The sequence below is a fragment of the Musa acuminata genome, chromosome BXJ2-6 (genome assembly GCF_036884655.1).
Source record: "Musa acuminata AAA Group cultivar baxijiao chromosome BXJ2-6, Cavendish_Baxijiao_AAA, whole genome shotgun sequence".
NCBI lineage: Eukaryota > Viridiplantae > Streptophyta > Magnoliopsida > Zingiberales > Musaceae > Musa > Musa acuminata.
In genome coordinates this window covers 13,388,373-13,510,268 of record NC_088343.1, presented here as the reverse complement: position 1 = coordinate 13,510,268, position 121,896 = coordinate 13,388,373, and the positions used below count along the sequence as shown (strand labels likewise).

The 121,896-nt window shown below is 39.7% G+C and overlaps 13 protein-coding genes across 17 annotated transcripts; 6 read left to right on the top strand and 7 right to left on the bottom strand.

Moving 5' to 3' along the window:
- Positions 1 to 1,839: 1,839 nt before the first annotated feature.
- Positions 1,840 to 10,085, bottom strand: LOC135614993 (uncharacterized protein At3g49140-like). Of its 3 annotated transcripts, none has more exons than XR_010487796.1 (11): positions 9,639 to 10,084; positions 9,351 to 9,555; positions 8,016 to 8,118; positions 7,833 to 7,900; positions 7,597 to 7,725; positions 7,380 to 7,505; positions 7,116 to 7,236; positions 6,903 to 6,997; positions 6,374 to 6,526; positions 4,693 to 4,793; positions 1,840 to 2,429 (listed from the first exon to the last, which is right to left on the bottom strand). XR_010487796.1 is itself a non-coding variant. In XM_065112916.1 (11 exons), the coding sequence occupies exons 1-11, from the start codon at positions 9,815 to 9,817 to the stop codon at positions 2,322 to 2,324; spliced, it is 1,383 nt and encodes a 460-aa protein (XP_064968988.1). In that variant the 5' UTR covers positions 9,818 to 10,080; the 3' UTR covers positions 1,840 to 2,321. The 3 variants fall into 3 exon arrangements, 2 of the variants coding, with proteins under 2 accessions (XP_064968988.1, XP_064968989.1); XM_065112916.1 differs by having other exon boundaries at positions 4,693 to 4,788; positions 9,639 to 10,080; XM_065112917.1 differs by lacking the exon at positions 1,840 to 2,429 and having other exon boundaries at positions 4,689 to 4,793; positions 9,639 to 10,085.
- A 4,959-nt stretch (positions 10,086 to 15,044) lies between these two features.
- Positions 15,045 to 16,029, bottom strand: LOC103988031 (uncharacterized). The gene is made up of 3 exons (XM_009406525.3): positions 15,641 to 16,029; positions 15,376 to 15,561; positions 15,045 to 15,290 (listed from the first exon to the last, which is right to left on the bottom strand). The coding sequence occupies exons 1-3, from the start codon at positions 15,785 to 15,787 to the stop codon at positions 15,234 to 15,236; spliced, it is 390 nt and encodes a 129-aa protein (XP_009404800.2). The 5' UTR covers positions 15,788 to 16,029; the 3' UTR covers positions 15,045 to 15,233.
- A 591-nt stretch (positions 16,030 to 16,620) lies between these two features.
- Positions 16,621 to 17,745, bottom strand: LOC103988030 (pathogen-related protein). The gene is made up of 4 exons (XM_009406523.3): positions 17,583 to 17,745; positions 17,379 to 17,511; positions 16,997 to 17,298; positions 16,621 to 16,897 (listed from the first exon to the last, which is right to left on the bottom strand). Exons 1-4 carry the CDS (start codon positions 17,718 to 17,720, stop codon positions 16,763 to 16,765), a joined length of 708 nt encoding a protein of 235 aa, XP_009404798.2. The 5' UTR covers positions 17,721 to 17,745; the 3' UTR covers positions 16,621 to 16,762.
- Positions 17,746 to 24,152: 6,407 nt separating this feature from the next.
- LOC103988453 (stigma-specific STIG1-like protein 3) lies at positions 24,153 to 24,527 on the top strand. Its single transcript, XM_009406981.2, has one exon. The coding sequence runs from the start codon at positions 24,153 to 24,155 to the stop codon at positions 24,525 to 24,527; it is 375 nt and encodes a 124-aa protein (XP_009405256.2).
- Positions 24,528 to 25,289: 762 nt separating this feature from the next.
- Positions 25,290 to 27,162, top strand: LOC135613510 (putative pentatricopeptide repeat-containing protein At1g10330). The gene has a single exon (XM_065110545.1). The coding sequence runs from the start codon at positions 25,340 to 25,342 to the stop codon at positions 26,762 to 26,764; it is 1,425 nt and encodes a 474-aa protein (XP_064966617.1). The 5' UTR covers positions 25,290 to 25,339; the 3' UTR covers positions 26,765 to 27,162.
- A 2,405-nt stretch (positions 27,163 to 29,567) lies between these two features.
- LOC135613509 (mitogen-activated protein kinase kinase kinase 18-like) lies at positions 29,568 to 31,147 on the top strand. The gene has a single exon (XM_065110544.1). It carries the CDS (start codon positions 29,703 to 29,705, stop codon positions 31,029 to 31,031), a length of 1,329 nt encoding a protein of 442 aa, XP_064966616.1. The 5' UTR covers positions 29,568 to 29,702; the 3' UTR covers positions 31,032 to 31,147.
- Positions 31,148 to 36,945: 5,798 nt separating this feature from the next.
- LOC135614991 (myosin-binding protein 3-like) lies at positions 36,946 to 41,574 on the top strand. 3 transcript variants are annotated; one of them, XM_065112914.1, is made up of 4 exons: positions 36,946 to 38,890; positions 39,001 to 39,180; positions 39,307 to 40,685; positions 41,051 to 41,574. In XM_065112914.1, exons 1-3 carry the CDS (start codon positions 37,162 to 37,164, stop codon positions 40,665 to 40,667), a joined length of 3,270 nt encoding a protein of 1,089 aa, XP_064968986.1. In that variant the 5' UTR covers positions 36,946 to 37,161; the 3' UTR covers positions 40,668 to 40,685; positions 41,051 to 41,574. The 3 variants fall into 3 exon arrangements, with proteins under 3 accessions (XP_064968986.1, XP_064968987.1, XP_064968985.1); XM_065112915.1 differs by having other exon boundaries at positions 36,947 to 38,890; positions 39,337 to 40,685; XM_065112913.1 differs by having other exon boundaries at positions 36,948 to 38,890; positions 39,298 to 40,685.
- Positions 41,575 to 43,191: 1,617 nt separating this feature from the next.
- On the bottom strand, positions 43,192 to 44,831 carry LOC135614990 (chemocyanin-like). The gene is made up of 2 exons (XM_065112912.1): positions 44,426 to 44,831; positions 43,192 to 43,639 (listed from the first exon to the last, which is right to left on the bottom strand). Exons 1-2 carry the CDS (start codon positions 44,751 to 44,753, stop codon positions 43,440 to 43,442), a joined length of 528 nt encoding a protein of 175 aa, XP_064968984.1. The 5' UTR covers positions 44,754 to 44,831; the 3' UTR covers positions 43,192 to 43,439.
- A 711-nt stretch (positions 44,832 to 45,542) lies between these two features.
- Positions 45,543 to 55,166, bottom strand: LOC103988024 (nuclear pore complex protein NUP88). The gene is made up of 9 exons (XM_009406515.3): positions 54,609 to 55,166; positions 52,823 to 52,971; positions 52,399 to 52,521; positions 51,021 to 51,165; positions 49,933 to 49,994; positions 49,476 to 49,692; positions 46,946 to 47,881; positions 45,977 to 46,226; positions 45,543 to 45,897 (listed from the first exon to the last, which is right to left on the bottom strand). The coding sequence occupies exons 1-9, from the start codon at positions 55,068 to 55,070 to the stop codon at positions 45,656 to 45,658; spliced, it is 2,586 nt and encodes an 861-aa protein (XP_009404790.2). The 5' UTR covers positions 55,071 to 55,166; the 3' UTR covers positions 45,543 to 45,655.
- A 186-nt stretch (positions 55,167 to 55,352) lies between these two features.
- LOC103988023 (uncharacterized) lies at positions 55,353 to 59,579 on the top strand. Its single transcript, XM_009406514.3, has 3 exons — positions 55,353 to 55,512; positions 58,463 to 58,610; positions 59,241 to 59,579. Exons 1-3 carry the CDS (start codon positions 55,458 to 55,460, stop codon positions 59,311 to 59,313), a joined length of 276 nt encoding a protein of 91 aa, XP_009404789.2. The 5' UTR covers positions 55,353 to 55,457; the 3' UTR covers positions 59,314 to 59,579.
- Positions 59,580 to 65,116: 5,537 nt separating this feature from the next.
- Positions 65,117 to 66,601, top strand: LOC103988022 (probable carboxylesterase 17). The gene is made up of 2 exons (XM_065112911.1): positions 65,117 to 65,167; positions 65,272 to 66,601. The coding sequence occupies exons 1-2, from the start codon at positions 65,129 to 65,131 to the stop codon at positions 66,424 to 66,426; spliced, it is 1,194 nt and encodes a 397-aa protein (XP_064968983.1). The 5' UTR covers positions 65,117 to 65,128; the 3' UTR covers positions 66,427 to 66,601.
- Positions 66,602 to 81,193: 14,592 nt separating this feature from the next.
- On the bottom strand, positions 81,194 to 81,647 carry LOC103988452 (basic blue protein-like). Its single transcript, XM_009406980.2, has 2 exons — positions 81,479 to 81,647; positions 81,194 to 81,393 (listed from the first exon to the last, which is right to left on the bottom strand). Exons 1-2 carry the CDS (start codon positions 81,645 to 81,647, stop codon positions 81,194 to 81,196), a joined length of 369 nt encoding a protein of 122 aa, XP_009405255.2.
- A 6,073-nt stretch (positions 81,648 to 87,720) lies between these two features.
- LOC135613869 (basic blue protein-like) lies at positions 87,721 to 88,189 on the bottom strand. Its single transcript, XM_065110884.1, has 2 exons — positions 88,021 to 88,189; positions 87,721 to 87,920 (listed from the first exon to the last, which is right to left on the bottom strand). The coding sequence occupies exons 1-2, from the start codon at positions 88,187 to 88,189 to the stop codon at positions 87,721 to 87,723; spliced, it is 369 nt and encodes a 122-aa protein (XP_064966956.1).
- Positions 88,190 to 121,896: the final 33,707 nt, after the last annotated feature.

The following is a 121,896-nucleotide window of genomic DNA, read 5'->3' as shown; positions in this document are numbered from 1 at the left end:
TTTTGTTTTGTAAACTGCCGGAGAATTGAAGCTGACTCTTTTTTGCTTTCTAACAATGTAGTGTTCACAAAAATCTAGTGGCCTAGTATTCTGTCTGCAAAAAGACCCCTTTTGCTCAATATGCTCAAACCCTTTTCACTTATATGACCCAAACGCATATGCCATAATTTGGTGATGTCAGAATTAGACAATGATGATGACAAGACTGCAATTGAGCCTATGACAGTAGTTCCCTATAAAATATACAAGCTACTAGACCTACAAGCTTTCATAACAATAAGGGCACTTCTAGAAACTTTCATAACTCCACCTTCAACTGCGTATTTACACCCCAGAGCCTATAGGGTGTCTAAAGAGATGAGATTCTTTTTTAAATCAGAAACATGTCTAACATTAGTGAGCGTCCTCACAATACCATCATGTATTTTAATTCGGATTGTGCCTCTACTAACAACATCACGCGTGGCATTATTGCCCATCAAAACAATTCCACCATTACAAGATTCATATGTGAAAAACAAATCTCTATTAGGACACATGTGATAAGAATAACCCGAATCTAAAATTCATTCATTTTTAAACCTCGTCCTATCATCAGTAGCAAAGATAATATTTTCAATATTCTCATCAGCTACTACACTAGCTTCAGCGGACTTAGTAGTTTTCTCAATAATTTTTCTTTTTTACTTTAATTTATTTTTTAATTTAAAGCAATCAACCTTAATATGCCTCATTTTATGACAATATCTGCACTCCAAATTTCTATGTCTAGATTTAGATCTAGATTTAGACCTACTACTATCAAATTCCCTTTTATTCGTTCTACCCTTGACAATCAGACCTTCAGCCTGATTCCCTCTACTTTCCCCAGTGATATCCCTGTCTATCTGCTCCTTAGATTTTAGTGTAGATTAAATTTCCTGATACGAAATTGTTTCTTTTCTATAAATCATAGTATCACGGAAATACCTAAAGGATTGGGGAAGAGAACACAGAAGTAACATAACCTTATCCTCGTCATCAATTTTCGCATCTATATTCTCCAAATCCATAACTAAGGAATCAAATTTATCAAGATATGAGAGCATAGATATACTTTCAGTCATCCGAAGCATATACAAACTCTGCTTCAAGTAGAGACGATTCTCTACTGTCCTCTCTCTTTATATACAAGGATTTAAATTTGTCCCACATGCTCTTAGCCGTAGTCTCCGTAACTACCTCCCGTAAAACCTCGCTAGGCTCTGATACCAGTTTGTTAGAGCTAACCCTAGGAAATTTACCAATGGATAATTTGGCAACCCAAAAAAGGCAAGAAAGCAGAAATAATAAAAGCGATAAGAGATAACAAGCTTGATTTTCCTGATGTGAAACTATGTGGGACTTGCCAAACTAACAGTTTGAACTCAAGACTCACTAACTCTAATCAACCGAATCTTAGACTAAGCATTATAACAAATTATTATATATGCACATCAATTAATATAAGGTAGTAAACAACCAACATTAATTTCCTATTTAAAAGATAAATGATTAAAACAAAATTTAAGTACAAAATTTTATGATAATCTATTAAGATCTTTACTAACCAAATTAGCTAATATATTTCTTTTGATTGATGCGTATAAGCAAACGAGGTAAAAACCTTGATAGTTTATTGCATTGTAAAGTCATGAGTTCAAATTCTGTCTTGACCATTTATCTTTTAAAAAATTATAAACTTTCCATGTATATTATTTCATTCGAAAAGGATTTGGACATTAAATTTCTACAGCATGAAAAAAATTGGTTGCTATGATAAACATGCAGACAGAAAGGTAGGATATTGAAGCCTTATCAAGCACTTAGAAGATAGAGTTTTTGATCCTCATGTACGTTTGCACCCAATACAAAAGACACCTTTTCTGTCGATCACACGTAAACACAGGCAGACAAATGGATGAGACTTTCTATCAACAAACTGTCCCAACATCGCAGTAATATCATACTAAAAGTAGAAAAGCCTGCTCCAAGCACAATTCACAAGCCCGCTCTTCGTTTACTCTCGAGCGAATTTTTTTCAGCATGATATTGCCCTAATGTAAATGATAATACAAGACAAACCTCGGACAAGTTGAGCATGAGCATCCTTTATCATACCATCAACAATCTATCGTTCGTTTGACTCGCTGTTAAAAGAATCCGGTCAACATGCAATTCTGACGGTGAGGCATACGAATGCAAGCTATATGCATCGATGGCCCATGACCAGATACCCATGCAAAATCCCGTTGCATGTTGTATGCGTGATTCAGCTGAAGATGCAGCAGTAATCAAATGCGTCAACTGTCAATTCCCTGATGAGCTTGTTGCCATCGCTGCTGTTTCTGCTTAAGTAGTGGGAATAGAAGATCATTGAGTTGTCTTTCTGCACTAAACTCGGATGTTGCCTGGAAATACAAAAAATCAAATGTTGAATTCTCTTTCTGCAGTAGACCATAATGTGGAGTAGATACGTAAAGTTGAAAAATATTGAACAACCTATCAAGAATGAAACACAGATGCCCTGAAGAAAAACGATCTCATCAATTAAGAATTATATAAAGATAAAATTAGTATAACACTGTTTTTAGAATGCAAACCTGCACTTAATTGCTAGATGTAACTTACATCTAGCATTTATTTTGGTTGCACTAAATGGCCTTTTCTTTGAGTGATAATGCCAAAATGTAAACCATAAATCTCAAAATATTGACATGTAACAAAGGGAATGGAGGGAAACATAATTCCAACAACCAGGGTTGTATGAACAAACGTGGAGAGAACAGGGTTGTCTGAACAAGCCAAAGTTGAAGTAGCCAAAGAACCAGTGAAGATGGCTGTGAAAGGGAATCGAGATATAAAAGGGAGAATACCATTACAACTATGACTATAAATTAAAGAAAAGGATAATCTAGTCATTGATAGATTAATGGAAAACAGGATTGCTTGTTTCCACGAATCCGGGGCTGTCTTGCCCCAGTATTGAAAATTGCTCCCATCTCAATAATTTAGAACATGAACGTGTACATTGTACCTTTGTTCTCGTTGTTGAATCCTAAATATTGATAATAAAATTAATTGATGAATTAATGTGCTGTTAAGACAAGTGACACAGGAAATACTCCGATCAAAGGTTCGGACCACCAAAGGGCTAAATGCTGAGCCGAAGAATCGAATGTTGTGTTGAAATTTGGATGTTAAGTCGAAGGATTGGTTGACATGCCAGAGAACGGACTTCGTACTAGAGGTTCAACATCGTGCCAAAAGGATCACAAACTGTGTCGAAACATTGAATGTCATAATGAAGTCAATGTCAGAGGATGACACGATGTGCTAGAGGTTCAAACGATCTATCGGAAGATTGAATGATATGCCGGAAGAGCGAACAACATGCTGAAAGCTTCAAACAAGTGTCTGATGAGTCAAGGCCTTAGTCGAGGTCATTTTGGCCAATTTGAGTCGATATCGAGTTGAAATAGATTCTAGGTTTACAGCAACCATTGGGCTTGGAGTTGGGTCGAAATAGGTATGTTAGAAGGTCAAACACGTGGCCTAAACTTCTTAAGGGCAGTGGTTCCGCCAGGCCCAAGCGGTAGTATTGCCAAAGTCACCCGACAAGCACCGTTTGTGCTTTATCAACGTTTTCGTCAGTGATACTGCCTATGGTGATGTTAGGACTATCGGAATCCAGAATTACGGCTCCGTTTCAAATACTATGACAGCAATATCATCCAAAGTTAGCGATAGTACCACCTGTACTATGAAATCTCAGGAATTTAAATTTTTGGCTCTATTTTCAAAGCCTTTTGGGGCTATAAATGCCCCTTACATGCTTGGTTGATGTAGCATCTATTCCTGAGTTTGTAAAGTGTTGTAGCTCTCTTTGAGCATTGTTTGAGTCTCTCCCTCTCTATTAAGTTCAGTTGTGATATTAAATGATAGGAGGTAGGAGGTCTCTTATAAAATATTGAGTGTGAAGGTTTTCTCATAAGCCAGGAAAAGAAAAAAGCTTGAAAAAGAAAGGTTGTAATGGGTTGTTCATATTCAGTTGTTGGAAGCTAGATTAGTAGTGAAAGTCAATGGTCTCGAGGGAAGAAGAATCGAGAGTAGACGTAGGTTAGGAAAACCGAATCATTATAAATTGGTTTGTATTCTTTCTCTTGCTTATAACTTTCAATCGTGATTGCTTATTTATTATCATTCACTTTACTCGTAACTCTTACTTGCATTTAATATTTGTTTAGTCATGTTTCTAATAAGTGTTTTTCTCATCAAGTTTTAAAGTCGGTTAAAATTTGCTATAGCACTAATTTAACCCTCCTAAAGTGTCATTAACATGCTAACACTCGTTACCTTAATATGACAAAATCTCATTAATGAATCCACATCCCTTTCAAATTGAGACACTCCAAAATTCTGTTAAATGATGTAACGTGCATAACTTTCAAATATGAATATACAGTTTACCCTGCAAACTAAGTTTTACACTACAGACCACAGCTGTAGTATTCACAGAGATATATCACACTCACTCTTTCTTAAAAGTGACCAACGCCCACCAGAGGAATCAGAACAATCACAAGTCCATCGTCATGCAGTAGTTTTGTATACTTAAGTATTTAAAAGAGTGTTAAATAAGCAAAAACATACTCAAGTTGAGTATAGACTTACTTGTGTAGCAAAAGAAAATCTTAGAGTTTGGACTTGCCTTCCTGAACAAACTCTCAAGTCGAAACCAAGACTGTCAACACCAATGACAACAGCCTCCTGAACTACAGAAGTACAAAATGTATTAGGTCTCTACCTGTGGCTAAATCAATATATTTCATAACAATCTTAATGCCATGGAATCAATACAAGTACATTAACTCAACATTACAACCCCTATATAGTGTATAGACTATCTGCAGTCAGGAAAGCTGAGGTTCCACATGAGATAAGTCGCCTATAACAAAAGTACAAGTCCAGAAAAAAAATTCAACCATGACATTTGAATGTAGCATACAATATGGAGCATCAAATTTCATAAATTAACAAAACCCATAATAGATTAATGTCAGTTAAATGATAATTCCAGAAATGGATAACAATTACAGAATGTGTCAACCATTGATGTTAAGCAATAATAATCACTGTTCATTTAACTTAAAATAAGCAGTATGAAACACATAATAGATTAACATCGATCCAGAAATAAATAAGAATTTTGAAATTTGTCACTCATTGATGTTAAGCAATAATAACTACTGCTCATTTAACTTAAGGTAAGAAGTACATGTGCATTCGTATTCTAGAGTTGTTCAGGATGTTCTATGGGATTAAGTGGTATTTCAGCAGATAATGATAAGCAGGTATCTGACTATACCAAATGGCTTAAGGTACAGCGGATTAGCAATTCGGCAACAGAACACTGGGACCAGTATATAATAGAAAATTAAGCAACTTTTATATTCTTCGTAATAATAAAATTATGCCTTTTAAGGACATAATCAAAATAATAGATTTAATCTTTGCACTGATTCCATAGTTGGGCCTTCACTTTATAATTGAAATTAACATTCCTGCATCAGCACAACATTGTATCGATATGAAACCTGGGTATGCTTTTCAGAGTTAAGAGGGTCATAACTTCTAAAACTTGAACATGTTCGTACTATGAATCCACATAAAATATTTCAAGCATGCTTCTAAGTTGTAGAAAGAACATGCTTATTGAGATATTTCAGTCAACAAGTAGAGACATAGAGCCATAATTGACAAGGCTATATCCAGGCTTACAATTTGATAACAGCAACAAATCAAGTGATTCACATATGGCTTGTCTCATTTGATAACAAACTTCTATCTTGATATACTATGATTTTGCAGCATATAAAAACTTAACCAAGCAACAAATCTAAGTACCTTTAGGCCAATTATCCAAAGATAATAAAAGGAGAAGTCTACTAAAGAGAGCAAATCAAGGAAAGTGCAAATTTTTAAGAAAGATGACCATGCCTTGATTCTATTGCCTAAACTTAAAACTATACACTAAACTAATCGAAAAGCTAAATATCCTTAACCACGTAATCATCCTTTCCTTTTTGCTCCAGTTCAAAGCCCTTTTCTGGTTTTTCTGCTGGTTAAACGGATTCCAGCAGCTGAGGATTGCCAACTTCTATTAGAGTCCAAATAGGACTCAATTGTGTTGGTTGGTCTAATAAAGATTCAACGACACTTTTCTTTGTCAACTTAGAAGTCTTAGACTCCATTGGATAGAGCTTTGGAGGCATTGCTGATGCAGTTGTAATAAAGAAAAGGGCCTTGCTGATGCAGTTGTAATAAAGGGAAGGCAAATGGACTACCACATTACCTCTACATGAATACCCTTTTGCCTCATACACAGCATTTTAAGGGCTTGTGAGACCTTTTCCCCACCAGATTTAAGATGAGATATGATATTGGTAGCAGAATGTGCAAGAACATCTGGTCGAGCTTCTCGAAAATCTTGAATCTTAACTTCAAACTGTAAAGCAACAGAATGAGAATAAATTCAATAAGAATTAAAAAATGGAAACAAAATGTGAACATTTGACCAAGGATTGACATTTGGCTCATACTGGTATATATTGGACGATATTTGCCAGTTTGGACATGCATGAGAACATAAATCGTCCTATTAGGATGGGCCAGCATGTTTTTTCTTTTTAGGGTTAGCACTGATTAAACAATCCCTCTCTCTCATCTCTCTATCTTTCTCAATCTCTATTGCAAAGTGTGTTGTGAGCTTCCGCCAGCTTGTTGCTCACACCATTTATTTTAATGACAGGTTGTGTTGGTTGGGCAATTTGTTTTGGTCTATTAGAACATTAGTTTTTTTAGGTTATTGAAAGAAAACATGCCTGATTCCCATACGAAGAAACTATCTGAATATTAATCATCTCCAATTTGTAGAATGAAGCTCCGTTATGTAGACTTTGATCCTTATCTAATTCTCCTACACGATGACAATAAAAGTCAATCATTAGAGAAACTAGGTACATGAAATTAAAATTAAGAAATGCCCTTATATCATAATTTTTTTGAAAAAAAAAGGTTGCATATCTTTTGTATACCACTATATGGAAGCTTCTTGATATTTATGCTCTCTTCAGCGAAGGCAGGTCTCAGTTGACCTTGGATGACAATGCTAGCAGGAGGTTGATCCATCCAGTCCAAATCAACATTCGATACAGACTGAGCAAAAGACAGAACCATGAATATCTTGCAGCTCAGGACAACTTGCACATGCATATGAAATAAATATTTCAGTGAAGTAGAAAAAACTTTGAAGTAAAAAGTTATCATGTTAATTAAGGAAATAAGCATTTACTGCATACCTCTTCCATTTTCTTAGCAAAATACATTGGATGACAAGACTGCATTGTTTCCAAATTTGTCCAATCACTTACATTATCAGAAGAGAGAAGTTCATCTAATTCATCTTCGATGATGGCCACTGCATCCTGCAAAGAAGTGATGATAATGGCATCTACCTCATTTTGTTATCAAAACAGCATAAAAGCCAAAACAAAGCATGTTATCTTGTCTCCGCACCTCTTCATATCCATCATTAACATCACCTACATCACTTGAGATTTCTTCTACTTCAATATCAAGATCACTGGGCCCTAGCACTTCCATCTCTGATAGCATTTCTATATTGTCCAACCCAATTATAACTTGCTGCACTGAAGATCAATATTAGCTGAAGCATTGCAAGTTTCAAATCTAAAACTAAATAATGTAAAAGAAGGGCAACAGTACCAAATTAGAAATTAAAATTGGAGTACCACTAATTTATCGTCCGAAATCAGAGTTTGCAGAATTTCTTTCTCATTATTCACCTCAAAATAGATATCTGTCCAAATTGTGCAACAGAAACTTCATGAGAGTGGTAGAAGAAGATTAAAAAAGACACCGCCCCCAAGAATAAATATCAAGACATAAAAAGGAATACAAATATATAAGTGTACCTCCATATTCATCAGTTAAATATGGTACATAAGGCCAAATAATATTTTCATCGACTTCTTCATCAATAAATCCCGTGAAAATGACAGTTGCTTTGCTATTCACCTGTGCATGGCACGAGCACCACAGCATGAACGGATTTTTAAACTTACTACCATCATTAGACATATCCTAGAGAAATATCATGTAAGAATACATAGCATTAACTTCAGTTAGGTTCATATTAGGATTTGAGTGACTTCAGCATAGGAATCCAATTTTAAGATAATTATCCAACTAAAACGTAGCTTCACTGGAATTTCCGAACCTTGGAAAGAATACAAAATAGTGTAGTATAAACGTTAGGATGCTTTACACAAAGCAATAAAGGTATGTAAAGTACGAAGTAGCGCTCCGCATTTAGATATCTACTTGAGAAAATAATAATTAGACATTGGTACTCCCCAACAGTTTGTTGGCACCGGCTGGTCTAAAAGACTAAAGTAGCACTAATGTGAAGGAGATTGAACATATATATGTTGACTGAGGACCTCGTACGTTTCAATCTGAACTTACTGATAAAAGATTTACTGGCCCCAAACTCAGTCCTTATTCAGATGTCTCAATCGACTAATAAACAACCTAACTAAAGCTAAAGCAAGGCGTCCATATCTAGCCACATACAACAGAGAAGTAACTGAATTCAAAAACAGAGTTATGATACAGCTTGCAAAGCTAAGTTTGCAATAGTTATGAGGTAGCATAAGTGTATAGCAAATAACGAAAGATTGAATATATATAGTGCAAAGAAAAAGAAAGAAGAAAATCAAAGACTAATGGACACACGACCAAAGAAGACATTTCATATAAACAAAGAGAAATAAGAACTATTTGGGTTGGTCGCTCTAATGCATCCCATAAGCTAACCTGGTTGTGCCACCTAAAACCCTGGAAGTCAACTGTTAGATAGGTGTGCAGATTTATCAAGCAGCTAGAGAGCCTCTAATGGTTGAACTTTGTATAGAATGTACAATCATGTAAGTTGTTAAGGTAGCCGAATGGAATACCAAACTACATCTAAGAACCTATAATGAACCCACATGCAGAAACCAAAAACAAAATCCAGATGCATGCTTTACAGATCTAACGAGCCCCGAGTGAAATAGAGAAGATAGCTTCTCTTGGATGTAGGATCAGCCGATGAAGGCCGAAATGAGCCTGAATGGTTAATCAACCAAATGTATATGACCAAAGAATAGCGTACAGGTTATCTTCTTCTAAAACGAGGATCCATCTTATTTGACACACGGACATTCTCGTATACTCTCTTATTCGGTTAAATGTTGTGCGGTTGCTACCTCAACTATGGTTCTTGCAGTTTCGGCATCCGTGAGGCGCCTCTCTTCGCCGTCAACGGGAGGAACCAGCTCTTCGATTTCCTCGGAAGGGTGGTACCGCCGTCTGGAGTTGCTCGTCGGCGAATCCGCATCCCCTTGCGCGGCACGAACCCTAGCAGAAAGAGGATGACTCGGGCACGATCCAAAGCAGCCATCCATGTTGGTCCTGGCGAGCATTCCCAAGACGACGGATTACAAGAAAAAGAAGATACAAACTGAGGAGACCGGGAAGGAGCGGCCGAGAAGTACCGGGAGCGCTCAAGATCCCGAAACCCTCGACCGAAGAGCCTCCGCTTGCCCCGCCAAGAACACCGGCGACAGGCCCCCACCACGAGCGACAGCAGAGACCGCGGCGGGAGAGGCGAGGGACACGCGCCGCCGCGGGGCCGCAAACCGATCGCTAGGGCAGAGTCCATCGCCGTCAGCATCTTCTCCTTTTTCCTCTTCCACCTTCCTGAAGAGCCTCCACCGGATATCTGCAACGATTTAGAATGGGTGGCCGAGCCGCGCCGGGGGAACGGGGGAGGGCTAAGCCGCACGCGAGGGATGTACGAGTGACGTTCGCACGCGCTTTGGACCGCTGGACCCGGGTATAATTAGAAGGCCCGATTGGTCTCACAAAGTGGGTAAAACATGAGGTTGGTAAACCGGTGCTCGGATACTAAATCGCTCCCATCGATACAGGCCTTGCAGAAGCTTCTCTTGATTGGAGTAACCGATTGCAGCTTATCTACATGCGTTACCAGATTGGCAGGTCCAATTCATTGTCGGGATGCAAAAGGATCGAGTTCTGATTCCCTCCTTCCGAAGGGGGTGACGTTGGAGGAATTTGAGTTATGATATCTTCAAAGTCGATTGCATAGTCAAGTTATGAATGCCACTATCAAGTTCGAGCCTGACACGAAAGCGCGATTCGATCGAGATATCGAGGAGCCGAATTGAAAGAAAATGATCGATACGAAAATGATGCGCTGAGATGGAACTCCTAAGCTCTCGAAGTGACACCGATGTACTTATGAAATATTCGTTGACGTGGTTGATCTAGCACAACGATCATCGTCATAACTAATCTGACATAATAATCATCAATGAAGTCGATTTGGTGCAACGATACCAATTTTATATAATGATAAATAAATTTTATGATTTTCGATAAATTGTGATGATAATCACATGTCAATATGAGAGAGGGGATGGCACCATTATCTTCACACCATGACTCTTCTATACAAGTTAGGATGTTGTTGTACAATTCTATGTTGTGGCTGAAGGGTCAGTATGACTTGGCCTCATTCGAATGTGCAAGGTCGTTCATGTGGATCTTCGGAAAAAAAGGAGGCTAAGAAGGTGAGGTCGACCGTCAATCGAGCCTTGGGACTGTCTCGTGGAGCGACTCGATCGACCTCATCTCTGAAGGGTTTCTGCGAGACAGATCGACATCGGGAGGGAGATTTTCGACTCAACCTCTCAAATGGTTAACTTAGCAAGTTATTTATGGTGTAAAAGTTTGACCTCTCGTTTTGAGCTAAGGTTCATAATTTATACTTACAGAGACGACTTGGAAGTATGTGGGCCATTAATGCCCGCTGTCATTCTCATTCGACGTGGTCGAACGAGCGGGTGACCTGCTTGTGCAGCATCGACCCATACGGTTCCAAATGGTGTTGGGTCGGTCGTGCGTTATCTACTTTATTCCCTACGGGACACATGTCGGGTCATCCCACGTCAAATCCTCGATGGCTACCAACTATCGCTTCGTGGCTAGTGCAGGAGTATCCACTATCATTCGTCCCCGCCTAAATGTGTACTTGAGGGGCCTCGTAGAGGGGCCCGAGGTATGTCATCAAGCATTTTCATTAGTCGGGGACCTTGCTTCTCAGTTGCCCATGTGATGCCCTTCGAGGCGAATGGCTCGGGTCAGGCCCCATTGGGTAGTGCCCCATATTTGTATATGTGAGTCCATCGCTCGTGGCCCTTGCATTTCGAACTCCAACTTCCTTACATGGCTTTCTTGGGCTATCTTTTCCTGACCTACGCATCTCGAGGTGTCCTCTTTTGGCTTTGTCGTGGTGAGACTTCTTTTTCCGATCCATATTTCATGGGCATAATTTTTTCTAGCCTCTCGTTGTGATGAGCATTCTTCTTTTTTCGAGCTACATGACTCAAGCACATCTTTTGCTAGCTCTATCGTCGAGGGCCTTTTTATTTTTCCCAAGATATATGACTTGAGCACATACTCTATCGTGGTGAGCTTTCTTCTTTCTCCTGAGGTACACAACTTAGGCACATTCTCCGTCGTGATCGACATTCTTCTTTTTCTTGAGATACATGACTCAAGCACATGCTCTGCCATGATAGGCCTTCTTCTTCCTCCCGTAATGTGTCGACTCAAGCACATATTCTATCATGGCAGGCCTTCTTTTTTCTCTCGAGGTACATGACTTGGGCAAATGCTCCACCATAGTGGGTCTTCTTCTTTCTCCTGAGATATGTGACTTAGGAATATGCTCCATCATGGTAGGCCTTCTTCTTTCTCTTGAAATGTATGACTCCGGCACATGCACCAGCATGGTGAGCCTTCTTTTTTTCAATTATGCGACTCAGGCACATGCTCCGTCGTAATGGGCCTTCTTTTTCCTTTTAGAATGTTTGACTCAAGCACATGCTCTGCCGTGGTGAGCCTTTTTCTTTCTCCCGAGGTACACGACTTGGGCACATGCTTCGTCATGGTAGGCCTTCTTCTTCCTCTTGAAATGTATGACTCTAGCACATTCTCTGCTATGGTGAGTCTTTTTCTTTTTCCCGATCACACGATTCATGCACATGCTCCACCATAGCGGGCCTTCTTCCTCATGTAATGTATAACTCTAGCACATCTTCGTCGTCGTGAGCCTTTTTCTTTCTTCCAAGGTACATGACTCTAGCACATGCTCCATCGTGGCTTGGGCATAAGCTTTTCGCTCAAATGTGGTGTCTCCCCCCGAGGATGGCTCCATAACAATTACATCTATCTACTTCTCGATGGGACCATGAGGGCACGGGGAGGGCTCCCGGGGCTTATAGAGTTATCGCCCTAGGTGCCGCCTCTGAGTAAGTCCTTCGATCTAATACTTTAAATCCCAACACTCCTTAATGTTGTGGTCGTAATCTTAGTGGAAACGACACGAGCTAATCATGGAGCGATAATTGGTAGCCATTGAGGATCTGATGTGGGATGACCCAACATATGTCCCATAAGGAATGAAGCAAATCACGTGTGATTGACTCAGTGTTGTCTTGAATCGTATGGGTCGACATCGCACAATGAAGCTTAGGACGAGTCGACCTGTGCAGTTAGGAGAATACAGGTCGCCAACTCATTTGATCGTGCCAAATGAGAATGATGGCAGGCATTAACAACCCACGTACTTCCAACCACCTCCGTATGTATATATTCCGAACCCCAACCCAAAACGAGGGAGTTGAACTTTTACACTATAAACCACTTGCTAACTTAACTATCGAAGGGGTCGAGTCAAGAATCTCCTTCTTGACATTGATCTGTTTTGCAAGAACCCTTAAGAGATGAGGTCGATCGAGTCACTCTAAGGGACAATCCTAAAGTCAACATAAAGAAGCTGGAGACCTGATCCATGGGTGACCTCACCTTCTCGACTTCCTTTTTCCCGAAGACGCATGTGGACGACTTTGTACATTTGGATGAGGCCAAGTTGTATTGACCCTTCGGTCATGGCATAAAACTGTAAAATTTTTTTGGCATTAGATGGATGACCATGAGCTCTTGGTTCCCGGAGCGAAAAGGGGAGCACTGATAAGATTATTTAGTCTCACACTGGTTAAGGAATAAGAAAACTAAAGGCTCATAAGTCCATTAGATCTCTCTTACTCTCATAGAAATTTTTTTAAAGTTCACAAGCTTCGAAAAGGTAAAACAATGATGAATATACCGATTATCCAAAGTGAATAAATTTCTCGCGAGCTTATATCCAAATCTTTCATCTTAAAAATATCAAACTTATACTATGGTGTTAGAAGATGACAATATTCATTTTTTTTTAATGTTTGCATGATTACTCCGTACGACTTCTTGAGTCCTTCGAGCTTGACGTGGAATACACAACACAATAACAAATATATGAAATCTAAAAAATAAAGTTTACGATTGTACGATAAAATACTAGCTGCATTTATCTTAAAATTAGTGCCATAGAGTTCATTTTAACACAATTTGTTGTTATCATTGTTATTAGTAATAGTCTTGTCAAAACCAATATAGGATGCCAAGTCCCAGAAAGAGGCTCAACCACATCCCTATATGTGATTTAAATTTGCTCGGACTGATAAATATTTAAAAAAATTTAAAATCGATATCTCAATCGTATAAATAATTTTATAAAAAAATTCTCAAGTAAATCTTAACAATTATGGCTTGATTATTTTATAAATATCGTATGTATATCTAGATTTTGATGATTGAAAAATAAAATATAAAAAATACTTTGGATATTTTTAGATTTTTGAAATTTATATAAGAGAGTATATCGGAGGATTAGTATTGTAATCGATCTTACATGATAAAAATTTTAATTTTCTTCTTAAATATAGATGAAAGTTATAAAATTAAGTTAAATTTTACATCGACATTTTATATATTTTGATCTTTTTATATTTTTTTGATTTTTTAAATTCTCCTCTCTCTCACCCAACAAAACCCTCATCGATATCACTGACACCTTTAGCAATGCTCCAACATTATGTTACTGTCCTCATCTATCAGCAGCATCAAGCAAGTTTCGTGGACACGAAGCACCCCAACTTTAACTACTAAGATAAAGTAGGTCCTTGCCATCACCATTACTTATCCGATCACCAGCCTTTTCACCATGTCCAAATCTTAAGCTGGATAGAGAATATGGTGAGTTGGAACCATAAGAGGTACGACAGAGACAGCCTTTCAGGGAGACACAGTAAGCCAGCTTTTCTTATGCAGATAGTGCTGATGGAAAACTGGCTCGTTGGCAGCTTTGCAGGTCTCAAAATGATGAGAACTTGATGGCAGAGAGAACGGGAGAAAGGATTCCAGGTGCCATGTTGATGATGCTACAAGTATTGAGGGGCGTGTGAGTGATTGGGTAGAAATATCTATCAAGTCTGATACGTCGTTTGAAGTTTTTGCTGATTGTGAATGATAATGATTTGTTTATTTTTGATTTTCTCTACTAAAATATGTATTGATTATTTGATAAATAAAAATAAAATTTTGAATTAATAATATAATTATTATTTTCAATTAATCGAAACTCGACATATGAAATAGAAGATGTCATGTTGGCCTTCGAAGATGACAAAGGAGTCTATTAGACATATTATATTAATAAAATATTTTTTATAAAAAATATTCTTTTTAAAATTTATTTGTTATTGTGCTCATAAGAGAAAAAAGTCTATCCTATCCTCTAAATTTATCTCTTATAAATATGTCAAATTATAATATTAATTGTAAGCATCATTTCTCAAAAGCTTTTGGATCTTTCAACAAACATTGTGGAAATTGCAGTGCTGTATTCACTGATATGCATTTGGATCTCCCATTGTTACTTGATAATGGCTAACACTATACAGCTAGTCTATGATCTTCCATTGAGTTCAACCATATAACACCACCAAAACATATTTAAATGCTTCCATTCACTTCTGACCAACTCACTGTTCTAACGTTATATCACATCACATCGATAGACAACAGCAGCAGCTGCAATAAGTACAAAAATAGACCCCCTGTTGACGCTAAAGCTTCTGCATGCAGGGCAGTCCTCCTCCTCACTCCATCACCGTTGCATCCTCTCAGGCAACGCTGTTGATTCCCATGCATCCCGACCACAGCTTCCTTAACGACCGCTTCTGCAAACGATCACATCAACACCCAAAAATTGAACTGTGGTTGTATCGATGCTGGTATAAGTGGAAGAACAGGAGAAGGAGATACCCGCTTGGGCTTTTGGTAGAGGAGCTCAGGTGGGATCTTGTACAGGTCTTCATCCACAGCCTTGAGAGCTCGAGGCCTCCTTGGGGTGGTTTGGAGCTTCATGTCACTGACCTTGACTTGCTTCCTCTGCTGCTCTTTGCCATGCTGCTGCTTCTCTCCTCCTGCATTACCGACCTTTTTGATCACCTACAGCAAGATAGATGTAAGTCATGAGATGTAGTTGAAGGTTTCCGGATTAGAGGATGAGATCAGTAGTAATGATGACCTTTCTGTGGTAAAAGAGATCGCTATCTTCGCCAAAATAATGGCCTCGGATCACTCCAGCCTGCACTGCTGACTCGAAGTAATGGGCGGAAAGGAGCTCGTCACAGTAATCCCAGTATCCAAAAGACGGAAGTGGATGCCTCTTCATCGTGCCCTACAACCGGAACTAACCACAAACATCAACCATGCACTAAAGCCACTGTGTGGTGGTGAAGGAAATGCGAAGGGGTTTGGTGCATATATGAAGAACCAGCGTCTGTAGCAATGAGTGCAGTAATGGTGGAAGGAGAGGTCATTATCGCAAGGACGAGGACAAGGGGAGAAGCGCCATGGCCTTCTTTATTAGGGGTACATGTGGCCTGCCCTCAGCCTACGAAACTTGCCCATCGCCACCCCAAAATGACCCGCTCTTTTCCCGCTCCCCAAGGCCAACAATAATGGTTTATCTTCTTCTTCCGTACACATAAATTATATATATATATATATATATATATTAGAATATTAAATCAAAATATATAATTAGATAAAATTTTAGTTTATGAGACTTATTTAAGATAAAAATATTATAATTAAAATTAAAAATTTAAATTTATCATGAATTATTTTATAGATAATTAAGAGAAGAGATGAGACAGAGGGAAAGAAAGATCGATAAATTAGAATATTTAGTATTGAAGTATCTTCTCTGTTCTCGGAGTATGCGCACAAATAATATCTTAAAATACGTTCAGTAAAAGTCGTTTGCCACACGAGGAGAGTCCAAAAGCTTTGGGTAGTGATCAATCTTGCTTGGACCGGTCTCCTTGGCATATAGTCAAACATCATCAGGTCACTTTCAACTTACCGACACATCAAGATGGAAAGGAGACTCGTCCTCGGGTGAACACACGCCACAGCTGATAAAGTTTAAAGCACAAGGTTTGACTATTTGGGAGGGGGGAGATATTGAGAATCTTGATATCAAGGATGGCCGCAAAGCAGTTGGATAACAGCGTTGAATTTTATTTAAGATCGAAACAACTGATGTTAAATGAACAATGCAATTATTGACGCGGCAACGCAACATTAAAGACTTGCTGGTTCAGAACAACTAGCTTGTTTCGGTCTTTGTCGCCCGCCCCCACTATGCGTTCATGATAGGGCAGCGCGAACCAGAGGCTAAGATGCTCTCCAGTGGCCCACCTTTCAGGAAGCCCGCAAGAAAGTCTCCACGCTCGTAGAAGAACTCCACCTTCTCCACCCTCATCCCGTCATCCACCTACCAAACAGTAACAGTCAGCATCTTCAAACAGTAGGCCACAGAAAACATTGAAGCAGCAGAGAGAGAGAGAGAGAGAGAGAGAGAGAGAGAGATTACGTGAAAGATTCCGGTTCCAATGAACTGGACCACCTCGCCGGTGGGGGCGTGGCCGTGGAACGGGCCTTCCATGTAGCCCCAGTGGCGGAACTTGTACACGATTACAGGCGGGCCGCTAAGGACTTCGAGGATCTCCACAGCGAAGCCACGAGGAAACGTGGTGGCGAACGCCTTCCCAGACGACTCCGCCGTCTCCACCGACGGGTCGTAGATCCGAAGCTCTGGAGGCAGGCTGGTCTGCAGGAAGGCGTTGTAGCTTCCTCCCATGTCCTGGATTTGTTGTACAGTGAGTCCTTCCTTTCCTGCATGCAATTAACACTACTTCACATGCGTTGTTCGGATCAAAGTAGTCACTTCAGCTACTGGCGGAGTGAAGAATCACCATTAAGGCTGAGCCGAAACTTCTGTGGATTGATGGACTTGTAGTCCTCCGGCCGCACCTTGTGGACCAACTCCATTTCCCATGTCTTCACCAGCCTCTGCACCCTCTCTTCCAGCGAACCCACCGGCCACACCTGCCATGTATCCATCCCCACAGATGAGAGACCTAGGCAAGAGCAGGCGAAGAAAGAGGCGATGGTTTTACCTGCGTTCGACCTTCTTCGAAAAGCTTGTTGACGACATCATAGTTCGGAGGAGCTCCGAACCTCCACACGGTGTCCTTTTCACCCTCGCCATACATGAAATCCCGGTACTTGTCTCCTTGTTCAGCTGAACTCGCCATTGTTATCCGATCTGTGCATCAGGATTGGCCAGCATCCAGGACATTTATAGTCGCAATCCAAGGTTTGGATGAGTATTGCGTCAGTATGAGTAAGACAGGTTCCGTAGTTAGATCGAACACCCCAGTCGTAGCTAAAGGAAGTTGCTCGGCAAGATCCAGCTATTCCATGTGACAAATAGGAGCCAATAGATTCGAAAGACGACAAGTGTGACAAACTTCTCAACCTAACAACTTTGGATCATTCTGAGACGAGAACTGTGCTCGTCATCTTCCACCCATTCACCATGTGATTCTAAGATAAACAAATCGATAGAGTGATGCACGAGAAGCTGACACGATCTACGATAATGGAACCATTCAAAAATAATTAATTAATGGACGTTCATTTTGTGATCTAGCGATTGGTAGATCGAGTGGCATGGTGTAACTCGTTGGTTTCATCTATGCTCTGGAACGATTACTGGATCATCCTATTATCTTCTCCATTCAAATTGAGGTCCCATCAAATGTCTCGAAAGCTAACCAATGTCGGGGAATGCATGAATGCTAACACTCGATCCCCTTAGATCCTCTCAAAGTGGACTTGTCGAGGTAATTACGTGCACGAATGAATCTATGAACTAAGACCAAAGTTGACTTTACCGACAAGCCAAAAACACGCAATCTAAGTTCTAGATGTTTTCTTCTTTGAACCAAAAAAACAGTAGGATGAGTTTAAATCAAATCGATTAGGGATAACATACATTAGATCTGCTATCGATCTAATTCAAAATTTTAAACTTATAAATATGCGAGCCAATCCAATTTTATCAATGTAAGATTATTCTCCTAATTCTCTTTTCATCTCTATAATATATATATATATATATATATATATATATATATATATATATATGTATATATATATATATATATATATGTATATATATATATATACATACATATATATATATATATATACATACATATATATATATATATATATATATATATATATATATATATATGTATATATATATATATATATATATATGTATATATATATATATATATGTATGTATATATATATATATATGTATGTATATATATATATATGTATATATAAATATATATGTATATATATACATATATGTATATATATACATATATGTATATATATATACATATATGTATATATATACATATATATATATATATACATATATATATATATATGTGTATATATATGTATATATATATATATATATATATATATATATATATATATATATATATATATATGTGTGTATAAGATAATAAAAATAAATAACTTTAATTATATAAGTAAAATATTAATTATAATGTCCATTGCATCGTAATATTTTTTAGGTTACTCATAAATCTAATCAATCTTTTCAAATACTTTAGATTGTATTGTATAGTGAATAAATTAACAATCAATATAGTGAAATTCTATTAACTAATACTTTAGATTGTATTTTCATTATTTGCTTTTACTATAATATATAAAATTGCTAGAGAACTTACTATTTTTAGAGAAGAAAACTACTACAAAAAGTCACAAAATATCTTCAACGATTTGATAATTAAGTCTGACTATACTAAGTCCTAAGTTTAAATTTCGTAATCATAAAGTTTAATTAGTGGCCTCAAAGCATATTGTAAAATTAGTTTTTATTATTAATAATAAAATAATATATTATTTTTTATTTTTATTTTATAAATTATCCCTTCAACTAATCTAAATACAAAATATAAAGTAGACTTTCTAAAAATATAAAATCTATTATTGAGGTAATTTACAAAATCAATATATGAAAATAATATTATTTCAAACTAATCTAATTATATATATAAGCATATAATCCTTTGTCCATTCTAAATATTTTATTACTTTCTTTACTCTCTTTTAGTGTTTCATGGTAACTCTAATATTTACCTAATATTCTAAATATAAAACTAAAATCTAGTATGGTATAGACTTAAGCATATAATAGACTTTCAACTATATATATATATATATATTATTTTATTTGATACTTTTTTATGTTATTTTAAAAACACTTGATTAATTTTTTTTTACTTTTATCATTTGTTAAATAAAGTTGTATATTAAATTTCTTCAATATTTGATCAATATATCCTTTTTGAGATAGTCATAATAATCCTTGAGATTTATCTCTGAATATCTCAATATCAATAATATAAGCTAAATCATTTATATCAATAATCTTAAAATTCTAAGTCAGAAATATCTTAGTTTCGTATAATAAACCACATTCACCGTTGGCAAGTAAAATTTTATCTACATATAAGATCAATATAATAAACTAACTCCCACTAACCTTTATATATAAATATTGATTAATAATATTTTTTATAAATCTAAAGAAAATAATAGTATTATAAAACTTTATGTACCATTATCGAGAAGCTCATTTATGGTTATAAATAGATTATATATATAATTTTATTTCTTTTTTCTTTAAATTGTTTAGGTTAATCCATATAAATCTAGATCCCTATTAAGAAAATTTATTTTTACATCCTAAATCAAGATCATAATAAGCTACAAATGTTATGATGATTCTTAGTCTTCAATATCTCATCATGATCGATGTCTTCTTTATTAGTAAGTTATTTGATCACAAGTCTAACTTTATATCATTCTATATCGCCCATCATTGAATTTTGTTTAGTTTTTAAGACTCATAAATAATTGACTCTTTTATAATTATTAGGTAATTTAATGAGTTCTTATATATCATTCTGGTATATTAATTTCAACTATTGTTTTATTACATCATATTATTTTTCATAATCATCAATTTTTTTAACTTATGAAAATGATAAAGTAGATTTTTTTTTCTTTGAGATATTCTCAAAACTATCGATTGTGATTATTCTAGAAGATTATTAGTAGTGATATCAATATTATATGGGAATACATTAATGTTATTTTATTGTTTGCTTTCATCAAGTCATTTAGTGATTTGAGAAAAAATAACTTCTCAAATATAAAATAATAAAGAAGTATCAATATTTTCTTAATATTAAGACTGCAATTTAAGATTTTCACTCATATGGATTCATTATATTCTAGGAATATATTCTAGACTCAACTATCCTCATATTATGATTAAGGTAATGAAATATGAATTCCATTGAATTTTAATAGGATAAATAATAAAATATCAAGAAATAATCTTTGAATCTATTTTTTTTTTCATGTAATTTGAAGATTCTTATTTATACAAGATAATCCTAAATATCTAAATGTCTCAGGTTTGTTTTCTTATGAATCTATAACTCAAAATGAGTTGATCGAATTGACTTACTAGGAACCTTGTTCAAGATCTACATAATCATCATTAAAGTTTTTTCTTATTTTGATTCGAGTATAGAAGAATAACTTATCATACTCCTAATCATATGCATAAGAGTACGATTTTATATTTCAATAATCTCGTATTACTATGGAACATCTGGCAAAATATACTAAGCACAAATATTTTACTTTTATAAGAATCTAATAAAAAGGGTAAGGACCCTACTTTATTCATCATATATATCATAAAATTAATTATCCTTATTAGATTTAATAATTTTATTTTATTTTATCTAAGTATCACTCGACTTTATTTATGTATACCTAAAAGTATCAATAATATGATATTTTATATGAATTAAATATATATAGTCATATCTCAAAATATTATCTATAAAGGTGAAAAATATCTCTGTGTAAGCATATATAATCTCAATGAATAAAATTATGTTTCATTTAAATATTTAATTATATGATCATTGTAAAGTTAAGATTTATATTAATTATGTACAAACTATAATATAGAATTCAAAAGTTAATTTTTATTAAATTATAAATATATTAAGTTTATAACTACTAAAAGAAAGATAAAATTGTTAGGATATCCTAACAATTTTAGATAAAGAACTAATTTTTTTTAAAATTGTAGGAATATAGCATACATATTTAACATCAAATGAATTATTTTAGGAGTAAATGATAGGTACCCACAATTATCAATTTTGTTTTAAAATGATTCTTTATAACAATGAATATTTTTTACTTTTATTTGTCTTTGTATTAAAAAAAATATCGGTAATATAAGTTTAAACATAAGAATTAATCAAGCAAGTATTATAAAAAGAATTATATAATATTTGATTTAAAACATACAAAAGTTAGATTTATACATTTCCTTTTTGAAAAGAATCTTATGATTCTTTTTCACATGACCTTTCTTACTATATAATTAGTATTTTGCTATGAAGATTCTTAAGTTTAAATAGTATTTATAAATTTAGGTAATTTGTCCTTCAACTTTCTTATATTTTCACTCAATTTTTACTCACTCCTCAAGTAGTATTCAAAATATTATAAGTTTTTTCTATTTTAATTTTAAATATTTCTAAACAGATATACTAGTAAGCTCATTTAAGTTTTATTTATTCTTAAATTTATTATAATAAATTTTAAATAAGTCAAACTGAGAAGAAATAAAATTAAAAATAATTTATATAAGAAATGACTCAACTATATTTATGTCTAATATTCTTGAGCTTACAACCTTATCATCCATATCGAGAATATAATATTAAATTTCTCAAATATTGTTATATTATATTTAAATCAATACTTTTATTAAAGTGTCAGCTAATTACTTGTTAGTAAATTTAAATTAATCTTTAAATATCCCAATATGTTAGTTGTAAATTACAATAAAGTCTAAATATTATCTTTTAGACTTTTTCTAATAATTTATCTTAATTATTTGTTTCATAGAACATTCAGTAGTTAAGTCTATAATTCTTTTAACTAGTCCAATAAAGATCTATCACACCTAGTATAAATTTCATATGCTCAAGTTATTTATAATAATTTAATCCAAAAAATATATAAATATTATAATAATATAATAAAAAAGTACCACTATAATAAAAATAAAATAAAATAAAATTTTAAATTTTAAAATAGATATTAAACTATTAATATGACCTATATTTCACCTTTGGATGAAATATTGATACATTTAGTATTTATTCAAAATTATTTATGAAGTACTAATACTCTCCTTGTAGAACAGTATTTTACATTTGGGTATACAACCCTAAACTATAAGGATATACAAAACAATATCATTATATTCTATCACATAATTATTCGAAGTAGAATTTTCTTTCGGATCATCTAAATCTCCTAATTATGTATGTAATTATGAATATTATTTTTTATATCATTTATAACTAATTTTTTAATATAATTTTATAACCTATTGGTTTAGACCACTTTGACACTTACAAAGACCAATATAATAATATAAAATATAATTTAAAATATCATATAAATGATAAAATATTTATTATAATTTACATCTCATAATTCTACTAACCCAAGCCATCTTGGCAACTACTAGTTATATAAAACTTAGTGATATAAGTTACAAATAATATTCATCAAAAAATTTAAATATAATTTATATCAAAATAATTTAATAATAATAAAATAATAATTATAATAATCATTGAATATTAATCAACATTAAAAAAACTCATATGATAATTGTAATCATTATAAAACATAAATCATATTTTTATGTAAAAAATAAATATTATTTTAATACTTTTAAACATATATTTTTGAATAACTAAACAAATATCTACAAACAATATTTAAAATTTAATTATCACAAGTAAAATTTTATTAATATGTCATATGAAAATCCTATAAAAGAAAATTATAGTTTATATAATCTAACATGTTATATCTGAAAATCTTGATTATCTTCTAATGACTTTTTCTTCCTGTAAAAAAAACTGCTAATTTATTTAAAGACACATAACTCCAGCATTAAAAGTCATGGCTAATTATCATTTGCCATTATTTTTATTTATTTTTTACTTACTACTGTCCTCCAATTTTCATCACCTACGCATTATTTGTCTATATGCAACAAAATGTGGATTATATCAAGTCTTCTTATAAGAAAAAATAATAATGAGGATCTTAATTATTTCTAATAACAAGAACTAAACGCAACTCTCAGATCTTGTCTGCGTGTGTAACACAAGCTATTGTCTTACCCTTAACCTTGCATTGCACGAGAACACAATGCCTGCAACCACACTCTTCACTCATCACCACCACGGAGAGAAGAGGTTGGTTATATATGTGCTTGTGTAAATATGAGCCGCTTGGCTGCGGCTACGTAGCTTGCTGTGGAAACCCACCCTTTATTACGAGTCTCCTTCCTTTGCTTTCAATGTTCTCTAAGCTTTCTGCACTGCAACTCATCCAGATACAGAGATCTGACTTCCCCCGCCCTTATCTCCTCTCTTATAATTCCCTGTATTCCCCCTCCCCCCCTCTAACCCTAACTTTCTACACTGCGATAGTAGCCTCTTCCTGCCATGAAGCAAGCCACCGTCATCCTCGTGGCGATAGCCATAACCGTAGCTCTCGCTCCGACAGCCATTGGAGACATAGGCGGAGGCCGGAAGAGCCGATTCCTGGCGGCGACGGACGCGAACGGCAAGAAGAAGTGTAGCATCGATCCTTCGGCCTGTTACAGCGCCGGGAGCCCGGGGCAGCGCTGCTGCGGCGACCAGTGCGTCGACACGGGCAGCGACCGCTTCAACTGCGGCGAGTGCGGCAGGCTGTGCAAGTTCACGCAGGCGTGCTGCGGCGGCAAGTGCGTCAACTTGGCCGTCGACAAGAAGCACTGCGGGAGCTGCTTCAACCGGTGCAACAAGACCTGCTTATGTGGGCTGTGTGACTACGCTTAAGTCACACCACTCTTAATCTCAGGCAGATTAGACTCTTAATCTATTGGTTCCAATGCCGATAAATGCGTCCATGTAATTAGCGCTGCTCTTTGAGCTCCATATAATTAAATGAAAATGAAGGGTTATTATGTCATCACATATAATATCATTTTTAATATTTTATTAATGATAATTAATGGAATTTTTATTTTTTTGAATTTATCTATTTGATGACATCAAATAGACAAAATAAAGTAATTAAAAATTATGAAAAAATGTGGGAGAATTGTTGAAAAAAAACTCTTATTCAATATTTTTTTTTGTCTAATGCATAGAATATCCTTTTGATTCCTTTTTGGATCTATCGATGTGTAGGATGAACATATTTAATTATAATATTTTTAGACCATGTTATAATATTTTTATATAAATTTTACATTACATTTTGACACTATGCTAATATATTTTTAGTAATACTAGTGAAACAAATATAGTATTTTTAAAGTATTACTGAAAATATTATAGTATAATACAAAAATTATTGCAATTGGAACAGTTAATCTTAAGGATCGATCCATAGGAAAAAGAAGAAAAAGAGAAAAAAATAGGTGGATAATATATTTCAGGTATGAAGTAAAAAAAGGAGTGATGCAAAAGAATTGGGAAACAGCCCATAATAGATTTTTTTTTTTGAGAATATACCTTAAAAAAATTCAAGTTTATAATATAAAATTAAATCGATCAATTAATAATATAAAGATCTAGAATATTCCGTACCGGCCACGATTTCGTCTCCTTGGCGACGTAGACGCCGGTGGGTTGGTCGTCGCTGCATGCCATGCTTCGAGTTGTTGCTTCAACACTTGCACAGCCACCCGCAGAGGCTGCACCAAATCCACGCCGTTCTCATCACCACTGGCTTCCACCTCGCTTCCCCACCGCGCGCCCTCCTTCCCATACGGCAGGGAAGCAGCGCCGTCTTCTTCTACAACTACCTAATACGGGCTTGCCTACGCCACCGAGACCAGCCCGATACCTCTCTCCGCCTCTTCGCCCAGATGCTCGCCCATGGCGTCCGGCCCAACCGCTACACTTTCCCCTCTCTCCTCAAAGCCGCCGCCGGTGACGCCGCTTCCTCCCCCTCCTCCGGCCGTGCCATTCACGCGCAAGCCGTCCGCCGAGGCCTCCTCCTCGACGACTTCACCAACTGCTCCCTCGTCGATTTCTACGCGCGAGTCGGCGATCTCGGTTCCGCTCGGAAGACGTTCGACGAATTGCCTCAACCGGACTTGGCCTCCCGCAACTCGATGCTCCACGCGCTCTGCGTCCACGGAGATCTCGCGGCTGCCATCGCGCTCTTTGAAAGCATGGTCGACGGGAATGTCATCTCCTGGACGAGCCTCATCAATGGGTACGCTAGAAACGGCGAGTTCCATGAGGCAATCGACCTCTTCAGGAGATGGATCATACAGAAGGACGTGCCCTTGAGACCGAACGAAGCCATGTTGGTCAGCGTCCTCTCCGCATGCGCTAATTTGGATCACCACAGAGCTCTGTTTAGAGGCTTGGAGATTCACGGATTCATCGTGCGGAACGAAGCACCGTTGACGGGATTCGTAGGGACCGCATTGATCGACATGTACAGCAAGCACGGTCACTTGGATTATTGCACAGATGTCTTCCAAGCAACCAGGGAGAAGGAAGTGTGCACTTGGAATGCGATGATCTCGGCGTTAGCCCGGAACGGGAGGGCGGCCAGTGCCCTACAACTGTTTGATGCAATGACAGCCTCAGGGCTGCGGCCGAATCACGTGACGTTCGTGGCCGTGTTGACAGCCTGCGCTATGCAAAAGCTTGTAGACCAGGGTCTGAGGTGGTTCGAGTCGATGTCCATCGAATTCGGGGTGGTGCCGCTGATGGAGCACTACGGGTGCGTCGTCGACCTCCTGGGAAGGGCTGGCTTCTTGAAGGAGGCGATGGAATTCATTAGGAGGATGCCTTTCGAAGCCGACGCCTCGGTTTGGGTTGCTCTTCTGGGGGCTTGCAAGGTCCATGAGAACGTGCAGCTTGGGGATGGTGTAGGGAAGCAGTTGATTGAGCTTCAGCCTTGGCCTGCCGGCCTCTACATGGTTCTGAGGAACATATACGCAGGGGCCGGACGATGGGATGATGCTGCTGGAATGAAGAAAGCGCTGCAGAACTCAGGGATAAAGAAGCCCACAGGGTACAGTTGGATAGTCTCCGGCGACTGCGTTTGAAGATAGCATCATCAACCATCAGAGAATACTTGAAGAGACCAAGGAGCAGCAACACGCACCACCAGAACATCGAACTTGTAGCACATTTAGTCTTTGATGCCGGTGTTTGGTTATGGTATGTGCATGCTGGTTTCGTTTACGAGCTTAAGCACATCATTTAGCCTTTTGGGTTGGAAGCAAAACCTCGTTGTTAGATGATCGCGTAGACAAATTAATTATGTATTTTAGAATAATTAATAAATTAATTATCTCATCAAATCAGATTATGATGACGAAGGGCCACATAGGTATATGAGGTGGACGAACATGTTCTGCATGTCGACATCATGAGGTCGATTTTCACTTTGTACATCTCAATTAATTTAGGGGAATTAATTGACAGATGTCAACTTAAATGATATGAATGCAACAATCTTAGCATATTCGTCTTCCTAGAATTTTGTTTTTAGAAATCAGATGTTGTTGCCTTCAATGGGCATTGGGGTAATGTCTTATGTTATGAAAAAACTTTATAAAGGGTAAATGATGAAGGATGAATTCGAACACCTTTCAATCATCTAACAAAATCTTTATCAGTTAGTTAATATTTTTAAAAATATATAAAATAAGATTTTAAATAATAACTTATAATAAGTAGATTTTATACACCCTGAAAATATATCGAATTAAGTTTTAAACCCTCAAATATATATATATAAATCTGAATTATTTTAGAGGACACATGATGAAATGGATAAGATGTAGGAGCAAATTTATTAGATAGCATAAATTTATTGATTGGTCCTCAATGATGGTATGTTTATCTATGGACATAGTTTTGTGCAGGCTTAATTATAGATTGTCCATGTAATTGACTACTTTTAGCTTTTCGATATCTAACTTTCAAAAATTACATTGAGATACATATACTTAGAAAAGTGAAATATTTAATATCTGTTCTAACAAAATTTATTATTTTTTTAATCTTATAAAATTATTATTTTTAACTCTATATAAGAATCTCAATGTTTTACTAAGTATAAAAATCTCAATATAATTTTTAAAAATATAATTAATTATAAAAATATATAATTAATCTGTATTGTGCATATCGATCCTCGAATCTTATTTTTGTAAAAACCTTACATACTGGGATCATTTTTATAATTTTATTTTTTATTTGGAAAAAGAACAACGACAAATGGAACACCCTACGTCACGAGACTACATTACCTGACGGGACGCCGAGTCGTACTTTGGGTCAATCCCCACGTTCAATTTCGCAACCAGCAGTGGTCAAAATCCGAGCCGGCGGAGTCGCATCACACCAAGAACAACAATGAACCCAGTCAAATCCAATGCCTCGTACTCCAGGCTTTGACCGCTCTTTTATTTGGTGGGTTGAATTCAGAGCACCTGCGACGAGCTCCAACATCGACCTTGATCTCCCACCACGTGAGCAACGAGTTCGGCCGTTTAATTCCGCCGGCAACGTGCGTTTTGTTTGGTGTTACCTCATCATTCGCACCCATGCCTTTCTTAAATTCTCTACTTCACCGAAACAAATACTACATCGAATTTGCATCTGATTGATTACTCATAAAAACGAACTGTTTCATTCGAAGATTTGTATATTCATTAGCCAACATTAATTTTCTGTTGATTTGGTGCCTTACTTCCCCACCGTCTACCCCATTAATAAATCACGATCATGCATGTTAAATAAATCACACAAATTGCGATGACTTCAACGGTTGTCACAAACGACATGTTCAATTAGATGGTTTTGACTCCTTCCAAATTCCCCATTGACATTTATATGGTCTACTCCGAGCTTTTGACAAACCCATTGGAATTTCTCATGAGAAAGTTTCAAACTTAAGAAAATATTAAAAGGGGAATTAAGAGGATAGTATGATATTAGTAAGAATTGAAAGAATAAAATTATTCATAATTCAATAACCTTAAGCTTTTGAGTTGAATTAATACCGATCCTAAACTTTTGGGTTGCACATAATGTAGTTCACCAATTCGATTCGAACGTAACACCAACATGACTCGATATATCGACCAATCATAAGGCCATTAAGAATAAGCCGGCGGCTACTTGTAGATACCAACGTTCTTCCTCCCATCTCTTCTGTCCGCATTCAAGTTTCACTTGTCCAATTAATTCGACATCCAGAAAGTACTTCTCCCTCCCATCATTGCAACAGAGCCCGTGCCCACTCATATCAGACTCCAAAGTGGATGATGAACTACTCTACCTATACAAACAGGGCCACATAAAGGCGGTTCATAATAAAACCAATCCTAATGGATCAATCCAAGAATATAGCTAGGTGCCATGAATCTATCTAATCTAATCGTCAACAATTGCGAGACGCAATGCCAACCTCTTGAAGTCTTGGTAGATCACCTATCAAGCATATGCTCACATATGGGAATAAATTAACAGCATCTACCACTCTCCACCTTACTCCACTCTTCTGTACACAATTTTAATAGGCGGCATATCCACCCTTTATCTTCAAGCCAGCACTGGCATCACCGCTACGAAGATAAGTATCAGAAGCAGAGAACCGAGAAATAGCTACTAAACACATCAAGCAGCTTTGGCTGCACGTGCCATGCGTGTTGGAAAGGTAGCTGCTCTGCTGCATGTCGTGGAGCATGTGTCTTTTACTTTTCCATGCAGATTTATTTTGCTCGGTTTGGGAGGTGGTCAGGGAGCGATGTACTGATTGACTTCAACAGGCGCGTGCACGGCCGCCTTGGGCCAGCGGCGACTTTCTGTGGCCGCCCAAGTAAGAAGAGAATCAAAGCGCGCACGCCAGCAACTAACCCAGAAAACTTCCACCCACATATATATATGTGAAGGTCCTCGCTGAGTTCCGTTCTTTCTCAAGACGAGGTCACACGTCGAACACCTCGGTGACTATTCGCCTTCTCTTGAGCCATGGAGATTGGTGAGTGGCGCCGTGGCCGGATCATCGGCCGCGGAGCCTCCGCTACCGTCTCCCTCGCCACTTCGATGGCCTCCGGCCAGGTCTTTGCGGTCAAGTCCTCGGAGCTTTGCTCCCTACGCGGGGAGCAGAGGCTCCTCTCCGCGCTGGATTCCCCCTTCGTCGTCTCCTACTTGGGGTTCGATGTCACCCCCCCGCACGTGCCCGGCGCTGGTTTCCACTACAATCTCTTTATGGAGTACGCCCCCGGAGGCTCGCTATCCGATGAGATCAAGAGGCAGAGCGGTCGGCTCGACGAGCTCGCCATCCGGTCCTACCTTCATGACATCCTCAGCGGACTGGTTTACCTCCACTCCAACGGCCTCGTCCACTGCGACCTGAAGAGCCAAAACGTTCTAATTTGCTCCGATGGGCGGGCGAAGATCGCCGATTTCGGGTGCGCGCGTAAGGTTGATGGTGACGAAGAACGCCATCAGCCGAGGGGCACGCCCATGTTCATGGCGCCGGAGGTGGCGCGAGGGGAGGAGCAGAGCGCGCCGGCGGACGTCTGGGCCCTAGGCTGCACAACCATCGAGATGGCCACGGGGCGGCCGCCATGGCCGAACATGGCGGACCCCGTCAGCGCCCTCCACCGAATCGCCTTTTCCGCCGACGTACCGGAGTTCCCCAGCTGGATCTCCGCCGAGGGGAAGGACTTCCTGAGCAGGTGCTTGAGAAGGGATCCCCGGGAGCGGTGGACGGCGGAGCAACTTCTCCGACACCCATTTGTTGCCGCTTGCTTTGCGTGCCCTCGACCCGACTCCGGCACAAATTACGACCGCGTTTCACCCAGGAGCACTCTCGATCAGGCCTTCTGGGAGTCGCTCGCCGACGAGGGCGACGAGGCGGTTGGAGAACCATCGGAGGATCCATCCGAGAGGATGCAGTGCTTGATCGGAGGCGGCGCTCCAAGTTGGACGTGGAATGACGGTTGGGTGACGGTGAGAAGCCACGCCGGGGAGGACAGCCTCCCGGCGACGGGTTCCATGACCGAAGACGACCGATCAGTAAACAGAGGGGATAGCGGCGGCACAAGCAGCAGCGATTTCATCTACAGCACTGATCGCATCGACATCGAGCATGTCATGGCCGATGTTGATGACACGAGCATTGCTCGAGTAGAAGAGGGAATCGAGAACCAAGTATTCACGTGTAAAAGAGAGGTCAACTTAGTTAATGGAAATTGCCATTTGGTCATCCACAAGGACCGAATTGACATCCCAAATTGGCCTTTTTGGCTCTGCGCATTTTATCTTTGGCTTTCTTTAATATTCTCCTTCTAACTCTCAATCACGGGACAGGATAGGTTGGCCACAGACTGGATCCAACCTCTAGGTTAGATCATCTAATGCGGCCCTGATGAAGGCGATCAAGATCCACACCTCATTCTTTTCTTTAACTTAAATTACAGCATAATTTAGTTAAGTTCCTCGATGATCTACCTTCATCTTATGAATGTGCTAACTAATTTATCTGGTAAAGATCTTATCGCAACATCGTAATGTTCTGGATTCAAATACTATTTTCATTATTTATCTTAAAAAAAACTAGCAAATAAAGTAGGAATAGCCTACCACACTACTTATCTTTAAAAAAAATAACAAGTAAAGTAGGAGCAGCCTACCACACCTCAAACAATAACAAACTAGAGGGAAAGTTAGATGGGAGAGAAGCGTGGTTGGTGCTCCTAATCTGTTCTATGGCCACCTGCCGCTGTCACAGTAATTCGCAGCATATACAAAAGAAAAGGCCACAAAAGTAGGAAACTGCATTAATCAAGTATATCTAAGACGTAGTCTGGCAGCCTAGCCATATTTTTCTAATGGGTCTGTTTCTCTAAGCTTTACGATCAATGTCAACCCCAACCCATTATGTTAAGTTGACAAACAATTTGCATAAAGAAGAAGGATACAACAAATGCAACCACCATAAATTTCTACTAACTAGTATCTTAATCATGCTTTACGTTTAGTAAGTCTTACTAAATTAAAGCCCTAAAGATATGTTTTGTTGCCTATCCTGTTCTAACAAGCAGTTCAGTGTCTTTAGATTAGCTAATTTGCAACAATTTACAAGCCAATCTGACTATAAAACATTCGAATCCAGACTAAAATGAACAGTTTCAGTCAATATTTAAAATATGGTGATATCCATTATTACTTAGCTTCCAAGTTATCTAGCTCAACTTATAATATTTTTTAAAGAAATTCTTAATGATTTCCTTTCAGAAGAACATGTATAGACGAACAAAAGGAGATTATCAAACTAAAAACATGATCTGTGACTTGGGTTGGTCCCAAACAAAAAGTTGATAAAAGTACAAAAGAAGATTATAGTTCTAAATAATCACCTTCTACTACTAGGCATTTCTATAATATAAACTTGATTTTATAGTTAATCCTAAATTATATTTTTTCTATTCAATTTTAATCTTTAATCGATAATTACAATTTCTTAGTTACATATATCTCAAATGAGATCATGGATGATGGTAATATTAATTGCTCTTGTTACAATTTATATATAAGGAAAATCCACTAATGATATCATTTGATTCAACCTAATTAGGGTAATTTAAAATTTTTCTTACAATTAAAATATTAAAAACCTCATATTATTGACTGAGGTGAAAGACTTCTGATCTCATGAAATTCAAATAGGTCACCACATAGAAACAAAATGTTGATTCTAAATGTTTTCTTTTTTATAATAATTTGTATTAATATTACGACACAATATATAGGTAAGAAATCAATTTCAAGGTAAATGCTACACCAATAACATAATAAAACAAGCATACAGACTAATACATCATATGATTCAAGATATAATGTACAAACATAATAGTAAAAATAATTGCAAGAACAGTATGCAAATTTCAGAAATTTGTAGACTAGAGTAAAAAGCGTGCTCACATAATTTAGAGGTCAATACTTACTGATGAATCTTGAAGTGCATAAACATCATACTGGGCATAATCCTCCAAATAACTCCATAATCAATCTGTTAAAAAAGAAGGCCACTAACATGAGAGATCGATTCAGCTGGCACACTGCCACTCTGATCTTTTTTCCCGACTGTAATGACTGTTGTTATAAGATCAGATTAATAGCAAGGGAAAAAGCAACATCACTTGGTTTTATGTCTTCTAGTCAGAGACCTGCAGGCTTTGGTTCACTCCTACGTGATTTATGGAGCAGATTAAATATGGTTGTAATTTATCCACCTAATTCTTGCAGAAGCTGGTTCGTAATCGAAATTGCATTCTACAATCTTGGATCAGTATATCTTTTTTGAATGTGGAGGAAAATATAACACAATTTCAAAACAATGAAAACCAAATAACCAACCACCAATGTGAACTAAGTAATATCAAGTACAGTGACCATCCATAAGAACTGCACAGTTTGCAAATAAAGATTCTAGATGATACCTCTTATCAGATTCTTCTCTCCATTCAACTTGGTTCGTCTGTAGGGATTTAATTCTCTTTGCAATATCCCATAGGGATCCTTGCAGTAGCTGTTCATAAAGAGACATTGGTGTAAATAATTTAGCATTTTATGGTTTTTTATCTTTCTAATGGAATATGCTAGGTTTCCACAATAACCTAAACCAACGAGTAAAATTTGCAGAGTTACAAAGTATTATAATGGGTCGGTAGAAATGATATCATCAACTCTGTATGTCTTTTCATGTGCACCATGGACCAGCTCACATCCATGCATTGCCCTCATCTCAATGAGGCGAGTGGAACCAATAAGAACATGATCAACAGCATGGTGGGAGACTATCCAAACTTGATCCCACACAAAAACCAAATCTAGTTCTTGCAGATTTATGAAGAAACATCAGAGACTTAAATAGAAGAGATAGTGATTAAGCCTCATGTTTTAGATCTCAATCATCAAGATCTGGCACATACAAGTTTGTTGGCTAGAGCTATTTTGGTTATTTAACAAATCAAAGCAACTTTTCAGACCCCTTGAAATGGATTAAATACTGTGGATTAAATTGACATTCAAGATGTGGCTATCTTAGCTCAGGAAGGGTGTAGAACTGATAAGGGAAATAGAGGATTATACACCCTATATCCCCAGATCAAGAAACTTGCAAATTCTAAAACTAACAACTGGAAAACTCAGGTCAAAAGTCTTCCTTCAAATATCCCAACCTCCAATTTCTTGCCTTATTTGCCATATCATCCGAGTGTTGTCTTTAAAAAGAAGAAACCTATGGAAAATCTTCATCTTCCCACTTCAATGTTGCTTCCTTAAGAAAGTAACAATCAAAACTAAGCCATATACCCCAACTTCGAGTTTCTTATCTTATATCTTATCAAAATTTTTTGGTCCTCTCAACGTTCTTTATCTAAATCATATAAGAAAAATAACAATTCATTGACAAGAAAATCAGGGTCATCTGCCATTTTGGAGAAGTTTGAGATTGTTTTGTTGTGTGTTGTATAGTAATTTTGGTCCGCATCAAAAAATAAATTGCTTAAACTTTAATATATTAGTTTCTTTTACCAAATATATTAGCTTATGAAAAAAATTTCATCCTGTAGAGTCTAGTCTTTGTATTGATTGAAACTTTGCATGGATGCATAGCTTAGATACCGATTAAAATGTGTCAAAAGATTTGATGAAAAGTTTATTTGCAAACTCATGGTAGCTCAATTGACCTGACTTCAGAAATGAGAAAACTAACAACTGCAGCCAGGTCTCCTGGTGCAACTTCATGATCTTTTCACAGAGCACTACCATCCTGTACATTATAGTCTTTGTCAAACCTCAGATCGATGTAAGTGGACAAAGAGAGTATTATACTCCAGGAGATACCAGTCGATATTAGTCAGAATAGATAGATGATCTATGAATAAGATAATACTGAATAGATATAACTTAATTTAATAACAGAAGTAAACTGTTACCAGCCAAATGGATCAAAGCATTGAGCTAAAAAACTCTAATCGATATCATCCTTGTATCTGCTTGAATCTGTGGAACTCCTGCACAAAGTGATGAACAACCAGAGTAAATCCACCATCTAATATTTCAAGATGCAAATCGATAAATAGAAGCCCAGTCTACAAAGAGCACTTGTCCAATGGGTAGATAAGATGGATAAATTACTCACGCTATTGATCATCGTCAGAAATTGGCGACACAATCAACCAAACAATAATAAGCAAGCCAATACCGTTCTTGAATTTCTTCGCATGCAAGCCAAGAAATGTGTCGGACGAATTATCGACAAATACAAACTCAAGCATAGTTTCCTTCCAACCTCAAAAGCAACCGACCCCATGCCGTGCATTCTTAATGAGGGTTCCGCGATTGCAATCCCGCGAAGATATTATGCAGCATGGCATGATTCATTGGAAGCCCTAACGTTTCCCGGATAGAGTGGCGGAACGACAGAGAAGCAGCGCGGGGGAACTATGAAGAATCGGCCACACAGAGATATCATTACCTGGTCGATTACGTCCATCGACGTCGGCTTCTCGATCACGGCGACGCGCAACAGAGCGGAGCACAAGGAGGACGAGAGCGAAGACTCGGCTTCGGAAAAGGAGCGACGAAGATGTAGGTGTGCCCATCTATCCGTCCACCGGCTCGTCACTTTAACCGCAACCATTCATTCAAATCAATTTCACCGGGAAAAGCTCCAACTGACGACCCACATTCGTTTTTTAATTCAAATCAATTTTACGTAGGGTAGTTTTTTTTTGGACGAAAATATCCTCAATCGTTTACCAAAATAATTTAATCACATATGTTATTTAAAAAAATCGATAATTAATTATCATAAAATTTTACAAAATAAAAATTTAATATTAATTATCTGATTCTAAAATAATTACTATTATATTTTTATTTTTTGAGAATTTTATGATAATTAATTATCAAAACTAAGATTTTTTAAATAGTATCAATGATCAAGTTATTTAAGTAAAAATATAACAATATTTTCATCTAAATAAAAAATATTATCTCAAGTAAAATCGAATATGGATGCGGAGATTTTTCTCGGTATAATGTCCTTAATTTTGTCTATTATATTATTTTTTTAAATAAAAACAACCTTAATATTTAATACGTTGCGTGTTACTTATTTTATGTATTTGGTGACGTCAAAATATTGTGACCGAAGAAAAAAATATTGCTATTGGAAAGGAAGGAATCCAATGCTGCTGTTATCCTTTACAATATAAGTTCATCATAACATTCATTATATGCTATTAAACTCCAATAGAAAAAGAAAAAAAATGTGTTGAAGTTGAAATTGAAATCGAAATGGGTTAACGGTTTAGCCGAAGTTTTAGTTCGAGAAGAAAATTCGAAACCACTTGAAATTTCCAAATATGCTTCATCCCCATTACACCCAATCTATTATTTAAGAAATATCAAATTAACAAAAAGAATATTTAAATACAATATGTTGTTGTTCATCCAACATATAAGACGTGAGCAAGACCGACACCTGAACAAGTTAACCTCACAGAAAGTAGTTCTTGAAGCTTAGACCATTAGGCATATCTTATTTGTCCATGTCTATAGTACACTTATAAGCAAGATTGTCTTATTAAGCCATCTCTCCATATCCATTTATATGATCACAAGGGAAATGTGGCACATCCATGTTATAGATAAGCTTGCGACTATTAGAATGAAAACATTGTTTAAGTAAACCGTAATTCCAATACCCATTATATAACAAATCGAATACCTATTGATGTGCATTTATCACAGGAAACATCAAAACAAGTAGGTTTTATGGATATAGAAACATCAAGATGCCAATTGTTCTTAATCACATTTATCTGAGCATCCAAGAAACCTTAAGAAGATTGACTAGAGGAAATTTTCCTAACTTTCCAAAGACTCCCTCACAGACATTTTAGCGAACACATTCCCCGCACTGGGCTGAAGGAAACTACCACAGCAGTCGCGCAGGTGGCGCGTGAAACCCACCGCTGCGTAACCACCCCGAGCGAACAGACACAGCCATGCTTTAAAATTCGTGGGCCATGATGAGACGAGGACGTGAGCTGGGAACTTTATACTTCAACTATACGTTACCTTTTGCCGAGCGGGAGAAAGCGGAAGGTGGCTTAGCCGTGGCAGGGACTCTCTCAACCGTCTGATCCAATCAGGACGCCAGGGGGCAAAATAGCAATCACGGTGTGATCAGAACCCAAAGCTTGGTTTATGCCTCCCATTCTTTCTCCTCATTCTTACTCTGGTCATACCTTTCCTCTTCTTCTTCCGTCTCCTTTGGCCGGCACCTCGTTATCCTGGTCTCCGATCGCCATCTTCGTCGACAAGAGATACCTGTCAATAGCACCTGTCCGCTCTCCTCAAGGTCTTAGATCCATCATCCGATCTCATCGATCCATATATATATCCCATGGCGGCCAACAAATTCGCGACTGTATTGCACCGGAACAGCCACCGGATGGCGTTGATACTGGCATACGCGATCCTGGAATGGGCCCTCATCATCCTCCTCCTGCTCAACGGATTCTTCGCCTACCTTATCGCCCGGTTCGCCGACTACTTCGGCCTCAAGCCCCCCTGCATCTTCTGTTCGCGGGTGGACCACCTCTTCCAGTCCGATGAGGGCCGGCGGCGGTGCGCCCTCCGTGACCTCATCTGCGACGAGCACGCCGCTGAGGTCGCCAAGTTGGGTTACTGCGGCCACCACCGGCGGCTGGCGGAGGCCGGGGAGATGTGCGAGGACTGCTCCTCCTCGTCCCGACCCGTTGAGGTCGCCGTCCTTTCATGGATGAAGCGGATTGAGGAGGGGGAGAAGGATCTGAGGTGCTCGTGCTGCGACGTCGTCCTTGAGAGCGGGTTCTACTCGCCTTACCTCCTCGGTAGACCTTCCGTGGGCAACGTGGAGTATGACCAGAAGGGGAACTTGGTGAATGAGTTCGTTGTGGGCGATCGCAAAGTTCTTAGGGAAGATGATGCCTTGTGCCAAGAAAAGGTGGAGAGCGGGGAGTTGGTATCTGAAGATCAAGCTGATGGACGCCATGAGGAGGAGGAGGAAATTGAAGAAAAGTTTGGTGGTATGGAAGCGATAGGCACTATCATTTCGGAGAGAGAGGTGGAAGAAATAGAAACCCTCATCGAATTCTCTGATGCCGGCCGATTGATGGAAGATGCTTCTTTGGAACTCCTCATTCGGTATCCAGAGAACATACACGGTGAGGACAGGTTGTTTCCAGTGGAGCTGATTGACTCAGCGACCATGACAAATAGACATGTTGCATATGCGTCTGGCAAACAAGATCAGGGAGAGCTTGGGCATGCTGGTGACGCTATCAAAGTTCTTGATACCGGAAGCATCGGAGAGGAGAGAGAAGCAGTAGCTTTTCTTGGAGGAGGGACTGATGTTTTCAAAGTGAATTCTTCTGGATATGGTGAAATGCAGCAAGACGATATGCCGTTTGATATCGGGAGCATTGCAGAGGAGGAGAAAGAATTGCTTTCTGCTACAGAGATGGCTGATATTGTTGAAGTGAATTCTTTAAGGAATGATGGAGTGGAACAAGGAGTGATGGTTCTTGATGTTGGATGCATCATAGAGGAGACAACATTGGCATCTGCTGTAGGGAGTGCTGATGTCACAAAAAAGAATTCTTCTGAGGATGTTTCAGCGGAACATCAAGTTGTTGGTCTTGAATATACAATATGCATGTCAGAGGAGGAAAAGACATTGGTTTCTGCTGGAGAGAGGGCTGATTCTGAGATGGAAGGAGGCCAACAGCATGCTGTGACTCTTGATAAAAGAAGCATATCAGATGAGGAAATAACATTGACTCCTTTCGAAGAGAGTGATGATACCATTGAAGAGAATTTTTCTGATGTTGATAGAGCCCAACAGAATTCCATGACTCTTGATTTAGGAATCATTTCAGCGGAGGAAAAGGTTTCTTCTTTGCATATATTGGAAGGGGATGACATCCTCGAACAGAATTCTGTAGTTCTTTCTGCTTCAGAGCCTACTGGTGAATGCTTATCTGATCATCAAGTTGTTGATTCTCTAGCAACACCAATCATAACACTTAAGGATGCTGTTGTTATTCAAGTGGAATCATTAATGGGCGAGGAAGATCTTCCTAGAACACATGGTAAGATGATTTGTGATTAGAGAAATAATTTAGTAGTCAGTTATTATTTTGTATGCTTATCAATATTGCTCCATCCCAAAATCAAACATAACTTATATTGATGACAACAGCTTATGAAGAAGAAAATAAATTGATCGATGTGGAGACCAATTGTGAAATATCTATAGGGAGTGAGATATGTGACCAGGAATACATGGATCATGCACATCTTCATGAGCCAATTCTAATGTCAGAAAACACACAGGATCAACAAACAGAGAGCTATAATGAGATGACTGCTACAGACAAAGGTAACTATTTCACATCAGCCCTTTTAACCATCTCATGGACAGTCAACTTTTTGTCATTTATATACGACTGCTTATGCTTTTTTCTTATGCCTTGATTATTTCTTTTGTTTGTTGAAGAAATATCAGTCACTGAAACTGAAGCAATTATGATTACAGTGGAGAACCCAGATCATGTAGATGTAGTTGTATCCCAAGAAAATAATGAGATTGAAGAGGAGAGGGCACCTGAAACACCAACTTCGGTTGATGGCATTCATGGTTTACATAAGCGGTTCTTATTCGGAAGGAGAGAATCAGGAACAGAGTCTCTTGATGGAAGTGTTGCTAGTGAGTTTGAAGGGTGTGAGACATTGGCTGTAGATCAGCTCAAAGCTGCTCTGAAAGCAGAACGGAAGGCCCTGAGTGCATTATATGCTGAGCTCGAGGAAGAGAGAAGTGCCGCTGCCATTGCTGCTAACCAAACAATGGCAATGATTACCAGGCTTCAAGAAGAGAAAGCTGCGATGCAGATGGAAGCATTGCAGTATCAGCGGATGATGGACGAACAGTCAGAGTATGACCAGGAAGCCTTAGAACTCCTGAATGAACTGATGATAAAAAGGGAGAGGGAGAAACAAGACTTGGAGAAGGAGCTCGAAGTTTATCGAAATAAGGTTCTACATTATGAGGCCATGGAGAGGAGACGAATGACAAAGCATAAGATCAATGGTAAGGCCAGAACATCTGCTTCATCAAGTGCTGAAGACAGTGATGACCTCTCCTTTGAGTTCCAGGAAGGAGATGAGCATACCTACAGTCCTGATGAAAGCAATCAAAATACTCCATCTGATGCTGTGTTAATTTCAGGGACAGATCAAGGCACTGAAAGGCATCTGATCACACTTGAGGAATCATTGGCTGATTTTGAGGAAGAGAGGCGATCCATACTCGAGCAACTGAGGGCATTGGAAAGTAAACTTTTTACATTGGATGGTGAGGACTCTCATGATTCAAAAGTCATAGACCATGTTTCAGATCAAAATGGCCATGTTTCAAATGGACATCGTGAACCTCCAGGTGATGATTTACATGATTATGCGAACGGTTTCTCAGATGAACTAGAAACTAACAGGAAGCAACCTAGTGAAAGAAGAAACATGGGCTTTAAAGGAAAGCGGCTTCTTCCTCTCTTCGATGCCATTAGTAATGAAAATGAAGATGATATATGCACCGAGGAAGGAGCAGCAGATGCTTCTCCTGAAACAATCTCAAATATTGCAGAAGAGCAGAAAAAGCTTGCAATTGAAGAGGAGGTTTATAACATCAATGAGAGGCTACATGCTCTTGAGGCTGATAGAGAGTTTCTTAAGAATTGCATTGGTTCCTTGAAGAAAGGTGACAAGGGAATACATCTTCTTCAGGAGATTTTAGAACATCTTCGTGATCTGAGGGATGTGGAACTTCGAGCCATGAACTCCTATGATGCTTTGGCTTCATTATCTGCCTAGTGTGCACACAAAATGAAGGTAATTTGATTCTCATCTTTTTAGATGCCATATTTATGGTGCAGGCAAATACTGCTTATCATAATTCCGCTTGCTACTCATTACAGTTTCAAACTGCTTTTATATTTTTACAGTTGGGTCTTCCACATCCAATTTCCACAAAAATTCAGTGCATGTACTAGTCACAAGTTTAACATATCTACATATCAGCATAAACTGACAAGCAAACACACATGCACACACACCCAACGTAAAGAAATAATAAAAGAGATGTCCCACCTACAGGGCATTTACTTGTCTGATTTTATTACAAAGGCCATTGAGAAGAGACAAGCTTTGAAATTCTTATCCCAGCAATCTTTGAACTGAATGGATTTTTATGACAGATGGAGGCTACCTTATCGGAGTTGATCAAACATCTGAAATCTAGTTGCAACAGTAACCATGGTATACAAGAAATGAATGAATGAGTCATGGTATGCAGGTTGGTCATACCAGGGGTGGAACTGAGCTCCTGGTTCTGTATTTTGTTGGTTGCTTTACAGTGTGTGGGAGCAGACCATGGATGGAAGCTGCTTTCCCAGGCCCAGCTTTTTGTGGGGCTTCCTTTTGTTCCATTTCTTTTCCTTTTTTTTCTTTTCTTTTCTTTTGGGCCCAACCCCTTTGCTGTGGGGCAAGGTGGATGAGGCAGGGGAGGGTGGTTGGTCAGCCACTCATAATGTCATTGTAGTAGGAATCATGGCTTTCAAAGTTGTACAGAAGTTTAAAAGGAGAAAGTAGGGTGAATGGACTTCCTTGTGTTCTTTTTTTTATTATTTTTTTCTTCACTTCCTTTTCCTATAGAGGGAAAATGATAGCTGTATGCTGATCTTTGAGTAATGGTGTTTGAATATAATCAATATGTTCTGTATGTTTGGTCATTACATTATGTTCTTGACCCCTCAAGAACTGTAGTGGTCCTTGATATGTGCCTTTGATGCTCTCCACATCCATTTTTATACACAAAAGCTGATATCACTGAAACACCATAATGTTTGCTAGCTTTTCAGTGAGGACAGGTCCAGCTGGTTACTTATACCTAATCCCAAGGTGGGACCATCAGGAAGAACAGGTAATCTAGGTGGGGTATGGCCTTCAAGATGTGCACATGCAACTTGATTACAGAGTGGCCTGGAAAAGGGAACTGGGGATTGCTTTAAGCATCAGTAAAACACTCTCATTCCTTGTGGTACACACTACCTATGAATGGACCTACCTAAAGGCATCATCTGTAAGTGTCACAGGGAATGCAGTTGGAAATATCTTTCTGGTGTGGAGTTGATGTGTGATTTAAGATTAGGTTTTGATCAATCTTTCTAGTAGTAGTTTGCAAAAGTGGAAGAAGGGACATGTGGCCCAACAACCCTAAAACATGGCACTTTACTCTGCTACTACATTTGTCCTCAGATTAGTGATCTCATTCTCATGTTGGCCAGAAAACCTGCAGTATGTGGCCATCAAATGTCAGCCAAGTGATTGGCATTTATACATTAAATTTGAGATCAATTTTGAAGCTTCCTCGGCTTCAATCCACACACAATACAAAAACATCCAGCTGAGAGTAATCAGTTGTCTTGTCATGTCATGGTAGACAACCAACTAGAAGCCTACGGAAGCATTCCAAGAGCAACAAAAATGAGAGAGAGGAGGAGGTTGGTGGACTTGTCTGCAATGGTAGACACACACACTTTTGGCTTTTGCAGCCTTTGACTCCAAGAACAGACACATCTTCCAACTTCTTCTACCTTGATGTGCAGATTGTGCAGGTTCAGCAAGAATGGAAAGAGAGTGGGGTAATACTATCAGCTGTTGTTGATTGGATCAGTATCTTTGCTGGAGTCGACAGAAGGGTGAGTGTATCAAATTTATATGTCATCACAGTAAATCTGTAGAGATCATTTGTATATTATATATTATCACAGTGCTAGAGATCATTTATTAAACATCATTTACTTTATGTAGGCCTTGAAATTATGATTGGATCCGTTGTTGCCTCAATCCAATTTATATCCAATTTTAGATTAAAACGATCAATCTGTAGAGTTGATTGGATCTCGTTCAACAAGATTAAAGTGAATCTTGTTGAACGAGATGGACACTCATATTGAGCACTCTAAGTAGCTATAGACATGTCTTTCACCTCTCTCTCGGGCCTAAACGGATGAGATCTCTTTCGACACAAACATAAATCCTAATCTACTTGTTGAGTGAAGGGATTGGATACTCACTAATGTTTGACATTCTTGTTTATGTTTTATTTGTCTCGTTTTAAGACGAAATATTCTCGTAGCGATATATTTCGATATCATATGATACAATCATCTAAAATTATGAATGATAATGCGAATGCTATCGTACCGATATATTTTGACATAATATGATAGAATCCTCTTCTAATACTCAAGTCAAATAAGGTTCGAGTTTATGATAAAGATGAGGTAGAGAATGAAAAACATTTAAGAGATCGAATTTTATATACCATATGCGGAGACAGCTTTTGTATTGTCGAGAATGATCGGTGAAGATTGTGTGTCCGGACATTAAACTGCAGCACTGCAGTTGGTTCGATGGGTACGATTAGCTGAAACTGTGACTTATAGTGGCAATTTAAGTTCTAATTACACGAGTCATATTACGTATAATGGCAAACGATGCAGTCATAGTCAAACATAACACTGTGTTGGAATCGCGTCAAGAAGAGGAAGACACGTGAACGATGATGACAGAGGGGGGACGCTACACGGCGGTGACGGCAATCTTCATGCCGGACTCGCAGTGGCCGGCGAGGCTGCAGATGAAGTGGTTCGTCCCCCGGGCCAGCGTGACGCGGTCGTTCCCGGAGGTGAAGACCCGCGCGGCCGGAGAAGCCGAGCAGCTCCTGTACCCCGCCGCGCTCACTGCCACCACGTTGTGTGCCCAAGGGTTGTACCTGAACTCTGCATCATTATTGGAATATTAAGTTAAATATTATTATGATTTTGATTCTTAACTTTTAATTAAGATAGGAATTAAGGTTAATTATATATTAACTCCTGTAATTGAATTCTATTAGTATTAAGATATATGTATTTAAAAAAAATATATTAATTTTTTTTATAATTTTAAAAATAAAATAAATAATCTCATTTATTATAATATTATCGGTCACATTGATAAAAAAATATAATAGATTACATCGACATAAAAATAAAAGATAAAAAATAATTTTAATATTTATTCCATTTCTAATAACTTTATTAGTAAAAAGATAATTCTAATATCTCACGTACTAAAATAAGCTCATATGTTTGTATCAATCTAGCGCATAATGTTATATATTATGTTATGTTGTATTTTTTTATCAATATAATTAATAATATTAGAATAAATAAAGTAAAATGATCTTAATATAATTTTTTAAATATATAAATTACGATATTAATAGGATGTAATAATTAACCTTAAGAATTACTATCAAGATTAGTAAAAAAGAATCTTAAATTTATCTATTTATATAAATAAAGACTCATGTAATATTTTAAACGTATAATTGAAAAAAAGATATAGATATAAAAATGAGAGATTATAAGTAATCATATATAATATTTAATATATTTAATATGAGTTTTATTTATTTATTTATGATTTTTATTTTTTTATGTTCATATCTTTTTGGAGAAATTATAATTTACGTCCATTTTGTTAGTATTTTTTTAAAGATAATAAACCGGATTCGAACTCACCGAGTACGTCGCCGGCCGTAAAGCGCTTCCCGCTGGGCCAACCGGCGGTGCTGAAGGTCCAGCCGCCGCTGTCGCCCACGACGAAGGTGGCGGCCCGGGCGACCTCGCTGTGGACAAGGAGGCAGAGCAAAGCGAGCCCCATCGCCACGGCACTGCCCCTTCCCTGAGCCATCACCCCTACAACAGACGAGCAGGAGAGGATGTGTGGAGCGACGGAAAGAAGAGGTGGCCTCTTATGGGCATTGTGGTTATGGACAAGCGGAAGAAATCGCGGTGTGAGCAGGCGAAAGAAGACACGGAAATGGAGGGGAAGGGGTGGTGATGTCATGGTTGTCACTGCGTTCTCTGCCCTTCCGCCGTTAACGTGTCGCTACATGCTACCTTCTACTGTGCTCTACACCATGGTAGTGTAGCTTCTCCTGCGCTTGGTTGGTATTCACGGGTGCATTCACTTGGAGGGGATCGATGCCATTGTTTGGAATTGGGAGCATGTTCGTCAAGATAAAAGGCAAAGGAGATTCCAATCAATCATCGTACTTCATTCGACTGCTTGCTATAATGCAATCGAATATGAACGATGCCATTGTTTCGAATTGGGAGCTTGTTTGTCGAGATAAAAGGCAAGGAGATTCCAATCAATCATTGGAGATAAGTAGCTCATTCGACTGCTTGCTATAATGCAATCGAATAAGATGGCAACCGGTAATGGTCATATTCGAGAGGCATATGAACGAGCACCTGTGTATTTAGCGAGCTGCTCGCTTGCACTCAGTCTTCATCCATTAGAGCAGTTTCTTTGTTGCGACGAGGTCGTCAATTTGTAGGCCTTCGGCTTCTATTTCCCTTTTTTTTTGCCTTTCTTTTTTGGTTTTCTCCATCCATACAAGATTTTTTTCATTTTCGTAAAGTTATTTCGAATATAATATTTTGTAATAATAACAATAATATCGATGATAAAAAAAAATTTGACTAGCTTGACTAATAAAAACTTTACCGGTTGATAATTAGATCTTAGGATCAAATACCATCTTTATCGTTTATCAAAGCACTTGAATGATACTAGAACCTTGGATCGACGACCAACCGGATCAATCATACTCTACCGACAATTTACGACTACCAAACAGTTTACGAATAATTATGCAGCAATTAAACTAAGGTTTATAGAAGGAGATCTGGAAGCACATCATAAGAAAACTTTAATGCAAGTTGAATATGTACACAACTGCACTATTTCTCGTGGCTCTTCAACCCGTGTTCGATAAGCTTCACCTTCTTGGAATTCTCCTTGTTCAGAAGTGAGAGCATTTCGAGTGATGATTTTATCTGCGACAACTGAGTGTTTGAGACATTCTTCCGACTCCTCGGTGTCGCACTAGCTGGTGAAGAAGATTGGTAGAATCTCTTTAGCCTTGCATTCAAAGCTTGAATAGCAGAATGTAATGCGTCCAACTCGACATCTGCAAACCTGTCTGTAAATGAACAGAGATATCAAACATATTAGCTGATGGAATTATAGATTGGCGTGTTCGCTTAATGAGTTTCACATACCGAGCTCGGCCTTGAATTCATGTTCTGCTCTCGACAATGGTTTTTTGTTTGTGGCAGGCAGATTTCTGAAGTTCTGTAGACGCTGATCCAGAAGCTCGTACACTTTGAAGGAGCGGTCGATCCGGTTCCGTATGTCTGCTTCTTTGGCTTCAATGTTCAAAATAGACTGTTTTGCTTCACGTAGGCGTTTGTTTTGGTCGTTGAGAAATGTCTGCAGATAACCAGCATGTTCTTTGAGCTCCACATAGACCTGAGCAGCCAGAAACAAGCCAAAAATATAAGAACTGGCACTAACTACAAATTTTGTGTTTGCAGGAAACCCCAAAAGAGGGGAAGTGTCTTAAGATGTTATCACAATGCAATCCAACATCTAAACATGTGAGAATAAGCTAAAAATGAACAGACAGCCAAAAATCTCAATTCTCAAGTTTAAACAGAAAATAATCAACAATGTTCAGGTGTCACTACCACATTTCTCATAGCTCAATTAGAAAAGTAAATCACCAATTGGATGGAATTACATAACTTTCCTATACATTAAACAGAAGTACAATCCAGTCAGAGAAATGAGGGTTGAGATGAAAAGCATGGATAAGTAGGCATATGTAGATTTAGAGAGGTGAAATTTAAGATGACTAAATACACAAAATTTACTGTAGTCCATAAGCATCTCTGGTCAAATATATAGCAAATGAATAAATAAAACTAGATTATTCCAAAAAAAAAAGTAGAAATAACGATAAAAATGCCAGCTTCATAATATAGAAGAGTTGATAAAAATACTCATCAGAACACGTTTTATGTACAAACATAGATGTATATGTGGAAGACACAGGATTTTTCTGTGGTCAACAATAAAAATTTAATAGAAACTACAGAAAGCATCTGACTAGAATTTATCTTGAATGAAGAATATCAACCTTACTATAGTGGCAGTACCAACTCAGATGGAAATGCATTATTTGTTACCTTATGTGCGTATTCAACATAGTTCTCACGGAAAAGCTTGATATAGTGGTGAAGAGTTGATCGGCCCTCTATCGAATCAGCAGTCAATGAACGAAGAGTTGTTGAGGAAGGAATAGCAATGGCCTTTGGCCCAATGAGAAGATCTTTGCTTATGACCTCAGGAAGAGAAGCTTCCACATCAACTGCAGACCTTTTGTCATTATCATCATGTAAATGCAGTAATTCATTCCAAGCCTTCACTTCTAGCACAATAAACTCATATGATGTTGACAAGCTAAGTATCTGTGAGTGACCATACAAGTCAGCAATTGCAACAAATCCAAAAAGCACCGACGAGCAAGATTCACTAGATTCACTACTGCATGTATTTAGAATAGGGTATACAAAAGGAGGCTTTCCTATCATATCTGTGTCAGGTATCAGATTTGTAAATGGCAGAAACTGCAATGCAATTAAGTCTATTCCGCCACCATGGAGACAGTAAAATGTCTGATCAAGAAGAGGATCAGGAAATAATGACAAAGGGCAACACTCCAACACATTTTTTGATAGTGCCAAATCTACAATAGCCAATCGTAGCAAAGGAGGTGGATGTCCCAGATTAGATCTATTTGCCATAGAGATATTTGATCCCGGAGGACAAAACTTTGAAATAGGAATTTCTTCTGAGCTTGAATCACAAATCATTGCAACACCCTTTATATGACCATAAGAATCAAGATGAAGACGGGGAGAGGGACCAACATTCCACTGAGGCTGGACTTCATCTGCAAGAGCATCTATCTGTAGTTGTCCACTGCTCCAAGCAATCACAAGAATTGAATCTTTGCCAATAGATCTGTAAAGAAAATCAACGACCCTGCCTTCACCACCAGCAATGCTCTCAACCTCAGATTTGTTATTTCCCTCGCGGAGATAAACTTTGGTGAGAGGACCCTGGATTTATGAGGCCAAATACTGTTACATTGGTGAAGGAAGAAAATGATATCCTACACAAGCTCAAACTGTCATGCTTGTAGAAAAAGGTGTCAACTTTAGAAGTGTTTCATGATTATTGCAAGTGAACAAAGCCTTTAAACTTCAATGTATCTTAGGGATACCAAGATAGTCATGGATCATAAGTACTATTGTCTTCAAATTTCTAGACCTCCAATTGTTCCAATGCTTAATAATTATAGCACTTGAACAAATCATCATATAGCCACTTCTGAGTGACATTGTTTTTAGTTATTGCCTGCTTCAAACTGGCCAAATAATCATCCGGCCAAATAAATATTGATAATTAATAAAAAGGTAATACTAAAAGATCCTTAGACTGTATGAGGATAACTGAACTGTCCACATTGACTCACAGGCTAATCTATTTTCCACCCAAGCAGTGTATGGTATTAAATTTACGACCCCAATGCCAAAAGTCTAGTCAAATTGTCTTGATCCAGTAAATAGCTTCCTTGACATCCTAGTGCTAATTACCCACATAACTGGAATAAAAAGATCTATAGAATCTGGAATTTTAGAAAATGTAGACATAAGAAACAAAAATGAATTGGTTGACCAATCAATCTTAAACTCCATAAATATTCCAGATTGCTCATCCTTTGCTACGAGGCCACATAACTAGCAGAAAAGTAGCAACAAAATGCTCCATCATCCAAGTAGTTGCCAACCCCAAATAACTGAGATTACAATTTTTTTTTTGTGTGTTGATGCATCCTCCAACTAACAACAAGATATAGATTTTGGGAAATAATAGATAATTACTGCTCCAAACAACATATTATATCTTGGATATATGTGAACAACAAGTTTGCAGTGTATAAATCTAAACTAGGCAATAGACCATGGCACATATTGTCTGCACATGATCATTAAGCATTATCAAAAATATGAAATCTCATTAAAAGAAAAAGGATAAGGAAAAGCCCCAACTTCTTGGTTTGTCATCCTCATTCCCAAGTGTTGGAGGCAGATCTAAATTAGACGATTTCTATCAAACAAATATGAAAGGTTCCACATCTTTAATGATGACATTCCATCTTTAATTAATTTCCTTAATAGAATAAGATCTTGATAGTCCTTGATATCTTTGCTTCGGCAAACAAAAAAAAAATTCAGGCCAACTCTGTTTCTAGTTTTTACAGGTGTACATATGGTGATAAAGAAGGAAGCTACAACTTATAAGAGACAATATTAAGCCAAGCAATCTTAGAAAGATTAAGAGCATAAGCAGATGAAAACAATTGAGCACATTTCTACTCATATTAACTTCTAATGAGCAAATAATTGGCTATCAGGATTCAACATACAATCACCATTCAAGATCCATGTTAGTTCAATCTAATATGTTAATGTTTTGCGATAATTACAGAAAAAGGTTAATGAGTACTGTTTATTTGCAAAAGAAATTCACGGTTCACTGGACTACAGAAACTATGAATGCTCCACAGATTTAAAGAGTTTCATGTCTATTAGAACAGAGTTATGGCGCCAAAGTGCAATAATGTCAGGGAAGTTATTCCAAAAGGCATACCTGCAATGAAAGTGATGCATCGATTGGGGCATAAGGATGAGCTGTCGAGACTAGTGTGCTGCCTCCTTCAGCTGATTGATCTGCCAGCTCAGGAAACGTAGCTTCCAACCAATCAATGGCCAAACGGGAGTTGCTAACAGCTTTTAAATCTGATGAATTCAAGCCAAACATATTAATATCTTCATAGATCTCTTCAATGTGTGTCCGACGGCAGATACTGCAAGGAACAAATATCGAATGTTTTTAATCAGTTACATAAATGACATGGATCTTTTGACCACAATGCAATTATGCATTTTGAAGAATCATTTATTTCAATTAATGGAATTCTTTCTCTCTTTGTTTTTAATTTCTTGGTTTATTTGATTCTCATCCCTTTTGATGGGTGTGGATATCTCCTATCTCACTAGGTATTATATAGCACAATGAAGAACTTGTATGAAAGAGTCGAAATAACCTTCCAAAAGGAACAACTGGGCAGAGGATATAGACCGAGCCATCACTGAAAACAATGAAAATCTGCACAAAAAATACAGATATTAAGTTGGCATTTCTTTGCACCCAAAGCAGGTAAAAGATCAACAAGTTAGAATCCAGTTCTACCTCAAGTTGGAAAAATATTGGATAAGCAGATGTAAAAGGGCAAATTCCACATAGCTAGAATGTGTTAATAATTTCAAAATCATCAACAAGTTCTACCTCAGATGCCTTTTGTCAGTAAAAAGTAAAAACAGCATGATTTTATCACAGAATCCAGTTTCAAGCAATCTGAAAGTCCAATAAACCCAGCATGGCCAAACTAATAAACTTTTGAAGAGTTAAAGATGCAAAAATCATTCTAGCCTAAAAGCTCAACCTGGCTTAAGAGATTACTATTAAGGATAAGAGTTAAAGATGCACACATCATTCTAGCCTAAGAGATCAACCTTGCTTGAGAGATCATGCAACCTAGGTCACTTATGTTCATAGTAAATGCCAAGGGCAACCAGTTTTGGTTTTTCATTTTTCTAGGAAATATTTATGTTCTCATTTTCCAAGTTGTAGTTATAATAGAACTTAAAGTCATTTAGTCCCAGAATACTAGATTGTTGGGATCTCTTAATAATACATTTCCATTGGTTATTCAAGTGCGCAAAAGAGACATTTTCATTGGGTATTCAACCACATGATATTAATAGAGAAGTTAAAGGATCTTAATGAGTAGGGGGTAATTGACGAAGAAATCATGGGAAAAAAGATTAAAATTAAGAATAATGAAGAGGCCCTGCTCTTGCACCTGACCATTTCAATTGTCAGCACAGTTTGTGTAGCTTACATTAATGCCAACAAACAAATAGTGACAAAGAAGTTCATAAAGAACTCGATAACAATCAGTATTGTGCGTATAAATTATGACACAGCAGTTCATGAAAAATTTAGTAAGAACCAGCACTGTGCTAAATAGATGCTTGACAAGAAAAATGCAAGTAATATCGAAATAAATCCACCAAAAGAAATACATTTGGAAACAGACGCATGGAAGACGAGTACCAAAGATATACTTACTGAAAATGTGTCCCACAGATGTTGGCCTCCGAATGAGAACGCTACAGGGCAGAATGAAGCAGCCTTTTTGCATCTTACAGGTTCAGTGGGCTGCAGATAATATTCCTGCTCTGCTCGTTCAACATCAGATGACAAATCAAATAGTCTGCACACAGAAATTAACACTTCCTATATCAGAAACATGAACTTTTTATATCAACAAACTCTGCAGAATGAGGCTTTGGAAGATACAGTATGAGATAACTAGATAGCTTTTAATGAGACTGATAGAACATGTATAAGATATCAAAAGTGAATGATATTCATGGCATTACAATTGTAGTGCTAGTAAATTTGCCTCATTCTGAAAGAAAAGCATTTCAGGATATTTCCACAACCACATAGGCTAATAACCTATATTCACAATCGAACCAGTGTATTATGCAAGAAGGCAAAACTAATCAAACAAATAGCTATCAATATCATTAGAAGACATTCATCCATAAAATAGATATTTCCAAGTTCTAATTAAAACAACAAAATAAACACAGCTTCTGGATCAAACTATGTGGATCAAGTATATGTATTCCTTCTTGCCTCAGCTTTGACAAAGGCAACTTTTCTGTTAATGATATCATGTCTGTTACTCTTGGTTGCATTCAGACACCACTACTTTTCCTCCCCTTTCAGATTCAGTATAAGAGGCTGCATAGATTGCAATGGGAAATGTGGATGAGGGGACAATCCCACAGATCGATACTCAATCACGTACATACTTCAGTTTCAAATGAAAAGCCTTCATAAATAGATTTAACTATAACATGGAATCCTTACAGAATTGAGAAACTTTGAGACGAACTAATACAAACACTCCATGTTTCTTAGAATTCAATTTAACTTGGAAAAAACAAAATGCCAATGGGACTTTTTCAATAGGCTAAAGATGTTTTTATTTTTATTTTCTGGAAAAGAATGGGAGAGCTGAAAGGTGCTTTTGTGTTAGGATTAGTCTAAACCGATTAAACTCCTTAAAAAATGCTTCAAGAAATAGAAACAAACCATCCAAATAAAAGTAGTAATGATGGTATTAGGAATATCGAGATAATTTAAGCAAACTTCAACATAAACAGTCGGTCTCAAGCTTTCTAGTTCTATCCACTAGATACATGATGTTTTGCTTGACAAGAGGATAGTAGCCCACTTCAGAATCAGGACATAAAGGACACAGATTCAGGAGTCAATAACATATAGCATGATGATGTACTTCAACCACTGAATATGAAAAACAAATAACAGGGACATCAAAATGTAAAAACCTAAAGCTCATGGATATTTTGGCACTTAAAATTCATTATACAACAAAACCACAGTCATGTAACTTACGATTTCGAATACACACCTGAAGACAGAATCTGATGACAAAACGCCAAAATGACTTCTGCTGTATGGATGCCATGATGCTTGTAAAGTTTGTAATCCATTGTTTTTGCCAGAAAATAATTGAGAAGCAACAGAAGCTGTCCTGTTAGAAACATTACAAATCGCTTTTGTTTTAGTAGTGTATACAATAATGGCAAACATGAATAGGTGAATTGTCAAACTGAATAGGAGAATTGGCAAACATGAATAGGACAATAATGGCAAACATGAATAATGTCAAACTATCATGTTAGAAACATTACAGATCTCAAGCTGCACACTCTATCAACACCTTTCTTAGATAGTAGAATTGTCACTTCCACCATTAAGAATCTAACAGAGTTAAAGAAAAAAATAAGATGAAAAAAACCATAGAAATCTAACATATTGTTCTCTTGACCTACTTGCAAGATCTTTGATCAGTTGGAGAGGTCTTTTTGGATAGATACATGACTCTCAGACTGTCAGATCCAACAAGAAGCAATAATGATCCATCTACATTGAGAGAAATTTGATCAACCACTGATTCCATCTGGAAATCTGGCATCAAAACCTGGCCATTAAAAAAAATATATCAGTACTAACAACACTACAGCTGATTAATATATAAAACATTTGTACAGATGTGAAATACAAAGAAGAAAGAGATGTCAGTGTCTATCGACAGGAATGAGTGAAAGATATATGAATTATGGCTCCATGAAAATTAAATGGCTGAGAAATAGAATCTTCCAAGCATGTCAACTCTTGAAAGCCCATGTCAAAATTTATTTATGACCAAACAAATAAAAGACATCTTTTGACAAATGAGCAGCATAGACGGCCCAATTTATCAATACTGGAATTTGAGAAGCATATCTACATGAAAGACTATTGACAACTTCAACAATTATTTCTCATCTCTTTCACAATTCTGGGGTTGTGATATAAGTAAACATATATAGAGTGCAAGGCCAATCTCTTAGATGCAGCTAAAAAGATAGATTTTGATAGTTCCAAAGTGATTTATCAATGTGGTATTAATCAAAAGCAACAAACATATCTTTTTGGTCATGTATCTACAAATATCACCTCTGTAATAACAATGTTCTATCTGTCTTCACCTTAGCAAAAGCCCAATAGATAACAAATACAAGCCAATAGCTGCAATGTCATAATGATTGATCAACCGAACAATAAAGACAAATATATACACCAGTAGTGGATTCACATAATGTTGGGACTCAATTGGCAACTAGTTCCGATTGGTCATCATTATTTCTGAGTCTGTAGCTCCATTCTGTATAAGCATTCCATTTTGCTAATTACTTGTCCGAGTGGCTAGTCGGTCAGCTAATGAAGCCAAGAAACAAAATATCACCTAACAAAGTGAAAAGGTCAAAAAGAATAATTACAATTTGAATCAGGCTCTTCAGATTTGGAGACTTAATCCTGATATGGCTTATGTCTTCACTTTTTCTGGAGCTTCTGTCATTTATTTGTCTCATCAAGCTCAGTATTTACAGAAAATGGAATAAACACAGTATCAATAGATAAACATTACCGGATATGATGGATATCAGAAGGAATTTATTCAAGAATACTACTGAATTATGGCAAGTTATCCAAGAAGACTAGAAAAGTAGCACACAAATTGAATAGATTGACTAACTAAGAGGGTTGCGATCTATACAAGTGTGATTATTTCTTAAACTGTAGTGCCAGACATACTAAAAAAATCATAACATTGCAATATTTCATTTTGACAAACCAAACAATTATTTGATACATAAACAACGAGATTTATGCTTAAGTCTGAGAGATTTCACTTAATGCTTTCATTGTATTATCAAAAATTGTATTAATTAAAATATTGTTCCAGCAATTGTTAAACAAACAACTGAGCTCCGTGACAATGTAGAGAGTCAAAGCATGCACCCACTACAAAATAATTTATACGAGTAACAATAATAACAACACATGCACCCTTGGAGTATATATCATAACAATCATGGAAGAATCAAGTACGTAAGTCAAACAAAGTAGTCGCACTCAAATTGTTCGACAAATTATCTAAACGAAGACAACATCGGACAACATAACTCACGGTCGGAAAATAGTAGTAATTCGACTTCCACACATCATGACTCAAAAGGAATAAAGGGGGAGATGGATTCGAATATACGTAGGAGGAAAAGGGGAAGTGACGACCTCAGGGGGAATGGCTGCCTCCAAGACCGCTGAAGAAGGGGAGGAGGAAGGCGAGAAATGAGGGTCGGCGTCCCGGAATCGTAAGGAGAGACGAAGAACGCAACGTGCGACGGGATCCCACGCGTAGAGCAGCGAGGAGGCGGCATCCCAAGCCAAGAGGTTGCTACTTCTGCGGCTATCTCTGGGCGATTTGCCGCTGCTCTGGGTAGAGGAGAAAAACGGGTGCTTGTCGAGAGGCACCCACTGAAGGGGAGATCTCTTGGCGGAATCGACTGAAGGAGGGGTAGGAGGAAAAGGAGCGTAGCGGCAGCCGCCCTCATAAGCAGATGAGGAGATCGAGTGCTTGCCGGGGGTCACCAACAGAAAGGCATCTCTCTTGGCGGAAGCAGACGGAGGTGGAGGAGTAGAAGGAGGAGGGGAGCCGCTGCCGTCGTCATCGTCGGGTGCTGCTATCCTCGTCATTTCGTGCGCTGGGTTCGTGTGTCACCACGGCGACGGAGGAGCCGAGGAGGGCGCCTCGCTATAGTTTTTTGGTGTGGCGATATCGGTTAGTAGTCTCCTTGGAAAACAGATCCCGTCGCAGTAGACTTGCTCTATTCGCGCATCCGGATCCGGGTTCATCCATCAGATCCTAATAAGCGAATTAGATATTTAAGCCAGCAACACTTGATACTAATATAAATTGAGCGGATTCGGGTTGACCACATGGATCCGATAGATAAACAGCTCACAGGACGAGTTGCGTTCGCAGGCGAACTGCCGTCAAATACACAGCCTCCAGCCATGCTTACGCATCGGCCGTAGGGTTTGCATTCGAAAGCCCTATTCTGTTTGGCTGACTTCGGTGAGATGGGATACATCCAAGAGGCCAGAGAAAACCATGTCAAGAAGAAGGTGGAAGAAGGTACGCGCGCTCCTTCCTTCCTCACTCCCGCGTTCCCAATCCTATGATTTCTTCTCTTGGATCGGAATTGGAATCTTGATTCCTGTTTATTGTGCCTAAATTAGTTTTCCGATCAATCGTGCAATTTGTCTCTTAACATTTCCGTCTTTCCGCTGCAATGTTTAATTTGGAAATGTGTTGGGGTGACATATGGGCTCAGATTTTGCTAGCATAACTACTGGAAGGATTGGAGTGCATTCTCTTGCATTTATCATTGTAGTTTTAAGCATTGTGATGGTGTGTGTTTCTGCTCTGGTAATGCCGTGATAATCACAAAAAAAATTGTTCTTCAGTAGCAAGTGACAAGGAAACATATAGTGGAATAACAGAAACTGATCGGCTTGGCCTCCATCCTGGATGATAGAGATACCATTGTAGAGGGTCTTGGTTATGATGCCCACTGTTCACAAATTGTGACTTTCTCACCTTTATATATGTGGAACCATTCGAAGCCTTAATCCCACAGCACCTTCAGAATCCTTATCATGCATGAACTACTGAAGATGTTACTCCCACAACTTTCTGGACGTGAAAGTTAGGTAAGTTGCAGCTTGTATTAGAATGGAGATCAACCCAAGGACCTCCATACGAGAGAGAATGTCTCTACCAACAGACTAATGGGGCAAAGGCCATCTAACTAAGACATCCAATTGAACAGGAGCCTTGGGGTATGGTCATTGTTGGAGGTGATGATAAAAGGCCAGATATTTTGAGAGTAGTTATCAGGGATATGTTAATCTGGAGGAGGTAGTGTTTAAGCTACCATATTGCCTTCAATGTTTTGTCCTAATCCATTATCATCTAGGTAACTTTGCACTGATAAGCAGTCAGGAAATCTGTAGTGGGGAAAATAAATGCAACCAATGGGAGACTAATCTTTTTTTTTTTCTCTTTTTTTAAAATTCTTTATCACTATTTTGTTTCATGCAGCTACACTGATCTTATTAATTATAGAATAGGAGGACTAATATTTTATGAATTTTCATATATATATATACATATATATATACATATACACACACACATAAACACACACACACACACACACACACACACACACACACATATATATATATATATAGAGAGAGAGAGAGAGAGAGAGAGAATACAACTAATTTAGTAGAAGTTAGTGAATGACTGAATGATCAAGGATATCAATAGAAGCATGATTAGAAAGCAAGCCACAAGAAAAGCATTTCTCCATGTATCATACATTCACAAGTAGTATTGCCAAAAGATTAGGAGTCACGGCTCGACCCAGCTAAAGGCCTACTATCCACTTGAACGAACTAGAAAAATGAATAGTTAAATCAAGGGAAGAGTTGTAAATGGTTATCATTTATAAATTAGTCATGGTTGAATGTTATGTCGAATAGTATAGATTATCTCTCTCTCCACTAATCAATTATACATGGTTAAGTGATTATGTGGAAAGGTGTGTATTATCTCTTTCTCCACTAGTATTTCTTCTTCTGTTTGTTTATAGTTTAGTATATATTTATCCATGTTTTAATTTCTGTCTTGGAAAACTAGGAATCTATTTAACTAAATTGTTACTGAAGCAAAATATCCCATTGGCAGTATCTGCTAATCCTAGGAATAATTACACTAATTCTATAGATCACCCATCAAGAAGTAAACTTTTAATGCAGATCATTTATCTATCTACTAATTTGTTCTATTTCCCAGATGGTATTACCTATAATACCTTGAGTTAAGGAAGTGTGTTTATGAAGTAGCATGTGCTAAATTATCATGGATTTAATAAAGGGGCCAAGTTTAGAATAAAATACTACTGAAGGATAAACAAATTCAGTTCTAGTTACAATCCCTTGTTCTAATTACCTTTCTTCCTTACTCAACAATGCAATTTAGAAGCACTGTGTCCAGGGAAATCTTATTTTTTTAACTAGTTCTTTATGTGCAATTAGTATGGCTTGCCAATAATAAGCACAAATTTATCTTCTTGTAAAATTCAAACCGATGCATGTGTTTTGTTTTACGTCAGTCTCAATTAACTCAAGGTATAGCTCGGGATGATAATATAGTAATATCAGTAATTTTATCAGTTTGTGGAATAGTTATGTCAAACGAGTCTTGAAGAAAGACTGGATGGTATTATAATATTGCATGTAAAACTATATCATGTCTGAAGGAAGGGCATTAATATAAAGCAAGGACATATGGAACCTGTTCCAACTACTTCATGTAGCTGGCCTACTGATAGTAACAATTCATTTGTTCAGTAGCAGCAAGCTAGGAATACTGAGATATAGAACTTATCCGTTATCAATGGTCATGGCATGTTTATCATAGTAGGATTCTATTATCAGCAGATCCCACTAGTTATACTCGAACTCTGTGAAGTGATCAAAAGCTGCTTAGTCATTTACATTCATAAAAATACATTTATTCTACAATATCATCTCATGCATGACTTTATTTGTTGAAGAAGGAAATACAAGTCGTTGCGTATCTTGACCAGAAAATCAACAATATCCTAGTTACCTTCATGAGGAGGCTGAGGTTCATGCAATCATTTTTGTCAAACATTTTTCAGTCTTGATGACAAATTTTGTGGAATCATAACAAAGGTGATTATCTGATAGATTACTAAAGCACAATATCCAATAACTTTGGAAGCAGAAAGAAACATGTCATAGAGATGAAACACTTGATGAGCAATGGAAATGACACGGAGGAGAGTAGGTAGGGCTTGCTTAGGTCTTTTGAACCAAACTATGAATTTTATCTATAGATTCTTACTAATTTGTCATAACATCATCTATTGAAGATTGTTTTTGTTGCATATGCACTTGTGTATTATGCAGTGAGGTAATATCAGATTCTGGTTAATCTGTTTTAACCTTGTCTAACAACCTTTTGCCATTTACTAATTTAATAATTGCAGCTTTACGCAGCAAAATGAAGCAAAAAGCACTGAAAGAATGTGACAAATACTGTGCAAAGTATGCTGAATGTGCTACAGGAAGAACCTTTTCTGTTGTTTGGCGCTGTCGAAAACAAGCAAGAGAATTGAATGAATGCCTTCATCAATAGTAAGTTTATTTTCAACAATTTTATTTTCTTTCACATCAATGTTGGACATCCATGCCTTTTCAGCATAAATATATCAATACATGTTGAAAAATGATTTCTCTAGAGGAGCAGCATGGAGCATTTTCTTTCACTATTATGCTGGCTTCTTCTTATTTTTTATTTTTATTTATTTCTGTGGGCTTGTTTCTTCTTGTAATGTTGATGTATATTCTTCTACATTTTTGTCCTGGGATGGGATTTTAGCTTCATATTTTTCAGATGTATAATCATCTTTCTAATCTTTGAAGTTATCAATATAACTGTGCTTCATGTTTGAGTTGTCAAGGATGGTTGATGTATAACTCTCGCCCCCAACATGAAGTATCAATCAGATGAATGCTTTCTGCTGCTTCACCACGACAAAAAGTTTTAGTTTGCAAGTCAAGTTGTATAGGAAAGCTTTAGTCAATTTGCAGCGTCATTCTTTAATCACTTAGATTGTTGAATATTCTAAATTAATCTCTTATTCCAAACATCCTCTTGCATCCAATCTTTAATTATCTTTTCTGTTACTTTAGACTTAAACGAAAGAGTATGATTTTGAGCTGAAAGATTTTGAACAGATATACTGATTCATTTGTCCTTGGCAGTACCAACGACAGTGTCTTGGAAGAAATGAAGAGAAGTTACGTCCTCGAACAAGAAAAGCAAGAACAGAAATAAAGCAACAACAAGCTGATCCGCTTGTCCATTTGGATATAATGAATTCAGGATATTGCATTGCTCCAAAACACCGTTGACTTGCACCTCATAATGATGTCTAAATGGGAAGTTCAGATAGAAGTTTGTCTCATTTTCATTCATTGTATGGTTTCTCCTTTCACTTCCTTTTCCCCTGTCGATACCGCCGCCTCTAGATTGTATGATCTTTTGACCATGCAACTCGTATCTCTCATTAATGTTATTTAAGAGAGTCCGCTGCTTTGCCACATCTGCAGCTTGTTGATGTTTAGATGCCGTGTTTGTGGCGGCGTTGGAAGTCCATGAGCTACTACTAGGCCTTGGCCTGTTGTTCCTGTCGGCATTGGAGTACAGCTTCCAATGTAAATATATCGACATTGAAGGTGTTTGATTCATGCCAGAATCAAATCAAGATTGACATGCTATCTTCAACTTCCTTGGCGAAGATGCAGTGAACCACACAAAAAGGTTGAATTCTAGATATGGAGGAGATATGTTCATGATTTGACGATCTCAGAAGTCAAACAACAGTTGAAGACTTGTCCCCAGTGGCTTGAGATCAGCAGAATCTATGCTACCGGATGAAGCATCCGCATCCATTCCATAAAGCTTTATAAGCTTAGCCAGTGTCAGTCTATTTCGACTGCAAGTTGCATTTCGACTGTACCGCAGTGTCTCGTTCACAAAGCCAACGTCCCCATCCAGAGACCTCGAGAAGGTACGCTCGTCTTTATTCCGCAGTATATTGGTACTTTTCGGCTCTCGAGTCTCCATTCAAGGTTTATTCCATGATCTGAAAGGATTTTGGAGTTGACCTTGTTCGTGTATGATGCAAATTGCAGTACCAGTTGAGTTGATCGAAACGTCACGCAATCTTCCCCACCAGATATTTGATGAAATGATGACCGGATGGATTCCACAGGACAAATGGCTGAGCAGATGCTACAAGTCACTCGTTGCGAGGAAGCCATGGATCATCACCCAAACAGGTCTTCGGATAAAAGCTAAAGCAGCAAAGGCTTCTTTTTTCGCAGGCATCGAGCGGGGCGTCACGTGAAGCTGGAAGCAAAGGGGCAGCAGTAGCAGAAGCTGCTGCCTTTGTCGGCTGAGAGTGAGAGCTGCGGTTTCTTCAAAATGTCTCCAAGAATATTTGACATGGTTTTGCTTTATTCTTTGGGCGGCAGACCCACCATTTTCGGAGCTTTATTGACCCAACTCCTGCGGTCCGAGAAGAAAGAGGAGGGCAAATGGGCGGACGCCATGTTGGAGCCATTCAACCTCATCCAGATTCCTGTATTCCTCTTTTTGGATGTTTCAATCTTCAACCCACCAGATTCCATTTACTCGACGACTTGGAATTTTGGTTATTCTTTTCTTTTACTTTACCTTTATTTATATATAGAATGTGTGTAATAGCATGAGTATTTCATAAATATGATCTATATCAGAAAACATACTCTTTCAACGTGTTGTGTTGAAGTTATAATATAAAAGAGATCTCATATTTATTGATATAATCATCATATATTTTTCTTGATTTCTACCGACTAATAAGGATTCGATCTCCTTTAATTTACATTGATTAGATTATATAAACAAATAATTAGTATCAATAAAATTATAAATGTTTTTTAACATGGTATCGGTGTTTTTCTCATGATCATATTCCGCTGTCATAATCTGATTCTATAATTCTTTTTCTATTCTATATGATTTAACCAAGGAATAAAGTTACAAACTTGTTTTCCTTCCTTTATTTTTCACATATAACAGCATATTATAGAAATAATAACATGTCTTTATTCTCGAAACACATAAAAATATGGCTTAAGAGTATGTACATGTCATTGCACACATTCTATATATAAAGGTATAACTGTTGTGACATATAAGAATCATCAGGAAACCTCCTAATGCCTCTTTGTTTAATACAAATGACCTTTTAGCGTGATTAGTGGTGTTTCTTTCTTGAGTTCGAGATGTCGACGCTTAAGAAAATAGATATGAGTGGCTGAATCGTCTTCCCATTGGACAAACAAACGATCAAAATTGAACTCATCTACTGTAGATTTTTCATGTCGGATAAAATGATTTAGAGTCATATGATATTCATACTATATAAATATATTGTCCCCATTCGTATCCATTGATTACAAAGCATAGCACTTCCAATATCCACTTACATCTGCTTGGGTGGTGGGATCCAGTATGGGTGACGCCTACATCCTGGATTGGATTAGGTAATCACTACTGGGACTTGTGCTGAGGGTGTTGCAAAGACTGCTCCTACAATAATGCTTTATGACTTTTGGGTATATGGGGGAAAATTGATCTTTATGTTTAGACTCTAGGTATCAAATAAACATATCTAATTTACAATCTGTATGCTTTCCACATTCTATATATGTACTATTATTCGATAAATATTAATATGATCATTATGTTTAATCAGTGGAGATTCTGATGTAAAGTTTGATCATTGGTTGCCACCTTTGAAGTCATTAAGAGTTATCTATTATGAGATGAATATATTATCATTTGGAAATGGCCAAGAGAGGTTATTTTTGATCTTTTATTATGCCTTGACTCTCCAACCAACATGGGACCAAATATGATTTTATCAAAACCTCATAACTGGAAAGTTAAGATCTTTTCGAGTCATATGTTAGGTGTCATCTCATACAATCTATATTATTCATCGGGGACACAAGATTTTCGAGCTGCAAAGAAGGACCGCACACATAAAATTATGTATTTTAATTGGAGTTATCTTGTACTCTCAGGTGTAGTTATGATCTTTTCAACTGTAAAAAGATAATAGTTATGATAATAGTGAAATCAAAATAAAATAAACTATAATGGTTGTGGTTACATGCTATACTTTTTGTGGTGGGGGACAAGATTCACTTTGCATTGTTGCTGTTGAAATGGATTGGTTTAGATTGGTCCCATGAGTTTGTCATCCTTAGATCATGTCATCTCTTGTGGAATAGAAGCCTTTGCACCCATGCAAGGCACACAGCTAATAAACCTGATCATTTGGCTTGAATTGAGGATTAGAGACATTAATATTTGATGTATTTGTCTCGTTTGTGTTAGGTCGAGGCAACGAGATCTCATTATATATCAATTAGCTTAGTTAATAAAAACCTTGACGGTTAATAATAAGATTTTAGGATCAAATCTAATATTATCTTTCATAATTTATTGTTCGAAAAAATCTTTAGTCCTATGAGATGTGGAAGTCAATGTTTGGTGAGGTTGCCTAACTAGTGATGCAATACCTAACAAAGCAAGAGAGAAGCAGCATTGGCTTGTATCTTTTCCTTGAGAGGCTGTTGTCAACTTAGCTCTCACCAAACCAATGAAGAGAGAGAGAGAGAGAGAGAGAGAGAGAGAGAGAGAGATTAGGCGAAGAATGATCACTAGTCTCATCATGGCTAATCAATAGGCAGAATTGGTATGATCTGATGCTATGTTAATTAGATGCCTTCATAATGATTTAGCTCCCACTTAATATCACCTTGGACCACATCATCACCTGCAAGTTTCTTGCAACAATCTTAAAGCTTTCTTTAATAGTGTGATTTACTTTTATTTTAATTTTGTATTCGAATCTAATGGAGTTCATTTATGAGTGTAATAATCTCAATCTTTTAACATAATATATATATATATATATATATATATATATATATATATATATATGTAGTGAGTTCATTAATGTTTTTTATCTTCTATATTTTATATTATTTTAGAGGTTCTTAAGTGGAATTTTGGGACGTTCTTAGGTTGATTTTATCACCAAGTGCAGCATAATTCATTTATGAGCGTATTACTATAAGGTTTATCTGACTAATTTCAATCATTTTATATAGTATATAAATATGATATAAATAGTGATTTCATTTGTTTGTTACAGTTTTTATGTGATTTTAGGGCTCCGTCGGCCCCTTTCTGCCCCCACCGCGAGCAGTGCCGCCCTCTCCTCCCTTCCCCTTCCCCTCCTGTTGCCTTTGTCCTCCTCCTTTCCCCCTCCTCCCCAGTCGCCTGTGTTGCCTCCACCACCGGCGTCCTCGTCGCTCGCCTCCCCCAGCAAGGCCGCAGTCACCGCGGTCGCCGCTCCCTCTTCCTCACGATCGAAGATTGGAGCCCTTTGGCCCCGCTCCCCCCTCGGAGAGGGAGGGGGGGGGGGGGGGGCCCGATGAGGGTGCTTGCCACAAGCTGCGAGGACACCAGATGCGGAGCTAGCGTGGGCGACGAGGGAGGAGGAGAGTGTGGCGCCGCTCGTGGTGGGAGCAGCGGCTACGGAGATGATGGCAGTCGAGGGTGGGGGTGGTGGCGACGATACTGGTGGAGGGACGGGGCTATTGGAAAAATGAGCACGGCGAAAGCCCTTAATTAAATTATTATTATTATTATTATTATTATTATATATATATATATATATATATCTCTCTCTCTCTCTCTCTCTCTCGAAAGGGAGACTGTGAGCCACACTGAACGCACACAAAAAAGAAAAAAAAACACCATGTGATGTTAGTCATTTCCCACGTAGGATTCATAATCAGTGCAAGTCCAAGTCGTGTGTACTGCAGCATACGTCAAGGAGTCACCAATGGTGGCCTGCACGGCGCTTCTTCTCTCTGGCTTAGTTCACCCATGACCCTGTCCTTGTCATTGACTACAGTTTGGAGGAAGAAATGGTGAGAGATTGACCCATTGGCTTCTTCTTCTTCTTCTTCTTCTTGAACTCTAACACACTTAATGTGAAACATGTAGCAAAAGGGGGCCAAAAGATCCGACTTGCAAACGAATGGAGCGAAGGGAAGACGGTGAAAAGTGGAGCTTTCATGTAGATTTAAGGTTCTATTATGACACGCAAAGGTGATCGGCACACGTTTCTCACGAGCAATGTAATTTATATTAAACTAATATATATTATTCTTGTTGGATTTAACGTATTGTATATATATTAGTGGACTAAGTTCTTAGATTATTAGAAAAATCATAATCATGTTATATCATGCCCTCAAAATATTATTTAATAAGTAGGAGATATTTTTATGTCGTTGTCGTCCAAAATATGTGATGACTCTCCTGAACAAACACCCTCAAGAGAGTATTATTCTGATGTTAAATATCAAGTATTATATATTTTATTAATCGTTGTGATATTGTCGAATAACATATCTTTTTCACTTAACAAAAATAATTTATTAAATAAAAAATCAATGTTTGTCATTGATTTTTAGCACATCAACAGATTAGGAGATACAAATTTAAGATGAAAGAGCACCATCATTATCATGTAGTAAAAAATCAATAATTAGAACATCAACAGATTAGGAGATACAAATTTAAGATGAAAGAGCACCGTCATCATGTGGTAAAAAATAAAATAAAATAAAATAAAATCTTAATTAGTATTTTTTTTTTCATTTACTTGTTAGTATTTCTTTTGATGTAATGAGTGGTCGTCAGGGGTGAGAAGTTAGGGAGACGTCAACGCCACGTTAGGCCATTAACATAGCATTTGTTTTCCTCCACAGAGACGGTAATTGATGGGTTGAGTCCTCCTTTAGGCATTTTTGGTAGGCCAGAGGGCATAACTCTTCGCCACAAGAACAAGGCATTGGGTGGGCGCAGCCATTTGGACTGCCACCACCACCCCACCCACTCCCACTTGCCGCCCTGTATTGGTAGATGACTAAGCCCTCTCAGGACTTTTGGGAGTGTCTCCAAACAAAGCATTCATCGCCCTTTCAGATGCATCATTTGCCATGCTGCAAAAGAAATGATGCAGACTCGGAAGCACCCACTTGTCACACAAAGGGTGAGGAATGGCCACCCCTTGCTTGCACTTAGCAGGAACATTCCCTCTCGTCTCTGACCACAGTGGGGGAGAGAGAGAAAACTAATCGTCTTTGCTCCTCACAGTATAAGAAGGCCACCGAAGTGGAGATCGGATTAGGAAGTTTTGGCAGACAGAGCGACAGACATCCCTTCCCTCCTTCCCTTTGTAGCTTCCTGTGCCCTTTTATGAGGAGGAGGAAGATGGGGGCCCTTCCCCAGCTGAGTGAGTCGAGGAGCAGCTTCCAGCCGAGCAAGGACCATGGCCCGGTGATCGAAGAGATCCAGGGGCTCATCAAGGTCTGCAAGGACGGCCATGTCGAGCGCCTGCCGGCCGTCGTCGATGTCCCATGCACGTGGGCTCCCGAACCGGACGTCGCTAGCAAGGACGTGGCCGTCGGCCATGGCGGCCTCTGGGCCCGGCTGTACGTGCCCAGGGTTCAGACCCAGAAGCTGCCCTTGCTCGTCTACTTTCATGGCGGCGGGTTCTGCGTCGGCTCCGCCGCGTGGAGATGCTACCACGAGTTCTTGGCCCGCGTGGCGTCGCAGGCGCCCTGCGTCGTCCTGTCGGTGAACTACCGCCTCGCCCCCGAGCACCGCCTGCCCGCGGCCTACGAGGACGGCCTGGCCGCGGTGCGGTGGGTGAGGCAGCAGATGAGCCATCGAGCTGCGGATGAGCCCGGCTGGTGGCTCGCCCACTGCGACTTCGCCCGGGTGTTCCTCGGCGGCGACAGCGCCGGCGCGGCCATAGCCTACAACGTGGCCGCGCAGCTGGGGTCGTTCGGCGTCCCCGAATCAGCCCTGCTCAAGCCCGCCTGCCTCAGGGGAATGGTCCTGATCCAGCCTTTCTTCGGCGGCGTGGCTCGGACCTCGTCGGAGAAGAACCTGGTGCAGTCCTCCAGATCGGCGCTCAGCTTGACCACGTCGGACTGCTACTGGAGGTTGGCGCTGCCGCCGGGCGCCGATCGTGACCACCCCTGGTGCAACCCCCTGGCCAAGGGCTCCCCCAAGCTGGAGGACCTGAGGCTTCCTCCTGCGCTCGTCTGCATCTCGGAGTTGGACATCCTGCGGGACAGGAACATGGAGTTCTGCAAAGCCATGAGGAGCGCAGGCAAGAGCGTGGAACAGGCGACCTACGCCGGAGTCGGGCATGCCTTCCAAGTCCTCCATAACTACCATATGTCCCACGCACGCACCACCGAGATGCTTACCCACATCAGGGCCTTCATTTACAGCAGATAGAGGTAGAAATGTTCCGTTGGTAGCTGATGACTGTGTGCAAAAGGTTGCTTGTACAAACAAAACATGTGCCCTCTCACAAACCAGCATTGAGTTCGATGTCAGATTCACAGTCTTCAAGTGTCTCACGCCACTGTAGTTTAATGGCAGATAGAGATGAACAAAGTTCTTTGGCAATCGTATGGTTTGTTGGTGTGATGCAGAAAGAAGGGATCAATCGAATCGAATTCAAACCCAAAACAATGTTTATGCAACTTGACATGAATGGTGGAAACTCATACCTCAATCCAAGGATCTTATCTTGTTCGAATTAATGCACAAGATGATAACTAGATTCCATGAGAAGAACATCTTCCCAGCTCCAACCCAAGAATCTCATGTCAACTTAGAGATAGCACAAGCACAAAGTGCCTTTGACTTGACTGGGCCACAGTTCTGCTGTTCGTGTATGAGAAACATCACCATCAGATCTCAAATACTTTAAAACTCAGTGATCATATTCGCTTTATTGTCGACAATGAAGTCGGCCACATACTACATTTCCAACCCCGATAAGGATTAGCTAAGAACAAGTCCTCCGGTCCACAAACAGGCGCAGCTTTGACTGCAACAGAAGAACGCATAAGAGGATGGCTTTGGCGCACAGTAAGTTCGGTCACTGCAACCTGAACAGAACAGTCTTCCTCATGCAGACGAAGACTGCACGTCTGATTCCACTGAATCACGCAGTGGCAGAACTCAGAGCAGCGAAGACATCATAGTGCATCAAATGAATCCGATAAATTGATAATTTGTATAAATAAATTTTAATTTCCCATCGATAGATGTCTTAAGGGATCCTTTGTGTTGGGCTGATGGCCCATATTCAGCCCATGTGGGCTTTATCAGCCCACAGCCCACACCCCCTCTTAACCTAACCCTAATTAAGATTAGAGGGTGTGGTGGCTGCGTTTTAGAGGCAGATTAAAGCTATAAAAAGGCAGCAACGAGGCAGATCTTTGGAGTTACGAGATTCAGAAGAAGGAGAACAAGGTAGAAAAGGAAGAGAAAGAAAGGGAAGAAGACAAGGACAACGCAGAGAGACTGTTCTCAATCATCTAGCAGTGTTCTCATAGGGAAGAAGACAAGGACAACGCAGAGAGACTGTTCTCAATCATCTAGCAGTGTTCTCATCTCAGGTTAGATCAAATCTACAATAGGCTCTTGCTGTGATTACTTGGGAGGTTTAAGATATTGTGGGCAGTGACGTGATCCTTGTATCACAGTTATTCTCTTGTGGTTGTTGCTAGGGTTTTGGGCAAGAGATTGAGATTTGTACATTCATTATTCTCATAGTGGATTATCTCTAGTTTGCCCCGTGGTTTTTACCCTTCACATTGAAGGGGTTTTCCACGTATATCTTGGTGTTCTGTTTGATTGTGTTTCCATTTTATTCCGCTGCGTATTTTGGTCTTCTAGTATTTGTTCCTATACAAAGGTTATTCCTATTTATATCCCCATCAACTGGTATCAGAGTGGGGTTTTGGTGATTTAATTTTTGTATTTGAACATGGAGGCCAATAATATTTCTCATATGATTAGTTTGAATGGAAATAATTGGATGATATGGAAACCAAGAATGGAAGATCTCTTGTATTGCAAAGATTTGTATGGACCTTTGCAAGGGGATAGTGCAAAACCTACAACTATGACAGATGATGAGTGGAAGAGGTTAGATCGAAAAACAATTGAGTTTATTAGACAGTGGCTTGATGATAGTGTCTTTCACCATGTTTCTACTGAAATTTCTGCATATTCTCTTTGGAAAAAATTGGAAAGTCTCTATGAAAGAAAAACAACTAGCAACAAAGCTTTTTTGATCAGAAAACCTGTGAACCTAAAATATAGAGAGGGTGCTTCTATTGCTGAGCATTTGAATGAAATACAGAGTATTACTAACCAGTTATCCTCTATGAAAATGTCTCTTGATGATGAGTTGCAGGCATTGTTACTTCTCAGTTCATTACTAGAAAGTTGGGAGACACTGGTGGTTTCTCTTAGTAATTCTGCACCAGATGGTATTGTCACTATGAGTCAAGTAACAAGCAGTTTGTTGAATGAGGAGTTGAGAAGAAAGAGTTCAGCAACATCTCAGAATGATTCACAGGCACTTATCTCAGAGAATAGAGGAAGGTCAAAGTCCAGAAGCAGTTCACGTATGGGTAGGAGCAAGTTAAGATCAAGAAAAGATATTGTTTGCTATAACTGTGGTGAGAAAGGACGCTATAACTGTGGTGAGAAAGGACATTACAAGAACCAATGTAAGCAACCTAAGAAGAACAAGAAAAAGGGAAAAGAAGTGGAGTCTACAGAGTCAAAGGATAATACTACAGCTATAGTGCAGTGTGGTGATTATTTGATTTTGTCTCCTTCTGATGATATTTTTTCTTGTGTGTGTCAGGATCTTGAGTGGGTGATTGACATAGGTGCTTCTTATCATGCTACACCTCGGAGAGAGTTTTTTGCTACATATAGGTCTGGAAACTTTGGTGTTGTCAAGATGGGCAACTATGACACAGCAGACATCATTGGCATGGGTGATATCCATTTAAAGACCAACCTTAGCTGCAAGTTGGTGCTTAAGGATGTGAGGCATGTGATTGACTTGAGGCTGAATTTAATTTCAGTTGGAAGACTAGATGATGAAGACTATGAAAGCAGATTTCACAGAGGGCAATGGAAGCTCAGTAAGGGTTCTCTTGTTATAGCTAGTGGAAAGAAATGTCATACTTTGTACAGGTTGCAGGCTAAAGCTTACGGTGAGCAGTTAAATGCTATAGAGAAAGACTTCAGTATGGAGTTGTGGGATAGGCGATTGGGACACATGAGCGAGAAGGGGCTGCAAGCTCTTTCCAAGAGAGAGGTATTACCAGATCTCAGAGGTATACATCTGAACCCTTGTATTGATTGTTTGGCTGGTAAACAACATAGAGTTTCATTTGCTAGTGCTGCTTTGTCTAGAAAAATGCATGCCTTAGACCGTGTTTATACAGATGTATGTGGTCATTTGAGGACAAAAACTCATGGTGGATCTGTTGATGTTCTTGGTATAAGTGGTGCACTTTATTTTGTCACTTTTATAGATGATTTTTCCAGGAAAGTTTGGGCTTATGCTTTGAAGACCAAAGATCAGGTTATTAATGTCTTCAAAGAGTTTCATGCCAGGGTTGAAAGGGAGACAGAAAGGAAATTGAAATGCATAAGATCAGATAATGGTGGTGAGTATACGGGATTGTTTAATGACTATTGCAGGTCACATGAGATCCAACATGAGATGACAGTTCCTGGTACACCTCAGCATAATGCAATTGCAGAGAGAATGAACCGCACCATCATGGAAAAGATCAGATGTATGCTTTCACAGGCCAAGCTATCCAAAAGGTTTTGGGATGAGGCTTTGAGGACTGCAGTTGATGTGATCAATTTATCACCATGTACAGCCCTAGATGGTGATGTTGCAGAGCATGTATGGTCAGGGAAAGATGTTTCCTACAGGCATTTGAGAGTGTTTGGTTGTGGCGCATTTGCACATATTCCAGACAATGAGAGGTCCAAGCTGGATGGTAAGTCTAAAGAATGTATTTTTCTTGGTTACTCAGATGATCAGTTTGGTTACAGGCTTTGGGATCCAGAAAAGCAGAAGGTGTTCAGGAGCAGAGATGTGGTCTTCTTTGAGGATCAAACCTTTGAAGATTTGAAGAAGAAGGCACCAGCCAAGACTTCTGCAGAAGGATTAGCAGATTGTGACCCAGTTATTCCTCCAGTATATCAGGGTGATGGGGGAGATGTGCAGGAAAATAGTGTAGAGCTTGATGTTGATTTACCTGCAGGACATGTTGAGCAAGAAGAAGTAGGAGAGCAAGTTCCCGCAGAACCTCAGTTGAGAAGATCTTCTAGACAACGTCAACCTTCCAGAAGATACTCTACAGATGAGTATGTGATGCTTACTGATGCAGGTGAACTAGAGAGTTACCAGAAAGCAGTTGAGAGTGAGCAGAAAGAGAAGTGGTTAGTTGCTATGCAGGAAGAGATGGATGCTCTTCAGAAGAACCATACTTATGATTTGGTGCTGCTACCAAATGGAATGAAGGCCTTGAAGAACAAGTGGGTTTTTAGGTTGAAGACTCAAGAATATTGTTTTCAACCAAAGTACAAAGCTAGATTGGTTGTGAAAGGCTTTGGTCAAAAGAAAGGTATTGACTTTGAAGAGATATTTTCTCCTGTTGTTAAAATGTCTTCTATTCATGTTGCTCTTGGTATTGCTGCTAGCCAAGACTTGGAGGTTGAGCAGTTAGATTTGAAGACAGCTTTCCTTCATGGTGATTTGGAGGAGGAAATTTATATGGAGCAACCAGAAGGCTTCAAAGTCAAAGGTAAAGATAATTTTGTCTACAAGTTGAAGTAGAGCTTGTATGGGCTAAAGCAAGCTCCAAGACAGTGGTATAGAAAGTTTGATTCATTTATGACAGAAAATGGATACAAAAGAACGGTTTCAGATCATTGTGTGTACATCAAATGGTTTGGTGAGGATTTTATTATTCTCTTACTTTATGTTGATGACATGCTTATTCTTGGGAAAGATATGTCTAAAATTGACAGGTTGAAGAAGGAACTGAGTGCGTCTTTTGCAATGAAGAACATGGGGCCAGCAAAGCAAATACTAGGCATGCAGATTTCTCGTGACAGGAAAAACAAGAAGATTTGGTTGTCACAGGAGAAATACATCGAGAAGGTATTGGAAAGATTCAGTATGAGCAATGCTAAGCCAGTTGGTTCTCCTCTTGTAGGTCACTTTAAGTTGTGCTCAGAACAGAGTCCATCAAGTGATGAGGAGAAGGAGAAAATGCAAAAGGTTTCTTATGCTTCAGCAGTTGGAAGTTTAATGTATGCAATGGTATGTACGAGGCCGGACATCGCATATGCAGTGGGTGTTACTAGCAGATTTCTTGCAAATCCAAGCAAAGAACACTGGGCAGCAGTGAAGTGGATTTTTAGATATCTCAGAGGGAGCTCTAAGGTTTGTTTAAGCTTTGGAGGTGGACCACCTGTGTTAACAGGTTACACAGATGCAGATATGGCAAGAGATATAGATACGAGGAAGTCTACTTCAGGTTATGTACTTACTTTTGCAGGGGGAGCTGTGTCATGGCAATCCAGGTTACAAAGGTGTATTGCTCTCTCCACCACAGAAGCAGAATATATTGCTGCTACAGAGGTATGCAAAGAAATGTTATGGATGAAAGAATTCTTACAAGAATTGGGGCTGAAACAGAAAAATTATGTGGTGCATTGTGATAGCCAGAGTGCCATCCATTTGTGTAAGAACCCAATGTTTCATTCCAAGTCAAAGCATATAGATGTCAGATACCATTGGATTCGAAATGTATTTGAAGAGAAGCAGTTGTAGCTTCAGAAAATTCATACAGATGACAACGGAGCAGACATGTTGACGAAGACCTTACCAAAAGAAAGACAGGAGATATACCGACAGTTGGTCGGTATGGCTTCACATTGAGGAGTCATGGGACAGCCTCCCTTATGGGCTGAAGGGGGAGGTTGTTGGGCTGATGGCCCATATTCAGCCCATGTGGGCTTTATCAGCCCACAACCCACACCCCCTCTTAACCTAACCCTAATTAAGATTAGGGGGGGTGTGGTGGCTGCGTTTTAGAGGCAGATTAAAGCTATAAAAAGGCAGCAACGAGGCAGATCTTTGGAGCTACGAGATTCCAAAGAGAAGAAGGAGAACAAGGCAGAAAAGGAAGAGAAAGAAAGGGAAGAAGACAAGGACAACGCAGAGAGATTGTTCTCAATCATCTAGCAGTGTTCTCATCTCAGGTTAGATCAAATCTACAGTAGGCTCTTGCTGTGATTACTTGGGAGGTTTAAGATATTGTGGGCAGTGATGTGATCCTTGTATCCTAGTTATTCTCTTGTGGTTGTTGCTAGGGTTTTGGGCAAGAGATTGAGATTTGTACATTCATTATTCTCATAGTGGATTATCTCTAGTTTGCCCCGTGGTTTTTACCCTTCACATTGAAGGGGTTTTCCACGTATATCTTGGTGTTATGTTTGATTGTGTTTCCATTTTATTCCGCTGCGTATTTTGGTCTTCTAGTATTTGTTCCTATATAAAGGTTATTCCTGTTTATATCCCCATCACTTTGAAGAATCTAAATTTCCTGAAAGACAACTCAATGAACTGAGCTACATCCTTTATCATTAGTGGATATGATAATTCAAACCAAGTTTATTTGTCTCATTAATCAAGAAACTCCAACCATCTATATAAATATAGTGGAAGGATTTCTTTTAGAGATCTTTTCGAGGTGTCATGAAGAGCTGAAATGCATGGAAGGTGACTTCTTTTTGTGCCATAAAAAAACCTCAAGAAAATAAGGTGTTGAGAGCAGAAGAGAGCGAACAGAAAGCATGTGTAATGGCTGGTATCGAAAGGGACTGTGTACAGGAAAAAGGAGGCATGCATGCTGTGAGCACTCACAGCATCACTGCTCGACTAAAAAGACAAAGCCGTGAACTCACCCTCACAGCTTTTACAGCTGCACTGACCAGACCAGACCAGACCAGACCAAGAGAATCTATCATTGGATTGACCCCCAGTTCATAATGGGCCACCATGACCCATATACACCTTGTTGATGTAACAAAACCTGCACAATGCCTTTGGCAGGAAAATATGTCTCATACTTAAAATGCACTAACATTTAATGCAAAAGATCACTAGCATATCTTGGAAGTGATTATCTAAAGATACAGTAGATAGGACAATTAATTATGTTGCATGAATGCCAAATAAGCACTAATGTTATATCTTCTATGTTGTGAATGGGAAGCAAAATTTATGGCAAAAAGACACAGCTACGTTATACATATGACAATTAAAAACTAGATTCTATTGTGGTTGTATGAAACTCTTCGCAAATAATTTATACGTTTCAATATATAGTTCTATTTAATTTTTTTTATCAGGAAGAAATAAGAAATATTTATGCGCAAACTAATTGACGGAAATTTATTCGTAGCGATTAACACTCACATTAAATATATCGAAAGTGTGAAGATATGTTTCTAAACCCATTTGGTTCAACTCGCTTGATTTGATCAAGTCACATAAGCATCACAACATTAATCTTTTTTTAAAAATAAAAATTTAAAACAAAATAATAATAATAATAATAATAATAATAATAATAATAATAATAATAATAAATAATAACAATAATAATAATAATAATAACAGCCTGTCGAATCCAATTATGAATACTTGGTTATGATGGAAGCTGGATAACACGATCAAATGTTCATAAATTGTTATTTTAGGTTGTTTTTTCTATAAATTCTATAAAAATACATTATAATATTAATGAAAATCATTATGTATTCTTTATTAAGAATGAAATTTAGTTGACTGCCAAATGAGACACGAATCATAAGTTTTTCTTAAAGATATCCAATTAGTTATCATATTATTATGTAAGTGATAAGTGGTTGGAGTTTATATATGACTTCTTGTGAGTCATTTAATGCAATAGAAAAGAAAATTGAATCATAAAATATTTCTTATTTTATCATGGAATTCAGCCTTACAAGGAACAATAATTCTCAACAAGACGAGATGAAGAAGATCGTCTCCAATGCTTAGCTTGCAGTAACTTTTAATCCTCAAGGATAGGGATAGGTGTGATCTTATCGTTCCAAATGTGTAGGTCTTGGAGCAAGACTTGGTTGTGTAGGTCATGACTAGTTGGTCGTATCTGAATGCATATTGCACTCATTTTCTAAATTTTTTATTTTAATTTTTATAAATTTAACCTGTTTTGATTTAATAAAAAATATTTTAATATTACTTCGAATATTTTAAATATACTCTCCCTCGTATTAAAATTATACAAGATGCTAACCAGCAAAAAAGGATATATTTATTCATGTTAATCCTTCTCTAAGTATTTGATATTTGTTAAATAATTTAATTTAATTATTGGATTAGCATTATGAAACAAATATTTTATAAGTGTTATTATTATTTCTGTAGTAATTATTTAATGATTATTTTATTATTTTATTAATCTATAAAAAATCATTATTGTTATAGTAGTTGCATGGTTATTTCATCATTTATTTAGTTGTAAAAATTATTAATTTGACCTATACCTTCATTTTATATTTTAGATTTATATTAAAGAGAAAATAACTTTAATAGTATTCCTTTATTCTGTACACATCAATGTTGCTTATTTAAAAAAAAATAATTTAATAAATAGTATTTGTTAATTGTGATACAATTATATTTATATTTATATTATGTTAGATTATTATTAAATGATATCTATTAGTCCTAAACAAACATCGTAATAAATATTTTAAAGGATAAAGTAAAAAATCTACTCAATTTAACTTTCTCCTCCATTAAATTAATATTTGTAATCACAAGGACTTTTGAATTTTATGTATCTGTTTTATTCTTTCAACCTTAATCCTTATAATGATCTTAGATGATTTCATGTTCCTTAGACTTGAGAAATTTAATGAGAATGGGTTTCTCTTAAACAATTATATACTTGGTTGACAATTATGGCATGATTTTTATTGTTGAAAAATGACCTCTCTTTTTAAATCCTTCTAAATATACTTATCTTGAAAAATCTTATGGAGAAATTGAATAGCTATGTAGGTTTAGAATTTTTAATGGTCTTTTAGATGACCATTATAAAACCTATAAAAATAAGAAAATTTGATAAGTTTTAAAAGATACATCATTTAACCATCGATAAAATTTATAATTTCAAAATTTTATCTGTGAAACTCATAGAATTGGAACTTTCTTTTCTAAATCATATCAGATCTATTAGACTTCCTCCTTCTTGTTCATGAAGTAATTAGGTATTACATCTTTTTTTTTTTTTTAACAAGATCATAAAATCTTCCACAAGTACAATCATAATCAAATAAATAAATACTATTTTATTAATAACTTATAAATACTTATTATAATTTATTAATTCATCAAATTATAAATATAAAATAGTCCTAGGTTTTATTGAAGAACATAATAATGTTAATTCTAAAATAAATTCAATTAGCTCTACGTACTCTCCCTTCAAATTCTATCCGGTATCATTGGGAGGTTGCTTTAAAAATAAAAAACAAAGAAATTTCAGCAATACTAAGTAAGTATTAAATTTCAAATTTTGATGATAAAATCAATTGATGAGTTTATGATCTAATATTCAATTTGAGTTACGCAGGACTAATTTTGATCAGAAAAGACAAATCGATTAAAGCATGAGGAATCAAACGTTTCGCCGGAGTTGAACATGTTAAGAGATTGGACGTTGGGTCGGAGGATCAGTCGATGTATCGGCAGAAGGACTTCGTGCTGTGAGTTCAGGCATTGGGCTGAAGGATCGAAAATTGCGCCAAGGAAATAGAAAGTTGCAGGAGTTAACATGTCGATTGGGTAATACACCAAAGGAGAGGACGCGCCAAAGGATCAGATAAAACATCGGAAGAACCAATGACATACCAGACAATATATGATTCGTGCTTTATAATAATTTATCTAGATCGAGTTAGTTTAAGTCTAATTAAGTTTGTATTAGGATGAAACAATACCAACTCAATTAGGGACCAATTGTACCTTAATAAGGGCTAAATTGGGTTACTGTTTGGCCCATTTAATGTCCTATAGTAGGGTTAGATGGTGGTACCGCCAGACTGGGCAGTGGTACCACTAGACTAGGTGGTGGTATCGCCCAGATACAATCTTTTAGACTATGTCAGGTGATGATATTGCCAGACTGGGTGGTGGTACCGCCAAGGCGGTACCATCGCTTACCAGTCTCAGAGACTATGCCACTGATGGTTCCACTAGTTTGGATTACTGTTTGAGCCTTTGACGTGGCCCAACACAGTTCAAACTTGGGCCCACTTGGCTCCTAATTGAGTTGACCCAATTCTAACCCAATTACGCCCAAAATCTACTTCGATCTAGACAATTATTACAAAGCTTGAATTAAATATTGTCCGACATGTCATTGGTTCATTGATACTTCGTCCGATTTTTCGACGCATCGTCCTCTCTTGTGGCCTATTGCCCAATCGGTTAGTTGACCTTCGCAACTCCGATTTCCTTGGTGTACTTTTCACTCTTCTTGGCCCGATGCCTAAACCCATGGCCGAAGCCTTCTACCGATACGTCGATCAATCATCCGGCTCGACGTCTAATCTTTTGATATGTTCCACTCCGACCCAACATGATTCTTCCTACTTTAATTGTCTCTTCTAATCGAAATTTCCTGTGTCACTCAAAATATATATCAAATCATAAATAGTATCAATTGGTTTCACCATAAAAATATAAAAATATGAGATTAACACCATGAACTAGATGCATTAACTTGAAGCTTACTTCAGGAATGACACGTATACTTCAAAATTTGATGTATGTATCATTTATTCGATAAATTCTAGTTAGTTGATCTCTCCTTGTATAGTTAGGATATAAAATAGTTTTGACAGCAAACCAAGTTGTAATCTTCAAAGGAAATATTTATATAAGAAAAAACTGTATATCTGAATGACTTTTCAAGCTTAATGTAATCAGTTCTTTAATCAATAAAGATGAATCATCTGCCTTTATAGTCTTAAATTTAGAATCTTATGATATATGGTATGATACACTTTCGTCGTGTCAACTTCAAATTAGTTCAAAGAAAGTCACATCCTAATTTGATTTTAAAATTTAACTCTAAATTCGAATCTAAATGTGTGATTTGCAATCAATCTAAAAATATAGAAAACCCTTTAGACTTATTCAATTTAGAGATATCCAAAAACTTGAATTAATCCATAATGATGTTTGTGATTTTAATAGAGTACTAACCAAAGGTAAAAGTCATTATTTTGTGATCTTTATTAATGACTTCTATAAATTCTATTACATTTATCTTTTAAATACCAAAAATAAATTTTTTAACAAATTTGATTGAAAAGTTGAAGTTGAAAATTAATTTGATTGAAAAGTTAAATTCTAAGATCAGATAGAGGAGGTGAGTACACTTATAAAGTGAATTTGTCAAATTTTATGAGGATTATGGCATAATTCATTAAGTCATTGCTCCTTATTTACCTCAATCTAACAGTATAGCTGAAAGAAAAAAATAGAACCATTTTAGATATGATTAATGCATTGATCCTTAATTCAAGCGTACCCCAGAGCTTATGGGGCGGAGCCTCTCTTATTTTTCTATTATATATTTAATAAGATATCACAAAAGGCAACCCCTTATAAACTTTGGAAGGGTTATAAAACAAGGCTAATATACTTCGAGGGAGTTCAGCTAAGTTTAGTATCTTAGAATCTAGGAGAAAAAAAATATGTCCTAAAATAGTGGATGTTTTCTTTGTAAGATACTCCCTCCATAATAACACTTATAGATGTCTTATAGTAAAATTTAAAATACCTAAAATTTCAAATGACACTCTAATTGAATCTAGAGATGCATCATTTTTTAAAAATATATGCTCTTTTAAGACTAGATTATCTACTAATATCTAAAGTAATTATTCTTTGTCCTTTCCAACTCCTATAGAATCTAACATTCAACATGGATACTAGAAGAAGCAAGAGAGATAAGATTGAAAAGAACTTTGGTGATGATTTTGTCTCTTATATGATAGAAGATACACCAAGTTCATTTTAAAAAACTATGTACTCTCCCGATACTTCTTGCAAGAGATGTTTAACAGTGACATAGAATCCATAATTAATAATCACACATGGATCCTTAATGACTTACCTCATAGGAATAAATCATTATGTGGCAAGTGGATTTTCAAATATAAGATTAGAATCAATAGTACAATTAAAAAAAAAAATACAAAGCTAGGCTTGTTGGTTAAGGTTTTGGGCAAAAATCTGACATTGATTATTTTGACATTTATGCACCAGTGATGCAAATTATTATCATCTGCTTACTTATTTTTGCTTTCATTCATAAACTTCTTATTTATCAAATGGATATGAAAATTACTTTTTTATACAGGGAGCTCGAAAAATAGATATACATGAATCAACCTAAAAGATTTATCCTGGATAAGAAGAAAAAGTACACAAGCTGATTTGATTATGGACTGAAGCAAACACCAAAACAATGACAAAAAATATTTGATTCTATGATTTTATCTTTTAAATTTCAAATCAATGAATATGATAATTGTCTATATCGTAAAAGGATAAAGAATAAATTTATCATTCTTTGTCTTTATATTGATGATATCTTAATTCTTACTTTGGATTTAAATATAATCTTGGAGATTAAATCATTCTTATCTCATCATTTTGATATGGAAGATCTGGGTGAAGTTGATATTTAGAAATCTTCTAATTCTATATCATTATCTCAATCTCACTATACTAAAAATATAATTAAAAATTTTAGATATTATGATTAGTCATCTATCTCCATTCCATATAATTTAAATATTCATCTTGTTAAAATACTAAAAATATGATAAATCAAGAAAAATACTCTCAAATCATTGGATCTATTCTCTATCTATCAAATAAGACTAGACCTGATATTTCTTATGCAATATCCAGACTTAGTAGCTATACTAGTATCCCAAGTTTAGCTCATTGGAATGCTCTTTAATGAGTTTTTAGATACATTAAAGGTAATTCAAATTATGAACTTAACTTTATAGGATATCTTTCGGTTATTGAAGGTTATAGTGATGCCAACTAGATTTCTGATTCTTTAGATATTGAATCTACATCTTGATAGAAGTGTTATATCTTAGCAATCAACTAAACAAAATATTATTGTCAAAATTACTATGGAAGTTGAGTTTGTAGCACTTTACACATCTTGTATTGAAATATAATAACTTAAGAATCTAATTTTTTCTCTATTTATGATCTCAAATCCTACTCCACATGTTTCTATTTATTATGATTGCAAAGTTGTAATAATTTTTTATAAAAAACTTATAAATACTAAAATGAGTAGACATATAAAGATTAGACGAACAAATATATTAAATGATAAGATTCTCATTCTGTTATTTTTATATTTTATATTAAATTTGATAATAATCTAATTGATTATCTTACTAAAAGCTTAAATATGACTAAGGTCCTAGTGCTATTGAGGGGGATGATTCTTTACTTAAAATAAGCCTTCCAATAGTAGAAACCCAATGGTAAGCGATCCATTGAAGAAGGTTCAATGTGATAATAATAACCTAATTGATTGGCTAAGGAGCAAAATAGTTAGAACTTTAGTGTATTAGATATGAAGTTTATCTCTAACCCTATCTGTATGGTGATTTGTGCTTATATATAGAAGTATAATAAGAGCATAGTTTTGAAAGAGATTCGAGGTGATATTTTTTATGAGATGTGATTCTACACATATCCCTGATAGGAGCTTTCCTATATGAGATAATCCATAGATGAATCGTGGCTATGGATCTGGATAATCATTAGAATCTCTCATGAATAATCAAGATACTCATGTATGATAATTATTGTGTAAACCACAAAGATGTATTTTATATTGTAAGTGAGTTAGTTGAAGTTTGAGTGAAAGAAACGTAGTCCAAGACCTAGTTTATTTTGTTTCTTTCATATGAATATTTACTTTACTAATTGATGTTAAGTCTTTGAAAAGATACCTCATTGATTGCATGGTATATGCATCAACAACATTTATTTTTTAATAATTTTATTTTTATTTAAATTATTTATTTATTTGAGCGGTAATTTAAGTTTTTTTGTAAGGAATTGTTGGAACTTGAATGGGTAAAAACCCAAATTCTCCTTTACTATTCAGGGATTTTAGTTCCACCTCGTTAGTTGAGGGACTTCTCTCTCATCTCTTTTACTCTTTCTCAAACTTATTTTAAAAAGAATAATAAGCAAAGTTGGGTACAAAATATATACATGCCTTGGTTTTTTATTTTAATCTTTATACATTTAGCTTATTTTAATTTAATCGAAAGTCATTTTAGTATTATTGCTCCAACAAATAAATGCTTGTATGCATCTTTGGCCACATCTCTAAGCCAAAGTCATCTTCAAGAATTACACTTGGTTTACATAATTCCTTCTCCAATCCACTATCGATATATAGTTAAAGAGATCGCTAGTCTCCTCCCATTATTATCTCTACGAAAGAGGAAATAACCAAATCTATATTAAGAAGAGAAAAGCTTGCACATGTAATGCCCTCAGCTATAGGTTTCTAAGGATAATAAACACCAATTCTAAGACACATTTAGTCGAGAAGATTCTAATGAACTATTCTCTGTCAACCTCTTTAATAGAAAATACTTAAAAGTACCAAAATTGTCTTCCTCTTTGTATCTTCCTCCAACTAAAATCTTCATATTCATAATGTATGTTTGTGCAAATCCAACTTTTATCTTCTTACTTGCATCCATATCCAAATTCGAAATTGAATATATTAAAATCCGAAGAACGATCAGCTGTTCCTAGGTTGAGGAGGTATATAAATTATTATTATTATTATTTATATTAAATATTTTATATAAAATTGCGTTGTGGTATTAATGGAAAGTATTGTGTATTCTGTCCGAAGGATGAACTTTATCTTCCTGTGAAATGCGAGAGAGTCAAAGTAGAACCACAAGATATGTCTTATTTATTCTTGGAAGTCAGCCTTACGAGCAACATTGTCAACCAAACTTAGTTTGCAACAACTTTAATCTTCATGCCGCCATCACAGTGACCAGGATAGGAGCAGATGAAATAACTGGTTCCTTTAGCCAGAGTGATCTTATCGGCCCCAGATGTGTAGGTCTTGGAGCCAGACTTGGATGTGCAGCTATCATAGCCATCGGCATCGACCACCACCACGTTATGCGATCCTTCGTCGTATTTGAACACTGCATGCACACGTTTCCACATAAGAAGATCAAACACAAATGCAAATCAAGACGAACAAAGATGGAGGAAAGATGTGGATGATACCGAGGACGTCGCCTGCTTTGAAGGTCTTGCCGTTGGGCCAGTTCCCGACGTCAAAGCTCCAACCATCAGAGTCTCCTACGGGGATCTCCGCGGCCGCAGTGATCTCCAGGTGGTAGAAGAGGCACAGGCAGACGAGCGCCAAGGCAGCGATGTAGCTTCTACCAACCATTGTCTTCAGTATCACAGACAGACTTCGGAGGCTGACAAACGATTTCTTTGATGTTGGGACGCAAGAGTCTTGGGACTCGGTGGTGATTTATAGGGTTTTGGATTGCACAATATGGCCAGCGTATATATTCGTGAATGGAAGGAAATGAATACAAATAGATTTACCGCATTTAAATTTCTAGCTAAGAATTGCTGTCAAAATATGCAAGTTGATTAATGTATTATTATAAAATGATAGGTTTCAATGTTGGAGTCAACGTGTGATCTTCATATATTTTATTTGATATAATAATAATAATTTTTTTAATTAAACAATTAACTCTGGCACAAGTGGTGCAATAATTCATAATAAATGGCCTTCAACTTGGTAAACCTTAATGATACGATAAATATTGTGACGATAAAATCTATAAGAAACAGCGAACACTAGCTAGCAATACAGTCACGTAAGCCAAACCATACAATAGAAATTTTCTTTGGTCAAACCCATTATAAAAGCTCATCAAATCATTATAGTTACTATTTACTTAAGACTAGCCCTAATCATGGTTTGATTTGAACCGGAACTAAATTGACCTTACGATTTCAAATTGATTAAATATTATAAAAGATTAAAATAAAATATAAATAGGGACTAATTTCGATCAGAAAAGATAAATCGATTAAAGCATGAGGAATCAGACGTTGGGCCTGAGTTGAACATGTTAAGAGATTGGACGTTGGACCGGAGGATCGGTTGATGTATCGGCAGAAGGACTTGTGAGTTTAGGCATCGGGCCGAAGGATCAAAAATTGTGCTAAGGAAATCGAAAGTTGCAGGAGTTAACATGCCGATTGGGTAATACGTCGAAGGAGAGGACGATGCGCCAAAGGATCAGATAAAGCATCAGAAGAACCAATGACATACCAGACAACATATGATTTGTGCTTTGTAATAATTTGTCTAGATCGAGTTAATTTAGGTCTAATTAAGTTGCTATTGGGATGAAACAATGCCAACTTAATTAGGAACCAATTGTGCCTCAATAAGGGCTGAATTGGGTTACTGTTTGGCCCATTCAATGTCCTATAGTAGGGTTATGTGATGGTACCGTCAGACTGGGTGGTGGTACCACTAGACTAGGTGGTGGTATCGCCTAGATACAATCTTTTAGACTATGTCAGGCGATGATACCACTAGACTGGGTGATGGTACCGCCTAGTACTGGCGGTACCATCGCCTACCAGTCTCAGAGACAATGCCACCGATGGTTCCACTAGTTTGGATTAATGTTTGGGCCTTTGACGTGGCCCAACACAGCCCAAACTTGGGCCCGCTTGGCCCCTAATTGAGTTGACCCAATTCTAACCCAATTATGCCCAAAATCTACTTTGATCTAGAGAATTATTACAAAGCTTGAATTAAATATTGTCCGATATGTCATTGGTTCATTGACGTTTCGTCCGATTTTTCGGCGCATCGTCCTCTCTTGTGGCCTATTACCCAATCGGCTAGTTGACCTTCGCAACTCTGATTTCCTTGGTATACTTTTCACTCTTCTTGGCCCGATGTCTAAACCCATGGCCCGAAGCCTTCTACCGATACGTCGATCGATCCTCCAGCTTGACGTCTAATCTTTTGACATGTTCCACTCCGACCCAACATGATTCTTCCTACTTTAATTGTCTCTCCCTGATCAAAATTTCCTGTGTCACTCAAAACGTAGATCAAATCATAAATAGTATCAATTGGTTTCATCATCAAAATAAAAGCTCATCAAATCATTATAGTTACTATTTACTTAAGACTAGCCCTAATATTTGAATCGGAACTAAATTGATCTTATGATTTCAAATTGATTAAATATTACAAAAGATAAAAATAAAACATAAATAAGGTCTATCATAAATCTTAAGTCTAAAGCCAATCAACTTAAGTTTGAATTTAGATAGAGTCATTTAGTTTCACTAAAAAATTTATAATTTTATTATTTTTATATCGAAGCCTTCTTTTACGCAAAGAATTTATATGGAGTTAACATAAAATTCATAAAAAGACGCAACCTTCCAACTAAATTTCCAACAGCTTTACGGAGATGCATAATTCAATGACCAGTAAGCCTTGCGGAGGAACATAACCATTCCGCTTGAGAGAGGCACAAACTACAGAGACAACAGTGCTTCAACCTTCGCGATCTGTTCTTCTTCATTCTTTGGAGTAGGGCTTTTATTTGCTTCGTCGAAAAGATCATGCTTCCATTTTTCTGCCTTGAAACCAAACCACTCTGTCGGCACATATTTCTCTCATCATATCTTCCTGTGAATCTTTCCCTACGCCTCACGTCCCTGCCACCATGTATCTCCCTTGACTGATAGCCAGCTCTGTGCATTTCATGTCTTTGCAGATTATCTGTCTTCTCTCTTATCATATCTATCATCAGCTCGATTGAAAAATCTCTCAGGCTTATCACCACGTGAAAAGTTGTGTTTCCCTTCTCTTCCCTTCTTGCAGCACCAAGCATTTGATGATCATGGTGGTTTCTTGATTCTGGTCCGGTGGGAGGGTAGCTGATAGCAGATAAGATTTCTCTAATTATATCAAGAAATCTCTTTATTCTGTTGAGGGAAATCCTTTATTCATTTTTCCTCCTAATCTGTATAAATAGGAGAGGGACATATTAATGCATTCAAGTCTATTCATTTCTTCAATAATTTTTTTTATCTTTTATTCTTTTCAACATAGTATAGAGCAGTGAAAAAAGCAAAGCTTCGCCCTTGCCTCCGGCCAGCGACCAACACTTCCTAAAACGCTCTGCAACCAATCCTCGCTTCCTAAAAGGCTATGTAGCTAATTCTCATCTTCCTTATCATGGTAGTCTTCACTAATTTGTCAACAGTTGACGAACTTGAGGAGAACAAAGGGAACGCTTGTGCCCTCAATAGTCTGCATGCTGGGACTCAGCGTTTCGGTGCGCTCTCCTTCGCATATATATACAGTCGCACCACGCACAGCACCGCGTGGATCGCCGCTGCGTGCACGAACTCAAGCCACCAATCCAAGATTAGCTTCTTCAATAATATTTTTTATCTTTTATTCTTTTCAACAGTAATCACATAACCCTTTCTGTCCTGTAGGCAAATTTCTTTTGCTGAAAGCAGGTCTTTTCCTGGATGCTGCTGCCTCAACTTCCAAGTCATAAAATCCATCGTGTCTCCATTCATCGTCGTCACCTGCATGAGCTCTAGTCCTGCTGTCGTATTTTCTCTGCATGTCAGATGCCTCTATCTTGTCCACCCTCGCCGGTCTGCTCCTTTGGATTACTCCTTACTTCATCTTTATAAAGACAAAATATCAAACAAGTCAAGGAAATAAGACATGAAAATTAGAGGATACAGCCGATAGACACACATTAGACGATTAATTACCAGAGATGCATCTCTGCGAACATAGCTTCGACCACCATGCCGAGCACCGCCACATACCTCGTGCTGCATGGGTAGCCTTAGATTGTTATATAAAATGAGGTACTTGAAGCCATGGATCCGAACAAGAACCCCACTACTTCTGGACGTGTGTCATATCTGCTGCATGCATGCCAAATAAGCACTAATGTTATATCTTCCATGTTGTGCATCGGAAGTAAAATTTGTGGCAGAAAGAGACAGCTACGTTGTACATATGGAAATTAAAAACTAGATTCTATTGTGATTGTATGTAACTCTTCATAAATAATTATAAGTTTCAATATATAGTTCCACTAATTTTTTTATCGGTAAGAAATAAGAAATGTTTACGAGCAAACTAATTTATGAAAATTTACTCATAGAGATCAACACTCATATTTAATATGTCTAAAGTGTGAACATAGCTTATCATGTCACACGTGTCATCACTCATGTGATTGGTTTGTAGGGCACCTATGACTATCACTAATATCTTCTTGCACCACTATAATAGAAGTACGGATAAAGTTACAAACCACCCTTGTCAATCGCTCTTGTACTCGTATGCTAAGTTTCCTATCTATTCTAATGAAAATAACACAAGAGAAAAGTACAATTGTTGACTATATGCAAACTATACAAGTTATAATAGACGACTTAGATTTAATAGATTATCCCTTAAGTGATGAAGAAATCATTGTCCATACTCCCGATGGCTTAGGAGATGAATATAAGAAATTAACAATAGTAATTCGGACACAAGACATACCGACGTCATTTGAAGAACTATATGAAAAGTTGATTAATCATAAAACATACCTAAAATGAGGAGAAGATGACAGTACCAACTATCACAGGTCAATCAAAAATCCAAAAGAAAGAGCTACCAAAGTAATAAGAACCTCAATAAATGGCCGAATAAGATGCCTCTTGGATACATGAGTAACATGCAAAGTTGTCATCCTTCATTACACTATCAACCATTCAATCATGGTAGCAACTTCAATCTAAATTACTCAGGAAATAATTTACACTATAATTATTAGGAGCTCTAACATCTCAACAATAACAATCAACAAAGTCATTTGCTAGCTCTATGATAAAATTAAAAACACAACAAAAGTCTATCGGTCTCGAATGCCAATTGGCCTATTGCTACAACCAATTGGCTATAAGAAAACATCATGACTACTCTGACTGCTCATTAAAACAATTGGATTGTTGACTTCAGTGTTTATTATCATATTACTTCTAATTTGTAGAACTTATCCATCCATAATGACTATAGAGGCAATGAAGACATTATCATTAGTTATGGTAATAGAATTCCTATTACTCACATTAGTTCTACAATACTTAATTAAAACACCAATACTTTTACACTTAATGATGTTTTGTGTGCACCTCACATTAAAAGAAATTTTATTTCTATTTCTCAATTCTACAAATAAAATAACATCTCTATTGTGTTCTTTCTTAGCTCATTTTTTGTAAAGTATTTGAGCATGAGGGCATCCTTGATCCGAAGCCAGAATAAAGATAACATTTACGAGTAGCTGTCAGCCTCACAAATCACCTAGCCAACTACTCTTACTTTAATTGTTGCTCCAATCGATATATGGCATTGTCATCTTAGTCATCCATAATCCTCCATTCAACAACTACTTTCCCATTCCAAATCAAGTAGAATTATAACTTATTATGATGCTTGTCTTAGTAATAAAAGTTATAGACTACCTTTTAGATCGTCTTCTATAACCTACTCTAAACCATTTGAAATTATCCGCACTAATATCTAGGACCCTACACAAACCATTTCTTTTAATAATTTTATATTTTATGTCATTTTTGTATATTACTTTACTAAATATATATAGTTATACTCACTCAAATATAAATATAAAGTCATCACAATCTTTACCCACTTTAGAAAGTTGGTCGAGAACATCTTTCAAATTACCATTAAAATAGTTTACTATAATGAAGGAGGTGAATACCAAGTCCTAAAAACCTATCTCTTATCTTATGATATACAATATCTTAAGTCACCACTACATACTTCCCAACTAGTTGGCTTTGTCGAATAGAAACATTGACATATAGTCGAAACTGATCTAACCCTTTTACACTAAGATTTTATATCACCAACCTTTTGGTAAGTAGTCTTTCATATTATCTATCTTATTAATCGTATGCTCATGCCAGTCCTATAACACCAATCACAATTTTAAAAATTATTTTATAAAATTTTAAAATTTCAAAAATTTAAAATATTAGACTGCTTATACTGTCCCTAGCTACTCCCCTACGTTTCACAACCTATCTCAATTCTTAACCCAAGCCCATAATGTATTTTTGTGCAAATCAGGCTTTATCTTATTGCTTGCATCCCTGTCCAAATTCGAAATTGAATATATTAAAATCTGAAGAAGGATCAGCTGTTCCAAGGGTGAGGTATATAAATTATTAAATTTTTTGCATTAAATATTTTATATAAAATTGCGTTGTGGCACTAATGGGAAGTATTATGTATTCTCTCTGAAGGATGAAATTTATCTTCCTGTCAAATGCGACAGTGTCAAAGTAGAACCACAAGATATGTCTTATTTATTCTTGGAAGTCAGCCTTACAAGCAACATCCTCAACCAAGCTTAGTTTACAACAACTTTAATCTTCATGCCGGCATCGCAGTGACCAGGATAGGAGCAGATGAAATAACTGGTTCCTTTAGCCAGAGTGATCTTATCGTTCCCAGATGTGTAGGTCTTGGAGCCAGACTTGGCTGTGCAGCTATCATAGCCTTGGGCATCGACCACCACCACGTTATGCGCTCCCTGCCCGTATTTGAACACTGGATGCACACGTTTCCACATAAGAAGATCAAACACACATGCAAGTGCTCCCACAGAATCAAGACGACAAAGATGGAGGAGGAAGGATATGGATGATACCGAGGACGTCGCCTGCTTTGAAGCTTTTGCCGTTGGGCCAGTTCTGGACGTTAAAGCTCCAACCAGCAGAATCTCCTACGGTGAACTCTGTGGCCGCAGTGATCTCCAGGTGGTAGGAGAGGCACAGGCAGACGAGCGCCAAGGCAGCGATGTAGCTTCTACCAGCCATGGTCTTCAGTATCACAGACAGACTGCGGACGATGACAAACGATTTCTTTGATGTGGGACGCAGAGCCTTGGGACTAGGTGGTGATTTATAGGGTTTTGGATTGCACAATATGGCCAGCATATATATTCGTGAATGGAAGGAAATGAATAAAAATATATTTAGTTAATTTAACTTTCTAACTAAGGATTGCTGTCCAAATATCCAAGTTTGCTTTATGTATTATTATTATAAATCGATAGGTTTCATGTTGGAGTCCACGTGTAAAATTCATGAACGTTATTTGATGTAATGAATTTTTTTAATTAAAAAAATGAACTCAAGCACTACAAGTGCAACGATTCATAATAAATGATCTTTGACTTAGTAAACCTTAACGATATGATAAATATTTATCCTAAGCCAAACCACAATAGAAATTTCTATTAAAATATTTTATACATTAATAAGATATATTTTGGTCCCCGGATGAGTCACCATCGACGTCACATGCCACGTCCCAACCAATATCAGAATTCGATGCCACACGCCATCAGAACCCCATGGTGCACATCACGTTAGGTTCCGTACCGAGACACTATGCGACATGACTATCCTGAGAGCTCGGGACAGTGCCATCTGATGCCGCTCAAGCATCCCTAAAGACATCAACTCATTAGAGAAGTTGTTCCATCCCACAAAGGTCAACGACCACATCGAACCGAAGCGCAACTAATCCTCGCATGATAGTATAAAAACTCCTGGCCGACACCCGGCCATGGGGGAGAAAAATAAGATCGACATAAAAACACTCCACTGACTTGCTCGTCGGAGGGGGCAAAGTCGGGGAGCACCCGACGAAGGCCATTTTTGCAAGAAGGCGGCCACCCTCGAGCGATGAGCGTCTCAACCTGGAATCGCCATCGAGTGCATGAGGACATGCTGCCATTCACCCTGGAGTCGGAGAGACACGACCCATCACAAATGGCGCCCGGGTCGGCAGATTGAGGAACGCTGATCAACATCCTCTAATGAGGGCCCAATCGACCCCGCCAGCCCGACTCTTGCCCGAGCCGCCCCGAAACGGCCACCCCCGAGCAGCGAGTGTCTCGATCCAGGAAACACCTCCCATCGCACGAGGGAGAGTAGTGAACTGGCTTGGGATCCCGATCGATGCCAACCTGCATTCCTTCCCAAGGGTGCGCCCATCTCATCATCTTGATCACTTAGCAAGAAGCTCCCGATATCGGCCCGTGGACCTAACAGTGCTGACTCACTAGCCATGGTACTTTTGTTTACTAACATTTTGGCGCTAGAAGGAGGGCACGATGTGGAGCAACTGACAGGAGTTCTCCCCGGGCGAGAACCACCAACCGACCTCCCTTTCGTCGAACCATAAAGTCAGGCCCTCCCCACCCCTAGAGACGGGGGGATCTCATCTTCGATGTCAGATCGTTACTAGCGTCTGTTCAACGACCCAGGATTCTCGCCCCCGGGGCTCACCACAGGGCCCTCGATCGTGACACCCGAGGCGTCCCTTAGCCTGACCAAGCAAGTGCAGGCCATGGCGGGCATGATACAGATGCTCGCTCCGATCATTCCTCAGATCGTGCGGCTGGCGACGCCCCCGACCGACCTGACCTGGTAGCGCCCGAGCGGGGAGCAGGTCGGGATTGGAGAAGCCCGAGAGCAAGCAATGGACCCGAGAGGTCCTCTCGGTCAGAACATACCCGCGCCTTGCCTAGTCATGTTACCTCATCTCGAGCATGACACCATATCATCCGACTCGACGGACGACTCGCTTAGGGCCCAACTGTCCTGAGTCAACCAACGCCTGGATGCGTTCCAGCGCGAGCTTCGAAAATCGTGGAGCGAGTCCAATGAAGATGGCTTGGGCGAGTCCCCTTTCACTCAGGAAGTACAAGACAAGCCAGTACCCCTCAACTTCAGGCTACTAACATTGGAGACATACGAAGGCGGCTCCGATCCCATGGAGCACATCTCTGTATTCTAGGCCCATATGGTCTTCTATGGCACCTCCGATGCATTGATGTGCCGGGCATTTCCAACCACTCTGAGGGGACTGACACAAACGTGGTTCAGCCAACTACGCCAATCCTCAATCTCATCCTTCGACCAGCTTGCTGGGGAGTTTGAGCAAAACTTCCTCGCTAGCGCGTGACCTAGGCCTTCCATGGCAACCCTGCTCACGCTATCCTAGCGCAAAGATGAGTCTCTCTCTCAATTCGTGACATGTTTTGCCATCGAGATCTAGGGACTTCCGGACGCTCACCCCTCTCTAATCTTGCAGGCCTTTTTGATGGGCTTGAAGCCTTCAAGGTTCTTCTGGTCACTGATCAAGAAGTCGCCAATAACCATTTCCGAAATGCTCCAACGCACCGACCAGTACGTCATCGCCGAGGCACTGGTGGCAGGGAGGAACATGGAAGGCAAGAGGCTCAGGGCGGAACTGTCCCGGGGAATGACCTCAACGGCCTCGGCACCACCCCACCACGGACTCGGCTGACAAGAGCTACCGCTCCCGAGGCCCCCACTTCTTCCTCTAAATACGTCCCGCACCAAGATCTTTCTCCAAATTAGGGAGACGGGTCTCTTGCCACAACCTCATCCTATGAAGGCTACTCACAAAGATCGGTCCAAATATTGCAGGTTCCACTAGAACTACGGTCATGACACAGAGGACTACCATGACCTCTAGAATCAAATAGAGGCACTGATCTGAAGAGGTCACCTCGGACGCTACCTCAAATCCCGGGAGGCGACTCCACGCCCCAGGGTACCCGCTAAGAGACAAATCGATGTCATCTCCGGGGGACCAGCGGTTGATGGCAATAGCTCTGTGGCGAGAAAGGCTATGCCTGCAGCACAGTCGAGGAACGTCCTCTACCCGAGCTTGAGCCTAAAATCACCTTCGGGGCAGGAGAGGCCGAGAACTCCCATCATGATGACGCTCTAGTGATCTCTATCCAAATCGCCAACACCCGAGTCAAGAGGGTGTTGGTTGAAACCAGGAGTTTCGCTGACGTTCTTTACTTCGACGCCTTCAGGAGGCTCGGCTTGACCGAGGGAGACCTTACCCCCTATGGCATTAGCACTCATAGGATTCACAGGGGATTCCATCTCCCCGCTCGGGACCACGATCCTCCTCGTCACCATTGGGGAGGAGCCGAGGGCAAAAATAATAATGACCACTTTCATGGTAGTCAATTTGCCCTTGGACTACAATGTCATCCTCAGCCGTCTAACCCTCAACAAGATAAAGGCGGTGGTTTCCACCTACCACAGGACCATCAAGTTTCCGACCTCGGCAGGGATCGAGGAGGTCCAAAGTGACCCAAGGGAGTCAAGGCAATGCTATATTGCTGCGGTTACTCTCCCAGGAAAGCCGTGCTCGACTCCGGTTCCCGATCCCCGTGAAGAGCCCGTACCGCAAGTGCCGTAGGAGCCTCTCGAGCGACTCATCGAGGTACCCCTGAAAAGAAGCCGACTTGACCAGACCGTCAAGGTCGGAGCCACACTCCGCGAAGTGGACCAGCTCCACCTCATTGATTTCCTGAGGAAGAACGCTGACATGTTCGCGTGGTCCCCCGAAGAGATGCCCAGGATCGACCCAGAAGTGGCCCAACACCGGCTCAACATCGACCCCGAGGCATGACTGGTAAAACAAAGACTAAGGAGGTTCACTCCCGACCAACAAAAGGCGATCGGGGATGAGGTCGATCGCCTTATAAAGGCCGGGTTCATTACTAAGGTTAAATATCCCCGGTGGCTGTCGAATGTAGTCCTCATTAAAAAACCTAATGGAAGCTGGAGGATGTGTGTTGATTACACTGATCTCAACCGGGCATACCCCAAAGACTGCTATCCGCTCCCCAGGATAGACTAATTAGTTGACGCCACCATGGGCCATGAATGCGTTACGTTCATGGATGCATTCTCAGGCTACAACCAAATCCGGATGGCAACCCAAGACTAAGAAGACACTGCCTTCGTTACCAACCGAGGGGTGTATTGTTACAAGGTGATGCCCTTCAGCCTAAAGAATGCTGGAGCGACTTACCAAAGGATGGTCGACAAACTTTTCAAGCACCAGATCAGGAGGAATATGGAGGTGTACGTAGATGACATGATTGTAAAGAGCAAGGTCGCAAGGACACATCTGGCCGACCTGGCGGAAACATTCCAAACGCTCAAGCGGTTCAACATGCATTTGAGCACTATGAAGTGCATCTTCGGGGTCAGCTCGGGGAGGTTCCTTGGCTTTATCATTCACCAATGGGGGATAGACGCCAACCCAGAGAAAGTGTGAGCCGTTACCGAGATGCACTCCCCCCACTCGGTCAAAGAGGTATAGCAACTTATTGGGAGGTTGGCAGCGCTCAGCAAGTTCGTGTTGCATTCAGGTGACAAGTGCCTCCCCTTCTTCTGGGCTCTGCGATGGGCCAACAACTTTACATGGACTCCAGAGTGCGAGGAGGCCTTCAAAAAGTTGAAGGCATGGCTCGCCCGCTTGCCCCGACTCGCCTCGCTCGAGTCGAGCGAGACCCTCGGTCTCTACTTGGCGGCCTCGGCACAGGCCATCAGCTCGGTGTTAGTTTGGGAGATATCACTAGCACAACAACCCATACATTATGTCAGCCATATCCTTGGGGGGCCCAAGGCGTGGTACTCCCCGATCGGGAACCTAGCTCTCGCTCTTATCATGACGGCCCAAAAGTTACGGCCCTACTTTGAAGCCCATATGATCAAAGTGATCACCGACCAACCACTATGACAGATCCTCTCCAACTTTGACGCATCAGGTCGTATGCTGCGATGGCCGGTCGAGCTCAATGGATTCGACATTCAGTACTCTCCTAGGACCGCCATCAAAGCTCAGGCACCGGCTGATTTCATTTCTGAGCTAACTCCTGAAGACCATGCTGTGGGGCGGGAGAATAATCAGAGCACGTGGACCCTGCATGTGGATAGCTCGTCCACTTCCGGAGCGACTGGGGTCAGGCTTATCCTTAGAGGCCCATCGGGAGAAACCTACGAGAGGTCGCTCCAATTGCAATTCCTAGCTACTAACAATGAGGCCGAGTACGAAGCGCTACTCCATGGCCTACACCTCACTCTGGAGATGCATGTAGATGACCTTGAAGACTTCGGCGACTCCCAGCTGGTGACGGGACATGTCAATGGGAGCTACGAAGCCCTGAGACCCAATGATGGTGTCATACCTAATGGAGGCAAAGCGACTCGCCCATCGATTCAACAGCCTTTCAGTCGTCAGAATACCTCGGGCACAGAACGTACGGGCCAATGCGCTGGCCAGATCAGCCTCCACCCGCGGCCCGGGGTCGGCCCCAGCTACTAAGTCCATAGCGGCCCCGGCAATAGCGACTCACAAGGATGCCGAAATGAATTTACCACCAAACTGGATGGAGGAGATCCTCCGTTACAAAGCGGGTGGAGAGGAGCTCGGCGACTGCGAGATGGTTGAGGCGAACCCAAGCCTAGTATTGCATCATTGGTAGAAAGTTGTACCGAAGGGCCTTCTCTCAACCCCTCCTACATTGCCTCGCGCCACTAGAAGCTGAGACGATCCTCGTCGAGCTCTATGAGGGGGTTTGCAGGGAGCACGTCGGGGGACAAACCTTGGCCTTCAAAACCCTCCGGCAAGGGTACTATTGGCCAACCATGCACTAGGATGCCATGTCATATGTGCAGCAGTGTCCGCAATGCTAGTGGCATGCCCGACTACCGCACTAGCCAACGGTCCCCCTTACTATGATAGATGTGGCCTGGCCCTTTGCCCAATAGGGGCTCGATCTCCTCGGGCCTCTCCCTCCAGCGTTGGGTCAACGATGCTATCTCATATTTGGGGTTGACTATTTCGCGAAGTTGGTTGAAGTCAAACCCTTGGTCTCCATTACCGAGAAGCAAGTCCAGAACTTCACATGGAAGAATATCATCACCCGGTTCGGGATCCCGAAGGCTATCATCACCAACAATGGGACTCAATTCAACAACACTAAATTCAAGGCCTATTGCCAGTCATATGGGATCCAGTTGAAGTTTAGCTCGATCGTGCACTCCCAAACCAATGGCCAAGCCAAAGTGATGAACCGAGCAATTCTGGAAGGCCTCAAGAAGAGAATCTTAGTTGCACATGGTGCTTGGGTGGATGAGCTTCCCAGCATCCTATGGGCAATGCAAATGATTCCCAAAACCACCTCGGGGGAGTCTCTATTCAACTTGGCGTTCGGGACCAAGGCGGTCCTCCTGCCCGAGATGTTATTCCCGACCATGCGCACCTCCAATTATGAGTAAGGAGACTCTGTGGATGGACTCTGGGCAAACCTGAATCTCCTTAAGGAAAGGAGAGCCAGGGCACATCTGCACGCCCTGGCATACAAGAAGGTGGTAGCTCGGATATACAACTGAAAGGTCCATCTGCAGTCGATCCAGGTCAGGGACCTCGTCCTCCGAAGAGCAGAAGTAAGTGACCCGACCTGAGCAAGGGGAAAGCTCACACCAAACCGTGAAGGCCCCTATCGAGTCTATGACATGGTCCGAGAGGGAACCTACTGGCTCGAGACTATGGAGGGAAGTCCCCTACCGAGAACATGGAATACGGTAAACCTGAAGAAATTCTACCTATAAAGGAGGCTGGTCAGGATGCAGAAAAGATATAGGGGGCCCATGCACCCATAGTCAAGGAGAAGAGCAAGTTCCTGGACTCCCGGAAAGCTCCTGGACTTCATGACGATCTCCTTGGCGAGTTTCGACGAGCTTCTCTGGCAAACTCCGAGACTTCTTGGCTGGTTCCGCCAGAACTTCGGACGAACTCTCGAACTGCTAGTCATAGGTGCCCAGCAAGCCAATCACGTGAGTGATGGGCACGTGTGACTTGATACAGAATCTTTTTGCTTATTATATTTTGGCATATATCAATTTATAACTATTGCATATATGCATATATATGTTGTGATGTCCTTGGATTTGTGTAATGGAAATCGGATCGTGATGAGATCACGAAAATGAGATCGATTCACCTTTAAACACATATCCTAAATAATCCCGGTCATAGGTTACTCGAGAGGGACATCGTGATAACCGGACATATTGGTGTGCTGTATATCCGTCCATATGATGGATGCAGCTGGTCTCATAATTGCTCGTGTGGGGACACTAGGGATACAATACATATGCTAATTAGAGAATGAGTTCACTGATTGATCTGCTTACGGAATGCTGGATGGTTGATTATGCCTTATTGTCAGATAGCGATTCCGTAGTCCTAGTGGTATATCTGGTCCTTAGACTTGAGACACCAAAGATGTCCTGTATGAGTGCTCCACTCTTTGATACCAGACTTATAGGTTTGGCTATCCCAAATCTAGGACAACTGGTCATTGGGAGTGGTAGTCGACCTTACGAGGGCTAGTGAGTGTCGATAGAGGATCATCCACTCTCAGTGTCATGAGAGGAATATCCCATATGTTCTTGCTCAGACAAATCCCTGGCCAGGGTCATTCGGGTTGAGAGAGAAAGAGTTCTCCGGGAGAATCCGATTAGAGCGGGACTCAAGTAGAAACCGTATGGGTCTGACAGCACCATGCTCGATATACGGTCTCTAGGATATTAGATGGATGAGGGACTATAGGTACACGGTAACTGAGGACAGATAGGTCCAATGGATTGGATTCCCCTGTATCGTATGGGGACTACGACGTAGTGGCCTAGTACGTCTGTAGTCGATGAGTCAAGTGAATTATTATAAAGATAATAATTCACTAAGTTAGAAGAAGTTCTAACAGGTATGACTCACAGCCAACTCGATATTGGGCCTAGAGGGTCACACACATATGGTAGGCATTGCGATAAGTAGAGGTTTGTTGAATCTCGTATTTTGATGATGAAAATACTTGATATATGTTTATGATTTAATCTGCGTTTTGAGTGACGCAGGGTGCTTCGATCAGGATGAGACAATTAAAGCAGGAACATCATGTTGTGCCGGAGGAACATGTCAGAAGATTGGACGTCGGGCCGGTGGATCGGTCGACGTATCGACAGAAGGATTCGGGCCGTGGACTCGGGCATCGGGCCAAGAAGAACGGGTATTGTGCCAAGGATATCGGAGTTGCGGAGTCAACTGGCCGATTGGGCAATAGGCTGCAGGAAAGGACGATGCGCCGAAGAATCGGACGAAGCATCGAGGGACCAATGACATGCCGGACAACTTGGTTAATTGCTTAGGATTAATTGTCTCGATCGAAGTTTTTGTTTACATGTGTAGGATTAACTACGATGAAAGTTAGACAAGCAGCAGGAGTTGCGCCGGAGTCAAGTTCATGATCACGTTGGGAGTTCGAGAGTTCGACGGAAGTTCGGACGGTCGTCGGAGGTTCTGCGAGAACAGATCCGAGAAGTCCAGAAGCTTGCCAAGCGAAGCTCGTCGGAACTCGCCAAGTGGATCGTCGCAAAGTCCAGGAGTTTGCCAGAAGTCCGCAGGAGCATCACCGAGGGTTCATCGGATGATCGACGGAAGTTCGCCGGAAACTCGCCGGAAGAAGCGATTGACGCACCGAAGCAAACTGCAGAAATTATCTTAGATCTAATCGTAGTTAGCACGTTGATTAAGTTGGAAAATGGGAGGTGATCCCATTAGCTTAATCTTGGGGCAATTGGGCCCCTGAAAGACTGAAATTGGGCCGAATGGAGCTAACCATTCGGACCCTGATTGCACCAGGAGGTGCAACCGCCTAGGCCAGGAGGTGGCACCGCCTGGGCTAAGCCTCCCAGCGAGACTGGGCGGTGCAACCGCCCCAGCCAGGAGGTGGCACCGCCTGAGCTCAGTCTTCGAGCTAGACTGGGCGGTGCAACCTCCCTGACAGAGAGGTGGCACCGCCTGAGCTCGGTCTTCGAGCTCTGGCAGAGAGGTGCAACCGCCTTAGTCAAGAGGTGGCACCGCCTGGGGCTTAGTCTCCGAGCCAGACTCAGGCGGTGCAACCTCCCCTGACAGAGAGGTGCAACCGCTTGGGCTCAGTCCTCGAGCTCTGCCAGGCGGTGCAACCTCTCCAGTCAGGAGGTGCAACCGCCTGATCCCAGAATTCCGGGATTTGATCGTTTTGAGCTCCAAATTTGAACTGGGTTGGGGCCTATAAATACCCCACCCATTCAGCACTGAAAGCACAGAACACACACTCGAAATCTTGCTATCTTTCTGTGTTTCTTAGAGCTCAAAACTGCTAGTTCTCCTCTTTCTATTCTTCATGTTTGAGTTGTAAAGAGAGGAGAGAAAACTTCTGTAAGGGTTGTCTCCTAAGCCCGTCAAAAGGAGTGAATCTGTAAGAGGGTAGTTGGCCTTCGCCTATTGAAGGAAGGCTTCTAGTTGACGTCGGTGACCTCGTCGGTGGAGGAAGCCAAAAGTGGAGTAGGTCAAGACTGACCGAACCACTCTAAATCTCTGGTTTGCGTTTATTTTGAGCACTTTATCATTACTGCAAACCTCCTACATAGCTACTGCTCTCTGCGCCTTTACGAATAAGTTTCTAAGTGCTGATCTTTCTGAATCTGCATTCAGACGTAAATCGGTGTTTTCATACATTACAGTTTACGTTTACGTTTTGATTCTGCAAAACTGTCTTCTGCGCTTTTACGAACGAAGTTTCTAAGTTCAGATCCCTTTAAAACTGCGTTTAGACGTAAACTGCACAAACTGTGTTTAGACGTAAAACTGTGTTTTAGACGTAAACTACTTTTAGACGTAAAACTACGTTTAGACGTAAAACTGCGTTTAGACGCAAACTGCGTTTAGACGTAAAACTACGTTTAGACGTAAAACTGTGTTTAGACGTAAAATTGCGTTTAGACGCAAACTGCACTGTGCTTAGACGCAATCTGATTTTAGACGTAAACCGCGCTTAGACGCAAACTGCGCTTAAACGCAATCTGAGCTTAGACGCAAACTGCGCTTAGATGCAAACTGCGCTTAGACGCAATCTGCATTTAGACGCAAACTGCAAACTGCATAAATTGCGCTTAGACGCAAACTGTGTTTAGACATAAACTGCACTTAATCATAAGTAATCTTAGAATTGGCTTTTGCATCAAAATATTTTTTATCGAACGAACGCAGCTTTCGTTTTTAATCGCTGAAAGATTTCCGCTGCACTAATTCACCCCCCCCTCTTAGTGCTCTCGATCCTAACAATTGGTATCAGAGCGGGGTATTTCTCATTTCGGATTTACACCCGAGAGAAATGGCTCTTCAAGAGGGCTTTTCGGTCTTTCGTCCACCGTTCTTTAACGGATTGGACTACACTTATTGGAAAACTCGAATGAGAGTTTTCTTGATTTCTCTAAATATGGATTTATGGAATATCGTTGAAAACAGTTTTCAACTTCCCTCTAAACCGATGAACGAATGGTTGGATTTAGAGAAGAAGTATTTTTCTTTAAACGCAAAGGCTATGAATGCCTTATTTTGCGCTTTGGACAAAAATGAGTTCAATCGTGTTTCTTTGTGCGAAACGGCTTTCGATATTTGGCGCACTCTTGAAATCACGCACGAGGGAACTAGTAGAGTCAAAGACTCGAAAGTTAATATTTTACTGCATGATTTCGAGCTTTTTCATATGAAACCAAGCGAAACCGTTGTTGACATGTACACTCGTTTTACGGATGTCGTCAATGGTTTAAAATCACTTAAAAGCTTTTCGGATTTTGAACTCGTTAACAAAGTTTTGCACTCACTTTCTAAAACTTGGGATTCAAAAGTAACTGCTATTCAAGAATCGAAAAACTTGAACCAATTTCCACTTGAAGAACTAATTGGTTCATTGATCACATATGAAATGACGTACAATGCACGTGAAGAACTTGAGAACCACCTTCCAAAGAACAGGAAGGATTTGGGACATAGAACATTTGAAGACCACTCGAGCATAAGCTCAAGTGATGGTGAACTTAAACTACAAATGAAACAAAAATTAAAAAGTAAAAAGAACGGAACTACTTGCTTTGAACGCAAGAAGAAGAACAAAAATTGGGATGAATCGAGCTCCTTTGAAGACGAGGAGAAAATCAACAAAGGCGAGGTGGCAAACTACGCCTTTACGCCTTTCGACGCTGAGGTAATCAAAATGCCTTTAATTTACTTCGAAATTACATGATGTTTTTCATGATGCAATTTTCTTTTTTTTTTAATTTTCTTGAAAATTACATTTTTAATAATTTAATAATGAAAATGCAAAAATATGATCATGCTTGTAATTTTGAAAATGATAATGAAAATTGCATGTCTTATGTTAATGCAAGATAGAAATCTAATGATTGTATACCTAGTGAGATTAAATCTTATTTATGTGCTTGAGAAGCAAGAATGTATATTTTGATGATTTTCATATTGCTTTTCAATGATGATACATGACTTTTGTCTGGAAGGCTTGATATTTTTCATTGTCTTTGTTTGTTAAATATAATGTATGATTTTGACATAAGAATAAAGATTTGAGATTTTAAAGTTATACATGATGATTTTTGTGATTGATGGTTTTATGATGAAATTCATTTCACGATCCTAAACGTTGATGCATGTTTTCATTTGACATAAATAAAAAGGCATGCTAACATGAAATCGATCACTTAAGATGAAACACTTAAAAAAAAAAGGGGAGAAATATATGAATTGATGCTATAAACACTATGCTATGATTATCCCATGCTTGCATCACCAAGAAATATATGATTGCTATCATTGCTATATGCCCTGTATCAAGATATCAAACAAAAATTTGCATCATACGAGCTGATATCTTACCATGTGATGCAATGCTACACTTGCTAAAATATTCGAAATGTGTACATCATGCCCTGTATCAAGATATCAAACAAAATCTTGCTTCACAGTTTTATGCATTGATATCTTACCATATGATGAAATGCTACAATTGATGAACACTTGAAATGTAATCCTCTATCTTATTGATTTTTCAATAAATCTATGCTTGTCATACATGAATTTATTGAATGTAATTTTGAGGATGATTTCAGATTTGACAAATGCTTGATTCGTATTTACGACATAAGATACACTTTAAATATGAATCATGCATCAATCATGTTAAATGCTTCAATCATTTTCTATCTCTAGAGTTCTCGATTTTGATGAAATACAAGTGATAAATTCATTTGTGATATCTTGTAAATCACTTGAATTATGAATGAGTTTTTTATGATGTGTTAAAGAATCACTTAAAAAGAAAATGCTTTTCCCATCTTATCGAGATTAATGATTTCATGATATTGTGTGAATCTCGAAATTGATTTTGATGAATTAGTAATAACGTTATTCATGTTATGAATCTTAAAAATGATAATATGCTTCATGTGATAATATGAATACATGAAACACTTATGATATTCCGTGTATTCATAAAATATTTATCTCATCATCCAATAACTCTTCTTGATATTGCTTATGAGATGAAATGAAATAATGCATGAAATACAAATGAGGAGTCAATGATCATGCATAATAGGATGTAATGAATTCTGACATTTAGATACCATCGTTTGAATATCTATGATTATGTTGCCAAAATGATATATCATGAATGCTTGAATATCATGTTTGATATGCTCATGATGATGATTGATTTTTCGGTATCGTGCAAAAAAAAATAAAATAAAATGTAATGTTAATGAATTTGTGCATTGAAACTATAATGATGCACAAATAAGAATGATTACTTACCTTTGTCATGATTTAGAAATTGATGTAAAGGGTTTTCCCTTCTTTTTGACAATGACAAAGGGGGAGATAGATTGCTAGTACAATTCAAGAAAAAGGCAAAAATTACAAAAGAGAAGAAATTGCTATCTTGAACATCACCAATAATTGCTAGCTTGAAATGTCAAGAAAATGTAAAAACTTGTTTATTTTCTTGCACATCTAAAGAGAAGATGCAAATGTAACACTTGCCAATTTGTTTGCTTGCCTCATGTAAAACATTATCTCTTGCTAGTTTGGCATTTTGCTAACTTGCACTTTGCAACGAAAGCAAATATGACACTTCTCAAAAGAGAAGAAAGAGCTTGTTATCTTGAACATCACAAGCTTGCCAAACAAAAATTGCAAAAGTGCTATCTTGCCTATCTCAAGAAGCAAAACTTGCATATCGTAAAAATTTGCTAGCTTGCAACTTGCATATTTCAAGAAGCAAGAGTTGCCTTCTTGAACATCTCTAAATTGCTAGCTTGCAAGTTCTAAAATGTTGCAATATTGCTAGCTTGCATGTTATAAAAGTGCTATCTTGTATGCTGTAAAACTTGCATATCTAAAACTTGATAGCTTGAATGTTCTAAGCATGATGTAACATTTGCTAAATTTTTCGGCTTCAAAACTGCATGATGATAAAACTTGATATTATGTTTTTCATGCAATGAGTTAAACCAATATCACAAATACTTGATTGTGGTACTTCTCCTTTTTGTTGATGACAAAGGGGGAGAAGTATTTGATGACATGACATGCATAAGTATTTGATGACATGACATGCATAAGTTTATGCATAAGTTCATGATAACGTGTTGCAAGTATTCATGATGAATATTGCAATGACTTGAATTCAGTTTGAATTCAAGGTTCTATCAATATGGCATATTGATAGGGGGAGTTTGTTTAAACTCCGGGAGTTAAGTTTAACTCCGTCATCAAGTAGTTATCATTATCAAAAAGGGGGAGATTGTTGAATCTCGTATTTTGATGATGAAAATACTTGATATATATTTATGATTTAATCTGCGTTTTGAGTGACACAGGGTACTTCGATCAGGATGAGACAATTAAAGCAGGAACATCATGTTGTGCCGGAGGAACATGTCAGAAGATTGGACGTCGGGCCGGTGGATCGGTTGACGTATCGACAGAAGGCTTCGGGCCATGGACTCGGGCATCGGGCCAAGAAGAGCGGGTATTGTGCCAAGGATATTAGAGTTACGAAGTCAACTGGCCGATTGGGCAATAGGTTGCAGGAAAGGACGATGCGCCGAAGAATCGGACGAAGCGTCGAGGGACCAATGACATGCCGGACAACTTGGTTAATTGCTTAGGATTAATTGTCTCGATCGAAGTTTTTGTTTACATGTGCAGGATTAACTACGATGAAAGTTAGACAAGCAGCAGGAGTTGCGCCGGAGTCAAGTTCATGATCACGTAGGGAGTTCGAGAGTTCGACGGAAGTTCGGACGGTCGTCGGAGGTTCTGCGAGAACAGATCCAAGAAGTCCAGAAGCTTGCCAAGCGAAGCTCGTCAGAACTTGCCAAGTGGATCGTCGCAAAGTCCAGGAGTTTGCCGGAAGTCCGCAGGAGCATCACCGAGGGTTCATCGGATGATCGACGGAAGTTCGCCGGAAACTCGCCGGAAGAAGCGATTGACGCACCGAAGCAAACTGCAGAAATTGTCTTAGATCTAATCGTAGTTAGCACGTTGATTAAGTTGGAAAATGGGAGGTGATCCCATTAGCTTAATCTTGGGGCAATTGGGCCCCTGAAAGACTGAAATTGGGCCGAATGGAGCTAACCATTCGGACCCTGATTGCACCAGGAGGTGCAACCGCCTAGGCCAGGAGGTGGCACCGCCTGGGCTAAGCCTCCCAGCGAGACTGGGTGGTGCAACCGCCCCAGCCAGGAGGTGGCACCGCCTGAGCTCAGTCTTCGAGCTAGACTGGGCGGTGCAACCTCCCTGACAGAGAGGTGGCACCGCCTGAGCTCGGTCTTCGAGCTCTGGCAGAGAGGTGCAACCGCCTCAGTCAAGAGGTGGCACCGCCTGGGGCTCAGTCTCCGAGCCAGACTCGGGCGGTGCAACCACCCCTGACAGAGAGGTGCAACTGCCTGGGCTCAGTCCTCGAGCTCTGCCAAGCGGTGCAACCTCTCCAGTCAGGAGGTGCAACCACCTGATCCCGGAATTCCGGGATTTGATCGTTTTGAGCTCCAAATTTGAACTGGGTTGGGGCCTATAAATACCCCACCCATTCAACACTGAAAGCACAAAACACACACTCGAAATCTTGCTATCTTTCTGTGTTTCTTAGAGCTCAAAACTGCTAGTTCTCCTCTTTCTATTCTTCAAGTTTGAGTTGTAAAGAGAGGAGAGAAAACTTCTGTAAGGGTTGTCTCCTAAGCCCGTCAAAAGGAGTGAATCTGTAAGAGGGTAGTTGGCCTTCGCCTATTGAAGGAAGGCTTCTAGTTGACGTCGGTGACCTCGTCGGTGGAGGAAGCCAAAAGTGGAGTAGGTCAAGACTGACCGAACCACTCTAAATCTCTGGTTTGCGTTTATTTTGAGCACTTTATCATTACTGCAAACCTCCTACATAGCTACTGCTCTCTGCGCCTTTACGAACAAGTTTCTAAGTGTTGATCTTTTCGAATATACATTCAGACGTAAATCGGTGTTTTCATACATTACAGTTTACGTTTACGTTTTGATTCTGCAAAACTGTCTTCTACGCTTTTACGAACGAAGTTTCTAAGTTCAGATCCCTTTAAAACTGCGTTTAGACGTAAACTGCGCAAACTGTGTTTAGACGTAAAACTATGTTTTAGACGTAAACTACTTTTAGACATAAAACTACGTTTAGACGTAAAACTGCGTTTAGACGCAAACTGCGTTTAGATGTAAAACTGTGTTTAGACGTAAAACTGCGTTTAGACGCAAACTGCACTGCACTTAGACGCAATCTGATTTTAGACGTAAACTGCGCTTAGACGCAAACTGCGCTTAAACGCAATCTGAGCTTAGACGCAAACTGCGCTTAGATGCAAACTGCGCTTAGACGCAATCTGCATTTAGACGCAAACTGCAAACTGCATAAATTGCGCTTAGACGCAAACTGTGTTTAGACATAAACTGCACTTAATCATAAGTAATCTTAGAATTGGCTTTTGCATCAAAATAGTTTTTATTGAACGAACGCAGCTTTCGTTTTTAATCGCTGAAAGATTTCCGCTGCACTAATTCACCCCCCCCTCTTAGTGCTCTCGATCCTAACAAGGTTCGGATATGAGATATCCGACGGAGCCCTTGTCTTATTGGATATCCAATAAGCCAATAAGCCCCTGAATTATTGGATCCCATGGACGAGATCCAATAAGAGCCCATGAGAGATTATTGGATAGAGATCCACTAATCTAAAAGGCTTGGGTTATTGGATGCAGATCCAATACCCACTAGGCGAGGATCCATTAGGGTTTGACAGGGGACCTCTATTAATTGATCTCATTTTCGTGATCTCATCACGATCCGATTTCCATTGTACAAATCCAAGGACATCACAATATATATATGCATATATGAAATAGTTATAAATTGATATATGTCAAAATATAATAAGCAAAAAGATTCTGTATCAAGTCATACGTGCCATCACTCACGTGATTGGCTTGCTGGGCACCTATGACTAGCAATCTCCCACTTGACCTAAAGCCAATCACCTATGTGTCTGATCCTCATTAGACTCCTGTGATGCTCAAAAACAATCTGAGACAGCAGCTTTGTCAGTGGATCTGCAATGTTATCTTCAGATGGAACTCTTTCCGCAACTACATCTCCTCGGGTTACTATCTCTCTGATAAGGTGGAACCTCCTCAGAACATGCTTAGATTTCTGATGAGACTTAGGTTCCTTCGCTTGAGCAATCGCCCCGTTGTTGTTGCAATATAAGGAGATCGGCTCCTCGTTACCCGACATGACTCTCAAATCTGTGATGAACTTCTTCACCCAGACTCCCTCCTTTGTTGCATCTGATGTAGCAATGTACTCCACCTCTGTGGTCGAGTCAGCAGTAGTATCTTGCTTGGAACTCTTCCAGCACACTGCTCCTCCATTCAAGGTATACATGTACCTCGAATTCGACTTGCTATCATCGACATCAGATTGAAAACTTGAGTTTGTGTAGCCTTCAACCTTAAGGCTACTACCTCCATATACTAGTAAAAGATCCTTAGTCCTTCTCAAGTACTTAAGGATACACTTTACTGCTTTCCAGTGCTCCAAGCCTGGATCCGCCTGATACCTGCTCGTGACACTCAGAGTATGCGCTATATCAGGCCTAGTACATAGCATAGCATATATGATAGGCCCTATTGTTAAGGCATAAGGTATCATATCCATGTTCGCCCTTTCTTCTGGAGTCTTTGGGGATATACTCGTAGAAAGCGATATCTCATGTCTCTCTTGGAATTTTCCATGCCAAACCTTTTGACAATGGTTTCTATGTACCTGGACTGGGACAAGCCAAGCATCCTCTTGGATCTATCTCTATAGATTCTAATCCCCAAGATGTAGGATGCTTCCCCTAAGTCCTTCATGGAGCAGTGTGTAGATAACCAAACCTTTACTGTGGATAGCATTCCTACGTCATTCCCAATGATCAGGATGTCATCCACATATAACACCAAAAAGGTGATAGCGCTCCCACTTACCTTCCTGTACACACAAGGCTCATCTTCGTTCTTAACGAAGTCATAAGATCTGATTGCCTCATCAAATATTATGTTCCAACTTTGGGAAGTTTGCTTTAGTTCATAAATGGATCTAAGCAACCTACACACCTTATCTGGGCAGTTCTTGGACACGAATCCCTCAGGCTGCATCATATACACCACCTCCTCGAGGTTCCCATTGAGGAATACGGTTTTCACATCAATATGCCAGATCTTATAATTATAGTGTGTTGCAATAACCAATAGAATTCTGATAGAGTTTAGCATTGCTACGGGTGAGAAGGTTTCGTTGTAGTCAACACCTTGCCTTTGACGATACCCCTTAGCCACTAGCCTTGCTTTATAGGTCTCTACCTTTCCATCTACTCCGATCTTTTTCTTGAAGATCCACTTGCAACCGATGGGTACAATACCTTCGGGCGCATCAACTAGGTTCCAAACCTTGTTGGAGTATATAGAATCCATCTCAGAATTCATGGCTTCTTGCCACTTCCCAGAATCTATACTCATAATAGCCTCCTCGTAGGTCTAAGGATCAATATCCTCAACATCCTCTCCTCTAATATGTCCCACATATCTCTCAGGAGGATGAGATACTTTATCAGACCTACATAAAGTTGAAATATGTGTATTAGGTACCTGAACAGACTCGGGCTGTAGAGTGGTGCTTGAGCTTGGTTCTCCAACCTCGCTCAACTCTATCATTCTCCCACTATCTCTGCCAAGAATGTGTTCCTTCTTAAGGAACACTGCTCTCTTAGCTACAAAGACCTTTTGGTCCTCGAGATTATAGAAATAATACCCATAAGTTTTCTTGGGGTATCCACAAATTTGCATCGCTTTGTCCTTGATTCTAACTTATCAGGGTTGTGTCTTTTAACGTGGGCAGGGCAGCCCCAAATCTTAACAACCTTAAGATCAAGCTTCTTCCCTTTCCATATCTCATATAGTGTAGACACTACTGACTTAGTTGGAACTCTGTTCAGAAGGTAAGCTACGGTTTCTAGGGCATATCCCTAGAATGAGATGGGTAGGTCAACGAAACTCATCATGGACCGTACCATGTCTAATAGCGTACGATTTCTCCTTTTAGAGACACCATTGAGCTGAGGTGTATAAGGAGGTGTCCATTAGGATAATATCCCATAGTCCTTGAGGAACTGAGTAAACTCTGTACTTAAGTACTCACCTCCTCGATCTGATCGAAGAGTTTTGATACTCTTTCTAGTCTGGTTCTTCACCTCATTCTTATACTCTCTGAATTTCTCAAAGACCTCGGACTTGTACTTCATTAAGTACACATATCCATACCTTGAGAAATCATCAGTAAAGGTAATGAAGTAGGAGTAACCACCGATGGCATGAGTTGACATGGGTCCACATACATCACTATGTATAAGTTCCAACAGCTTAGTGGCTCTCTCTCCAATTCCACTAAATGGAGAGTTGGTCAGTTTTCCACGAAAGCAAGGCTCGCAAGTTGCATATAACACATAGTCGAATGGATCTAGGTATCCATCATTTAGCAACTTTTGAATCCTTCTTTCATGGATGTGACCTAGCCTACAATGCCATAGGTATGCACTGTTCATCTCATCTCGTTTCCTCTTGGATACATTTACATTCATGATATGTGGAGTAGTGTCTAATATAAATAAACCATTATGCAATATTCCTTTCATGATGATCTTATCATCTAATAATATCGAACAACCATTGTTCTCAAAAACTAATTTATATCCACTAGCTGTCAAACATGAAATGGAGATAATATTTTTGATAATAGAAGGAACAAAATAACATGCATCTAATGCAATAAAAGATCCACTATACAGATGTAGGGTGACCTCGCCAACAGCTACTACAACAACTTTTGCTCTATTACCCATCTTGAGATCCATCTCGCCTCTCTCTAGTCTCCTAGGCCTTGCCAGAACCTGCAACGAATTGCATATATGATAATCACTGCCGGTATCCAATACCCATGTGTTATCATAAGAGTCTGACAAATGGAGACTGATCATGAATGTACCTGAAGTTTCATCAAGCTTTTATTTTGCCCTTTCTGCAAGGTACTCTTTGCAGTTCCTCTTCCAGTGCCCATCTTTACCATAGTGGAAGCACTGGCCTTTGTCCTTTGCTGGGTCTTTCTTAGCAACCTTTGCTTTACCTGGTCTGCCCTTGCCCTTTCCCTTTTGGTAGGGACTAAAGCACAATGTCCACACACAAGTTATCCTCTAGGACCATTCCTAGACCTGTGAGTTTCTCTATCCACTCAATCATCTTTAGGACATGGTTCTGAATAGGTGTCCCCTCAGTCATCCTAGTGCGGAAGAGGCTCTTGGATATCTCATATTGCTGAGTCCTTCCCTGTTCCTCAAACAATTTACGGACATGTAGGAGAATGGATCTGGCATCCATCTTTTTATGCTGTCTCTGTAACTCAGGAGTCATATAGCCCAACATATAGCACTGAGCAAGAGTAGAGTCATCAATGTACTTCACGTAGCGAGCGATCTCATCCTCGCTTGCCCCTTCTTCGGGCGCAGGCATCACTGTATCAAGGACGTACACGATTTTCTCCATTGCGAGAACAATTCTCAAGTTACGGAGGCAATCCGTATAATTTGGACCAGTGAGGTGATTGACATCAAGTATGCCACGTAAGGGATTTGAAAGCGATATTTTCTGAAAATAAAGATGCAGCAGAAATCAATAACATGCAGATTTTGCAAGAAATAAACTATTAAGATATGGACTTCTATCTTAATATGCTCCCACTATTTTACTAACGAGTCACGCGACACCCTTAGCACGTGAAACGGAAGTCTCCGATAGACTTCTAGTGGGGATCAAGATCCAATCAGCGTCTTAGTATAACTGATAAGACCCTAAAGTCTTATCATAGAAGAAATGGAAGAAATGGGGATGCTCTAATACCAAATGATAAGATCCTAAAGTCTTATCGTAAGAAAGAAGAAGGGAAAGGGATGATAATTTTGAGGGGATCGGCCTCCTTGATCGCTTCGAGGGGATCGGCCCTCCTTGATCGCTTCGAGGGGATCGACCTCCTAGGGTTTGTCAAAAGACAGAATAGTATTTTTTATAGATAACTGAAAAGAAGTAGTTACATCCTTATTTATAGAGTTCTACCCAGATTCCATCAGGACTTGAACTCTAATAATAAATAAATATTAAATAAACCTCTACTTGACTCTAACTGTACCAAACTGACATAATAAACAACTGGACTAAACAGACTCAATAAACATTATTCAAAAGCTCAGAAAAAGGGTCCTAATAGTAACCTCGAGGGACTCGACCAATCACACTAAGCCTAAAAGGTAGGCAACTCATGCCGATCACAACTCCTTGTGATTCTCGTCCTGTTCGGCCTCTGAATCACCATGGTCTCGAGGGGCTCGACCAAACATGATGCTCGGTTAAGTCAACACCTTCGTTACAAGATGAGTCTGATTTGATGATATACCCTCGAGGGACTCGACCAAACATACCATGTCCTCAGGTCACCGGTGACATCTCTATGTCGTAAGCAAGATAGCGAATTGCGATATAGGTGAGTCTCGAGAGACTCGACCAACTCAACCTACACCGGAATCGGTTCCTACTTATAACGATGGAAGGCCACGTGGGTCAATCTAATTGCCTCACGTTTACCGACTTAATATTATCAAGAGAGATGTTTCTATGATTTGGTCTCCTAATATGACATGCCACACATATACATATTTAATATATATCTACATCGCATGCAAATATATATACATATCTAGTATGTGTATAAGCAATTGCACCAAATGATCATGGACCATAACCTAATGTGATTAGGCGCGAGCCAATAGGCCTAATCACTCACATCAAGATCTATGTGTGCAACAGTGCATCTCCATGCCCTGTGATCGTCCATCTCGTCCTCGTCGGTTCCGTCGACATCTCGATGCATCTTCATGCATCGCGATCGTCCGTCTCGTGGGTCCCGCTATCGCTTCCACTCTCCCGCTGTGCCTCCTCATGTGATTACAACTTAATCATAGGCACACATGCCCGACAATAAACGAGAAATATAATGGAGGCTCACAGACCCCAATAATAATAATCACAAGTACACACATCACACGGTCCATGATCATCCGTCCACACATCATACATCACATGTATAAATAATCATCATCACGTAGGACTACTAGATAATAATAAAAATAATAATCAACTAAATTTTTTAATTAATTAGTATTTTATGAAATCAGGGACATATAGGGAATTTCTTAATTCCTAGGGGTATTTTCATAATTTAGATAAAAGACCGAAACTGGAATTTCTCAAATTCCGAGGGGCAAAACTATCTTTTGCCCAGAAAACCCTAATGCCCTTATCCTCCCCTATTGCTACTACTGCCATCGCCTCCGCCACCTTGCCGGTGGCGGGCTGTGCGGCGGAGGGTGGGGTTGCTGCACTCGCCTACTGGTGGCACGCTTGCTGGCGGCACTGCCCCTGCATCTGGGCACCCCCGCGGGCGCCACCGCTTCCGCGGGCGGGCACCCCTGTGGGCGCTGTCCCTTTCGCGGGCGGTTCTGCCCGCGAGGCAATGCCCATAGGCGGTGCTGCCTCGCCGGGCGGCCGCCCGTGCTGGGTTTTTGCCCGCGGGAGTAGCGGCCACAAGCACCGCTGCCCTGCGGCGCGTCACAACGCGAGAGCAGCAGTCGCAGGCGTCGCTGCCCTTGCGGCTGTTGCTGCAGGCTGCCTGCCTGCACGCAGATGACAGTGTTGCCATCTGTGACAGTAGAGAAGGTAGCAACAGTTGCTGCCCTTTTCGCTTTTGCATCAACGATTTTGATGTCAAAAGCTTCTCCAAAACATAACACGCAGTTTAAAACCAATCTATCACACAAGTAACCTGGCTCTGATACCACTGTTGGGAAAATATTTGGAGGCGACATCACATGCGCAGCGGAAGAACAAGAAAACAAAATCCTTGATTCCTAAAGAGATGTTCGTTGTTGTGCAATGATTGGTGCGCAAAATCCGCGAAACTGAAAAACTACGTATATAGTAGATTATGTTACCTAGGGAGATCATATATCCCTATTTCCTTGTAGATCCTTAAAAGAGGGTGAAAGAGGTCAAGCGTCCTCCTCTCTAGCGGTGATCCACACAACAGGGCTGCGACGATGCTCCTCAAAACTCCTGGCCTACTTTGATGTGGAGAGGAAAAGGAGAATGGGAGAGGTAAGCAAAGGCTCTAGTCTATGAGGCTCTGAATCCCTCCTATTTATAGAGGTCCCTTGTCAAACCCTAATGGATCCTCGCCTAGTGGGTATTGGATCTGCATCCAATAACCCAAGCCTTTTAGATTAGTGGATCTCTATCCAATAATCTCTCATGGGCTCTTATTGGATCTCGTCCATGGGATCCAATAATTCATAGGCTTATTGGATATCCAATAAGACAAGGGCTCCATCGGATATCTCATATCCGAACCTCTACTCATCACAATGCCTTCCATATGTGTGTGACCCTCTAGGCCCAATATCGAGCTGGCCGTGAGTCATACCTCTCAGAACTCCTTTTAACTCAGTGAATTATTATCTATGTAATAATTCACTTGACTCATCGACTATGGACGTACTAGGCCACTACGTCGTAGTTCCCATATGATACAGGGGAATCCAATCCATTGGACCTGTCTGTCCTCAGTTACCGTGTACCTATAATCCCTCATCCATCTAATATCCCAGAGATCGTATATCAAGCATGATGCTGTCAGACCCATACGGTTTCTACTCGAGTCTCGCTCTAATCGGATTCTCCTGGAGAACTCTTTCTCTTTTAACCCGAATGACCCTGGCCAGGGATTTGTTTGAGTAAGAACACATGGGATATTCCTCTCATGATGTCGAGAGTAGATGATTTTCTATTGACACTCAATAGCCCTCATAAGGTCGACTACCACTCCCAATGACCAGTTGTACTAGATCTGGGACTGCCGAACCTATAAGTCTGGTATCAAAGAGTGGAGCACTCATACAGGACATCCTTGGTGTCTCAAGTCTAAGGACTAGATATACCACTAGGACTACGGAATCACTGTCTGACAATAAGGCATCATCAACCATCCAGCATTCCATAAGCGGATCAATCAGTGAACTCATTCTCCAATGAGCACCTGTGCTGTATCCCTAGTGTCCCTACACGAGCAGCTATGAGACTAGCTGCATTCATCATATGGACGGGTATACAACATACCAGTTTGTCCGGTTATCACAATGTCCCTCTCGAGTAACCTATGACTGGGATTATTTAGGATATGTGTTTAAAGGTGAATCGATTTCATTTTCGTGATCTCATCATGATCCGATTTCCATTGCACAAATCTAAGGACATCACAATATATATATGCATATATGCAATAGTTGTAAATTGATATATGCCAAAATATAATAAGCAAAAAGATTCTGTATTAAGTCACATGTGCCATCACTCACATGATTGGCTTGTTGGGCACCTATGACTAGCACCGGGAACCGTAGCCCGGCTTCAAGTGCCCCTACGGTTAACCCGAATCCATCGAAAAACCGATCGATCGTACGACCACTGCCCCAGACGAGAGACGTGCAGGCCGTAACACTCCGGGATGTGGTAGCGATCCTGGAGCACTCTCAAAAGGTCCTCGGTCACCATTGAGTCCACGTCATGCCATGACTTGAGGGTCTCAAGTGCGGCTGAAACCTCTAAGGCCTCCGAGGAGGCGCTACCTAAAAACATGCTCACTACCTCATCTCAGGAGCTTGTAGAAGGAGAAGGAGAAGGCGAAGGAGGAGAGGGAGAAAGGGATGAAAACGAAGACAAGGACAAAAATGAAGATGAAGACAAAGACGGAGACATCCCGACCTCAGAGTTGCGAGAAAAGTCTGGGGTCCGGGGCAAGGGATTGAAGCAAAGTGGACGGCGGAGTTGCAAGAAAGGAGCCTAGGCGCGGGATGAAAGACTAATGGCAAAGGTGATGGCAACCGCCCAGGATGGGGATTATAAAAGGCAAGTAACCCACGGTGAGGCGACGATTAGGGCTTCCCAAGGAGAAGAATAGTCGCAACATTTAAGACCCATCGCAACCCCTCAGATCTACCATATCGCCTACCTCGGAGCTCCCGCCAGAGGTGTCCCATCACCCGAGATCCCTCATTGAAGGCTGTTCAAAACGAAGTTTACTACCATGCCATATGATGCTCCACTCGGCCCGCCACATGGCACGATGGCATTCAGGTATGAATCGTCCCCCAGGTTCGATTCCTGCCCTGGTCACTCTAGATTGCTCCTAACTGGCGACCTGCTAGCACCGAAATCGGAACTGAGCTTGATCACTCATCCCCCAGGTTCGATTCTTGCCCGGGTCGCTCCAGATCGCTCCCAACTAGCAACCCGCTAGCACCGAAACCGAAACCGAGCTTGATCACTCATCCCCTAGGTTCGATTCCTGCGACCCAGGGAAAACAAGAGAAAAGAGGGAGAGGGGGAAAACAAGGACTTTAGAGGGTTGAACAAACAGTTGTAAGTCCACAAATAGCCGGTCACCGAGTGCCGGGCGCGACAACAAGTTCCCGTCAAGGTAACGTGTGAACTTATGAAAGGTTGTTCAACGTCTGACACTATACTGAAGCCCCATCTAGCCTTGTGCCACTCAGGGGGTTCCAAGGGGATGAGATGGCTGACATTTTGGTGAGCGGAAGAGGACTGTTGAAAACAACCCTTGGCACACGAAAACAGAGCTATTTTGGGCTGTTTTGGGGTTGTTTTGCTTGGTTCGGTGAGCGATCACTTTGTAGCGTTGTAACTTATTCGAACTTACATTTTTACAAGCAAAATGACTCAAAATCAAGACAAAACATGCTGCTAAGCAGCAGTACATGTAGATGAGAGCGATAAATGGTTCGTTGAATGGAGTTGTTACGGGTGCGCGATGACCGTTCATGACATTCTCCCCCACTTAAACTGTCGATGCCCTCGTCGACGCTTGTTGGTAGTTGTTGATAATTATTTCTTCATGTCGCAAGGTGTCTTGGGGCTCCCAACTAGTTTTAGTTTGGGTAAGCTTTCTCCACTTCACTAAGTACTTGGTCTACTCAGCTCCATTGGGCAGCTTTATCTTGCGATCCGCTAAAATGGTTTCAACTCACTTTTCGTAGGAGACTCTGGTGGGGGGTAGTCGAGTTGGAACATTTCGGGAAGCATCTTGTGGATCCGAGTGGTAGGCTTTTAGGTTGCTGGCGTGAAGAATGTTATGAATTTTGAACCACGCTAGCAGTTACAACTTATAAGAGATGTTGCCTACCCTATTGATAATTGGGAAGGGCCCTTCATACTTGTGCACCAATCCTTTATGGACTTTGTTTCTAAAGAATTGGAGTGATGCTGGTTGGAGCTTTACCAACACCAAATCGCCGACCTTGAACTCTTGCGGTCGCCTTCCCAAGTCTGCCCACTTCTTCATTCTTCTTGCTGCCTTCTCCAAGTAAGCCCACGCAATATCTGCATTTCGGTGCCACTCCTTTACGAAGTAATAAGCTGATGGACTACTTCCAGTATACCCAATTGCCATGGTGTGAGGAGTTAATGGTTCTTATCTTGTAACGATCTCGAATGGGCTCTTGTTGGACGTAGAGCTCCACTACAAGTTGTAAGAGAATTGGGCAATATCCAACAACTTCACCCAATCTTGTTGATTGGCACTCACGTAGTGCCGAAGATATTGCTCCAGGAGTGAGTTTATCCTTTCAGTCTGGCCATCCGTCTTGGGGTGTAGGCTTGTAGAGAAGTATAACTTTGACCCCAATAATTTAAATAGCTCGGTCCAGAATTATCCCAGGAACCGAGCATCTCGATCACTAATGATATTGTGCGGGACTCCCCAATACTTCACCACATCCTTCATCTTCAGTTTGGCCGCCCCCTCTACTGAATAGTGTAGGGGAGCAGCAATGAAAGTTGCATACTTTAAATATTGATCGACCATCACGAGTATCGATCCGAGTCTCCCTACAAGTGGCAAGCTTGATATGAAATCCAAGGAAATGCTCTCCTATGGCCTTTCTGGTATGGGCAACGGCTCTAAAAGTCCCATTGGCTTCCGCTGCTCCGTCTTGTCTTGTTGGTAAGTGAGGCACATTCGAACATATTCCTCTACATCAGTCCCCATCTTTGGCCAGTAGAAGGCCCTCTCCACGAGAGCTAACGTTCTGTGAATACCTCGGTGTCTAGCCCAAAAGGAATCGTGACACTCTCTTAAGAGTTCATGCCTCAAATTGTCCACTCGAGGAATATAAACTCTATTCCCTTTTGTATAAACGAGTCCCTCCTGGGCCCAAAATCATCGTGTTTTGCCTTTTTTGACGAGCTGCATAGGGTAATTGCCTGGGGATCACTATACAATCCATCCCTGATCCTAAAAAGGAAGTTGGAGTGCAATTGACTTGCTTGGCCTCTGCCCTCCAATTATACGACATTCACATGCTCCCCTTTCTGACTTAATGCATCGGCCATGACGTTTGCCTTTCTAGGCTTGTACTCCATTGCCATGTTAAATTTAGCTAGGAAGTCCTGCCATCATGGTTGCTTTGGGGAAAGTTTCTTCTGGGCTTGAAAATAGCTCAGAGCGATGTTGTCTGTCCTTAGCACAAATCGTGATCCGAGGAGGTAGTGTCGCCAAACTCGTAGATAGTGGATCACTGCTATCATCTCCTTCTCATGCACTGGATACTGCCGCTCAGTCTCGTTGAGTTTGCGGCTCTCGTAGGCCACCGGATGACCCTCCTGCATGAGTACTCCCCCAATAGTAAAGTTTGAAGCATCTGTATGGACTTCAAAGGGCTCCTCATAGTCCGATAATTTGAGTACCGGTTCTTCCAGAACAGCAGCCTTCAGATCTTGGAATGCTATTTCACATTTGTCAGACCACATCCAAGGCTGCTCCTTCTTCAGTAACTCCGTCAGTGGAGTTGCACGCTTTGAGTACCCCGCTATGAAGCGTCGATAGTAGTTGACGAAACCAAGAATCTCAACTCTAGCACCTTCTTTGGAGTTCGCCATTCCGCAACCGTTTGCACTTTTGATTTGTCCATCCGAATGGAGCCATCACCGATTCGATGCCCCAAGAATAAGATCTCCGTTTGGGCAAAGTAACATTTCTCCCTTTTCACGGACAAAGTGTTCTCCCTGAGAACCTTGAAAATTGTCCGAAGGTGCTGGACATGCTCCTCGAGCGTTTGACTGTAGACGGTGATATCGTCTAAGTAGACGACCATAGCTGGTTCATGAGAGTGCAGAACATGGCCGGAGCATTAGTTAAGCTGAAAGGCATCACCAAGAACTCAAATGCTTCATACCTGGTCACACAGGTAGTCTTCACTTCGTCGCCTTCAGCAATATGCACCTGCCAATACCTCGACCGAAGGTCAAGTTTTGAGAAATACTTGGCTTTGCTCAACTAGTCGAACAAGTCCGTGATGAACGGGATGGGATACTTGTTCTTCACTGTCACTTTGTTGAGGGCTTGGTAATCGACGCATAGTCAGAGGCTCCCATCTTGTTTCTTCTAGAAGAGAACTAGAGCTCTTAATGGTGCGTTAGAGCTGCGGATGAGACCACCGCTTAGCAGTTCACCTAACTGCTTTCTGAGTTCTGCCAACTCTGGCAGGGGCATACTGTATGGTGGTCTCGCTAGAGGCTTCACTCCTAGCTCTAGCTCAATGTTGTGATCCATGCCTCTACGTGGTGGAAGAGTCTTCGGCAACTCGGGTAGCATAATGTCAATGAACTCTTTTAGGACGTTTGCTACCACAGCAGGTTCTTGAATAGCCTTTTCATTAAGTGGCTCTAGCTTCATAGCAACTACGAATGTTAATTCACCTTTTCGCACCCCTTTCTTCAGTTGCAATGCTGATATATGTTGGGGTTCCTTGGTTCCTCTCCGAGAGACGGGAACCACGCAGGGGTCATCACCTCCCATTATACACAGGGAGTTTAGGAATGACATAGGCACTAACTTTGCCGCGTGCATGAACTCCATTCCAAGAATCACTTGGAAGTCATCCCGTGGCACCGCCATCATGTTGGTATTCTCGCTCCATGTTCCGATCTTGATGGGAACTCACTTCGCCAACCTAGAGATTCGCCTGGCCTCCGAGTTCACCGCCTTCATTCGACTTATGCTCTTCTCCAAGATCAACCCAAGTCGCTTTGCTTCTTGATCGATAATGAAGTTGTGGGTAGCACCCATGTCCACCATTGCATGGGTCGTTTGGCCATTTAGCTTGATGTTTACATACATCAGTTCACCACTTTTTGCTTTTTGTAGCTTTGTCTTTGTACTCTCCCCCACTTGACTCCGCATGGCATTCAATAAATGCATTGCTCCCATCCGGGGTCCTTGCAACTCCTCGTCATCGTTGCTGGATTCAGAACTATTCGAACTAAGAGCGATAGCTTTGCCCTTGTCCGATCGGGGGAGATGGATGGAAGCTGTTAAAGCATTGAGTACCTATTTTTGTGGGCACTCTCTCACCATGTGCGACCCTCCGCACAAGAAGCATCATCCAGGTTTTGGGGCCTTGCCTTTCGGGCTTGGCCCTTTGTGGGAACTCTTCTTCCTTTGTTCACCCCCGAGCTCCTTCCCTCAAGAATACTTTGGAGGGCGATTGCCTGAAGATTATTTCCTTTTTCCTAGGTCTTCAGAGGAAATAAAGTCGATAAACCTTTCTGCAGCAGAAATTGCCCCGACTACATCGGTGACATTCCTTCGATTTAGTTCTTATTGAGCCCATGGCTTCAAACCATCGAGGAAGCTGAATAGCTTATCCTTATCGGACATGTCCTGTATGTCCAGCATTAACGCAAAAAATTATTTTACATAGTCTCGAATGGAAGTACTCTGGCAGAGTTGTCTCAACTTCCTTCTTGCGACGAACTCTAGGTTCTCTAGTAGGAACTGAGTTCTCAACTCCTGCTTCAAGTCCTTCTATGTGTCAACCTGACACCGACCTTGTTGGATCTCCTCCCAATGGGTTCACCACCAAAGTTTTGCATCTCCGTTCAGATACATTGTTTTTATAGAAACTTTGGTATCTTCGGAATCGGGCCTCGTAGCTTGAAAGTATTGTTCCATGTCGAATAGAAAATTTTCGAGCTCTTTGGCATCTCTAGCCCCTCCATAACCATGAGGCTCGGGTGCCCTCAAGTTTTGTGGTGGTGCAACATGGGTGTTGCTTCCTCCCGCATTTAGTGCTCTTATAAGCATGGCCATCCTTGAAGTGAGTTCCGCCACAACTTCCTGCAGGTGTTGCATGGAGTCTTTAGTATCATCTGACAGTCAGTCAACTAGGGCCTCGACCTTGTCGATCCTAGACTCTACTTCCTCTTATGAGCTTTCTACCCTAATAAGCATTTTTTGGCCATGGTAGAGTTCCTCTAAGCTCGCTTCAAGAACATCCAAGCGGGTTTCCGCCGTTGTGAGTCTCTCCTTATGACTCTTTTTCCCGGTTGGCACTCCAGATTGTGCCTCCTTCACTCGCGTAGAGTAGCCAACTTCTCACTCATCATGTTCACTGTCACGCTCCTCTTGAGCAGCTCCAATAGCATGAGAGTGAGTGTGCACATGCAGCCCACCTACGGCTGCTTGGGGCAAGGGTCCGGCTTGCCTCGTCTTGCTTGATTCGCCATGATGTTTTGCCATGGTGAAGTTGCGAAGTTCCTTCACTGCTCACTCGAAGTGCTTGCCCACTTTGATACCACAATGTCATGACCTTAGCTGGAATTGCCTAAGGCGTGAGGCACCCTTATGGCCAAGACGCGAACTTAGCTTGCGTTGCCTAAGTCGCGAGGCACCCTTTCGGCAAAGACACGAACTTAGCTTGCATTACCTATGTCGCACTTTGCCCTTGTGATATTGCTCCACAAAGATCAGCCCACTTGCAACCTCTCGTAAGTCCCGAAGGACCTGTAAAAGAGAAAGTTGATTAGTTCGAAAGAACGAGCGACGAACAAGTCCCGACGTCTCACGAAAAGGGGAAGCTTTACAAGCAATTTAGCGAGCACCTTGCGTGCACAATAGAAAAGAGGGAGAGAGGAAAAATAAGAACTTTAAAGGGTTGAATGAATAGCTGTAAGTCCATAAATAGCTGCTCACCGGGTGCCGGGCACGACAATAAGTTCCCGTCAAGGTAACGTACGAATTTGTAAAAGGTTGTTCAATACCCGACACTATACCGAAGCCCCATCCAGCCTTGTGCCACCTAGGGGATTCCAAGGGGCTGAGATGGCTGACGTTTTGGTGAGCAGAAGCAGACTATAGAAAACAGCCTGTGGCACATAAAAATGGAGCTATTTTGGGCTGTTTTGGGGTTGTTTTGCTCGGTTCGATGAGCAGTCACTTTGTAGCACTACAACTTGTTCAAACTTATATTTTTACAAGCAAAATGACTCAAAACCAAGACAAAACATGTTGCCAAGCAGCTGCACATGTAGATGAGAGCAATGAACGGTTCTTTGAATGGAGTTATTGCAGGTGCGCGATGACCATTCGTGACAAGCCGTAACTCCGAGCCATACGAAACCCATCATCTGAACTAAGACACGTAAGGTTCACTGCATGGGCCTCGACTCACTGGCGTCAACACTTCAATTTTGCCTCGTTAGGCCCCTACTGTTCGATCAGTAGGGTCGGTCCTACCCGAATCATGGGGCACCACCCCTCTAAATCACCCCGTGACGAGCCAATCCAGCTCTCCCGAGCAAGCGGCTAGCACAATCGTGTCCCTCGGCCCCAAGCATAACTCTCGATCCATTAGGGACCCAGCAGCATGCCTTGGGGTGGGGGGCAGAGAAGTGATAAGGCATATTTTGGTCCTCGGATAAGTCACCATCGACGTCACATGCCACATCCCAACCAATGTCAGAATCCGATGCCACGCGCCATCAGAACCCCATGGTGCACGCCACGTCGGGTTCTGTACCGAGACACTATGTGACATGACTATCTCGAGAGCTCGGGGCGATGCTGTCTGACGCCGCTCAAGCACCCCCAAAGATGTCAACTCGTCAGAGAAGCTGTTCCATCCCATAAAGGTCAGCGACCACACCGAACTGAGGAGCAATCAATTCTCGCACGACAATATAAAAACCCTTGGCTGACACTCGACCAAGGGGGAGAAAAATAAGATTGAGATAAAAACACTCTACTGACTTGCTCGTCAAAGGAGCCAAAGTCAGGGAGCACCCGACAAAGGCCATTTTTATAGGAAGGCGGCCACCCCCGAGAGGCGAGTGTCTCAACCCGGAATCGTCATCCAGTGCATGAGGATGTGCTGCCATTCACCTTAGAGTCGAAGAGACACGACCCATCACAAACGGTGCCCGGGTCGGCAGACCGAGGAACGCTGGTCAACATCCTCTCATGAGGGCCCAGTCAACCTCGCCAGCTCGACTCTTACCCGAGCCACCTCGAAACGGCCACCCTTGAGCGGCGAGTGTCTCGACCCAAGAAACACCTCCCATCGCACGAGGGAGAGTAGTGAACTGGCCCGGGATCTCGATCGACGCCAACTAGCATTCCTTCCCAAGGACGCGCCCACCTCATCATCCCGCTCACTTCGCAAGAAGCTCCCAACATCAGCTTGTGGACCTAACCATACTGACTCACCAGCCATGGTACTTTTGTTCACTAACATCCATATAAAAGAATATTTTCTTATTTCAAACTTACTATAAAAGCTCATCAAACCATAGTTACTGAGGTCAATTAATATTTATAGTATAGCCCTAACCATGGTTTGATTTGAACAGGAACCAAATTGACTTTACGATTTCGATTTCAAACTGATTAAATATGATAAAAAAAATAAAAATAAAATATAATGTAAGGTCTATAGTATAGTGGTTAAATCTTAGGTTTAAAGTGCTAATTAACTTAGTTTTGAATTTAGATAGAGTCATTTAGTTTTACTAAAAATTTTATAATTTTAATTTTTTTATATTAACTTTTTTAAGTCATTACATTTATTATAGTTATACGTCTATTTTTTTAATTTTAAAAATAAAAATATAATTTTTATTGTTGAATCTCAGATTTTGATGACGAAACCAATTGATAGTGTTTGTGATCTAATCTGTGTTTTGAGTGACGTAGTGTCACGGACAAACTTCGAAACAGGATGTTTGATGTAATGGTTATGTATGTCCGTGTCTTTTGGTATATTCATACTTTGACTAGCATGTAGAGGGATAGCCAAAGGCTTAATAGTCTCATTTTAGTTCGGTCTATAGTGGACCATTTTACCCTTTGTTGTGCAACTGTTCAGAGCTTGTAAAGTCTGTTTGTAATTTGCATTGTCTATGAAGTGTTTTCGAAAATGTTTGCTTGTGGATCCCGAATGAGGCATTTTCTCTAACCCGTTCTCTCTTTTGTGAGTCCTAAGGGATATGAGAGGCTTCGAGGAGGCAAGGGTGCCGCACGACTTAGACAAAACTAGCTAAGTCCATTACATATGGTATCAGAGCGGGACAAGCACTCATAGAAACACTTAGCATGCAAATGTGGGGGACCTAGCGGGGCTGCGTTGAGGCCAGTCAGCACACGCACGACCGTTTGGGGGAAAACGAGCATGGAGATGTAGGGAAAAGGAGTCGCTTGGAGGAGCGGACATCTGACATTGGCATTCAAAGGAATGGCCAACCCTTCGCGCAAGAGGCACCACGAGAACAGGTAAGCTTGGAAGAATGCAGAGCGCACAAAGGTTGGGATGGCTGAGTTTAAGCTACGACTCAATGTTGACAACTATACTTGATGGTGCTCAAGGCAAGCGAGGCGCTTTTGTAAAGGATGAGACCATGCAAGGTGGAATGAGTTGCTCAATGACCAAAAGAGTTATGCAAAGCTCACAGAGGTGAGGGGAATTGCTAACTTGAAGAATTTGGTACTCATGCATAGGCTTGTATGCGGACGATGGAATGTTCGTGGCCATCCCAAGGCGACCGAAACTCGACGCCATGGAGCATTGAAACTTTCTCTTCGGCATGTGAAGGATACGTTCGTAGGAGGCTGAAGTGTGCAACGAGTTCAGCATGTTGCTAGGCCTTGAGTGGTGTAGCAGAGGCTGTATTGACGTGGAGTCACAATCTAGCAAGTGCATTTAGAGAAGGCAGAACAA

Coding starts and splice junctions, on each gene's coding strand:
- LOC135614993 (XM_065112916.1), bottom strand. CDS start 9,817: ATGCTGACGGCGATGGACTCTGCCCTAGCGATCGGTTTGCGGCCCCGC. Junction 7,506..7,596: donor TTAATGATGGATATGAAGAG/GTGCGGAGACAA, acceptor ACTTCTTTGCAG/GATGCAGTGGCCATCATCGA. Junction 6,998..7,115: donor CAAGAAGCTTCCATATAGTG/GTATACAAAAGA, acceptor GTCATCGTGTAG/GAGAATTAGATAAGGATCAA.
- LOC103988031 (XM_009406525.3), bottom strand. CDS start 15,787: ATGAAGAGGCATCCACTTCCGTCTTTTGGATACTGGGATTACTGTGAC. Junction 15,562..15,640: donor ATCTCTTTTACCACAGAAAG/GTCATCATTACT, acceptor ATCTTGCTGTAG/GTGATCAAAAAGGTCGGTAA. Junction 15,291..15,375: donor TCTACCAAAAGCCCAAGCGG/GTATCTCCTTCT, acceptor GATCGTTTGCAG/AAGCGGTCGTTAAGGAAGCT.
- LOC103988030 (XM_009406523.3), bottom strand. CDS start 17,720: ATGGCGAGTTCAGCTGAACAAGGAGACAAGTACCGGGATTTCATGTAT. Junction 17,299..17,378: donor GTTTCGGCTCAGCCTTAATG/GTGATTCTTCAC, acceptor AATTGCATGCAG/GAAAGGAAGGACTCACTGTA. Junction 16,898..16,996: donor TTGGAACCGGAATCTTTCAC/GTAATCTCTCTC, acceptor ACTGTTTGGTAG/GTGGATGACGGGATGAGGGT.
- LOC103988453 (XM_009406981.2), top strand. CDS start 24,153: ATGAAGCAAGCCACCGTCATCCTCGTGGCGATAGCCATAACCGTAGCT.
- LOC135613510 (XM_065110545.1), top strand. CDS start 25,340: ATGCCATGCTTCGAGTTGTTGCTTCAACACTTGCACAGCCACCCGCAG.
- LOC135613509 (XM_065110544.1), top strand. CDS start 29,703: ATGGAGATTGGTGAGTGGCGCCGTGGCCGGATCATCGGCCGCGGAGCC.
- LOC135614991 (XM_065112913.1), top strand. CDS start 37,162: ATGGCGGCCAACAAATTCGCGACTGTATTGCACCGGAACAGCCACCGG. Junction 38,891..39,000: donor AGATCTTCCTAGAACACATG/GTAAGATGATTT, acceptor TGATGACAACAG/CTTATGAAGAAGAAAATAAA. Junction 39,181..39,297: donor GATGACTGCTACAGACAAAG/GTAACTATTTCA, acceptor TGTTTGTTGAAG/AAATATCAGTCACTGAAACT.
- LOC135614990 (XM_065112912.1), bottom strand. CDS start 44,753: ATGACATCACCACCCCTTCCCCTCCATTTCCGTGTCTTCTTTCGCCTG. Junction 43,640..44,425: donor TACGGCCGGCGACGTACTCG/GTGAGTTCGAAT, acceptor ATAATGATGCAG/AGTTCAGGTACAACCCTTGG.
- LOC103988024 (XM_009406515.3), bottom strand. CDS start 55,070: ATGACGAGGATAGCAGCACCCGACGATGACGACGGCAGCGGCTCCCCT. Junction 49,693..49,932: donor CCAGTTGTTCCTTTTGGAAG/GTTATTTCGACT, acceptor TGTTCCTTGCAG/TATCTGCCGTCGGACACACA. Junction 45,898..45,976: donor TGAATTCAAGGCCGAGCTCG/GTATGTGAAACT, acceptor GTTCATTTACAG/ACAGGTTTGCAGATGTCGAG.
- LOC103988023 (XM_009406514.3), top strand. CDS start 55,458: ATGGGATACATCCAAGAGGCCAGAGAAAACCATGTCAAGAAGAAGGTG. Junction 55,513..58,462: donor CAAGAAGAAGGTGGAAGAAG/GTACGCGCGCTC, acceptor TAATAATTGCAG/CTTTACGCAGCAAAATGAAG. Junction 58,611..59,240: donor AATGAATGCCTTCATCAATA/GTAAGTTTATTT, acceptor TGTCCTTGGCAG/TACCAACGACAGTGTCTTGG.
- LOC103988022 (XM_065112911.1), top strand. CDS start 65,129: ATGATGCAGACTCGGAAGCACCCACTTGTCACACAAAGG. Junction 65,168..65,271: donor ACCCACTTGTCACACAAAGG/GTGAGGAATGGC, acceptor TGCTCCTCACAG/TATAAGAAGGCCACCGAAGT.
- LOC103988452 (XM_009406980.2), bottom strand. CDS start 81,647: ATGGTTGGTAGAAGCTACATCGCTGCCTTGGCGCTCGTCTGCCTGTGC. Junction 81,394..81,478: donor CAAAGCAGGCGACGTCCTCG/GTATCATCCACA, acceptor GTGTGCATGCAG/TGTTCAAATACGACGAAGGA.
- LOC135613869 (XM_065110884.1), bottom strand. CDS start 88,189: ATGGCTGGTAGAAGCTACATCGCTGCCTTGGCGCTCGTCTGCCTGTGC. Junction 87,921..88,020: donor CAAAGCAGGCGACGTCCTCG/GTATCATCCATA, acceptor GTGTGCATCCAG/TGTTCAAATACGGGCAGGGA.